Source organism: Carcharhinus amblyrhynchos, unplaced genomic scaffold (genome assembly GCF_965287045.1).
Source record: "Carcharhinus amblyrhynchos unplaced genomic scaffold, sCarAmb.v2.hapA scaffold_375, whole genome shotgun sequence".
Taxonomy (NCBI): domain Eukaryota; kingdom Metazoa; phylum Chordata; class Chondrichthyes; order Carcharhiniformes; family Carcharhinidae; genus Carcharhinus; species Carcharhinus amblyrhynchos.
The window spans coordinates 1,418-142,898 of NW_027650115.1; the positions used below are offsets into that span (position 1 = coordinate 1,418).

The 141,481-nt window shown below is 49.8% G+C and overlaps 6 protein-coding genes and 1 non-coding gene across 10 annotated transcripts in view; 4 read left to right on the forward strand and 3 right to left on the reverse strand.

Annotated features, from left to right (window-relative positions):
* Positions 1-5,678: 5,678 nt before the first annotated feature.
* On the reverse strand, positions 5,679-26,553 carry LOC145339272 (properdin-like). Its single transcript, XM_080183686.1, has 11 exons — positions 26,501-26,553; positions 26,281-26,387; positions 25,728-25,878; positions 24,749-24,909; positions 23,082-23,252; positions 21,538-21,735; positions 20,833-21,006; positions 14,848-15,036; positions 12,528-12,642; positions 7,471-7,611; positions 5,679-5,754 (listed from the first exon to the last, which is right to left on the reverse strand). The coding sequence occupies exons 1-10, from the start codon at positions 26,551-26,553 to the stop codon at positions 7,476-7,478; spliced, it is 1,455 nt and encodes a 484-aa protein (XP_080039812.1). The 3' UTR covers positions 5,679-5,754; positions 7,471-7,475.
* A 1,695-nt stretch (positions 26,554-28,248) lies between these two features.
* On the reverse strand, positions 28,249-69,709 carry LOC145339275 (properdin-like). The gene is made up of 13 exons (XM_080183688.1): positions 69,638-69,709; positions 68,360-68,510; positions 53,683-53,843; positions 53,080-53,250; positions 51,300-51,497; positions 50,450-50,623; positions 48,062-48,259; positions 42,530-42,727; positions 38,628-38,825; positions 37,757-37,945; positions 36,085-36,199; positions 35,483-35,623; positions 28,249-28,444 (listed from the first exon to the last, which is right to left on the reverse strand). Exons 1-12 carry the CDS (start codon positions 69,693-69,695, stop codon positions 35,488-35,490), a joined length of 1,947 nt encoding a protein of 648 aa, XP_080039814.1. The 5' UTR covers positions 69,696-69,709; the 3' UTR covers positions 28,249-28,444; positions 35,483-35,487.
* On the forward strand, positions 63,010-65,672 carry LOC145339271 (cold-inducible RNA-binding protein B-like). The gene is made up of 2 exons (XM_080183684.1): positions 63,010-63,133; positions 65,329-65,672. The coding sequence occupies exons 1-2, from the start codon at positions 63,010-63,012 to the stop codon at positions 65,670-65,672; spliced, it is 468 nt and encodes a 155-aa protein (XP_080039810.1).
* A 1,073-nt stretch (positions 69,710-70,782) lies between the features above and the next one.
* Positions 70,783-92,313, reverse strand: LOC145339273 (adiponectin receptor protein 1-like). The gene is made up of 8 exons (XM_080183687.1): positions 92,179-92,313; positions 90,455-90,682; positions 81,379-81,531; positions 76,517-76,688; positions 75,890-76,076; positions 73,673-73,860; positions 73,195-73,388; positions 70,783-72,533 (listed from the first exon to the last, which is right to left on the reverse strand). The coding sequence occupies exons 2-8, from the start codon at positions 90,581-90,583 to the stop codon at positions 72,405-72,407; spliced, it is 1,152 nt and encodes a 383-aa protein (XP_080039813.1). The 5' UTR covers positions 90,584-90,682; positions 92,179-92,313; the 3' UTR covers positions 70,783-72,404.
* Positions 92,314-102,217: 9,904 nt separating this feature from the next.
* trnae-uuc (transfer RNA glutamic acid (anticodon UUC)) lies at positions 102,218-102,289 on the forward strand. The gene has a single exon. It is a non-coding gene; the product is annotated as a tRNA-Glu (tRNA).
* Positions 102,290-104,600: 2,311 nt separating this feature from the next.
* LOC145339270 (dynamin-1-like protein) lies at positions 104,601-134,111 on the forward strand. Of its 4 annotated transcripts, XM_080183680.1 has the most exons (18): positions 104,601-104,778; positions 106,564-106,714; positions 108,106-108,138; positions 109,235-109,281; positions 109,574-109,645; positions 110,807-110,893; positions 115,943-116,105; positions 118,041-118,161; positions 120,027-120,158; positions 121,101-121,307; positions 122,161-122,281; positions 123,049-123,204; positions 123,776-123,865; positions 126,315-126,413; positions 126,583-126,723; positions 127,755-127,864; positions 131,003-131,162; positions 133,617-134,111. In XM_080183680.1, the coding sequence occupies exons 1-18, from the start codon at positions 104,677-104,679 to the stop codon at positions 133,671-133,673; spliced, it is 2,049 nt and encodes a 682-aa protein (XP_080039806.1). In that variant the 5' UTR covers positions 104,601-104,676; the 3' UTR covers positions 133,674-134,111. The 4 variants fall into 4 exon arrangements, with proteins under 4 accessions (XP_080039806.1, XP_080039807.1, XP_080039808.1 ...); XM_080183681.1 differs by lacking the exon at positions 108,106-108,138 and having other exon boundaries at positions 133,617-134,110; XM_080183682.1 differs by lacking the exons at positions 131,003-131,162; positions 133,617-134,111 and adding an exon at positions 129,287-130,306.
* Positions 134,112-136,739: 2,628 nt separating this feature from the next.
* LOC145339269 (protein FAM3A-like) overlaps positions 136,740-141,481 on the forward strand; it is a 10,143-nt gene continuing 5,401 nt past the window's right edge. The window contains exons 1-2 of the mRNA XM_080183679.1: positions 136,740-136,795; positions 140,393-140,444. Of these exons, the coding sequence (XP_080039805.1) occupies positions 140,432-140,444 (13 nt within the window). The 5' untranslated portion in view covers positions 136,740-136,795; positions 140,393-140,431. The remainder of the gene's footprint in view (positions 136,796-140,392; positions 140,445-141,481) is intronic.

Sequence of the window (141,481 nt, forward strand, 5' to 3'; positions counted from 1 at the left end):
AGAACCAGAGGGCACAGCCTCAGAATAAAGAGATGATCCTTTAAAACAGAGATGAAGATCAATTTCTTCAGCCAGAGAGTGGGGAATCTGTGGAACTCTTTGCCGCAGAGGAGGCCGGGTCATTGAGTGTCTTTAACACAGAGATAGATAGGTTCTTGATGAATAAGGGGATCAGGGGTTACAGGGAAAAGGCAGGAGAATGGGGATGGGAAAATTTATAAGCCATGATTGAATGGCAGAGCAGACTCAATGGGCTGGGTGGCCTATTTCTGCTCCCATGTCTCATGGTTTTATGGTTTTGGGACCATCACTACAGGTGAGCTCCAATCGTTGCAATTCACTTCAATAATATTATTCCTAAGCATGCTTTCCATCTCCATTTGAACCTGTTTCAACTTTAGTGGATTGGTTTGATAAGGATGTTGCTTAATTGGAACAGCATTTCCAATATCTATATCATTGTTGTGGGTAAATTGAAATGATTGGTACTATTTTTAACTATAGACAATATAAAACTCGTGAGGCAGATATCTCTGTATAATATAACATTGATTCAGAACAAAAGCACGACAAATAGTTGCTCAGAGATCATCAAAAGGGTTAAGTAGCTTGCAGATACTGCGGCAAAACCTCTCTGATGAATCTGATATATACAATCAAAAACAGATCAATTATACGTTTTCTTATTAATTATTACCACCTGATATTAATTTAAAATCAATTACATTTAGGATACACACACCAATAATAATCCCTGTCATTCACCTCATCCAATTGCATTTTGCCATCCAGCATAATGATATCTCACTTGTCCATTAAATCCAGAAGCTAACTCCCATCTTGGCTAAAATCACTTCCTGGTGGCTTGGTACCTTAGACACTTGCTTCAAGGGTCAAAGTAGAAGCTCCTACCAGATCATTGCCAACCTGGATAAACGTGTGATCCTGCATCCGGGCACCTCCTCACCTTCAGTCCAGGCAATGAATGGTCCTATTCATAACGTTGCAAAATGTGTTCCTTAATAAGAAACTTTCTGATATGAACTTTGCTAACAACAGGGTCCCCAGGCCTTTGGCTCTGAACTATTTGCCTTTACCATCACCCCTTGCAGTAGCCTGCTTTCGGCTAAAATGACCAATGATTGACACAATACTTAAAATACATTTAAAATATCAGTATATATGTCTTAAAATCCGAATTACTTATTTAATTATCTTACGACATCCACATCTGCGTAAACTATTTGTCTCATTAGCTTATTAGCTTTGTCAAGAATCATTTAACTCTATTGATAGTGCTGCCAGTGCCTTATATAATCCATCTAAAGCCTTGTTAACTGGTTAATAATTTCCCCCTTCAAGCATGCACAATTATTTTAGTATTTCCCAGATTATTCCCACATAGTTCTCCATGTGATTGTAATAACTTTCAGGTTGTTCTGATTTTCTTCCGGAAGGTAACTAAATAATTGATCTCAATGTCTGAGTGCTTCCTCATTGCCCAATCTAGTCTGAGGAATTTCTTCACTCTGAGTTGTAACAAATAACACATCCTTCTTCTCGTTTCCTTCCCTATCAAAATACTGTTTGAACGTATTCGTGTGACACGCTCTGTCAGCTTTCCTTCTATCTCGCATTCTTATCAAATAATTCATCTCATTAAAGTTCCTTTCCATTTGAAAAGGCCCACTAAACCTTGTTTTCAAATGTTCACCTACCACTAGTACTTTCCATTAACAAAATTATGAATTTTTGATCTCTATCTGCTCCTTTTCCATCACACACTGTGCCGCTTTTAAATGTTGTCTGGCCAACTCACCAGCCCTGGTCAATCCCTTCCTAAAATTTGACACACACAGTCCTGTAATGTAGTCTCAGAACGCTGACTCATCAATTTCGCTTTTTATTCATTTGTGGCACATGTTCCTCACTGGCTGGCCAGCATTTATTGCCCTTCCCTTGTTGAGAAGGTGGTGGTGAGCTGCCTTCTTGGATCGCTGCAGTCCACGTGCTGTGGGTTGACCTACAGTGCTGTTGAGGGGTGCGGGGGAGGGGGGGGGGCAGAATTCCTGGATTTTGACCCAGCGATCGTGAAGGAACTGTGATATATTTCCAAGTCAGGACGCTGAGTGGCTTGGGGGGGAAACTTGCAGGTGGTGGTATTCCCATTTATCTGCTGCCCCTTGTCTTTCCAGATAGAAGTGGTCGTGGGTTTGGAAGGTGCTGTCTAAGGATCTTTGGTGAATTGCTGCAGTGTATCTTGTAGAGAGTACACACTGCTGCTACTGAGCGTCAGTGGTGGAGAGATTGAATGTTTGTAGATGTGCAAATCAAGCGGAGCTGCTTTGTCCTGGATTGTGTCAAGCTTCTCGAGTGTTGTTGGAACTGTACCATCCATCTTTAATCAATTTAATTGGTCTTCTTACTTTGTGACTAAAAATCAATTCAAATGGAGTGAATTTGGTTGACTCATTAGGTGCATCCTTAATTGCAAAGAGTACAAATGGAATTCCTTTATCCCAGTCCTCTGGATAATCTTGACAATAAACTCTTGGCATTGTCAAGTTTGATACCACAGCGCTCATGTTCTTTGTGATTCTGGATGGTACACAGTTGATTTAAATTGTTTTACTACTAAACTATCCATAACCTCCTTGAATAAGTTTGATGTAAAATTTGATCCTTGATCTGATTGTATTTCTGTGGGTAGTCCATATCTAGTAAAAGTTTTAACTAACTCCTCTACAATCCTTTAAGCTGTAAGACTGTGTATTGGAATGGCCTCTGGAAACCGAGTAGACACATCCATTATAGTCAATAGATATTGATTCCCAATTTTCATTTGAGTGCAATCAATTAGGACCCTTGTAAAAAGCTCCTCAAGTGCTATGGTATTCGGACGCTGGTTTTACCATTGTTTGAGGTTTCCCTGTGACCTGACATGTATAACATGACTGACAAAACTTAACTCTTTATGCAGTCCAGGCCAATAAAAATGTTTTTGTATTTTAGCTCGAGTTTTCATTGCTCCCAAATGACCGCCTACTGGTACCTCATTGTACTATTCGCAACACCCCATTTCTATACTCTACCAGCAACACCACTTGATGAACTTCTGCCCAATTTTCATCCGCCTGAATACATAAAGATCTCCATTCCCTCATTAAAATATCATTTTTAATGTAATAACATTCAAGTATACACTCAGATTTTTCTTCTGTGTACACTTTCTGATACAATGACTTTATCTCTGCATCATTCTGCTGTAATTCTGCCAACTTTCCTGAACTAAAGATATCAGCTTCATCATCCTCTTGTTCATGCTGTCTCTCAACCATCCAATCAAAAATCATATCTGATATTTGAACTGCTTCTTCTTTATCTTCACTCTTTGATTCTTCCTCTTGTCTCAATCTGTGTCTTCGTGACCTTGTTGCCACACAGCTGGGAAAATCCTAGGATACGCATTCTTAAGCAACTCAGTTCTTTGATTCTCCATTGGCATTTCAACCACAGTAGGCATCATTCACAGCTACATCATTGCCCAAGATAACCACTATTCATGGACAAGAAAATTTCTCTCTTGGTCTTGTTACCTCTTCACTGGGCCCTCCAATCTCACCTTATATAATGGTACTCTACTCTTCTCACCCTGTATTACACATATTACCGTCTTTTCTGGTCATACTCCTTCTAAACTACACAACTCATCATCTCTTGCCATCACAGATTGTCTCGCTCCCGGATCTCAAAATTTCATCTTCTTTACCCACTCCTCTGGGTACACATGAGTAAACTGTTACATTCCATTGATCTTTCCTTCACCACTTTAACAAACCCCACCAGCTTATCCTGTTGTACCACGTCTGTCTTCCCAGTGCATTTCTTAAACCACCAACACTGCAACTCTGTGTCCTACTTTAAGACAAGAAAAACATTCAAGGTTTTGTATCTCTCTTCTACCCTCATATGTTTCCATTTTAACCTGCAGCATATTGTCCTCACTGTCTTCAACGAGGTTTCCTTTGCCATTGCTGCCTGAGGATTGAAACTGAGATCAAAAAGCAAACATTGATTTATGAACTAACCCATAATCATCTGCCATTTCTGCTGCTGATCTCAGAGTCCACAAATGTGCAGATTAGGTGGATTGGCCATGCTAAATTGCCCTTTAGTGTCCAAAGACATGTTGGTTGAGGGGATTGGCCATGCTAAATTGTCCCTTAGAATCCAAAGATGTGCAGGTTAGTTGGATTGACCATGCTAAATTATCCCTTAGTGTCCAAAGATGCACAGGTTAGGTGGATTGGCCATACTAAATTGCCCCTTAGTGTCCAAAGACGTGCCGGTTAGGGGGATTGGCCATGCTAAATTGTCTCTTAGATTGGAAATCTTTACATGCTATTACAGTGCCCGGGTTTCGCAATCTGCAACCATTCTATTTTGAAATCAAAGCAGGGTGGGGCATACTGAGAAGAGAAAGATCTTGCATTTTCATGTCTCTGCAACGAACTTGGCCAAACAGATGATACAAGACGGAGAAAGTTCAAATATTCCTCAAAAATTCAACTGAGGGCCCCGCGGCGCAGGGACACCAGGGGAAGGGCCCCGCGGCGCAGGGACACCAGGGGGAGGGCCCCGCGGCGCAGGGACACCAGGGGGAGGGCCCCGCGGCGCAGGGACACCAGGGGAAGGGCCCCGCGGCGCAGGGACACCAGGGGAAGGGCCCCGCGGCGCAGGGACACCAGGGGAAGGGCCCCGCGGCGCAGGGACACCAGGGGAAGGGCCCCGCGGCGCAGGGACACCAGGGGAAGGGCCCCGCGGCGCAGGGCCACCAGGGGAAGAGCCCCGCGGCGCAGGGACACCAGGGGATGGGCCCCGCGGCGCAGGGACACCAGGGGGAAGGGCCCCGCGGCGCAGGGACGCCAGGGGAAGGGCACCGCGGCGCAGGGACGCCAGGGGAAGGGCCCCGCGGCGCAGGGACGCCAGGGGAAGGGCCCCGCGGCGCAGGGACACCAGGGGAAGGGCCCCGCGGCGCAGGGACACCAGGGGAAGGGCCCCGCGGCGCAGGGACACCAGGGGAAGGGCCCCGCGGTGCAGGGACACCAGGGGAAGGGCCCCGCGGCGCAGGGACGCCAGGGGAAGGGCGAAGGGATGCCGGGGAAGGGCCCCACGGTGCAGGGACACCAGGGGAAGGGCCCCGCGGTGCAGGGACACCAGGGGAAGGGCCCCGCGGTGCAGGGACACCAAGGGAAGGGCCCCACGGCGCAGGGACACCAGGGGAAGGGCCCCACGGCGCAGGGACACCAGGGGAAGGGCCCCACGGCGCAGGGACGCCAGGGGAAGGGCTTTGGGGTGTGAGGGTGTATGGATGGATGGATTTGGGGATAGGGGAATAACAGAAAACTGAGCAGAAAGCTGAAGGAGACGGGCGATGTCTCTGTTACTGTGACAGGCCCGAGAAAATAAACCAAAGATTTCACAGAGACACTCAGATGTTGCAAAACACTGTTTTACTGTGAGATTAATATTAATGGGAAATTAAATAGAGAGAGAAACAGAGAAAGGGAGACAGAGACGGACAGAGAGAGGCAAAGTTATGAGATGGAGAGATATTCACACACACAGTTGCTTGGCGAGTTGGGACACATTAAGATTGTGGATTGCAGAGACAAATCAGAAAATAAATCCATCGATCCTGATAGATGGATGATAAACAAGATCCAAAATCCAGTTTTCATTCAGAGCATCGTCCTGTGAATAAAAGCATCTTCATTAATAACAAACCAACACAATCCCTCAGAATCAACACAGATAAACACCTAGTATGTGTGGGACCCCAATGAGAGTCAGTGCGTGCGTGGGTCCCGTACCCCAGTGAGAGTCAGTGTGTGTGGGACCCGTACCCCAGTGAGAGTCAGTGTGTGTGGGACCCGCACCCCAGTGAGAGTCAGTGTGTGTGTGGGACCCGTACCCCAGTGAGAGTCAGTGTGTGTGGGACCCGTACCCCAGTGAGAGTCAGTGTGTGTGGGACCCGTACCCCAGTGAGAGTCAGTGTGTGTGTGGGACCCGTACCCCAGTGAGAGTCAGTGTGTGTGGGACCCGTACCCCAGTGAGAGTCAGTGTGTGTGGGACCCGTACCCCAATGAGAGTCAGTGTGTGTGCGGGACCCGTACCCCAGTGAGAGTCAGTGTGTGTGGGACCTGTACCCCAGTGAGAGTCAGTGTGTGTGGGACCCGTACCCCAGTGAGAGTCAGTGTGTGTGGGACCCGTACCCCAGTGAGAGTCAGTGTGTGTGTGGGACCTGTACCCCAGTGAGAGTCAGTGTGTGTGCGGGACCCGTACCCCAGTGAGAGTCAGTGTGTGTGGGACCTGTACCCCAGTGAGAGTCAGTGTGTGTGTGGGACCCGTACCCCAGTGAGAGTCAGTGTGTGTGGGACCCGTACCCCAGTGAGGGTCAGTGTGTGTGGAACCCGTACCCCAGTGAGAGTCAGTGTGTGTGGGAGCCGTACCCCAGTGAGAGTCAGTGTGTGTGGGACCCGTACCCCAGTGAGAGTCAGTGTGTGTGGGACCCGTACCCCAGTGAGAGTCAGTGTGTGTGGGACCCGTACCCCAGTGAGAGTCAGTGTGTGTGGGACCCGTACCCCAGTGAGGGTCAGTGTGTGTGGGACCCGTACCCCAGTGAGAGTCAGTGTGTGTGGGACCTGTACCCCAGTGAGAGTCAGTGTGTGTGGGACCCGTACCCCAGTGAGGGTCAGTGTGTGTGGGACCCGTACCCCAGTGAGAGTCAGTGTGTGTGGGACCCGTACCCCAGTGAGAGTCACTGTGTGTGGGACCCGTACCCCAGTGAGAGTCAGTGTGTGTGTGGGACCCGTACCCCAGTGAGAGTCAGTGTGTGTGGGACCCGTACCCCAGTGAGGGTCAGTGTGTGTGGAACCCGTACCCCAGTGAGAGTCAGTGTGTGTGGGACCCGTACCCCAGTGAGGGTCAGTGTGTGTGGAACCCGTACCCCAGTGAGAGTCAGTGTGTGTGGGACCCGTACCCCAGTGAGAGTCAGTGTGTGTGGGACCCGTACCCCAGTGAGAGTCAGTGTGTGTGGGACCCGTACCCCAGTGAGAGTCAGTGTGTGTGGGACCCGTACCCCAGTGAGAGTCAGTGTGTGTGGGACCCGTACCCCAGTGAGAGTCAGTGTGTGTGGGACCCGTACCCCAGTGAGAGTCAGTGTGTGTGGGACCCGTACCCCAGTGAGAGTCAGTGTGTGTGGGACCCGTACCCCAGTGAGAGTCAGTGTGTGTGGGACCCCAGTCAGAGTCAGTGTGTGTGGGACCCACACCCCAGTGTGAGTCAGTTGGTGTGTGTGTGTGTGTGTGTGTGTGTGTGTGTGTGTGTGTGTGTGTGTGTGTGTGTGTGTGTGTGTGTGTGTGTGTGCGCGCTGCGAAGAGGGGGCTGGGGCAACCCCCACTCACTCACCTCTGTCACTTGCAGGCTGGAACATTATGACAGGGTAACTTCTCACTCAGTTCCATCTGTTCTCCATGGAGCTCATCACAGTCGAAGATAGGGTACCCCCAGAAAAATATTTGCACTTTTTTCTGCACTCCTCTCTCCTTTCTACAACACAGTGAATCCAGTAATTCATGGAGGAAAATTCAACCAGATCCCTGATTACTGTCTCCCACGCTCTGTTGTACAACTCACCAACTTCCCCTGGTGCCCCGACGTCACGGGGCCCTTTCCATTGGTGTCCCTGTGCCGCGGGGCCCTTCCCCCTGGTGTCCCTGCGCCGCGGGGCCCTTCCCCCTGGTGTCCCTGTGCTGCGGGGCCCTTCCCCTGGTGTCCCTGCACCGCGGGGCCCTTCCCCTGGTGTCCCTGCGCCGCGGGGCCCTTCCCCTGGTGTCCCTGCGCCGCGGGGCCCTTCCCCTGGTGTCCCTGCGCCGCGGGGCCCTTCCCCTGGTGTCCCTGCGCCGCGGGGCCCTTCCCCTGGTGTCCCTGCGCCGCGGGGCCCTTCCCCTGGTGTCCCTGCGCCGCGGGGCCCTTCCCCTGGTGTCCCTGCGCCGCGGGGCCCTTCCCCTGGTGTCCCTGCGCCGCGGGGCCCTTCCCCTGGTGTCCCTGCACCGCGGGGCCCTTCCCCTGGTGTCCCTGCACCGCGGGGCCCTTCCCCTGGTGTCCCTGCACCGCGGGGCCCTTCCCCTGGTGTCCCTGCGCCGCGGGGCCCTTCCCCTAGTGTCCCTGCGCCGCGGGGCCCTTCCCCCTGGTGTCCCTGCGCCGCGGGGCCCTTCCCCTGGTGTCCCTGCGCCGCGGGGCCCTTCCCCTGGTGTCCCTGTGCCGCGGGGCCCTTCCCCCTTGTGTCCCTGGTCCATTGTTCCTTGGAGTTTCGGGGCAGTCTCAGGCCATATTAAGCTTAATTGTAGGACACTGAACAGTAAAGACCAGGAACAGGCCCTTCGGCCCACCACATTGTGCCGAACATGAGGCCAAATTAAACTAATCCCTGTTCCCTGTCCTTGCTCCATATCCCGTGTTCCTTGCATATTCCTGTGCTTATTTAAAAGCCCCTTAAACGCCCCCATCGTATCTGCCTCCATCACCACCCCCTGGCAGCACGTTCCAAACACCTGCCACTCTGTAAAAAACCTACCCCTCACATCTCCTCTGAACTTTCCCCCTCTCACCTTAACCACGTGCCCCCTAGTATTAGACATTTCAACTCTGGGGAAAAGATTCTGACTGTCAACACTATCAATGCCCCTCATCATTTTATAGATTTCTATCAGGTCTCCCCTCAGCCTCCGCTGCTCCAGAGAAAACAACCCTACTTTTCCAGCCTCTCCTTATAGCTCAAATCCTCTAATCCAGCATCCTGGTAAGCCTCTTCTGCACCCTCTCCAAAGCCTCCACATCCTTCCTGTAACGTGGCAACCAGAATCGAATGCAATTCTCTAAGCGCAGCCTCACCAAAGTTTTATAAAGCTGCAACGTGATATCCTAACTCTCACACTCAGCGCCCTGACCAGTAAAGGCAAGCGTGTCATACCCTTCGTTCCCACCCGATCTACTTGTGTGGCTTCTTTCACAGAGCTCTGGACTTGAACCCCAAGATCCTGCTGTACATCAGTGCTGTTCAGGGTCCTGCCATTAACTGTATACTTACCCTTAACATCCCAAAGTGCAGCATCTCACACTAGCCCGAATTAAACTCCATCTGCCATTTCTCCACCCATATCTGCAGCTGATCTATGTTCCACTGTATTCTGTGACAACCTTCTACACTATCTACAATGCCATCTATTTTTGTGTCATCTGCAAACTTACTAACCCACCCATCTACATTTTCATCTTAGTCATTTATATTTATCACAAACAGCTGAGGTGCCAGTCTGTATCCCTGCGGAACACCATCAGTCACAGACCTCCAGCCAGAAAAAAACCCTCCACCACTACACTCTGACTTCTATGGGCCAGCCAATTCTGTATCCAAGTGGCCAAGTCTCCGTGGATCCCATGCACCTTAATTTTCTGGATAAGCTGATCAGGAGGGACCTTGTCAAAAGCCTTACTAAAATCTATGTGAACGACATCCATTGTTCTACCCTCATCGATCACCCTCATCACCTCATAGAGTCATAGAGGTTTACAGCATGGAAACAGGCCCTTCGGCCCAATTTGTCCATGCAGCCCTTTTTTTAAAGCCCCTAAGCTGATCCCAATTGCCCACATTTGGCCCATATCCCTCTATACCCATGTAACTATCTAAATGCTTTATAAAAGACAAAATTGTACCTATTTCTGCTACTGCCTCTGGCAGCTTGTTCCAGACACGCACCGCCCTCTGTGTGAAAAAATTGCCCCTCTGGACACTTTTGTATCTCTTCCCTCTCACCTTAAACCTATGCCCTCTAGTTTTAGACTCCCCTACCTTTGGGAAAAGATATTGACTATCTAGCTGATCTGTGCCCCTCATTATTTTATAGACCTCTATAAGATCACCCCTCAGCCTCCTACACTCCAGAGAAAAAAGTCCCAGTCTATTCAACCTCTTCTTATAACTCAATCCATCAAGTCCTGGTAGCATCCTAGTAAATCTTTTCCGCACTCTTTCCAGTTTAATAATGTCCTTTTTACAATAGGGTGACAAGAACTGCACACAGTATTCAAGTGTGGCCTTACCAATGTCTTGTACAACTTCAACAAGACATCCCAACTCCTGTATTCAATGTCCTGACCAATGAAACCAAGCATGCCGAATGCCTTCTTCACCACTCTGTCCACCTGTGACTCCACTTTCAAGGGGCTATGAACATGTACCCCAAGAACTCTTTGTTCTGTAACTCTCCCCACTGTCCTACTGTTAACTAAGTCCTGCCCTGGTTCAATCGACCAAAATGCATCACCTCGCATTTATCTAACTTAAACACCATCTGCCATTCGTCAGCTCACTGGCCCAATTGATCAAGATCTTGTTGCAATTGGAGATAACATTCTTCACTGTCCACTATGCCACCAATCTTGGTGTCATCTGCAAACTTACTAACCCTGCCTCCTATATTCTCATCCAAATCATTAATATAAATGACAAATAACAGTGGGCCCAGCACTGATCCCTGAGGCACACCACTGGTCACAGGCCTCCAGTTTGAAAAACAACCCTCTACAATCACCCTCTGGCTTCTGTTAACAAGCTAATTTTATATCCATTTAGATACCTCACCCTGGATCCTGTGAGATTTAACCTTATGCAACAACCTACCATGCGGTACCTTGTCAAAGGCCTTGTTAATCCTTGAGAGGGCCTATTCTCTCCCTAGTTATTCTTTTGCCCTTTATGTATTTGTAGAAGTTCTTTGGAACTTCTTTGAACCTCCCCAACAAAAATCAATCAAGTTGGTAAGACATGACCTGCCCTGCACAAAGCCATGCTGATTATTTCCAAAGTAGCCCATGTCTTTCCAAATGCGCATGAGAATCCTCTCCAATAGCTTTCAAACCACTGATGTGGGACTCAACAGACTATAATTCCCTGCATTATCCCTTTTTCCTTTCGTGAACAGAGGAGCAACATTAGCTGCTCGCCAGTCCTCCAGGACTTCTCCAGTGGCTAGTGAGGTCCAAAGATCATTGTCAGGATCCCTGCAATCTCCTCTCTTGCCTCTCTCTGTGACCTGGGATAGATCCCATTGGGTCCTGGGGACTTTAACACTCTTCAAGAGTTCCAACGCCACTGCTATCTTGATCTCAGAATGCTCTAGCATGTTAGTAAGCTCCATGTTAATCTCACTGATGTGGAGATGCCGGTGTTGGACTAGGGTGGGCACAGTAAGAAGTCTCACAACACCAGGGTAAAGTCAGGTGAGTCTTCATCACTTACCTGATGAAGAAGCAGTGTTTCACAAGCTCGGGCTACCAAATAAACCTGTTGGATTTTACCCTGGTGTTGTGAGACTTCTTACTAATCTCACTGTTCTGTGTCCTTCTCCTTGTTGAATACTGACACAAAGTACTTAGTCAAGATTGCACTCACCTTCTCAGCCTCCAGGCACAAATTCCCTCCCTTGTTCTTGGGTGATCCTACCCTCAATCACAACATTGTATTAGAGGGTGTCCCTGCACCGCGGGGCCCTCCCCCTGCTGTCCCTGCGCCGCGGGGCCCTCCCCCCGCTGTCCCTGCGCCGCGGGGCCCTCCCCCTTGTGTCCCTGCGCCGCGGGGCCCTTCCCCTTGTGTCCCTGCGCCGCGGGGCCCTTCCCCTGGTGCCCCTGCGCCGCAGGGCCCTTCCCCTGGTGTCCCTGCGCTGCAGGGCCCTCCCCCTGCTGTCCCTGCGCCCCGGGACCCTCCCCCTTGTGTCCCTGCGCCGCGGGGCCCTCCCCCTTGTGTCCCTGCACCGCGGGGCCCTTCCCCTGGTGTCCCTGCGCTGCGGGGCCCTTCCCCTGGTGTCCCTGCGCCGCGGGGCCCTTCCCCTGGTGTCCCTGCGCCGCGAGGCCCTTCCCCTGGTGCCCCTGCGCTGCGGGGCCCTTCCCCTGGTGCCCCTGCGCTGCGGGGCCCTTCCCCCTGCTGTCCCTGCTCCACGGGACCCTCCCCCTGCTGTCCCTGCGCGGCGAGGCCCTTCCCCTGGTGCCCCCTGCGCCCTGGGGTCCCGCCCCTGGTGCCCCCCACACCCTGGGGTCCCGCCCCTGGTGCCCCCCACACCCTGGGGCCCCACCCCTGGTGCCCCCTGCGCCCTGGGGTCCTGCCCCTGGTGCCCCCCGTGCCCTGGGGCCCCGCCCCTGGTGCCCCCTGCGCCCTGGAGTCCCACCCCTGGTGCCCCCACACCCTGGGGCCCTGCCCCTGGTGCCCCCGCGCCCTGGGGCCCTGCCCCTGGTGCCCCCCACACCCTGGGGCCCTGCCCCTGGTGCCCCCGTGCCCTGGGGCCCTGCCCCTGGTGCCCCCGCGCCCTGTGTCCTGAGAGCTCCAGGGTAATGACAGAATCTTCCCCATGGTGCCGTATTAATCTTGATCACAGCGCTGTTATAGAGATTGAGCGCTCGAGCCTCACGGGTAATCAGGGAAGATCGGTTCGCAGGTTCGAGTCCGCTTTCGAATGCTCCCGGCTCCACAGGGAGGGTGACACAAACTCCAGGAAGTCCAGTCCGACCAAATCCCTTTCCCATCTGTGATTAACAGGAGGATTTGCTGGGGGTTAATCATCGTCACTTTGTCCATTCCCAATCCAAGCACAACCTCACTGGCACAGCCAGGGACAGACACAAGGCACACAGGCCTGTCCCCAAATCACAATCCACTCCCATCGCACACACAAAAGAGCAAAGAACAATGAAAATTCCAGCACAGGAACAGGCCCTTCGGCCCCTCCAAGCCTGCACTGACCATGCTGCCCGACTGAACTAAAACCCCCTCCCCTTCCGGGGACCATATCCCTCTATTCCCACCCTATTCATGTAGTTGTCCAGATGCCCCTTAAAACCCACTATCGTATCCGCTTCCACTCCCTCCCTCACAACAGATTCCAGGCAGCCACTACCGTCTGTGTAAAAACATGTCTCGTACATCTCCTTTAAACTTTGTCCCTCGCACCTTAAACCCCTGCCCCCCCAAGTCATTGACTCTTCCACCCTGGGCAAAAAGCTTCTGACTATCCACTCTGTCCCTCGTAATTTTGTAGGCTTCTATCAGGTCTCCCTCTCAACCTCCATCACTCCAGTGAGAACAAACCAAGTTTCTCCAACCTCTCCTCATAGCTAATGCCCTCCGTACCAGGGCAACATCCTGGTAAATCTTTTCTACACCTTCTCCAAAGCCTCCACATCCTTCTGGTAGTGTGGGTGACCCAGAATTGAACACAATATTCCAAGTGCAGCCTAACTAAGATCCTATAAAGCTGCAACATGACTTGCCAATTTTTAAACTCAGTGCCCCGGCCGATGAAGGCAAGCATGCCGTATGCCTTCCTGACTACCTTCCCCACTTGCATTGCCACTTTCAGTCTCCTGTGTACCTGTACACCCAGATCTCTCTGCTAATCAATACTCTTAAGGTTTCTGCCATTTACTGTATATTTCCTATCTGTATTAGACCTTCCAAAATACATTACCTCACATTTGTCCGGATTAAACTCCATCTGCCATCTCTCCGCCCAAGTCTCCAACTGATATAAAAATGCTATATCCCTGTATCCTCTGATGGTCCTCATCGCTATCCGCAAATCCACCAACCTTTGTGTTGTCCACAAACTTACTAATCAATCCAGTTGCATTTTCCTCCAAATCATTGATATATATTACAAACAGCAAAGGTCCCAGCACTGATCCCTGAGGAACACCACTTGTCACAGCCCTCCATTCAGAAACACATCCTTCCACTGCTACCCTCTGTCTCTGTGACCGAGCCAGTTTTGTATCCACCTTGCCAGCTCACCTCTGATCCCGTGCAACTTCACCTTCTGCGCCAGTTTGCCATGAGGGACCTTGTCAAAGGCCTTACTGAAATCCATGTAGACAACATCCCCTGCCCCACCCTCATCAATCATCTTCATCACTTCCTCAAAAAACTCGATCAAGTTTGTGAGACACGACCTCCCCTTCACAAAACCATGTTGCCCCTCACTAATACATCTGCTTATTTCCAAGTGGGAATAAATCCTGTCTCAAAGAATCCTCTCCAATAATTTCCCTCCCACTGCTGTAAGGCTCACCGGCCTGTAATTACCTGGATTATTTCTTGTTACCCCTCTTAAACAGAGGAACAACATTGGCTATTCTCCAATCCTCTGGGACTTCCCTGTAACCAGTGAGGATACAAAGATCTCTCTCAAGGCCCCAGCAGTTTCCTCCCTTGCCTCTCTCAGTATTCTGGGGTATATCCCATCAGGCCCTGGGGACTTGTCTATCTTAATGTTTCTCAAAACCCCCAATACTTCCTCTTTTTTGATCTCAACATGACCCAAACTATCCACACACCCTTTTCCAGACTCATCCTCCACCAAGTCCTTTGGTGAATATTGATGCAAAGAACTCATTTCATACCCCACCCATTTCCCCTGGGTCCATGCAAGAATTCCCTTCCTTGTCCTCGAGTTGGACAACCTTCTCCCTGGCCACCCTCTTGCTCTTTATGTGTAAAAAGCCTTGGGATTTTCCTTAAGTCTGCTGGCCAATGTTTTTTGCTGACTCTTTTTAGCACAGATACACACTTGCACGTGCGCACACACACTCATTCCCGCGTGTGCACACACACTCAGTCTCTCTCACACACTCTCTTTCACACAGTCAGTCCAGAATCCACTCCCGTCTGTCTGATCCATTCCTGTACCCAATCCCTTTACTGATGAATTTTTTTAGACTAACACCCGTACTCACACCAACAGTTGTCGTTGTTATAACAGGAGCGAACATCCACAATCTGTCCTGGGCACGCTTTGCCATCATATTTGCGACCCAGGCACGTTCGGGTTCTCTTCTGCTGTCCCACATATTGCCGACATGAGATATTCCAGTCCAAACGCACGCAATCAGTCCACCGTGACCAAGCATTCCAAAATCCATCAACTGGAACACAACGGAAATTTAACAACAACAGCAAATGGGATCAACCTCCAGCAATGCAAAACACACACACACACACACACACACACACACACACACACACAGAGCAACCATGTAGCATTCAACAATACAACACATACACAGCGATGCAGCATCCAGTAATAGATCCATTTAATAACGCAACACTCAACTAATCTCCATTACAAGCCCACAGCAATGTAACACCCCACCCCAGCATTGGAGCACCCAGTATTGCATCCCACAACAGACACTCCCCATGACAGATACTCCCCGTGACAGGTACTGTGGAGAGTAACTCACCTCCTGACTCCCCGCAAAGCCTGTCCACCATCTACAAGGACACAAGTCAGGAGTGTGATGGGATACTCCCCACTTGCCTGGATGAGTGGGGCTCCAACAACCCTCGAAAAACTCAACACCATCCAGGACAAAGCAGCCCCGCTCGATCGACACACTAACCACAAACACTCACTCCCTCCACCCCCGATACACAGTGACAGCCGTGTGTACCATCTACAAGATGCGCTGCAGCGACTCACCGAGGCTCCTTAGGCAGCACCTTCCAAACCCACCACCTCTACCACCTAGAAGGACAAGGGCAGCAGATACCTGGGAACACCCCCCACCTGGAGGTTCCCCTCCGAGTCACTCACCATCCCAACTGGGAAATATATCGGCCGTTCCTTCACCGTGGGCTGGGGTCAAAATCCTAGAATTCCCTCCCTAACGGCATTGTGCAGCACGTGGACTGCAGCGATTCAAGGAGGCAGCTCACCACCACCTTCTCAAGGGGCAGCTAGGGACGGGTAATAAATACTGGCCCAGCCAGTGACGCCCATGTCCTACAAATAAATTAAGAATAAACCACCGCCCCCCCCCCCCCCTGTCACAGACCCTCCCCATCACTGACCACTTGCCCACCCAGTTCTGAGATATGGGAACCTGTGTCTGGATGGATCGCCATTGGATGGGGTACCCAAACCCTTCGCTCTGTGGTGGAACATGTTTGTCTCAGTGGTGGGTAACTGACTTCCCCCTCCTGGGAAGTGCAGTCAGAATCAGAGCGAGACCTTTCTCACTGATTATTTGCCTCGGATAGACACAGGTATCACTCTCCCTCCACCCCAGTCAGAGTCAGAGAATTGTACAGTACTGCCCATCGAGTCTGCACCAACAGTAACCAGCACTAAAGTGGCACTAATTCTGCACTTGTCCCATATCCTCGAATTTTCTAATGTTTCAAGTACCAATCCAAATACTTTTTAAAGGTTGTAAGGTTTCCAGCCTCTGCTCTCTTCTCCGGCCGTGCCGTCTGAGTAAAGAAGTTTTTTTCTCAAATCCCTCTCTTCTGCTCCTCACCCTAAAACTGTGCCCACTAATGATTGACCCCTCAGCCAAGGGGATGCTCCCCACTCACCCTGTCCATACCCTCCAGAATCTTACACACTTCAATCGTGTGCCCAGCCCCCCACCTTCCCTGCTGCAGAGAAAACAACCCGAACCTACCCAGTTCTGCTTACAGTTCAAACGCTCCACCCCAGACAGCATCCTCCTCTGTACCCACTCCAGTGTTATCACATCCTCCCGATAGCGAGGAGACCGGAACTGCACACAGTACTCCAGCTGTGGCCTCACCAACATTCTGGACAGCTCCAACATTAGCTCGTGCTCTAAAGCCACGAGTGGTTAAAATCAAATGTCCCAAACGCCTTCTTAACTACAAGAGAAAATGCTGGAAAATCTCAACAGGTCTGGCAGCATCCGTAAAGAGAAAAGAGCTGACGTTTCGAGACCAGAATACCTTTGTCACAGGCTCATCTGGACTCAAAATATCAGCTCTTTTCTCTCCTTACAGATGCTGCCAGACCTGCTGAGATTTTCAATGTTTTCCCTTTTGGTTTCTGATTCCAGCATCTGCAGTCATTTGCTTTTGTGTCTTCTTAACTATCCCATTTACCTAGTCTGCTGCCTTCAGGGATCCGTGAATAATTACACCAAGATCCCCCTGTTCCTCTGAGCTTCCCAGTAAACATAGAACACAGAGGCAGGAGTAGTCCATTCAGCCCTTCAAGCCTGCCCCCACCTTTCAATATGATCATGGCTGATCATGCACTTTCAGTATCCGATTCCTGCTTTCTCTCCAAAACCCCTTGATCCCTTTAGTTACAAGGGCTACACCCAGCTCCCTCTAATGAACTGGCCCCTGGCTTTCTGTGGTAGAGAATTCCACAGGTTCACAACTCTCTGAGTGAAGAAGTTCTTCCTGATCTCAGTCCTGAATGGCTTACTCCTTTATTCTTAGACTGTGACCCCTAGGTCTGGACTTCCCCAACATCGGGAACATTCTTCCTGCATCTAGCCTCTCCAGTTCCCTCAGGATTTTATATGTTTCCGTGAGATCCCCTCTCATTCTTCTAAATTCCAGTGTCCTGCCATTCGTTAAATACTCCCTTGCCTTGTTACTTCTTCCAAAGTGCATCACCTCGCACCTTATCAGGGTGAAATACCATCTGCTACTGTTCTACCAATCTGACCAACCCATCCATACCTTCCTGTAACCTACAGCCATCTTCTTCACCACTAACCACCCGGCAAACTTGCCTCTCATTCCCCCCACGTTCCTATCAATATCACATATGTAGATAACAAATAATAAGGGACCCAGCACTGAACCTTGTGGTACACCCCTGGACACCGGTTTCCAGTCACTCGAGCAGCCTTCTACCACCTCTCTCTGTCCTATCACTAAGCCAATTTAGGATCCATCTCACCAAGTTTCCCTGAATTCCGTGTGCTTTAACCTTCTCAATCAGGATCTCATGTGGGGCCTTGTCAAAGGCTTTGCTAAAATCCATATAAACCACATCAACTGCACTACCCTCAGCCTCATACTTTGAAAAATTCTATCAAATTTGTTAGGCATGACCTCCCTCTGACAAAGCCATGCCACCTCTCCCTAATTAACCCATGCCTTTCCAAGTGGAGATTCATTTGCTGTTTCGTAGGTTTCTCCCCACCACTGACGTGAGACTCCCCAGTTTATAATTTCCTGGCTCGTCTCTACCACCTTTCTTGAAGAGTGGAACCACATTAGCCATCCTCCAGTCCTCTGCTACTTCCCCTGGGATGTGGAGATGCATAAGTGCAGTAAGCAGTCTCACAACACCAGGTTAAACAGGTTTATTTGGCAGCACTAGCTTTCAGAGCTCCTTCGTCAGGTGAGTGAGGACTTGTGTTCACAAACAGGGCATATAAAGACACAAACTCAATTTACAAAATAATGGTTGGAATGCGAGTCTTTACAGGTAATCAAGTCTTAAAGGTGTAGACAATGTGAGTGTACAGAGCGTTAAGCACAGTTTGAAGAGGTGTGTATTGTCTCAAAGGCAGATCATGCCTTACACGCCTGCTTGAGCTCTCTGAAAATGTGACTAAATACATTGACAAAGGAAGAGCAGTAGATGTGATTTATGTGGACTTCAGCAAGGCATTCGATAAGGTCCCCCATGTAAGGCTTCTTGAGAAAGTGAGAGGACGTGGGGCTGTTGCCTTGTGGATCCAGAACTGGCTTGCCTGCAGAAGGCAGAGAGTGGTTGTGGATGGGTCTTTTTCTGTATGGAGGTCGGTCACCAGTGGAGTGCCCCAGGGATCTGTTCTAGGACCCTTGCTGTTTGTCATTTTCATAAATGACCTGGATAAGGAAGTGGAGGGATGGGTTGGTAAGTTTGCTGACGACTCGAAGGTTGGTGGTGTTGTGGATAGTTTGGAGGGATGTCAGAGGTTGCAGCGTGACATAGATAGGATGCAAGGCTGGGCGGAGAAGTGGTAGATGGACTTCAACGCGGATAAATGTGTAGTGGTCCATTTTGGCAGGTCAAATGGGATGAAGGAGTATAATATCAAGAGTAAGACTCTTAGCAGTGTAGAGGATCAGAAGGACCTTGGGGTTCAGGTTCATAGGACTCTTAAATCAGCCTCGCAGGTAGAGGATGTGGTTAAGAAGGTGTCTGGTGTACTAGCCTTCATTAATCGAGGGTGTCCAACGAGGGGCATACACACAATGGGTTGTACTGGGGCTGCTCTTGGTTGTTCGAGATTGGTCTAGTGCTTCATGTCGTTAGTGTGTGCCTAAACTGGACAAGATACTGAGCAAGACGACAGCTCAGTGACTATCGCTGATTGCTGTGCAGACACATGGATTTGGGTCGGTGTCTGTGGGAGTTTGCACATTCTCCCCGTGCTTGCGTGGGTTTTCTCCGGGTGCTCCGGTTTCCTCCCACACCCCAAAGATGTGCTGTTAGGCTGATTGCCAGGAATAAATTGTCCCTAAATCAGTTTCCCTCAATCTGGATGGCCATAAAGCATTAGACAGGGGTCATGGGTAGAGAGGTGGACTGGTGGTGTTGAGATGGCAGCGTGGGCTCGTTGGGCCGAAGGGCCTGTTTCCCAGGCTGATTTTTTTGTTCTTTGTTCTTTTGTTTGTATTGAGTTTAGGAGTCTGGAGATAATGTTGCAGCTTTGTAAGACCCTAGTCAGACCTCTCTTGGAATACTGCGCTCAGTTCTTGTTGCCTCATTACAGAAAGGATGTGGAAGCTATTGAGAGGGTGCAGAGGAGATTTACAAGAATGTTGCCTGGATTGGGTGGCATGTCTTATGAGGATAGGTTAAAGGAGCTCGGTCTTTTCTCCTTAGAGAGACGAAGGAGGAGAGGTGACCTGATAGAAGTGTATGAGATGTTGAGAGGTATTGATCAGGTGGATTCTCAGAGGCTTTTTCCAAGGGCTGAAATGGTTGCTATGAGAGGACACAGGTTTAAAATGCTGGGGAGTAGGTACAGAGGAGATGTCAGGGGTAAATTTTTCACTCAGAGGGTGGTGAGTGAGTGGAATCGGCTGCCGTCGGTGGTGGGGGAGGCAGATTCGATAGGGTCTTTTAAGAGACTTGTGGATGAGTACATGGGATTTAATAGAATTGAGAGTTATAGGTAAGCCTAGTAGGTATGGATATCATCGGTGCAACTTGTGGGTCGAAGGTCCTGTTTGTGCTGTAGTTTTTCTATGTTCTATGTCTCCAGCCAGGACAGTTGGTGAGATTTTGTAACCCCCACGACTTGTCTGGGCTTGCAAATCTCATCTTTGGGTAAGCATTCTTCAAGGCGGCCTTCACGACACACGACAATGCAGAATCAATGAGCAGAAACTGATAGCCAAGTTCCACACACGAGGATGGTCGGAACCAGGATCTTGGGTTCATGTCACACTATCTGTAACCCCCATGACTTGCCTGGGCTTGCAAATTCTCACTAACTGTCCTGGCTGGAGACAATACGCACCTCTTTAACCTGTGCCTAACCCTCTCTCCACTCACACTGTCTGTATCTTTAAGACTTGATTACCTGTAAAGACTCGTTTCCAACCATTATTTTGGAAATTGAGTTTGTGTCTTTATATGCCCTGTTTGTGAACACAAGTCCTCACTCACCTGACGAAGGAGCCTAAGACTCTGAAAGCTCATGCTGCCAAATAAACCTGTTGGACTTTAACCTGGTGTTGTGAGACTTCTTACTACACTTCCCCTATCGCCAGAAAGGAATTAAAAACTTGCATCAGATCCCTTGCAATTTCTTGCCTTGCCTCCCACAGCAGCCTAGTGCGCAATTCATCCGGACCTGGGGATTTGTCCATTTTTAAGACCATCAGAGTCTCCATTACCTCCCCATTTCCAACATCAAACAGTGCAAATTCCTCCCCAGACAGAGCAACATTCTCCTTCCTACCTGGACAATGGACCTTGGTGTTGCAGGGAACATTCTTCACAGAAATCCCAGGACAATCAGCGCCACCATGCTTGGGAGCTGGTTGGTCACATCGCCTCTCCTGACGAACTTTCCCAATACCACAGGTTGTAGAACACTGTGATACTTCAGTCCAGGCTCCCCAATGCCCTGCAACTAAACACAAAGAGGGATAGAGAGGGGCAGAGAGCAACCAGAACCAAATCATTCACTGACAAAGACCAAATTGTTGCCTGTACTGTCCAGTCCTCCCCCTGCTGCCCCTGCACCGTGGGGGCCCTCCCCAGGTGCCCCTGCACCGTGGGGGCCCCTCCCCTGTTGCCCCTGCACTGTGGGGGCCCCTCCCCTGTTATCCCTGCACCGTGGGGGGCCTCCCCCTGGTGTCCCTGCACCGTGGGGGCCCCTCCCCTGTTGCCCCTGCACTGTGGGGGCCCCTCCCCTGTTGTCCCTGCACTGTGGGGGCCCCTCCCCTGTTGTCCCTGCACTGTGGGGGCCCCTCCCCTGTTGTCCCTGCACCGTGGGGGCTCTCCCCCTGTTGTCCCTGCACTGTGGGGGCCCCTCCCCTGTTGTCCCTGCACTGTGGGGGCCCCTCCCCTGTTGCCCCTGCGCCGTGGGGGCCCTTCCCCTGGTGTCCCTGCGCCGTGGGTAGAGTTCCCAGGTTTAATCAGTAAATCTGCTGGAACTCACTGGGACAGAATGGTAGGAAGTCACATGGATTGGTTTCTGTGTTGCTTCCAGGGCAAGGATCACCAGGTGGATGCACAGAAGGTGCTGGGTTGTTGCAAAGCCGAGTTCGCCTTCGGACTGGAACCAATTTGGGTCTTTCATTTTGACAGGTTTGACTACACGAGGTCCAGTGTCCCCACGGTGACCAGGATCCATGGGCTGTCAAATATAAGGGCTGGTTAGAGCAACTCAATGAATAGACAATGTAATCTACAGCCAAACAACATCTGTACAACACACATCATCCCCAACACCTGTACAACACACATCATCCCCAACACCTGTACAACACACATCATCCCCAACACCTGTACAACACACATCATCCCCAACACCTGTGCAACACACATCATCCCCAACATCTGTGCAACATACATCATCCCCGACATCTGTACAACACACATCATCCCCGACATCTGTACAACATACATCATCCCCGACATCTGTGCAACATACATCATCCCCGACATCTGTGCAACACACATCATCCCCGACATCTGTACAACACATCATCCCCGACATCTGTACAACACACATCATCCCCGACATCTGTGCAACATACATCATCCCCGACATCTGTACAACATACATCATCCCCGACATCTGTGCAACACACATCATCCCCGACATCTGTGCAACACACATCATCCCCGACATCTGTGCAACACACATCATCCCCGACATCTGTGCAACACACATCATCCCCGACATCTGTGCAACACACATCATCCCCGACATCTGTGCAACACACATCATCCCCGACATCTGTGCAACACACATCATCCCCGACATCTGTGCAACACACATCATCCCCGACATCTGTGCAACACACATCATCCCCGACATCTGTGCAACACACATCATCCCCGACATCTGTGCAACACACATCATCCCCGACATCTGTGCAACACACATCATCCCCGACATCTGTGCAACACACATCATCCCCGACATCTGTGCAACACACATCATCCCCGACATCTGTGCAACACACATCATCCCCGACATCTGTGCAACACACATCATCCCCGACATCTGTGCAACACACATCATCCCCGACATCTGTACAACACACATCATCCCCGACATCTGTACAACACATCATCCCCGACATCTGTACAACACACATCATCCCCGACATCTGTACAACACACATCATCCCCGACACCTGTGCAAAACTCCAGCTCCAACATCTGTACAAAGCATACAGCCCAATGCCTGTATAAAACACAACATCTGTCCAAAATACAACCTCCAACATCTGTAACAAACAGTTTCTTCAACAAGTGTACAAAACAGCCCAATGTCTGTGCAATATGCAGACAGAGACAAACACAAAATGCAGATAAATCCCAGGCAAGTGAGAGTGACCGATGGATAGACAGAAGCAGAGAGAGAGAGAGAGAGAGAGGGGTGGGGGCAGGAGGGGGGAGGGAGATTCAGAGAACGAGATAGGGCAAGGAGAACAACAGAGAGAAGGGAGGGTGATGAAGATTCACACTCACTGGGACAGATCCGTTTGGTATCACATCTTTCAACCTCGGAGTCAAGTCCGTAACATCGGCCCCCACACAAAGGGGGAGGGTTTGAGCAGCTGCGAGTTCGCTTCTTCTGACCAATGGCACATGTGACTGAACAGTGGGTCCAGTCAGACCACAAACTCCACCCACCATCAACTAGAACATAGAACAGAGAGAAGATCACTTTGGAATGCAGACCCATATGACAGAATAAAATGTGGCCCCGCGCATTAGGTGGGAAATACAAACGCAACCAATAGCCCAGAATGAAGTGGTGTTGTGTCTCTTGGAGAACATTAAGGTGGATAAGTCCCCAAGGCCCAATGGGATCTACCCCAGGTTATTGGGAGAGGCAAGAGAAGAGATTGCAGGGATCCTGACAATGATCTTTCTATCCTCGCTAGCCACTGGAGAGGTCCCAGATGACTGGCAACCATGTTTTTTTTCCGTTCAAGGAAGGGAAAAAGGGATAATCCAGGAAATTATAGCTTGTTGAATCCCACATCAGTGGTTGAGAAGCTATTGGAGAGGATTCTTAGGGACAGGATTTGGAAAATTTTGGCCTGATTAGGGAAAGTCAGCATGGCTTTGTGTGGGCAGATCATATCTTGCCAACCTGATCGATTTCCTTCGGTGGTGGTGGTGGTGGTGGGTGGGGGGAGGACGAGTGACGAGGGTGATTGATGAGGGCAGAGCAATGAATGTTATCAACATGGATTTTAGTAAGGTTTTCAACAAGGTCCCTCATGATAGGCGTAGCCAGAACTCCAACAAGTACAGACCCCAGAGTCCTCAGCAGTTCAGGACCCCAAGCAGCATTGATGTACAAAGGGACCTTGGGGTTCAAGTCCATAACTCCCTCAAAGTGGCCACACAAGTACTAAAGAAGGCGTATGACACACTTGCCTTTACTGGTCAGGGCGCTGAGTGCGAGAGTTAGGATATCACGTTGCAGCTTTATAAAACTTTGGTGAGGCTGCGCTTAGAGAATTGCATTCAATTCTGGTTGCCACGTTACAGGAAGGATGTGGAGGCTTTGGAGAGAGTGCAGAAGAGGTTTACCAGGATGCTGCCTGGATTGGAGTGTTTGAGCTATAAGGAGAGGCTGGATAAAGTAGGATTGTTTTCTCTGGAGCGGCGGAGGCTGAGGGGAGACCTGATAGAAATGTATAAAATGATGAGGGGCATCGATAGTGTTGACAGTCAGAATCTTTTTTCCAGAGTTGAAATGTCTAATACTAGGGGGCACGTGGTTAAGGTTCAGAGGCGATGCAAGGGGTAAGTTTTTTACACAGAGTGGTAAGTGTCTGGAATGTTGCCGGGGGTGGTGTTGGAGGCAGATACGATGGGGGCATTTAAGGGGCTTTTAGATAAGCACATGAATGTGCAAGGAACATGGGATATGGAGCAAGGGCAGGGAATAGGGATTAGTTTAATTTGGCCTCATGTTCGGCACAACACGGTGGGCCGAAGGGCCTGCTCCTGTGCTGTATTGTTCTAAGTTTTGTGTACACGCAGCCCCGGCCGACGGCCCGGAGACGCAGCCCCATTCAGTTGATCACCTCGTGTTCTGTGGGCACTCTCCAATTCACTGACACTATGTCTCTATTCCTCATACTCTACCCTGGGTTAACCTGAGCCCGGTTACTCACCCACACAACATTTGCGTTCAATGCAAGGTCTTGCCTGTAGACTTTCGTGACCAGTGCATCGCCCCTTCCCGTAGCACGTTCGCCGGCGCTGCTGTACTCCCTCCTTGCAGCTCACCGTACACGCTGACCACTTGGTCCACTCTGTCCACTGCCCAATTGGGCTAGGCGGTCACAGAAACATTCTCAATAAATCGGATACCGCACAGAGAATCACAAATACCATTCACAATACTGAGCCTTAAAGAAATGATTTTCAGTCATGTTTCTCTGCAAGGTTTCTGAGCAGGTCCTAGCATTTTATCAGTGCTGTACTGTCTGTAACTGGTGTCCTCTAATTGTAACTGAAGCACAAGAAGAGTTATTATGCTAATTTTAATCTGAACTAATGCATGTTCATAGATCATAGAACCCCAAAGTGCAGAAGGAGGCCCTTCAAACATTCCCAGGACAGGTACAGCACGGGGTTAGATACAGAGTAAAGCTCCCTCTACACTGTCCCCATCAACACTCCCAGGACAGGTACAGCACGGGGTTAGATACAGAGTAAAGCTCCCTCTACACTGTCCCCCATCAAACACTCCCAGGACAGGTACAGCACGGGGTTAGATACAGGGTAAAGCTCCCTCTACACTGTCCCCATCAAACACTCCCAGGACAGGGACAGCACAGGGTTAGATACAGAGTAAAGCTCCCTCTACACTGTCCCCATCAAACACTCCCGGGACAGGTACAGCGCGGGGTTAGATACAGAGTAAAGCTCCCTCTACACTGTCCCCCATCAAACACTCTCAGGACAGGTACAGCACGGGGTTAGATACAGAGTAAAACTCCCTCTACACTGTCCCCATCAAACACTCCCAGGACAGGTACAGCACGGGGTTAGATACAGAGTAAAGCTCCCTCTACACTGTCCCCAACAAACACTCTCAGGACAGATATAGCTTGGGATTGGGAGAAATAGTTTGCGTGTGTGACTCACCTGCAGGAGTGTGAGATCCCACCTTCTTCCAGCTGAAAGCAGTAGTTGATATTCAGACAACAATCCTCTTGTTCAATGCCAGGTCCAATCAGATCGACACACCTCCCTGTCTGACTGTCCACTCCACTGAAACAGCTCACCTTCACTGCCTCTGACACAGGACAGATTATTAAAGCACCTTGCACTGACTCTGGCAAGCTTGCTAACAGAGTGGTTCAGTGGAGGAGGAATAAACCGTAACTAGGGAAGCCTCAATGCTGACCATTAACACTGTAGATACAGGTAGCGCACGATCGAAGGACGGACACAGGTGCAGACAGTGTCTGAACAAGCACTATCTCAGACAGACACTGGCCGGAATTTTACTGTTCTGCCTGCCACAGATATCGGAGCAGGCGAGGGGCAGACATTGAGGAGGTCTGTTGACCTCGGGTGAGATTTTACGGTTTTGGGATGGGTGAGGCTATAAAATCCTGCCCTCTCTCTCTCTCTCTCTCTGTGGGGCTATCTCTGACACCACACTGAATTTTAAGAACACACTGAACACTGGTACCTGTGGCTGTGGTCAGGAGACAGAGGATGGTGATAAGCAGCAGGATCCTGTTGTTCATGTTGGAGTTTGGGAACTGCCTCAGGCTCTGACTGGCGATGGTGAAGGTACTGTAAGGTGTGCAAAGTGCAACATTTAGTGGGAAGTAAACGTCCCCAAGCTCACTGACCTTGCAGAGTGGACTGGCTCTGATTACCCAATGTTTGCTCGGGGAATCCGTCACCTCCACACCAGTAACATTACCAGGAACCAGAGTTGACCCTTTGTGGCAGACATTGCTGTCCCAAAACAGTGGCACAAGCCCACATTCCCCTCAGCCAGAGCAGGCAGAATGAGAGGGAGTCTCAGAACCTCCAGTCTCACCACCCTGCAGGATCTGTGCTTCGACAGGAGGGAGGCAGAAAGCAACTTGGCAGACTGACAGAGAGGGAGAGAGAGTGTGAGGGTCTGCCCAGTGCAGCGCCAGGCTGCCCACGCTGCAGCAAGGAAATGTAAATATTATTCATACTGTGAGCAGGAATGGGAGGGAGGAGGAGGGAGAGAGGGGAGGGGAGAGAGGAGAAGGGGAGGAGTGGAGGAGAGGGGGAGCAAGGGGGATGTGGAGGACTGGTTCCTCCTTCCCCCCAGTGCCAATGAGAAAGGTGTTGACACAGCAGGATGGTGTGAGTGAGGCGGAAGATGAGTTTTCTAAAGTTTAATGTATTCTGAAATTTTTAAAATTTATTTATTGGTAGGCTTACATTGAAGTTACTGTGAAAATCCCCTAGTCGCCACACTCTGGCACCTGTTGGGTTACACTGAGGGAGAATTTAGCACAGCCAATGCACCCTAACCAGCACATCTTTCAGACTGTGGGAGGAAACCGGAGCACCCGGAGGAAACCCGCGCAGGCACGGGGAGAACGTGCAGACTCCGCACAGACGGTGACCCAAGCCGGGAATCGAACCCAAGTCCCTGGCGTTGTGAGGGAGCAGTGCTAACCCACTGTGCCAGCATGCGGCCCCCGAGAGAGAAAGGCAGAAGAGGATGTGAGAGGGAGGAGGAGTGAGAGAGGCAAAGGAGGGAGGAGAGAAGCGGAGGACAAGGGAGAGAGGTGGGAGGAGGAAGATGAGCGGAAAGGGAAGAAGAGATGAGGGAGGAGACGGGAGAGCAGGAGGGGGAGGAGGATGTGAGGGGATGAAATTCACACAGAATTCAAATATGGAGATTTATTCAATATTTCAAATAATTTACAAAATATCCCAAATGAAAGGAAATAATTTGAGTTGCACAGAGCCCAGAATGGGAAAATATATTTACCAGAACTTTCTGGATTTCTTCTAAGGGAGCAGAAAGATCGACGAGGGGGACTTGGGTACTTGAACATTCAGCGGTCTTTATTGCAGCTGTTCATTCATTCATAGTCTGGGCTAACACTGCCCAAACGGCTCCGACACTACTGGAGTTAAGAGCCCAGGGGCACCAGGGGAAGGGCCCCGCGGCGCAGGGACACCAGGGGAAGGGCCCCGCGGCGCAGGGACACCAGGGGAAGGGCCCCGCGGCGCAGGGACACCAGGGGAAGGGCCCCGCGGCGCAGGGACACCAGGGGAAGGGCCCCGCGGCGCAGGGACACCAGGGGAAGGGCCCCGCGGCGCAGGGACACCAGGGGAAGGGCCCCGCGGCGCAGGGACACCAGGGGAAGGGCCCCGCGGCGCAGGGACACCAGGGGAAGGGCCCCGCGGCGCAGGGACACCAGGGGAAGGGCCCCGCGGCGCAGGGACACCAGGGGAAGGGCCCCACGGCGCAGGGACACCAGGGGAAGGGCCCCGCGGCATGACGGTGTATGGAGGGTATTTGGGGATTGATAGTAAAGGTGAGCAGACAGCTGAGGGAGACGGGCAATGCGTCTGTTACTGGAACAAAAAATGAACCAAAGATTTCACAGAGATTCAGGTTGCAGTTAGTTGTTTTATTGAGTTAATATCAATCCACAATGAGTTACAGAGAGAAAGAGAGAGATAGAGAGTGAGAGACAAAGAGAGACACAGGCAGAGAGACAGAGCCAGACTCTGATGAGTTGGGACATATTAAGATTGAAGATTGCAGTGACCAATCAAAATGTAAATCCATCGATCCTGATAGATGCATCAACAAGATACAAAATCTCATTTTCATTCAGAGCATTGTCCTGTGAATAAAAAAATCTTCATTAATAACAAACCAATGCAAGCCCTCGGAATCAACGTAGATAAACCTCTGGTGTGTGTGGGACCAAGTGAGAGTCAGTGTGTGCGGGACCCGTACCCCAGTGAGAGTCTGTGTGCGGGACCCGTATCCCAGTGAGAGTCAGTGTGTGTGGGACCCGTACCCCAGTGAGAGTCAGTGTGTGCGGGACCCGTACCCCAGTGAGAGTCTGTGTGCGGGACCCGTATCCCAGTGAGAGTCAGTGTGTGTGGGACCCGTACCCCAGTGAGAGTCAGTGTGTGCGGGACCCGTACCCCAGTGAGAGTCAGTGTGTGTGGGACCCGTACCCCAGTGAGAGTCAGTGTGTGCGGGACCCGTACCCCAGTGAGAGTCAGTGTGTGTGGGACCCGTACCCCAGTGAGAGTCTGTGTGCGGGACCCGTATCCCAGTGAGAGTCAGTGTGTGTGGGACCCGTACCCCAGTGAGAGTCAGTGTGTGCGGGACCCGTACCCCAGTGAGAGTCAGTGTGTGTGGGACCCGTACCCCAGTGAGAGTCAGTGTGTGCGGGACCCGTACCCCAGTGAGAGTCAGTGTGTGTGGGACCCGTACCCCAGTGAGAGTCAGTGTGTGCGGGACCCGTATCCCAGTGAGAGTCAGTGTGTGCGGGACCCGTACCCCAGTGAGAGTCAGTGTGTGCAGCTGAATGTGTGACTGAGGGATTGATGCAAGGTAGAAGGCTTCACTATTGTCGATCACTGGGAAGTATTTGTGAGAGAAGGGCACCTGTACAGGAGGGATGGGGAACATTTGAATGGGAGGGGGACAAATATCTTAGCTGGGAGATTTGCTGGAGTGTTTCGGCAGGGTTTAAACTAATATGGAGGGGGGGTGGGGATGAGACTGATAGCTCATTAGGCACTGGGATCGGGAGCGAGTTGGGTGACAGGGTAGGTTTGGTTGAAAGGAAAATTATCCGGGGGAAGGAGGATCCAAGTGGGCCTGGAGGTTTGGATTGCATCTGTTTTAATGAGAGGAGTGTAACGGGTAAAATGGATGAGCTTAGGGCCTTGATGTTCGTGAGGAATTTAGATGTGGTTGCAGTGTCAGAGACATGGTTAAAGGAAGGGCAGGACTGGCAGCTAAATATTCCTGGGTATAAGTGTTTTAGGTGTGACAGAGGAGGGTTGAAGAGAGGTGGTGGGGTGACGTTGTTAAGGAGCATATCACAGCAGTGCAGAGGGAGGATAATATGGAGGAGTTAGGGATTGAGTCGCTGTGGGTGGAGTTGAGGAATAGGAAGGGAGCTATTACTATGCTAAGGGTGTACTGTAGGCCACCCAACAGCCCAAGGGCAGTGGAAGAAGGCATATGTAAAGACATTTTAGATAGGTGCAGAAAGAATAGGGTTGTTGTAGAGGGTGACTTTAATCTTCCTGGAGTGGATCTTCCTAGAGCTGGGGGTTCGGATGGGGAGGAATTTGTAAAATGTGTGATGGAAGGGTCCTTGGAGCAGTACGTAACTAGCCCGTCTAGGGAGGGGGCTCTACTGGATTTAGTTTTGGGTAATGAGCCGGGTCAGGTGGTTGAGGTTGCAGTCGGCGAACATGTGGCTAACAGTGACCGCAAGTCTGTCTACTTTAGGATAAAAATGGAAAAGGATGAGTACTGTCCGAAGGGGAGGGTGCTGAACTGGGGGAAGGCGAGCTATAGCCGGATTAGGAAGGAGCTGATGGACACTGATTGGGAGAGGTTGTTAGCAGGTAAGTCCACAGTTGGCAAGTGGGAGGCTTTCAAGGGAAAACTGAAAAGGTTGCAGGAAAGACATGTGCCGGTAAAGAGGAAGGATGGGAAAGGCAGGATTAGAGAGCCGTAGATTATAGGGGATATTGAGGACTTGGTCAGGAAGAAGAAAGAGTCATATGTTAGGTCTAAGCAACTGGGAATGGAGAGAGCACTGGAGGAATATAGAGAGAGCAGGAGGGAGCTCAAAAGGGGAGTTAGAAGAGAGAAAAGGGGGCATGAAATTGCTTTGGCTGATAGGATTAAGGAAAATCCAAGGCATTTTACTCTTATATTAGGAACAAAAGGGTGGTTAGAGGGAAAATCGGTCCTCTTAGGGACAAAGGAGGGGAACTGTGCATAGAGTCTGAGGGAATGAGGGAGATCCTGAATGAATACTTTGCGTCAGTATTCATGAAGGAGAGGGGCTTGGTGTCTTATAATGTCTTGGAGGGAGCTGTAGACCGTTGAAGGAAACATCCATTACAAGGGAGGAAGTATTAGGGTTTTTAGGCAGCATAAAAACTGATGAAGCTCCGGGGCCTGATGGCATTTATCCCAGGCAACTTAGGGAGGTGAGAGATGAAATTGCTGGGCCTCTGACGCAAATCTTTGTCTCTTCTTTGGACACAGGTGAGGTCCCAGAGGACTGGAGGATAGCTAATGTGGTACTGCTGTTTAAAAAGGGCAGTAGGAATAACCCTGGTAATTATAGGCCAGTGAGTTTGACGTCAGTGGTAGGAAAGTTGTTGGAAAATATTCTTAGGGATAGGATGTATATGCATTTGGAGCGTTGCGATCTAATTAGGGATACGCAGCATGGCTTTGTTCAGGGGCCTTACGAATCTGGTAGAATTTTTTGAGGAGGTGACAAAAACGGTTGACGAAGGACGAGCCATTGACGTCGTCTATATGGATTTCAGTAAAGCGTTTGACAAAGTCCCTTACAGTAGGCTAGTAGAAAAAGTTAAGGTTCATGGGATACAGGGACAGGTATCTAGATGGATTGAAAACTGGCTAGGCAACAGGAGACAGAGAGTAGTAGTGGAAGGGTCCTTTTCTAGCTGGAGGTCTGTCACCAGTGGTGTGCCACAGGGCTCAGTACTGGGACCTCTTCTATTCGTAATATATATAAATGACTTGGAAGAGGGCATACGTGGTGTGATCAGCAAGTTTGCAGATGACACAAAGATGGCAGGATTGGCGGATAATGAGGAGGAGTGTCAGGTGACACAGCAGGATATAGATAGGCTGGTATATTGGGCAGATAAATGGCAGATGGAATTTAATCCTGACAAATGCGAGGTGATGCATTTTGGAAGGAATAATGTAGGGAGGAGTCACATGATAAAGGGTAGATCTATTAAGAGTATAGAAATGCAGAGAGACCTGGGAGTGCAAGTGCACAAGTCTCTGAAGGTGGCAACTCAGGTGGAGAAGGTTGAGAAGAAAGCTTATGCTAGCCTTTATAGGAAGGGGTATAGAGTATAAGAGCTGGTGTCTAATGCTACAGTTGTACAGAACATTGGTTAGACCGCATTTGGAGTACTGCATCCAGTTCTGGTCACCTTACTACTGGAAGGACGTGGAGACCCTGGAGAGAGTGCAGAGGAGGTTTACCAGGATGCTGCCTGGTATGGAAGGACTGGGTTATGAGGAAAGATTGGGTAAACTGGGGCTCTTTTCCTTAGAAAGACAGAGATTAAGGGGGGATCTGATAGAGGTGTATAAAATAATGAAGGGAATAGATAGAGTAAACAGTGGCAGGCTTTTTCCTAGATTGGAGACAAATATCACCAGGGGCCACGAGCTTAGGGTGAGGGAGGAGAAGTATAATTTGGATGCTAGAGGGAGGTTTTTCACACAGAGGGTCGTGGGGGTATGGAATGCACTACCAAGTAAGGTGGTGGAGGCAGGCACGCTGGGCTTGTTTAAGGTTTACTTAGATAGGCACATGAGCGAAACAGGGATGGAGGGTTAAATAAGGGTTTTAAATAAGGGTCAGAGCCTCGGGACGTTCCTGGAAATCTAATGCTGCATGTGTTGATGTTTTGTCTCTTTTACTGTGCAGGTGCATCAGTCCACCTTGTTGTCGAACGAGGGGCATGCACACAGTGGGTCATGCGTGGGCTGCTCTTGGATGTTTCGAGAGTGGCCTAGTACTTCGCGCTGTTTGTGTATGCTTAAAACTGGACCAGCAGATGGGCACCACAACAGCTCACTAACTATCGCTGTTAGCTGTGCAGATACATGGATTTGGGCCAGTGTCTGTGGGAGTTTGCGCATTCTCCCTGTGGTTGCGTGGATTTCCTCCGGGTGCTCTGGTTTCCTCCCACACCCCAAAGATGTGCTCTTAGGCTGATTGGTGTAACAAATTGTCCCTAAATTATTTTCCCCTGAATCTGGTTTCCAATGGGGGTACCATAAGCATAGACACAGGTCAAGGGAGGTGTAGGAAAAATACATTGTTAAGATGGCAGCACAGGCTTGTTGGGCCGAAGGGCCTGTTTCCCGTGCTGTGTTGTTCTTTGTTCTTTTGTTCTTTGACCCGTACCCCAGTGAGAGTCAGTGTGTGTGGGACTCGTACCCCAGTGAGAGTCAGTGTGTGTGGAACCCGTACCCCAGTGAGAGTCAGTGTGTGTGGGACCCGTACACCAGTGAGAGTCAGTGTGTGTGGGACCCGTACCCCAGTGAGAGTCAGTGTGTGTGGGACCCGTACCCCAGTGAGAGTCAGTGTGTGTGGGACCCGTACTCCAGTGAGAGTCAGTGTGTGTGGAACCCATACTCCAGTGAGAGTCAGTGTGTGTGGAATCCGTACTCCAGTGAGAGTCAGTGTGTGTGATAAAGAAGGGTAGGAGAAACTATGAAGCTGGGCTAGCGCTTAATATAAAAAAGGATAGCAAGAGTTTTTATAAATATATAAAAAGGAAGAGGCTGGCTAGGGTGAATGTTGGTCCTTTAGAGGATGAGAAAGGGGACCTAGTGGTAGGGGATGAGGATATGGCTAAGGTATTGAATAACTTTTTTGTTTCTGTCTTCACGGAGGAGGACGTGAATAATTTGCCGGGTGTTAGCGATGGAAAGGTGGTAGGACTGGAGGGTCTTAATGACATTACTGTTACTAGAGAGGCGGTGCTCGACAGACTGGAGGGGCTGATTGTGGACAAGTCCCCAGGACCGGATGGAATGCATCCGAGGGTTCTGAAAGAAATGGCGGAGGTGATAGTGGATGCCTTGGTGGTTATTTTCCAGACGTCGCTGGATTCCGGGGAAGTGCCGGATGATTGGAAAACGGCTAATGTTACGCCGTTGTTTAAGAAGGGTGCCAGGCAAAAGGCGGGGAATTATAGGCCGGTTAGTTTAACGTCTGTGGTGGGTAAAATGTTAGAATCTGTCATTAAGGAGGAAATTGCGAGGCATCTTGAAGGGAATTGCTTGATATAGCAGACGCAGCACGGTTTCATTAAAGGGAAGTCGTGTCTGACAAATTGACTGGAGTTCTATGGGGATGTGTCTAGGGCGGTGGATAGAGGACAGCCGGTGGATGTGGTCTTTCTAGATTTTCAGAAGGCGTTTGACAAAGTTGCTCACAAGAGGTTATTGCAGAAGGTCGAGGGACATGGAGTTGGGGGTAGGGTGTTAGCGTGGATAGAGGACTGGTTGTCAAATAGGAGGCAGAGAGTGGGGGTCAACGGGTGCTATTCAGATTGGCGGATGGTGACTAGTGGAGTGCCCCAGGGGTTGGTGCTGGGGCCTCAGCTTTTTACCATTTATATAGATGATCTGGAGGAGGGAACCGAGTGTAGGGTGTCAAAATTTGCTGATGACACCAAGATAGGGGGAACGGCAAATTGTGCGGAGGGTGTGGAGAGTCTGCAGAAGGATCTAGATAGGCTGGGCGAATGGGCCAGGAAATGGCAAATGGAATTTAGTGTTGGCAAGTGTGAGGTGGTCCACTTTGGTAGGAAGAATGGTAGGAAGGACTATTACTTACAGGGCGAAAAACTGCAGCAGGCGACAGTGCAGAAGGACCTCGGGGTCCTTGTGCATGAGTCGCAAAAACCCAGCTTGCAGGTGCAGCAGGTGGTCAGGAAGGCGAATGGGATGCTGGCCTTCATAGCGAGGGGGATTGAATATAAAAGTAGGGAGGTCTTGCTGCAGCTGTATAGGGCATTGGTGAGGCCGCAGCTGGAGTACTGTGTGCAGTTTTGGGCACCGCACCTGCGCAAAGATATTTTGGCCTTGGAGGGAGTGCAGAGGAGGTTTACTAGGCTGATACCGGAGTTGAGGGGGTTGAGCTATGAGGAGAGGCTGAATAAACTGGGCTTGTACTCGTTAGAGTTTAGAAGAATGAGGGGAGATCTCATTGAGACGTATAAGATGATGAATGGGATGGATAGGATAGAGGTGGAGAGACTCTTCCCGCTCAAAAAAGACAGTAGGACTAGGGGGCACAGCCTCAAGATAAAAGGGGGGCGGTTTAGAACGGAGTTGAGGAGGAACTTCTTCACTCAAAGGGTGGTGAATCTCTGGAATTCTCTGCCCATTGAAGTAGTGGAGGCTGCCTCGCTAAATATATTTAAGACGCGGGTTGATGGGTTTTTGATAAGAGAGGGGATTAAGGGTTATGGGGAGAAAGCGGGAAAGTGGAACTGAGCAGCGACAGATCAGCCATGATCTTATTGAATGGCGGGGCAGGCTCGAAGGGCTGGATGGCCTACTCCTGCTCCTATTTCTTATGTTCTTATGTTCTTATGAACCCGTACTCCAGTGAGAGTAGTGTATGTGGGACCTGCACCCCAGTGAGAGTCAGTGAGTGTGGGACCTGATGAAGGGCAAACCCCGAAAGCTTGTGAGTTTACTATCAAATAATTTGGTTGGACTTAAACCTGGTGTTGCCAGACTTCTTATTGGGATCCATATCCCAGTGAGAATCTGTATGTGGGGGACCCCCCGTAACCCAGTGAGAGTCAGTGTGTGTGGGGCCCGTACCCCAGTGAGAGTCAGTGTGTGTGGGACCCGTAGCCCAGTGACAGCCACTGTGCGTGGAACCCGTATCCCCGTGACAGTCAGTGTGTGTGGGGCCCGTAACCAAGTGAGAGTCAGTGTGTGTGGGACCTGCACCCCAGTGACAGTCAGTGTGTGTGGGATCCATACCCCAGTGAGAATCAATGTGTGTGGAACCCGTATCCCCAATGAGAGTCAATGTGTGTGCTGTGTGTCGGAGAATGGGGTTATTTGGTGATGTGATGAATTCTCTCACCTCTGTCAATCGCAGTCTGGAACATTAAGACATGGCAATGTGTCCTCAAGTACCTTCCGCTCTCCATGGAGCTCCTCACAGTCGAAGATAGGATTCCCCCAGAAAAATATTGGGACTTTTTTCTGCACTCCTGTCTCCTTTCTACAACACAGTGAATCCAGTAATTCATGGAGAACAATTCATATCAACCAGATCCCAGAATACTGTCTCCCGCACTCTGTCGTACAGCGCCCCAAAATCCCCTGGTGCCCCCTGCACCCTGGAGTCCCACCCCTGGTGCCCCCACACCCTGGGGCCCTGCCCCTGGTGCCCCCTGCGCCCTGGGGCCCTGCCCCTGGTGCCCCCCGCGCCCTGGAGTCCCACCCCTGGTGCCCCCACACCCTGGGGCCCTGCCCCTGGTGCCCCCACACCCTGGGGCCCTGCCCCTGGTGTCCCCGCGCCCTGGGGCCCTGCCCCTGGTGCCCCCGCGCCCTGGGGCCCTGCCCCTGGTGCTCCCGCGCCCTGTGTCCTGAGAGCTCCAGGGTAATGACAGAATCTTCCCCATGGTGCCGTATTAATCTTGGTCACAGCGCTGTTATAGAGATTGAGCGCTCGAGCCTCACGGGTAATCAGGGAAGATCGGTTCACAGGTTCGAGTCCGCTTTCGAATGCTCCCGGCTCCACAGGGAGGGTGACACAAACTCCAGGAAGTCCAGTCCGACCAAATCCCTTTCCCATCTGTGATTAACAGGAGGATTTGCTAGGGGTTAATCATCGTCACTTTGTCCATTCCCAATCCAAGCACAACCTCACTGACACAGCCAGGGACAGACACAAGGCACACAGGCCTGTCCCCAAATCACAATCCACTCCCATCACACACAAATACACACCAACGCACACTCACAAGCAGACAGACACACACATACACAGATTCACACTCGCACGCATACACACCAGTGCACGCAAACATTCACTCAGACAGATGTACACAGAGGCAGACACACACACAGATATACACACACACACACACTCGCACACCCACACACCAATGCACACACACACTCTGGACACACAGACACACACACACTTGGACTCACGCACAGATACACCCAGCCACCCACCCACCCAGAGATACACATTGATGGGACGTGGGGCATCGCTGCTATACCAGTATTTATTGCCCATCTCTAGGTGTCCCTTGAGAAGATGGTGGTGAGCTGCCTTTTTGAATCACTGCAGTCCACGTGCTGTGGGTTGAGCCACAATGCCATTAGGCAGGGAATTCCAGGATTTTGACCCCGCGACTGCGAAGGAACAGTGATATATTTCCCAGTCAGGATGGTGAGTGCCTTAGAGGGGAACTTGCAAGTGGTGGTGTTTTCCAGGTGTCTGCTACCCTTGTCCTTCTAGATGGAAGTGGTCGTGGGTTTGGAAGGTGCTGTCTAAGGATCTTTAGTGAATTGCTGCACTGCATCTTGTAGATAGTACACACTGCTGCTACTGAGCGTCGGTGACGGAGGAATTGAATGTTTGTGGATGTGGTGCCAATCGAGCAGGGCTGCTTTGTCCTGGATGGTGTCGAGATTCTTAGGTGTTGTCGGAGCTGCACTCATCCAGGTAAATGGGGAGTATTCCATCACACTCCTGACTTGTGTCTTTGTAGATGATGGACAGGCTTTGGGAAGTCAGGAGATGAGTTACTCTCCGCAGGATTCCCAGCCTCTGACCTGTTCCTGTAGCCACTGTGTTTATGTGATGACTTCAGTTCAGTTTCTGGTCAATGGTAATGTTGATAGGGAGGGAAGGAACTCAGCCATGGGAACACCATTGAATATTATGGGGCAGTGGTTGGACTCTCCCTTATTGGAGATGGTCATTGCCTGGCACTGTGTGGGCTGAATGTTACTGCCACTTGTCAGCCCGAGCCTGGATATTGTCCAGATCTTGCTGCGTTTGGACACGGGCTGCTTCAGTATCTGAGGAGTGGTGAATGGTGCTGAACGTTGTGCAATCATCAGTGAACATCCCCACTTCTGAACTTATGATGGAGGGAAGGCCATGATGAAGCACCTCGGACACTAACCCTGAGGGACTCCTGCAGTGATGTCCTGGAGCTGAGGTGACTGACCCTCCACAACCACAACATCTTCCTATGCACCAGGTATGACTCCAAACGGGGGAGAGATTGCCCTGATTCCCATTGACCCCAGTTTCGCTAGAGCTCCTTGATGCCACACACAAGGAGCCAATCCCTTTACTGATGAATTTTTTTAGGCTAACACCCATACTCACACCAACAGTTGTCATTGTTATAACAGGAGCGAACATCCACAATCGATCCTGGGCATGGTTTTCCAGCAGGTTGGCGACCCACGCATCTTCGTGTTCTCCTCTGCTGTCCCACAACTGGCTGACATGAGATATTCCTGTCTGAACGTCCACATTCCGTCCACACAGACCAAGCCGTCCACGATCCATCAACTGGCCAGGAACATGAATTGAACAAAGACAGTCAATTGCAGCAAATGGAGTCAACATGCAGCAATCCAGCACACGCGCTTAGCCATCCAGCAGTGCATCTGCAACTAGACAAACAGTGAGAGCAACCTGGACACAAATCATTCATTGACAGAGAACAAATCATCACATGTGCTACGGGCTCCTTCCCCTGGTGTCCCTGAGCCGCGGGGCTCCTTCCCCTGGTGTCCCTGAGCCGCGGGGGCTCCTTCCCCTGGTGTCCCTGAGCCGCGGGGGCTCCTTCTCCCGGTGTCCCTGAACCGCGGGGCTCCTTCCCCCCGGTGTCCCTGCACCGCAGGGGCCCCTTCCCCCGGTGTCCCTGTGCTGCGGGGCCCCTTCCCCCCAGTGTGCCTGCGCCGCAGGGCCCCTTCCCCCCGGTGTGCCTGCACCGCAGGGCCCCTTCCCCCCAGTGTCCCTGCGCTGCGGGGGCTCCTTCCCCCGCGCCCCCCCCCCCCCCCCCCCCCGCCGGTGTCCCTGCGTCACGGGGGCTCCTTCCCCTGGTGTCCCTGAGCCGCGGGGCCCTCCCCTGGTGTCTCTGCACCTTGGGACCCTTCCTCCCAGTGTTGCTGTATGAGGCTTTTCCCCTCGTGTCCCTGCATCATGGGTAGAATTTTCAGGTTTAATCAGTAAATCTGCTGGAACTCACTGGAACAGAATGGTAGGAAGTCACATGGACTGGTTTCTGTGTCGCGTCCAGGGCAAGGTTCACCAGGTGGATGCACAGAAGGTGCTGGGTTGTTGCAAAGTCGAGTTCGCCTTCGGACTGGAATCAATTCAGGTTCTCTCTCTCGACAGGTTTGACCACACGAGGTCCAGTGTCCCCACGGTGACCAGGATCCATCAGCTGTCAAATACAAGGGCTGGTTAGAGCAACTCAATGGACAGACAATAGAATCTACAGCCAAACAACACCTGTACAGAAACACTGAACCCAGGGCTCAACATCTGGATGTGACACAGAGCCCAACAACTGTACCAAACACAATCTCCAATATTTGTACAAAACACTGAGCCCAACATCTGTACAAAAACAGAGCTCAATATCTGTACAAAACCCAAACTCCAACATTTATACAAAACCCAATATTCAGCAGAACACAATAGGAACAAAGGAATTAAGAGCTGAAGCCAGCAAATTCAACCCTTCGAGCTCGCTCTGCCATTCAAACAGATCATGGCTGACCTCTCCCTGGTCATAAATCCACCTCCTCCCTGTTCCCCATATCCCTCATTCCCTTTTTTTTTAAAAAACAGAAATATATCTATTTCCTTCTCAAAACCATTCAATGATTCCGACTCCACTGCGCTATGGGGCAGCGAGTTCCACAAATTCACCACCCTCAGCGAGTAGTAGTTCCTCCTCATCTCAATTTTAAATCTACCGTCTCTCAACCTGTGACCTCTTGTTCGAGATTGCCCCACAAAGGAAACATTTGGTCTACATTTGCTTTATCAATCCCTTTTAGTATTTTATATCCCCCGATCAGATCCCCTCTCACCCTTCTAAACTCCAGCGATTACAAGCCCCAAACTATTTAATCTCTCCTCACACATAAGAACATAAGAAATAGGAGCAGGAGTCGGCCAACTAGCCCCTCGAGCCTGCCCCGCCATTCAATAAGATCATGGCTGATCTGTCGTGGCTCAGTTCCACATTCCCGCCCTCTCCCCATAACCCTTAATCCCCTCTCTCATCAAAAACCCATCAACCCGCGTCTTAAAAATATTTAGCGAGGTAGCCTCCACCACTTCAACGGGCAGAGAATTCCAGAGATTCACCACCCTTTGAGTGAAGAAGTTCCTCCTCAACTCCGTTCTAAACCGCCCCCCCTTTATCTTGAGGCTGTGCCCCCTAGTCCTACTCTCCTTTCTGAGCGGGAAGAGTCTCTCCACCTCTATCCTTTCCATCCCATTCATCATCTTATACATCTCAATGAGATCTCCCCTCATTCTTCTAAACTCTAACGAGTACAAGCCTAATTTATTCAGCCTCTCCTCATAGCTCAACCCCCTCAACTCCGGCATCAGCCTAGTAAACCTCCTCTGCACTCCCTCCAAGGCCAAAATATCCTTGCGTAAGTACGGCGACCAAAACTTCACACAGTACTCCAGCTGCGGCCTCACCAATGCCCTATACAGCCGCAGCAAGACCTCCCTACTTTTATATTCAATCCCCCTCGCGATGAAGGCCAGCATCCCATTCGCCTTCCTGACCACCTGCTGCACCTGCAAGCTGGGTTTTTGCGACTCATGCACAAGGACCCCGAGGTCCCTTAACATCAACCCTTTCATCGCCAGAATCAATCTGGTGAACCTCCCTCTGAACTGCCTCCAATGTCACCACACCCTTCCTCAAATAAGGAAACCAAACCCGGCCACAATACTCCATATGTGGTCTTACTGACACCCTATACAATTGCAACAACACTTCTCTATTTTTATATTCCAGTCTCTTTGCAACATCCCGTTGGCCTTTATGGTTACATGCCGCACCTGCACACTGACTTTCTCTAATATATGAACAAAGGCACCCAGTTTTGAGCTTTGTTTTTCCGAATGCTCAGTCATCTCCTCCGTACTGACTGATTCCAGCAACTTCCCCACCACAGAGGTCAAGCTAACTGGCCAATAGTTTCCCACTTTTTGCCTCTCTCCTTTTTTGAATAGGAGCATCGCATTAGCGTGTTTCGAATCCACCCAGACCTCACCAGAATCCAAGTAATTGTGAAATATCACAACCAATGCATCCACTATCTCTGCTGCCACCTCCTTTAATACCCCACAATGCAGGCCATCGGTTCCTGGAGACTTATTTCATTTGATTTATTATTGTCACATGTATTAGCATACAGTGAAAAGTATTGTTTCCCATATGCTATACAGACAAAGCATACCTTTCATAGAGAAGAGTGCAAAATGTAGTGTTGCAGTCATAGCTAGGGTTTAGAGAAAGATCAACTTAATGCAAGATAAGTCCATTCAAAAGTCTGACAGCAGCAGGGAAGAAGCCGTTCTTGAGTTAGTTCATATGTGACCTCAGACTTTTATATCTTTTTCCCGATGGAAGAGAGAATGTCCGGGGTGCGTGTGGTCCTTAATTATGCTGGCTGCTTTGCCGAGGCAGAGGGAAGTGTAGACGGAGTCAATGGATGGGAGGCTGGTTTGTGTGATGGACCGGGTTCCATTCACAACCTTTTATAGTTTCTTGCGGTCTTGGGTAGGGCAGAAGCCGTACCAAGCTGTGATATAACCAAAAAGAATGCTTTCTATGGTGCATCGGTAGAAGTTGGTGAGAGTCATAGCGGACATGCCAAATTTCCTTAGTTTTCTGAGAAAGTACAGCGTTGGCAGACTTTCTTAACTATAGTGTCGGCATGGGGGGAGGAACCAGGACAGGTTGTTGGTGATCTGGACACCTAAAACCCTGAAGCTCTCGACTGTTTCTACTTCATCTCATTGATGTAGACAGAGGCATGCTTTTTCCCGATGGAAGAAGGTGGAAGAGAGAATGTCCAGGGTGTGGGGAAAAGCTGGCTGCTTTTCCAAGGCAGTGGGAAATGTAGACAGAGCCAATGGATGGGAGGCTGGTTTGAGTGATGGATAGGGCTACGTTCACAATTCTTTATACTTTATTGGGGTCTTGGCCAGAGCAGTGTTACGGTTCAAGTCAGAAACTCCGAAGTGTTTTATGATGCCCACCTGGATCTTGAATTTGGCTGGGATAAGCAAAAGATGTTTCACTTCAGGTATGATTCAAGTGACCCACTGGGGAGCTTTTATCAAACAAACTTTTTTTAAGAATATCGTCAATACGTATAGTGAGAAAATTAGCAAGAACTTTTATCAATCAAAACAAGAAACAGAACAACCAAAATAACGTAAAACCCTTAATAAATATGTCTGATGTGATCCGATCAAACCAATGCCATAAATAAAAAACCCTTTTCCCAAGTTTAACACAGCAAAGACTAGTGTTCACGTGACACTGGACTTGGCTCCTTTGGATGAAGAATGCAGGTCTCTGGATAGATTCAGAATAGGTTGAAGTCAGAACAACTTCCCAAAATACCAGGGACCCTAGGCAAGCCACCAACAGCAGGTCTTCTCCTCCAGGAAGACCTTCAACTAAACAGAATTTCCCCAAACCAGGGAGAGACAGACACACTCACTACTACCCCTGGTGTCCCTGTGCCGCGGGGCCCTTCCCCCTGGTGTCCCTGTGCCGCAGGGCCCTTCCCCCTGGTGTCCCTGTGCCGCAGGGCCCTTCCCCCTGGTGTCCCTGTGCCGCAGGGCCCTTCCCCCTGGTGTCCCTGTGCCGCAGGGCCCTTCCCCCTGGTGTCCCTGTGCCGCAGGGCCCTTCCCCCTGGTGTCCCTGTGCCGCAGGGCCCTTCCCCCTGGTGTCCCTGTGCCGCAGGGCCCTTCCCCCTGGTGTCTCTGCGCCACAGGGCCATTCCCCCTGGTGTCCCTGCGCCGCGGGGCCCTTCCCCCTGGTGTCCCTGCGCCCTGGGACAGTTCCCATGATTAATCAGTAAAGTTGCTGGAACTCACTGGGACAGACGGGTAGGAAATCACATGGACTAATTTCTGTATCACTTCCAGGGCAAGATTCAACCGGTGGATGGGAAGAGAGCTCCAGATTCCTGCAAACTCGAGTTCGCCTTCGGACCGGAATCAATTCGGGGCTTTCCTCGCGGCAGCTATGACTACACGAGGCCCAATTTCCCCAGGATGACCAGGCTACAGGGACTGTAAAATACAAGGGCAGATTAGAGCAACTCAATGAATAGGCAACAGCAGAATCTGCAGTGAAACTCTACAGAAACAATGAGCTCAGGGCTCAAAACCTGGATGCGACACAGAGATAAACATCTGTACAAAACCCAATCTCCAACATCTGCATGGACAGAGCAACATTGTCTTCCCCAGCTGGACAAGGAATCTTGGTGTTGCAGGGGACATCCTTGACCGAAATCCCAAGACAATCAGTGCCACCGAGCTTGGGAGCTAGTTGGTCACATCGCCTCTCCTGATGAACTCTCCCACAGGTTGTAGTGCACTGTGACACTTCAGGCCAGGTGGACGGACGGATGGACGGACAGATGGAGAAAAATGAAATCGTGGTGTCACATCAGCAGGTAAGTGATTGGCTGGTGACTGGTAAGCAGCTTTTCTTTTCTTCTATTGGCATTGTAGAGTCATACAGTCATAGAGGTTTACAGCATGGAAACAGGCCTTTCGGCCCAACTTGTCAATGCCACCCATTTTTTTAAGGCCCCAAAGCTAATCCCAATTGCCCGCATTGGGCCCATATCCCTCTATATCCATCTTACCCAGGTAGATGCTTTTTAAAAGACAAAATTGTACCCGCCTCTACTACTACCTCTGGCAGCTCGTTCCAGACACTCACCACCCACTGTGTGAAAAAATTGCCCCTCTGGACCCTTCTGTATCTCTCCCCTCTCACCTTAAATCTATGCCCTCTAGTTTTAGAGTCCCCTACCTTTGGGAAAAGATATTGACAATCTACCTATGCTCCTCCATTACTTTACAGACGTCTATAAGATCACTCCTCGGCCTCTTATGCACCAGAGAAAATAGTCCCAGTCTATTCAGCCTCTCCTTATAACTCAATCCATCAAGTCCCGGTAGCATCCTAGTATATCTTTTCCGCGCTCTTTCTAGTTTAATAATATCCTTTCTCTCATAGGTTGACCAGAACTGTACACAGTATTCCAAGTGTGGCCTTACCAATGTCTTGTACAACTTCAACAAGACGTCCCAATTCCTGTATTCAATGTTCTGACCGATGAAACCAAGCATGCCGAATGCCTTCTTCGCTACTCTGTCTACCTGTGACCCCACTTTGAAGGAGTTATGAACCTGTACCCCTCGGTCTCTTTGTTTTGTAACTCTCCCCAACACCCTACCATTAACTGAGTTGTTGTTGTCAGTTAAATTAAAGGTTAAATCATGGCAGAAGATCCCAGATCCATGTCAAGCTCCTCTTGTGCAAAGTGGGAATTCAGGGTGCCCTGGCTCCTTCACATGCAAAAAGTGTGTGCAGCTGCAACTCTTGTTGGGCCATCTGATGGCTCTGGAGCTGTGGATGGATTCACTTTGGAGCCGATGCTGAGGAAGTCGGGGATAGCATGTTCAGTGAGTTGGTCACATCGCAGATGAAGATTACTGAGGGAGAAAGTGTCGTTAAGTTGATGCTTGTGAAATTGTCTGTTAAAAGGGTGGTACTTTTTTCTGTACTTAGAGTTTAACAAAGAGATGTAGGTTCATATAGAGTACACAGACTGAAACATTGCATCAAAGAGCAAGCGGGAGTGTTACCAAGACAACAGGCTGTTTTTGAGTTTTAGCCAATCAATCAGCTTAAACTAGGCACTTAGCTATCAGCAGCCTATTAGATTTAAAGTTGTTGTTTTGGTAACCAATCCTATTGTGGGGATGTTAGTCTGTCATCGGGGATATAAGAGATGGGGGGGGACAGTGGTACAAACAGGAGAAGAACACCCTGCCACAGCTCACAGCTTTAGAGAGACAGGGCAACTGCCATAGTCTTATTAGATTTCTATTAACTTTTATTTCTCTACATCTTAAATAGACAGTCCCAAGCAGTCATTTTACTGAAATGTATTTCAGTTTAGAGTTCAAGGTTCAGATTCTAAAGAGGACTTTGGATTACTGCAGTTCCATGGAGTCAGCAATTTACAAGTTGTATGAGAAACTGCAAAAATGTCTTCTGGTCGCATTGATGTCTTACAAGGTCTCATCTCAATAGTGAAGATAGCAAAAGAAGACAGAGATTCCAGTTAGAAGAAATCACCAAACACAGAATTTTCCTGGAAGATAAAACCTGGTTGTAATTTAGAGAATGACTAAAAATTCTATTCTTTTTGTTAATGAGTGGGAAGTGTATTATCTAAACAGCATTCCATTAGAATGATGTTTTATTGGGTTTGTTAACAGTTTAGCTAAGCTGTTCACTGCTAGTTAGGTAAATAAAGTCTTACTTGTTGATTTTACAGAGGGAGTGTCAGGAAGTTATTCTGATTAGCGGGTTGTACAATATCTCACACTCACTTTAACAGATTACAGGGTGAGGGATTCCTCTTTGAGTGGTTAGGTGTTAACTCTCAGAGAGGGGATTAACCTCCCCTTTATAACAATAGGGAATGGGTCACCACCAGACAGAAGGAGAGTAGGAAAGCAGTGCAGGGGTCCCCGGCGGTCATCTCCCTCCAAAACAGATGGACCGTTTTGCATACTGTTGGAGGAAATGGCTCAGCAGGGGAAGGTGGCAACAGCCAGGTTCATGGCACCGTGGATGGCTCTGCTACACAGAAGGGCAGGAAAAAGAGTGGCAGAATTATAGCAATAGGGGATTTAATTGTGAGAGGAATAGACAGGAGTTTCAGCAGATGCAAACAAGATGCCAGGATGGTATGTTGCCTCCTTGGTGTAAGGGTCAAGGATGTCACGGAGCAGCTACAGGGCATTCTGGAAGGGGAGGATGAACAGCTAGCTGTCGTGGTGCACCAAAGATATCGATAAAAAAAAGGGATGAGGTCCTACAAGCTGAACTTAGGGATTTAAGAGTTAAACTAAAAAGTAGGACCTCAAAAGTAGTAATCTCATTGCTACATACTAGCCAGAGTAGGAATGTTAGGATAGGTAAGGCGAATACATGGCTTGAGGGATAGCGCAAGGAGGGATACAAATTCCTGGGATATTGGCAACAGTTTTGGGACAGGTGGGACCAATATAAATTGAATGGTCTGCACCTGGCAGTAGGGTGAGTGTTTGTTGGGGAGGGTTTAAACAAATATGTCTGGGGGATGGGAACCTGGCGTAACATTTAAATGGGAAAGGTGGATCATCCAAGGCTAACAAGTAAAATCAGGGATTGTGTTAAAGCTAAAGAGGAGGTATATAAATTGGCCAGAAAAAGCGTAGGGCTGGAGGAAATTTAAAATCCAGCAGAGGAGGACAAAAAGGTTTAATTCAGAAGGGGGAAACAGAATATAAGAGTAAGCTTGCAGTAAACATAAAAACTGACTGGAAAAGCTTTGATAGATAAGTGCAGAGAAAAAGTCTGGTGAAGACAAATGTTAGAATCAGGGATTCATAATGGGCAACAAAGAGATGGCAGACCAGCTGAATAAATACTTTGAATCTGTCTTTACTAAGGAGACAAATAATTTTCCAGAAATAACAGGGGACAGAGGGTCTGAAGGAGGAACTAAAAGAAATTAGTCAGGAAATTGTACTGGAGAAATTGTTAGGATTAAAACCTGATAAGTTCCCAGGGCCTGATGCTCTGCATCCCAGAATGCTCAAGGAAATGGCCCTAGAAATAGTGGATGCATTGGTTAGCTAGCATTCTGTAGATTCTGGAAGAGTTCCTGTGGATTGGAGGGTGGCTAATGTAGCCTCACTTTTTTAAAAAAGGGGCAAAGAGGAAACAGGGAAGCATTGACTAATTAGCTTGATATAAGTTTGTGGGGAAAATGCTGATGTCAATTATTAAGGATGTAATAACTGAGCATTTGGAAAGTGGTGACAGGATCAGTCTAAGTCAGAATGGATTCACTAAAGGGGAATCATGCTTGACAAATCTGGAATGTTTTGTGGATGTGGCCAGTAGAATGGACAAGGGTGAACCAGTGGATGTTGTATATCTGGACTTTCAAAAGGCTTTTGACAAGGTTCCAAGAAGAGATTAGTGAGTAAAATTAAAGCTCATGCTACTGGGGTCAATGTATTGAGGTGGATAGCGAACTGGTTGGCAGACAGGAAACAGAGAGTGGGAATAAATGGGTCCTTTTCAGAGCAGCAGGCAGTGACTAATGAGGTACCACAGGTTTCAGTGCTGGGACCCCAGCTATTCACAATATACATTAATGATTTGGCCAAAGGAATTGAATGCAATATCTCCAAATTTGCAGACAACACTAAGCTGGGTTAATAACCATGATACGGAGATGCTGGCATTGGACTGGGGTGGGCACAATAACAAGTCTCTCAACACCAGGTTAAAGTCCAACATGTTTATGAAGGAACAGCGCTCCGAAAGCTCGTGATACCAAATAAACCTTGTGGACCTTAACCTGGTGTTTGGAGACTTCTTATTAATCTGGGTGGCAGTGTGTGCTGTGAGGAGGATGCTAAGAGGCTGCAGGGTGACTTAAACAGGCTGGCTGAGTGGACAAATACTTGGCAAATGCAATACAATGTGGGTAAATGTGAGATTATCAACTTTAGTGGCAAGAACAGGAAGGGGGATTATTATCTAAATGGTGGGACTTTAGGAAAAGGGGAAATGCAATGTAACCTGGTGGAACTGTCCCTGAAGGTGGGCCTGCAGGTAAAGCAGGCAGTGAGGAAAGTTAATGGCATGCTGGCCTTCGTAGCAAGAGGATTTAAATATAGGAGTAATGATGTTTTGCTGCAGTTATACAGGGCCTTGGTGGGGCCACACCTTGAGTATTGTGTGCAGTTTTGGTCTCCTAGCCTGAGGAAGGGCATTCTTGCTATTGAGGGAGCCCAGCGAAGGTTCACCAGACTGATCCCTGGAATGGCAGGTCTGATATATGAAGACAGACTGGGCTTGTACTCACTGCAATTTAGATGAATGAAAGGGGATCTCATAGAAACATATAAAATCCTGAGGGAACTAGAGAGGCTAGATGCAGGAAGAATGTTCCCAATGTTGGGGAAGTCCAGAACTAGGGATTATCGTCTAAGAATAAAGGGGTAAGCCATTCAGGACTGAGATCAGGAAGAACTTCTCTCAGAGTTGTGAACCTGTGGAATTCTCTACCACAGAAAGCTAACAGGTCCAGTTCATTAGACATGTTCAAGTGGAAGCTGGACGTGGCCCTGATGGCTAAAGGGGTGAAGAGGTATGGAGAGAAAGCAGGGAATGGGATACTGGAAGTGCATGGTCAGCCATGATCATATTGAATGGTAGTGCAGCCTCGAAGGGCTGAATGGCCTGCACCTGTATTCTATGTTTCTACATTTCTATGTCAGTGCACAGGATGAATCGATAAATTTGCTGCAACTCACTGGGACAGAAAGGCAGAAAATCACATGGACTGGTTTCTGTATTATTTCCAGGGCAAGGTTCAAACAGTGGATATAAAGAGGGCACCAGACTCTTGCAAACTCGAGTTCGCCTTCGGACCGGAATCAATTCGGCTCCTTTCTCTCGACAGGTATGACTACACGAAGCCCAATTTCCCCAGGGTGACCAGGATCCATCGGCTGTCAAATACAAGGGCAGGTTAGAGCAACTCGATGAATAGAGAACAGCAGAATCTACAGCCAAAATCTCCACCACATCTGTACAGAACAAGTATACCAGACACTGAGCCCAGGGCCCAACTTCTGAAAGTGACATAGAGCCCAACGCCTGCACAGAACCCAACGTCCAACGCCTGCACAGAATCCAACGTCCAACGCCTGCACAGAACCCAACGTCCAACGCCTGCACAGAACCCAACGTCCAACGCCTGCACAAAACCCAACGTCCAACGCCTACACAGAACCAAAACCCCAGCATCTGTACAAAACATAGTTTGGGATTCTCCCGAAAACAACAAAGTGCTTAACAGGCAGGAAATCTGGAGATTTTCCTGCCCCTTTTTTGGTTGAACTTACCTGAGTGAGTGAATTCATGCTGCAAAGTGATGGCTGGGGTGTAATCTCACTGGACAGGCTGGCAGTATAGCACATAGTGTGCCATTCCACATGCACCGATCTCTCAGTGCGGAGATCGGCACACACGCACTGGCCCACCCCTCCCACAATGCCAGCCTCCCAATCGCTGGTCTCCCCCTCTGAATCGTCGGCCTTCCCAATCCTCCTCTCCCTCTCAGCTGCGGATCAGCAGATCACTGCCCAACTGGACCCCTCTCCGGGTTAGCCCCGATCACCCCCACCATGGCCAGCCCCAATTCCGAACTTCCCCACCTCCATGGCCAGCCCCAACCGTCCCCTCACTGTCTCCCCCATTGCAGAGTGGCAGCAGTTCCCCATCACCATTGATCACCCTGCCCAATAGGTTCAGCCTCCAGTGTGCCCCGCCTCCCCATATGCCATGCCCCACTCTGGCCCCACCTACTTGGCATTGACCCATACCAGGTGGACTGTGCCTGAGTGCCCCTTGGGCAATGTCAGGGTGCCAGGGTGGCAGTACCCAAGTGGCAACCCTCCCCCCTTGCACCCAGGGGAGTTTCCTCAATAGCCTCTGTCCCCACCAGCAGCATGAGTGCACATGTTCCCCGTCATTGGGGGGGCAGCTGCAAATCCTGCTGGTAGGGACATCTCCTGGTGGGGGATGGGATGGAGACACTAGTGGGTCTGGAGTCATAGAGATTTACAGCATGGAAACAGGCCCAACTTGTCCATGCTGCCTTTTTTTAAAAAACCGCTAAGCTAATCACAATTGCCTGCATTTGGCCCTTATCCTTTTATTCCCATTGTACCCATGTAACTAACTAAATGCTTTTTAAAGGACAAAATTGTAATCACCTCTACAACTACCTCTGGCAGCTTGTTCCAGACACTCACCACCCTCTGTGTAAAAAAACTGCCCTCTGGACACTTCTGTATCTCTCCCCTCTCACCTTAAACCTATGCCCTCTAGTTTTAGACTCCCCTACCTTTGGGAAAAGATATTGACTATCTAGTTGATCTATGCCCCTCATTATTTTATAGACCTCTGTAAGATCATACCTTAGCCTCCTACACTCCAGAGAAAAAAGTCCCAATCTATCCAGCCTCTTCTTATAACTCAATCCATCAAGTCCCAGTGGCATCCTGGTAAATCTTTTCTGCACTCTTTCTAGTTTAATAATATCCTTTCTATAATAGGGTGACCAGAATTGCACACACTATTCCAAGCGTGGCCTTACCAATGTCTTATACTAACTTCAACAAGACGTTCCAACTCCTGTATTCAATGTTCTGATCAATGAAACCAAGCATGCCGAATGCCTTCTTCATCACTCTGTCCATCTGTGACTCTACTTTCAAGGAGCTGTCAACCTGTACCCCTAGATCTCTTTGTTCTATAACTCTCCCCAACACCTTACCATTAACTGAATAAGTCCTGCCCTGGTTCAATCTACCAAAATGCATCACCTTGCATTTATCTAAATTAAACTCCATCCGCCATTTGTCAGCCCATTGACCCAATTGATCAAGATCTTGTTGCAACTGGGGAATAACGTCCCCGGCTCGCTAATCATATTGAAATTGAAATTTCATTATGTTAATCAGCTCCGTACCAATTTTGGATGCGGGGCTGATTAGATGAAAAAGAAAGTCTGGGAGACTCATGATTGGCCATAGCAGGGCAGCGGGCTGGGAAAATCCCTGCCACAAACCCCACTTCTGCACAAAACACAGTCCCCAACATCTGCATGGACAGAACAACATTCTTCTTCCCACCTGGACAACGGATCTTGGTGTTGCAGGGAACATTCTTCACAGAAATCCCAGGACAATCAGCGCCACCATACTTGGGAGCTGGTTGGTCACATCGCCTCCCCTGACGAACTCTCCCAATACCACAGGTTGTAGAGCACTCTGATACATCAGTCCAGGGTCCCCAATTCCCTGCAACTAAACACAGAGGGATAGAGAGAGAAAAAGAGAGCAACCCAGAACCAAATTATTCACTGACAAAGACCAAATGTCCCTGCACTGTGGGCCCTTCCCCTAATGTCCCTGCACTGTGGGCCCTTCCCCCAATATCCCTGCACTGTGGGCCCTTCCCCTAATGTCCCTGCACTGTGGGCCCTTCCCCTAATGTCCCTGCACTGTGGGCCCTTCCCCTAATGTCCCTGCACTGTGGGCTCTTCCCCCAATATCCCTGCACTGTGGGCCCTTCCTCTAATGTCCTGCACTGTGGGCCCTTCCCCTAATGTCCCTGCACTGTGGGCCCTTCCCCTAATGTCCCTGCACTGTGGACCCTTCCCCTAATGTCCCTGCACTGTGGGCCCTTCCCTTAATGTCCCTGCACTGTGGACCCTTCCCCTAATGTCCCTACACTGTGGACCCTTCCCCTAATGTCCCTGCACTGTGGGGCTCTTCCCCTAATGTCCCTGTGCCATGGAGCTCTTCCCCTGGTGTTGGTGCACCACAGGGTCCCTCCCTGGTGTCCCTCCGCCATGGAGCCTTCCCTTGGTGTTCCCACACTATGAGGCCCTTCCCATGGTGTCGCTGCACCTGGGGCCCTTCCCTTCCTATCCCTGTGGGACAGTTCCTAGGAGTAATTGGTAAATTTGCTGGAACTCACTGGGACAGGCAGGTAGGAAACCACATGGTTTGGTTTCTGTATCACTTCCAGGGCATGGGTCAATGGTTGGAAAGAAAAAAGTCACTGGCTTGTTGCAAACTCGAGTTCGCCTTCGGACCGGAATCAATTCGAATCCTTCCTCTCGACAGGTATGACTACACGAGGCCCAATTTCCCCAGGGTGACCAGGTTACATCAGCTGTAAAATACAAGGGCAGGTTAGAGCAACTCAACGAATAGACAACAGCAGAATCTACAGCCAAACTCTCCACAACATCTGAATAGAAATACTGAGCTCAGAGCTGGATGTGACAGAGACCAACATCTGTACAAAACACAGGGCCCAAACACAATCTCCAATGACACCATCATAGTGGGTCGGATCTCAAACAATGAGGAGACAGAGTAGAGGAAAGAGATAGAGAATCTTGTGAACTGGTGCGATGACAATAATCTCTCCCTCAATGTCAGTAAAACAAAGGAGATTGTCATCAACTTCATGAAGTGCAAAGGAGAACATGCACCTGTCTGTATCAACGGGGATGAAGTGGAAATGGTCGAGACCTTCAAGTTTTTAGGTGTCCAGATCACCAATAACCCGTCCTGGTCCCTCCATGCTGACACTATCATTAAGAAAGCCCAACAATGCCTCTACTTTCTCAGGAGATGAAGGAAATTTGGCATGTCCACTACGACTCTCACCAACACTTACAGATGCACCATATAAAGCATTCTTTCTGGTTGTATCACAGGTTGGTATGGCACCTGCTCTGCCCAAGACCGCAAGGGTCGTGAATGTAGCCCAGACATCACGCAAATCAGCATCCCATCCATTGACTCCATCTACACTTTCCACTTCTTGGAAAAGCAACCAGCAGAATTAAGGACCCCACACACCCCGGACATTCTCTCTTCCACCTTCTTCCGTCGAGAAAGAGATACAAAGGTGTGAGGTCACGCACCAACAATCTCCAACACCAGGCCCAGGCCCAGGCCCACATCCACACCCAATCTCCAACACCAGGCCCAGGCCCACACCCACACCCAATCTCCAACACCAGGCCCAGGCCAACATCCACACCCAATCTCCAACACCAGGCCCAGGCCCACACCCACACCCAATCTCCAACACCAGGCCCAGGCCCACACCCACACCCAATCTCCAACACCTGGCCCAGGCCCACACCCACACCCAATCTCCAACACCAGGCCCAGGCCCACACCCACACCCAATCTCCAACACCAGGCCCAGGCCCACACCCACACCCAATCTCCAACACCAGGCCCAGGCCCACACCCACACCCAATCTCCAACACCAGGCCCAGGCCCACACCCACACCCAATCTCCAACACCAGGCCCAGGCCCACACCCACACCCAATCTCCAACACCAGGCCCAGGCCCACACCCACACCCAATCTCCAACACCAGGCCCAGGCCCACACCCACACCCAATCTCCAACACCAGGCCCAGGCCCACACCCACACCCAATCTCCAACACCAGGCCCAGGCCCACACCCACACCCAATCTCCAACACCAGGCCCAGGCCCACACCCAATCTCCAACACCTGTACAAAACAGCCCAACATCTATGCAATATGCAGACAGAGCCAAACACAAAATGCAGACAAATCCCAGGCAAGTGAAAGTGACTGATGGATATACGGAGGCAGAGAGACAGAGATATAGAGAGGAGGGAATAGGAGATTCAGAGAGAATGAGATAGGGCAGGCAAGAGAATGACAGAGAGAAGGGAGGGTAATGAAGATTCACACTCACTGGGGCATATCTGTTCGGTATCACACCATTGAAACTCCAGCTCAGGTCCGTGACATCGGCCCCCACACAAAGGAGCAGGGTTTGAGCAGCTGCGATTTCGCATCTTCTGACCAGTGGCACATGTGACTGAACACTGGCTCCAGGGAGACCACAAACTCCACACACCATCATCTAAAACATAGAACAGAGAGAACTTTGGAATGCAGACCCACACGGCAGGACACAACACGGCCCTGCCCACCATCCAGGAAATGAAGCCCCGACCGGCAGCCCAGAAACACAGCCCCGACCAGCAGCCCAGAAACACACTCCCAGACCGGTAGCCCAGAAACACAGCCCCGACCAGCAGCCCAGAAACACACTCCCAGACCGGTAGCCCAGAAACACAGCCCCGACCAGCAGCCCAGAAACACACTCCCAGACCGGTAGCCCAGAAACACAGCCCCGACCAGCAGCCCAGAAACACACTCCCAGACCGGGAGCCCAGAAACACAGCCCCATTCAATGAGTCATCTCGAATTCTATGGGCACTCACCAACTCAGTGACACTGTGTCTCTAACCCTTGCACTCTAACCTGGGTTTACCTGGCCCCGGTTACTCACCCTCACAACATTCGTATTCAATGCAGGATCTTGTCTGCAGTTTTTCATTACCAGCACACTGGCCCCTCCCAAAGCAAGTTCGCCACCGCTGCTGCATGCCATTGCGGCAAGTCGTCGTACACGCTGACCACCCGGTCCACTCTGTCCACTGTGTAGTTGGTCTAGGTGGTAACAAAACCATTCTCAATAATGTGATACCACATGGAGAATCACAAATACCATTCATAATCAGAAAAATCCCAAGGAATCTTCTCCTTGGAGCAGAGCAGAGAATTGTACGTAGAACCTGGAAAAGTGCAGTAGTTAAAATTAATCAGTGGGATGGTGATTGGAAATGGCAAATGGGCTTGAAACAGCGAGCGGAGGGAGAGGATTCTTTTTCAGGTTGCTGACTGTTCACAATATATCTTAATGACTTAGAAGAAGGAAGTACTGTAGCCAAATTGCAAACAACACAAAAAGAAATGGAAAGGCAAGGTGCAAGAGAGATACAAACAATTTACAAAGAGATACTGATGTTAGAAATGGGTTAACAGACCTTCCAATTAAGTCCTAATTTGATGTCAATTATTCATTCGGCGTCACTGATATATAAAAGGGGCATGATGTGGAGTTGCTGGCATTGGACTGGGTAAAACAGAAAGAAATCTCACAATACCAGCTTAAGATCCAACAGGTTTATTTGGCTACAAATAAACCTGTTGGACTTTAGGCTGGTGTTGTGAGATTTCTTTGTTATATAAAGAGGCTGCAGGGGTCACTGGGTTTTTGAAGGAGAATTGTGTGTGAGTAGAGTGTATGAAGAAGCTGAACTTGTGTCTACTGAGCTACAACTGAGAAGCTCAAACAATTGCTAGGTTAACTGGGCAAAAATCTGACACATGGAGTATAATGTGGGAAAACGTGAGTTGTTTGTTCTGGAAAAGAGAACAAAAGAAAAGAGTATTATTCAAATGAAGAAAAGCTGCAACACAAAAGGACTTGGGGGTATTTGTGCATGCAACATAGAAGACTAGCACACAGGTACAGCAGATAATCAGGAAGGGTAATGGAATGTTGGCCCTTATTTCACCCACTGCACGCCTGCGCCGCCTCAAGACCGTGTCCACTTTCGGGGCCGAGCATGACTGCCCTAAGGTCTTGGATAGCTTTGGCCTCATACCAGACGGACATCCCTGCGCACTCAGCCAGCACCCGGGGGCTCATCCAGCCCACCTCTCCACCATCCAGCACATCCCTGATCCTGGTCCACAGCCTCCCTCTCCATCAGCCACCTGAAGTTATACGGCTGGAGGAGCGGATTCCTGAGCAGTGGCTCTCACACAAGAGCTGCTACTTCTGACGGGGGAGAACTGCGTCGCAAAGCGACTGTGTTCCAGGCAGTGAGGTGGTCCTGGGAAAAGACGGGCAACTCTTGCAAGGAGGTCGAAACGTGCCCCAGATTGATATACAGGAGCTGCACGTTGTAATTGAGGCCACGCCATTGGCAGAAGAAATACGTCGCCAGGGTGCACCATCACGGAGGGGACTCAACGTAAAGGTATCTCTGCAGGGTCTGGAGATGGAAGGTCGCTATCTGAGTGTGGAGGCACACCAGACCTTGACCGCCCTCCTCAAGCGGGAAATGCAGAACCGCAGCAGGGACCCAGTGCAGTTGCTTGTCCCAGAAGAAACGCAGGAGGGTTCTCTGGATATTAACAACAAAGCCAGTGGGGAGGGGTCAAAGGGACCAGCCGGTTCCACAGCATGGAGGCAACCAGCTGGTTTATGACGAGAACTCACGCACTGTAGGACAGCACTTGGAGCAGTCCAGTCCAGCGACTCAGGCAGGGATGTTGGCAGTTGGGAAAATTCCAGAATCCATTATCCAAGGTTTTACAACAGAGCACTTGGAAAACATTGGTAGAATCACACAGTCAGTGTGGATTTACAAAAAGGAAATGATGATGGACAAAATACCAGAATTCTGAGGATGCAACTAGTAGATTTGATGAGGGGTAGCCAGTGGATATGATTTACTTGGACTTTCAGAAGACTTTTGACAAAATCCCACATAACAGCCTAATGTGTAAAATTAAAGCACGTGGGATTGGGGCTGGTGTATTGAGACAGTAGGAAACTGTTGACAAGACAGAAAACCAAAGTAATTAATGAGTCTTTTTCCAAATGGCAGGCAGTGGGGTACCATAGTGCTGGAACCCCAGCTATTCCCTAGATATATTAATAATTTAGATGAGGGAACTAAATGTAATATCTCCACATTTGCAGATGAAACAAAGCTGGGTGGGAGAGTGAGTTGAGGAGGGTGCAGACATCCTTCAGTATGATTTGGACAAGTTGAGTGAATCAGCAAATACATGGCAGGTGCATAGAACATAACAGTGCAGTACAGGCCCTTCAGCCCTCGATGTTGCGCCGACCAGTGGAACTAATCTAATGACCCTCTAACCTAAACTATGCAGTATAATTTGGATAAATGTGAGGTTATCCACTTCAGCAGATTATCTGAATGGTCATAAATTAGAAGGGGGGAATGTGTAGTGGGATCTGGGTGTCCTTGTGCACCAGCCACTGAAGGTAAGCATGCAAGTGCAGCAGGCAGTTAAAAAGGGAAATGACATGTTGGCCTTCATAGTGAGAGGATTCAAGTACAGGAGCAGAGATGTCTTACTGCAATTATACAAGGCACCGATGAGGCCACAGCTGGAGTGTTGTGTGCAGTTTTGCTCTCTTTGTCTGAGGAAGGATGTTCTTGCTCTGGAGGGTGCAGGGGTTTACCAGACCAATTCCTGAGATGTCAGGACTAAGACTGAGTTGGTTAGGATTGCATTCACTAGTTAAGAACAAGGGGGGAATCTATAAAATTCTAATAAGACTACACAGGGTAGATGCAGAAGGGATCTTTGTGATGGTGGGGGTGTCAGTCTGAGGATACAGGGTAGACCGTTTAGGACAGATAAGGAGAAATTTCTTCACCCAGAGTGGTCAGCCAGTGGAAGTCACTACCACAGAAAGTAGTTGAAGTCAAAACATTGATGTTTTCAAGAAGCAGTTAGATAAGTCACTTGGGATGAAGGAGATCAAAGATATGGGGGAAATTCAGGATCAGGTTATTGAGTTTGATCAGTCACGAACATACTAAATGATGGAGCAGGCTGTTAGACTCAGGCCAGAAACACCAAATAGTTTTGTTAAGTTAGCCTAGACCCAAAGTTTTACATTTGATTGTTGTATTGGTGAGCAGAATGTGTTTAACTCCAGGCATGATTTGTGACCCATTAGGAAGCTTTTATCTAGCAGTCTATTTAAGAACACAATTAGAATGTAACAAAGAATTAGCATAACTTAGACCAATTAAAGTACTTAAACATTACACAGTATAACTCTTAACTGCTAGCTATCTCTGTTGTTCCAATTTTTTAAAGCAATACCCCATAGGCATACACCCTTCAGAACTAGTTGGCACTAACTGAAGTATGCTCACATGATACTAAATTTCCAGCTTTAAACACCAATGGACAGAAATCCTAGCAGTTTCAGAGAAGGATATGTCCTCAAGACAGCAAAATGGAAAAGTAAACCACATCTCTAGTAGTTCCCAGTCTTCAGACTTCAGAGCCATGGAAGGATAACAAAAGAACATAAGAACATAAGAAATAGGAGCAGGAGTAGGCCATCTGGCCCTTCGAGCCTGCCCCGCCATTCAATAAGATCATGGCTGATCTGTCGTGGCTCAGTTCCACATTCCCGCCCTCTCCCCATAACCCTTAATCCCCTCTCTTATCAAAAACCCATCAACCCGCATCTTAAAAATATTTAGCGAGGTAGCCTCCACCACATCAACGGGCAGAGAATTCCAGAGATTCACCACCCTTTGAGTGAAGAAGTTCCTCCTCAACTCCGTTCTAAACCGCCCCCTCTTTATCTTGAGGCTGTGCCCCCAGTCCTACTGTCTTTTTTGAGCAGGAAGAGTCTCTCCACCTCTATCCTATCCATCCCATTCATCATCTTATACGTCTCAATGAGATCTCCCCTCATTCTTCTAAACTCTAACGAGTATAAGCCTAGTTTATTCAGCCTCTCCTCATAGCTCAACCCCCTCAACTCCGGCATCAGCCTAGTAAACCTTCTCTGCACTCCCTCCAAGGCCAAAATATCCTTGCGTAAGTACGGCACCCAAAACTGCACACAGTACTCCAGCTGCGGCCTCACCAATGCCCTAAATAGCCGCAGCAAGACCTCCCTACTTTTATATTCAATCCCCCTCGCTATGAAGGCCAGTATCCCGTTTGCCTTCCTGACCACCTGCTGCACCTGCAAGCTGGGTTTTTGCGACTCATGCACAAGGACCCCAAGGTCCCTCTGCACTGTTGCCTGCTGCAGTTTTTCTCCACGTAAGTAATAATCCTTCCTACCAAAGTGGACCACCTCGCACTTGCCAACATTAAATTCCATTTGCCAGTTCCTGGCCCATTCGCCCAACCTATCTAGATCCTTCTGCAGACTCTCCACACCCTCCGCACAATTTGCCGTTCCACCAATCTTGGTATCATCAGCAAATTTTGACACCATACACTCGGTTCCCTCCTCCAGATCATCTATATAAATGGTAAAAAGCTGAGGCCCCAGCACCGACCCCTGCGGCACTCCACTAGTCACCAACCGCCAATCTGAATAGCACCCATTGACCCCTACTCTCTGCCTCCTATTTGACAACCAGTCTTCTATCCACGCTAACACCCTACCCCCAACTCCATGTCCCCTGACCTTCTGCAATAACCTCTTGTGAGGTACCTTGTCAAATGCCTTCTGAAAATCAAGAAAGACCACATCCACCGGCTCTCCTCTATCCACCGCCCTAGACACATCCTCATAGAACTCCAGTAAATTTGTCAGACACGACTTCCCCTTAACGAAACCGTGCTGCGTCTGCTCTATCAAGCAATTCCCCTCAAGATGCCTCGCTATTTCCTCCTTGATGACGGATTCTAACATTTTACCTACAACAGACGTTAAATTAACCGGCCTATAATTCCCTGCCTTTTGCCTGCCACCCTTCTTAAACAACAGCGTAACATTAGCTGCTTTCCAATCTTCCGGCACTTCCCCGGAATCCAGCGACGTCTGGAAAATAACCACCAAGGCATCCACTATCACCTCCGCCATTTCTTTCAGAACCCTTGGATGCATTCCATCCGGTCCTGGGGACTTGTCCACAATCAGCCCCTCCAGTCTGTCGAGCACCACCTCTCTAGTAACAGTAATGTCATTGAGACCCTCCAGTCCTACCACCTTTCCATCTCTAACACCCGGCAAATTATTCACGTCCTCCTCCGTGAAGACCGAAACAAAAAAGTTATTCAAGACCTCAGCCATTTCCCCATCCCCTACCACTAAGTCCCCCTTCTCATCCTCTAAGGGTCCAACGTTCACCCTAGCCAGCCTCTTCCTTTTTATATACTTATAAAAACTCTTGCTATCCTTTTTTATATTAAGCACTAGCCCAGCTTCATAGTTTCTCCTACCCTTCTTTATCAATTTCTTTGTCAATCTTTGTTGACATTCAAACCTCTCCCAATCCTCTTCTCGCCCACTACTCTTAGCTACTCTAAATGCCTCCACTTTTAATTTAACACTTTCCTTCACCTCCTTCGTTATCCACGGCTTATTACCTCTCCTCCTACGGTCCTTTTTGACCATCGGAATAAATTTCTGCTGAGCACCAAGAAAGATCTCCTTAAAAATCCTCCACTGCTCCTCAGCAGACCTACCTTCCAACGCGCTCCCCCAGTCCACATTCGCCAATTCCTCTCTCATCCTACCATACTCCCCTCTGTTCAAACAAAGGACACGTGTCCGGGAACCCACTTTCTCCTCCTCCATCTGCACCAGAAACTCCAGCATACAATGATCACTCTCCCCAAGAGGATCCTTCACCGCAAGGTCCCTGATTCTACCCGCCTCATTACATAACACCAGATCCAAGATAGCTCGCTCCCTCGTCGGCTCCAACACACACTGTTCAAGGAAACTATCCCGGCAGCATTCCAAGAACTCCTCCTCGAGCCCACCGCGTCCAACATGGGTCGACCAATCAATATGTAGATTGAAATCCCCCAAGTCCTCTCTCTGCAGTTTCCAAAACAGTATCTGAAAAGCTGAGTTGGAATTCTCTGTGAAAACATAACTTCCCCAGTCATATGATCCCACCTGTCAATTATTCCAATCAAGCTCTACTCTGCAATCCAAGGGGCACAGTAAAACAACAGAACACTGCATTAGTTCAGATTAAAAGAAATATGCTGTCAATTATACTGCTTCAGTAACAATAGAGGACGCCAGCTGCAGACAACACAGCTCTGACAAAATGCCAAGGACTGCTGGAAACATACTGCAGAGAGACATGATTAAAATATAGTTTTAAAGGCACAGTATCATCGCACCTCCCTACTTAAGAACAAAAAATGAACCATTAACATTCCAAGATGGCTTCATAATTCAAAACCTTTTAGTTTCACACTACTAGCATTCTACAATAGATATATATCTATATATAATTTTATCAAATCAAGCAAACATATCAGTAGTAGTCTATTTCAGTCTTTGTCTTCCACCGTCAAACATTTTCTTTTCGTGACACGTTGCTGTTCACTCTTCTTCAAAATTCTCCTTCAGTCCTTAATCTCACTTCGATTCCAAATCCGAGCTCCATTTTGTCATTATGGTGATAAATTAACTTTGGTAACGTCCTCAGAGAGCTCAGCAGGATCAGGAGGGTAAAGCTTTATGTGTGTAGGCAAGGCCATTCAGAAAGGTCTCTTCATTTCTTGTTTACTGGGCTTAGCTCCTCTGTCAAGCAGTTTGATTCCTTTGTCTGCTCTGGATCTGAACCATCATTTTCTGCACACTCTTTGGCAAAGACACAGAGCAGATTGTTTTTCTTGGTGTCAGAACCCTTGCAACCATAGTTTTAAAGATCATTCAGTTATGCTGCTGTGAAAACCATTGTAATTTACTTGAACACGAGTTGTGAACAGTAATGTTTCACTGGGTATCCATGTTTGTGCAAACTACAGATTTATTATCCCAGCAGTTCATTTCAAATGATGGTATATTTTCAACAGTCTCATTTCACTTTGTTGTCCTTTTCTTTGATCTGCAGTAGTACAATACTTCTGCTCCTCAATCTGCATCATGAGAACACACCTGACTGTTGATTCCTCCACATTTTTCTTGAAATAGGTTATGAGCTGTGTGTGACAATATTGTGGTTTGTTTTCAGGTAAATTCAACCACTCAGGAACAGCTTCCTTTGCATCTATCCCTGTACCTGCTCACATTTCTCATTCACATCATTGTCCTCTAACTGATTCTCCTTCCCCACCTTTACATAACTGATCAACACTTTCAACTATTGCATCTCAGACTGAGCAAATATCAACTTCTCCTTCCTAATGTGCACCAACTTCAGAGGATTAAGTCTACACAGACATTGCTCACAACATTTTCTGCAACAATCTCATTCACAATTATTTTAGTACTTCACAGCTTATCCCCACATATCTCTCCGTGTGATTTTTGATGACTCTTTCAGGTCATTTTGAGTTTCCTCTGGAGAACTTGAGATCAATAATCCCAATTTCTGATTACATGCTTGTTGTCCGATCTAATGTGAGGAATGAAAAATTCAAAACTATCTGGCTTTGGTTCTTCACTCTGAGTTGTGAACGCTAACACGTCCTCCTTCTGCTTTCCTTCTCCAGCAAAATACCGTTTGAGCTTCTTCACATGACACACTGAGTTTTCCTTTCATCCTTATTAAATGATTTAACTCAATTTCCTTTCAAAGGAAAGGAGTGAAATCAGGCCCACTAAACTTTGTTTTTAAAAGGTTCACCTACCACTGGTAGTAATATTAAACCTTTATCCCCATTCATAAAGCGATGTGCGCTTCCTGTTTCATCACATGCTGTATAATTTTAAATGCTGTCTAACCAATTCACCAGCCCTATTCAATCTATTAATGAGATTCCCCAGAATCTCAGTCCAATAATGTGGTCTCAGAATGCTGACTCACCAATTTCTCATTAATCAATTTCAGTGGTCCTCTTACCCCTTGACCAAAAATCAGTTCAAATGAACAGAAATTTGTTGACTCATTAGGTGCATCCCAGGAAATACAAATGGAATTCCTTTATCCTAATCCTCTGGATAATCTTGACAATAAACCCTCAACAATATCTTTAAAGTTTGATGTCATAGTTCTAACGCTCCCTGCAATTCTGGATGGTACGCAGTTGATTTAAATTGTTTTACTACTAAACTATCCATAACCTCCTTGAATAAGTTTGATGTAAAATTTGATCCTTGATCTGATTGTATTTCTGTGGGTAGTCCATATCTAGTAAAAGTTTTAACCAACTCCTCTATAATCCTTTAAGCTGTAAGACTGTGTATTGGAATGGCCTCTGGAAACCTAGTAGGCAAATCCGTTATAGTCAATAGATATTGATCCCCACTTTTCGTTTTAGGAGAGACCCTATGCAATCAATTAAGACCCTTGTATAAAGTTCCTCAAATGCTATGGTATTAGGATGCTGGTTTTAATCATTGTTTGAGATTTCCCTATGTCCCCATAGTCGTGTGCTTAAGCAAGTCTGTATGGTCTGCTCTGCCAGCCCCTCAAAATGTCAGGGAAGGAACCTTAAACAAAATTAAGGAAGTGATGTTGACCACAGAAGGGTTTAATAAAGGGAATCCTGTAGATGGGTTAAATAAATGTAGACAGAGGAAAGGGGAACATCTGACTGCCTTTGCTGGTCGTTTATGGATCCACTTCACAGGAGTATCTGGGGAATTAGATTGGGCTAGATTAAATGAAACTGATTCATCCAGATGGGCTAGGACATTAGTCTCACACACCAGAGGAAGGAAAGAAAGCCTGAGCTAATTTTGACCCCGCAGAGACCACACACAATGAAGCATGGATCCTCCGACGGTTAGCTCGAGTCTGGGAACAGGAAATTCAGGGAGCCCCAATGTCATGGTCGGAAAGGGAGGCGATTCTGCTTCCAATGAGGGCTAGCCAGGATCGAGTATGGAGGAACGAGGGTAGAGAGGATCACCAACACTAGAGAGGTTCCACCTTACACAGCAGCTTCGGATTGAGACAGAGGGACAGGTTTTAATTTTGGGCAACCAGGACACTTTGCCGGAGATTGTAAGAGACCCCCGCCACCACATACACGGTCCCCAAGACCACCAGCTCTACCAGATAGGCCAGCTCCTAGAGCTTCATATACTCGTGTGTGCAGCAATCCCGCCACCATGACTGAAACAGGAAAGCTATTTGTTGGTGTCCTGAACTTCAACATAAATGAGCAGTCCCTGGACGAGGTTTTCTCCAAGAACGGGCAGATCTCTGAGGTACATAAGAACATAAGAAATAGGAGCAGGAGTAGGCCATCTAGCCCTTCGAGCCTGCCCCGCCATTCAATAAGATCATGGCTGATCTGTCGTGGCTCAGTTCCACATTCCCGCCCCCTCCCCATAACCCTTAATCCCCTCACTTATCAAAAACCCATCAACCCGCGTCTTAAAAATATTTAGCGAGGCAGCCTCCACCACTTCAACGGGCAGAGAATTCCAGAGATTCACCACCCTTTGAGTGAAGAAGTTCCTCCTCAACTCCGTTCTAAACCGCCTCCCCTTTATCTTGAGGCTGTGCCCCCTAGTCCCACCGTCTTTTTTGAGCGGGAAGAGTCTCTCCACCTCTATCCTATCCATCCCATTCATCATCTTATACGTCTCAATGAGATCTCCCCTCATTCTTCTAAACTCTAACGAGTACAAGCCTAGTTTATTCAGCCTCTCAACTCCGGTATCAGCCTAGTAAACCTCCTCTGCACTCCCTCCAAGGCCAAAATATCTTTGCGCAGGTGCGGCGCCCAAAACTGCACACAGTACTCCAGCTGCGGCCTCACCAATGCCCTATACAGCTGCAGCAAGACCTCCCTACTTTTATATTCAAACCCCCTCGCTATGAAGGCCAGCATCCCATTCGCCTTCCTGACCACCTGCTGCACCTGCAAGCTGGGTTTTTGCGACTCATGCACAAGGACCCCGAGGTCCCTCTGCACCGTCGCCTGCTGCAGTTTTTCGCCACGTAAGTAATAGTCCTTCCTACCATTATTCCTACCAAAGTGGACCACCTCACGCTTGCCAACATTAAATTCCATTTGCCATTTCCTGGCCCATTTGCCCAGCCTATCTAGATCCTTCTGCAGACTCTCCACACCCTCCGCACAATTCGCCGTTCCCCCAATCTTGGTGTCATCAGCAAATTTCGACACCCTACACTCGGTTCCCTCCTCCAGATCATCTATATAAATGGTAAAAAGCTGAGGCCCCAGCACCGACACCTGGGGCACTCCACTAGTCACCATCCGCCAATCCGAATAGCACCCGTTGACCCCCACTCTCTGCCTCCTATTTGACAACCAGTCCTCTATCCACGCTAACACCCTACCTCCAAGTCCATGTCCCTCGACTTTCTGCAATAACCTCTTGTGAGGTACTTTGTCAAACGCCTTCTGAAAATCCAGAAAGACCACATCCACCGGCTCTCCTCTATCCACCGCCCTAGACACATCCTCATAGAACTCCAGTAAATTTGTCAGACACGACTTCCCTTTAATGAAACCGTGCTGCGTCTGCTCTATCAAGCAATTCCCTTCAAGATGCCTCGCAATTTCCTCCTTAATGACGGATTCTAACATCTTACCTACAACAGACGTTAAACTAACCGGCCTATAATTCCCCGCCTTTTGCCTGCCACCCTTCTTAAACAACAGCGTAACATTAGCCGTTTTCCAATCCTCCGGCACTTCCTCGGAATCCAGCGACGTCTGGAAAATAACCACCAAGGCATCCACTATCACCTCCGCCATTTCTTTCAGAACCCTTGGATGCATTCCATCTGGTCCTGAGGACTTGTCCACAATCAGCCCCTCCAGTCTGTCGAGCACCGCCTCTCTAGTAACAGTAATGTCATTAAGACCCTCCAGTCCTACCACCTTTCCATCACTAACACCCGGCAAATTATTCACGTCCTCCTCCGTGAAGACAGAAACAAAAAAGTTATTCAATACCTTAGCCATATCCCCATCCCCTACCACTAGGTCCCCTTTCTCATCCTCTAAAGGACCAACGTTCACCCTAGCCAGCCTCTTCCTTTTTATATATTTATAAAAACTCTTGCTATCCTTTTTTATATTAAGCACTAGCCCAGCTTCATAGTTTCTCCTACCCTTCTTTATCAACTTCTTTGTCAATGTTTGTTGACATTTAAACCTCTCCCAATCCTCTTCTCGCCCACTACTCTTAGCTACTCTAAATTCCTCCGCTTTTAATTTAACACTTTCCTTCACCTCCTTCATTATCCATGGCTTATTACCTCTCCTCCTACTGTCCTTTTTGACCATCGGAATAAATTTCCACTGAGCACCAAGAAAGATCTCCTTAAAGATCCTCCACTGCTCGTCAGCAGACCCTCCCTCCAATGCGCTCCCCCAGTCCACATTCGCCAATTCTTCTCTCATCCTACCGTACTCCCCTCTATTCAAACAAAGTGATTACAGACAAAAGACACCAGGTTGTCCCACGGTTTCAAAAACCCAGAGGACGCCAGGGACGCACTGCAGGCGATGAACAGAAAATCCCTCGATGGGCACCAGATCCAGGTGGGTCATGCCAGGAAAAGGTCTGGAGGCAGCCGCGGGTATGATCAAGGCAGAGGTGGCTACAGTAACAGTGGACGCAGGAGAGGAGGTGGCTATTGGGATAGTGGCAGGAGAGGAAGCTATAGTGGCAGAGGCCAGTTTAATCCAGGAGACCGGGATAGCTATTCGGGTGGACGCAAAGGCCAAGATGGATACTTCTACAGTGGTGATGGTGGTTATGGAGGCCGCTTATACAGGAACACTGACTGATCAAAGCAAGAGAAGCATTTCTGCCAGATTCAGGATCAACCTCCCATCTTGTTCCTAAAATGGCTCCTGGAACCGCAGAAAACAGTATCTGATGAAATTTGCCTTTATGCTAAAATGTTAGAAAACGGTTTTCACCATGATTAATCTTGTTATCCAGTTGTTGACTCAGTTAACTCTTTATGAGGATTGAACATTTCAGTAATTAAAAGCCGTGTGGCTTTTAATGTATTTAAATGTCTTCACTTGTAAAATTGGCATGGAATGTCTGTCAAGGGATTGAGACCGCAAGTTGAATATTGCCAGCAATGTTCCCAGTTACTTTTGAGTCATTTTCCTTGCCAATGAAAACTAATGAAAGATCTCCCTACACAACAGCATTTTCATGTAACTTATTGCAAGACTCTGAAAACAAACTCATTTCTTGAAAACCATATACTGTTTTTTAAAAACCAAATGTCATTTTTTGTACTTTCATCAGCTGGCACAGTCCTTTGAACAGAACATTGCCACTTGGGAGTCAAATCTTTTGTCAGTGGATTATCTGAATATAATGCAGCTTCAGAAATAAAAACGGGGAGGGCATGGACAGTAAGTACATGTATATACATCAAATATTAGATGCGACAACAACAGAAATTACATTGATCTCGTCAGGATAACAACGGACGACGACATAGATGCAACTTAGGATCTACCTCATTGGACTTATCAGGATAAGCACGCAGGACACCCCAAGCAAGATGAACTTTTCGTATCCTGTCTATTTGTAGTTTGACAACGACCAGACGTGGGGTCCGCCCTCGAATCACTGTCCCCTCTAATTCATTAGCAGAATGTTTACAGAGAACCCGCCGGATTGCACTTTGCACTAATAGGCAGTTGAAAATCTTAACATTGAACATACCCCAGACTCGCGAATACTTATTGTAATGTTTTTTTGAATGTTTGGTTGTTTGTAATTGGCTTGTTATAATGATTTTGTTTTAGAATGTGTGGTTATTTGTAATTCATGGTTAACAGCAGAATGTTTGCTGTCTGCAGCTTCTGGAATGTAAATATATTGTAGGGATGTATCACTACTGTGCATGCCAATTCTTTGGCCTTGCTCGACTGTTGAGTGACTGGGGAATTCCTAGCAGACACTGGTCCTGAGTTTGTGATTCATCACGCTTCACATTCAGGTTCAAAGGGCAGGGGTAACTATGGCCAAATTGGCCACCTAAAATGGTGATTTGTAAAGCACTCTGGGAGAATTAGGTAAGAACTAAATCGACAGGCTGCAGCCTAAAAGACAGAGATAAACAGGCTGCAGCTCTGATGACTGAATACACAGGAAATAGACCATCCAAAAGATAATGGACACTGTCTGGTCAAACAGATTTGTTTGCCAAAGGGGAGTCTTAACCCCTTATTTGGGAGGGAGGTATGTGCCTATGTGTCCCCAGCACCTACAGGCATGGCCATTAGGTACACATCCAGAGATGTTTGTGGCAGCACCTGATTGGACTCTTAGCAACCTGGGTGATCAAGCCTTGATCGATTGACTGACAAGAATCAAGAGAACACCTAAAAAAGGACACAACACCAAGGAGGGGCTAAAAGATGTTGCACAACAGAAGCTCTATCTCTCTCTCTAACCTCACGAACAAGCTACAACAACGGTGACCATTGCCAGCAACAATCAGCGCGAGGAGAACCACCACACCCAAGAAAGGAGGAAGACCAGAGGCAGAGTGCCAGACCAGAACATCTGGACCAAAGGATCAGACTAGGCAGAGGATGAGACACCAGCACACAGATAACGGCCAATATCTGCTTGGGTACTTGCCAGTCACACAAAATTAAGTCAAGGTCTAGTATTGGACTTGAACTTTAGTATTTTCTGTAACTTATTGTTGGTTGAGTGGGTGATCTACTCGCAATTCTTTGTCCACCGTGTAAGGGTTAAAACAGGCTGGGCGGCAGGCACAACAGTCGATGGATGGGAGACTAGTTTGAGTGATGGACTGGGCTACATTCATGACCCTTTGTAGTTTCTTGCCATGTTGGTCAGAGCATGAGACATACCAAAGCTATCTGGTATCTGGTGATACAACCAGAGAGAATGCTTTCTATGGTGTAACTATAAAAGTTGGTGAGAATCCTAGTGGACATGCAAATTTCTTCAGCCTCCTGAGAAAGTAGAGGTGTTGCGGGCTTTCTCAACTATATCGTCAGCATGGATGGACCAGGACACCTAAAAACTTGAAGCTCTCAACCATTTGCGCTTCATTCCCGTTGATGTAGACAGGGGCATGTTCTTCTTTACGCTTCCTGAAGTTGATGACTAGCTCCTTTGTTTTGATAACTTTGAGGGAGAGATTATTGTCACCGCACCAGTTCACCAGATTCTCTGTCTCTTTCCTGTACTCTGTCTCATCATTGTTTGAGATCCAACCCACTAGGGTGGTGTTGTCAGCAAACTTGAAAATCGAATTGGACGGAAATTTGGAGTGGTTATTCATGGCTGTACGCTGTTATTCTGGTATCTCCTCACTATGAAACATTTGGAAGTATGATTATGCTGTGATGTACCAGATATTGACATATATTATTAAAATGAAAAATCATCAATAAAAATACATTTTAATCCTTCCAGGACGGGTACAGCTTGGGATTGGGAGAAATAGTTTGCGTGTGTGACTCACCTGCAGGAGTGTGAGATCCCACCTTCTTCCAGCTGAAAGCAGTAGTTGATATTCAGACAACAATCCTCTTGTTCAATGCCAGGTCCAATCAGATCGACACACCTCCCTGTCTGACTGTCCACTCCACTGAAACAGCTCACCTCTACTGCCTCTGACACAGGACAGATTATTAAAGCACCTTGCACTGACTCTGGCAAGCTTGCTAACAGAGTGGTTCAGTGGAGGAGGAATAAACAGTAACTAGGGAAGCCTCTATGCTGACCATTAACACTGTAGATACAGGTAGCGCACCGTCGCCGGGCAGGCACGGCTGCAGCGCACGGTCGCCGGGCAGGCACGGCTGCAGCGCACGGTCGCCGGGCAGGCACGGCTGCAGCGCACGGTCGCCGGGCAGGCACGGCTGCAGCGCACTGTCGCCGGGCAGGCACGGCTGCAGCGCACGGTCGCCGGGCGGGCACGGCTGCAGCGCACCGTCGCCGGGCGGGCACGGCTGCAGCGCACGGTCGCCGGGCGGGCACGGCTGCAGCGCACCGTCGCCGGGCGGGCACGGCTGCAGCGCACCGTCGCCGGGGGGGCACGGCTGCAGCGCACCGTCGCCGGGCAGGCACGGCTGCAGCGCACGGTCGCCGGGCAGGCACGGCTGCACCGCACGGTCGCCGGGCGGGCACGGCTGCAGCGCACCGTCGCCGGGCGGGCACGGCTGCAGCGCACCGTCGCCGGGCGGGCACGGCTGCAGCGCACCGTCGCCGGGCGGGCACGGCTGCAGCGCACCGTCGCCGGGCGGGCACGGCTGCAGCGCACCGTCGCCGGGCGGGCACGGCTGCAGCGCACCGTCGCCGGGCAGGCACGGCTGCACCGCACCGTCGCCGGGCAGGCACGGCTGCACCGCACCGTCGCCGGGCAGGCACGGCTGCACCGCACCGTCGCCGGGCAGGCACGGCTGCACCGCACCGTCGCCGGGCAGGCACGGCTGCACCGCACCGTCGCCGGGCAGGCACGGCTGCACCGCACCGTCGCCGGGCAGGCACGGCTGCAGCGCACGGGTGCAGACAGTGTCTGAACAAGCACTATCTCAGACAGACACTGGCCGGAATTTTACTGTTCTGCCTGCCACAGATATTGGAGCAGACGAGGGGCAGACATTGAGGAGGTCTGTTGACCTCGGGTGAGATTTTACAGTTTTGGGATGGGTGAGGCTATAAAATCCTGCCCTCTCTCTCTCTGTGGGGCTATCTCTGACACCACACTGAATTTTAGGAACACACTGAACACTGGTACCTGTGGCTGTGGTCAGGAGACAGAGGATGGTGATAAGCAGCCGGATCCTGTTGTTCATGTTGGAGTTTGGGAACTGCCTCAGGCTCTGACTGGCGATGGTGAAGGTACTGTAAGGTGTGCAAAGTGCAACGTTTAGTGGGAAGTAAACATCCCCAAGCTCACTGACCTTGCAGAGTGGACTGGCTCTGATTACCCAATGTTTGCTCGGGGAATCTGTCACCTCCACACTGGTAACATTACCAGGAACCAGAGTTGACCCTTTGTGGTAGACTTTGCTGTCCCAAGCCAGTGGCACAAGCCCACATTCCCCACAGCCAGCACCCCCAGAGCAGGCAGAATGAGAGGGAGTCTCACACTCTCCTGTCTCACCACCCTGCAGGATCTGTGCTTCGACAGGAGGGAGGCAGAAAGCAACTTGGCAGACTGACAGAGAGGGAGAGAGAGTGTGAGTGTCTGCCCAGTGCAGCGCCAGGCTGCCCACGCTGCAGCAAGGAAAGGTAAATATTATTCATACTGTGAGCGGGAATGGGAGGAGAAGGGAGGGGGCGAGGAGAAGGGAGGGGGCGAGGAGAAGGGAGGGGGCGAGGAGAAGGGAGGGGGCGAGGAGAAGGGAGGGGGCGAGGAGAAGGGAGGGGGCGAGGAGGGGGGGTGGTGAGGAGGGGGAGGGGGAGGAGAGAGGCAGGGAGAATACTCCACTACAGGGTGTTGATACAGGATGAGGAGTAGGGGAAGAGGGGAGGAGAGGGGTGGTGGCAAGATTCAGTGAGGGGATGAAATTCACACACAATTCAAATATGGAGATTTATTCAATATTTCAAATTATTTACAAGTTATCCCAAAGGAAAGGAAATAATTTAAGTCGCACAGAGCTGGAATGGGAGAATATTTTAAATAGATTCTTCTAGACTTCTTCATCCTCTGAAAACTATTGCACTATGAAATTGACCTCGGGAATGAGGGAGGAAGGGAGGCACTGAGATTCAGCTCAGTACCCCACACACTGTCCACCTGGGACTGGGTTCAGCTCAGTAACCAACCGCCCTCCCCAAATCCCCAACTCTATCCACCTGGGACTGGCTTCAGCACAGGACTCCCCAACGCCCCCCCCCCAATCCCCCTGGAACTGGGTTCCCCAGGGACTGAGTTCAGCATAGGACAACCCCACCCCAAGGAATGGGTTCAGCACAAGAATCCCTACACTGTCTGCCTGGGACTTAGTTCAGCCCTGTCCTCCCCTCTACGGGGTTCATTTACCAATTCTCTTCAATTTGTGTCTCCCCCTCCCTTGCTCTCTGGTTGCCCACCCTCCTGTCGCTGGGAAGCACTTTCTCCTCATTCACTCGATCGAGACCCCCTCATGATAGTGACTGCCTTGACCCAATCTCCCCCTTAACCTTCCCTGCTCCACGGAGAACGATCCCAGCTTCTCCCAGTCTCTCTCTCTCCCTCCCTCCAACAGGAACTGAAGCCCCCCCTTAACCTTTGGAACTGTTCCAGTAAATCTTGCTCCGCATGCTCCCCCCAATCCCACTCCCCTTCCGAGAGCTCCACAGCCTTCCTGGAGTGTGGGGCTAGGATTGGGCAGGATACACCAGTGCTTTGTGACAGTTTGTCTTCACCAACATCGGTGCATGACTCAGAGCTCCCACCACACATTGCAGTGTAACCCCCATCACCTGCCACCGCAGCCCTCGCCTCCCCAGAGATTCTGCGGAGTTGCATGTTACACAGCATGTATGTCGATATGAAGCAGGAAGATTGCCGCTCAAAGCAATTTCAGTGTGCAGGCTGTCAGCACAACAGACACTGGAGTCAGGGACAGGTGGGTCAGGGACAGGGGTTTCAGGGACAGCAGCCTGGGGAACAGTGGAGGGGGGTGGTTCCAGGACGGCAGCCTGGCAGATGGGGGAGGGGGGTGGCTGGGATGGCAGCCTGGGGGACGGAGGGGTTGACTCAGGGGAAGATGTTGGGGGTTTGAGCTGAGCAGAAGGACTGTGGTGGTGGTGGCAGTGTACATAGCAAGACTGGGCGCCCATTTCCCCCAGCTCTGTATACACTGCTGAGCACCTTCCTGAGCCTGCAGGGTAATATATTCTTATGCAGACACACACAGTCTCCCCCTCCTCCAGAATCAGATTCTGGAGAAAATCAGACCGGAGGGCTTGAAGAGAGCAGGGGAGCTGCGCTGCCCTGTGGAGTTCGCCCAGTGTCTACGTGGGTTTCCTCTGGCTGTTCCAATTTCCTACTACAGTCCAAAGATGTGTGGGTGGATTGGCCTTGCTGAATTGCCCTTTAGTGTCCAAAGATGTGTCAGTTAGAGTGGTTAGCAGAGTAAAAGCGCAAGGTTACGGGGATGAGTGGGGGGCCTGGGTAAGACGTTCTGTCAGAGAGTCGGTGCAGACCCAATAGGCCAACTGGTCTCTTTCTGCACGATTCTATGAGTCTCAGTATTACCTCAGTTGCAGGGTCTTCAAGGGACTGAGGCAGGCTCTAAACCCCACCCCACCCCCACCCCATCACTGACACTACAAGAACAGGGCAGGTCAATCCCGCTCAGTCAGATCCCAGGGCGGAAGCTCAGCTACTTACAGCTGGAGGGGTGCAGCTGTGGGTGGGCAGATACTGCTCTGCTCTCATTCAATAAATCACACCAGGTGCTTTTTCTTTCAAAAAAGACATTATACTCATGTATAAAAAAGACCAATCCATCTTCTGGGTGGAAGCTGCAGATTGTTTCGCTCTCCCCTGTCTGTCCCACTACGATGGGTCACACCATCATGTCCGAGGTGCAGCCCCCACCCAGAGAGGAACGAAACTCCTGGAGCTGCGAGACCCCATGAAGGTGAACAACAGCAGCAGCAACAACCAAAACATGGAAGATCTGGTGAGAGTGAAACTGGAAAAGAAAAACAGAAAGGGGCAGCATTAAGAGTGTTACACACTCAATGAGAGCACTGGTCATTGTGAGTGTGCGCATCTTACACACTCTGAGGGGACTGGTCAGTGTGTGTGTATGCGCGAGTGTGTGCGTATTACACACTCAGTGAGGGGACTGGTCAGTGTAAGTGTACGCGTGAGTGTGTGCCTGTTATACATTCAGTGAGGGGACTGGTCAATGTGTGTGCATGTGAGTGTATGCCTATTACACACTCAGTGAGGGGACTGGTCAGTGTGAGTGTGCATGTGTTACACAAACAGCATGCAGATTAGTCACAGTGTGCATGTGTTATACACAGTGAGGGCACTGGTCACAGTGTGCATGTGTGTGTGTGCATGTTACATACTCAGTAAGGGGATCTCTCAATGTTTGCACGTGCACGACTGCGTGCACGTTACACATTCAGTATGAGCGGGAGGGATCTGGTCCCAGTCCTGTCAGTAATAATGAGATGCCATCTGTCAGATTGATCAGAATGGGCTGTGTACACTTTGTGATTTCAGGATTTGAATGTGAGTACTGTCTCAGCATGCACAGAAAGGGTCCCCAGCTCATGACAAACTCTGGCCCTCATTGCCCCCAGCAGCCCCTGGGCAAAGCGGGATGGTGTACAACCTACCCAGATGTCACATTTCCCTGGGAAAAAGCGTTCTGGGATACGAGCAGCATAGAGTGCGACGCCAAGGATGTACAATATCGCCATCAGGAAGAGCCAACCCATTTGGCCAACAGTAGCAGCTTTAATGAATCCTTCAGTGATCATGAAATGGAGTGTGGGTACTAGTCCACTGAGACCAAGTCCCAGGAACACACCTACGGAACCAAGAAAAACAATCCATGTCTGCCAGCTTAGAGTATCCACCTTATTGCTCAAATATCCCACTGCCCAACGTCCCACTCCCTCCCCTCAAAATCCCCAACGTCCCACTCCCTCCCCTCAAAATCCCCAACGTCCCACTCCCTCCCCTCAAAATCCTCAATGTCCCACTCCCTCCCCTCAAAATCCCCAACGTCCCACTCCTCTAAATTTCCCGAAAATGTCATTCCCCAAAATGCCTCCTTGGAACCATCACAGTTACACTGTGAGACATACTCACCAGCACGTACTGCCCGGTACTGAGGCGTAGCGAAGCGGTCCCACTGGGATACAACGATTGCCGTTATTCCCAGCACACAGATGATGACGAGATACACGAGTCTGGGCTGCGGGGAGCAGTAAAAGGAGTAGTATAACCAAGGCACGAAACTGCCCATGATCAGCAGGGCGATCCCCGAGTAATCCAACCTGAAAACAGGGAAAATAAACTGCACAGTCATCCCGGAATAACAGAGTGATCAACAAATGGAATACGAGAAATTCACAACAAAGGAAGAGATCATTTAGCCCAACAGGAAAGTACTGAAAAAGTCCAGTTAGTCCCACCCGCCAGTGGTAGGTACCCCCATAAACCATCAAATATCCTTCCCTCTCCCAGGTATCCCACTGCATCCCGCCCCCTCTAAAAGATACAAAAAACATACTAAAAGAGATGGCAGGAGAAATAGCAAACGCACCAGTGGTAATTTACCAAAATTCGCTGGACTGTGGGGTGGTTCCCACAGATTGGAAAACAGCAAATGTGACACCACTGTTTAAAAAAGGAGGTAGACAAAAGGCAGGTAACTATAGGCCGGTTAGCTTAACTTCTGTAGTAGGGAAAATGCTTGAATCTCTCATCAAGGAAAAAATAGTGAGACATCTGGATATAAATTTTCCCATTGGTAAGACACAGCATGAGTTCATGAAGGGAAGGTCATGTTTAACTAATTTGGTGGAATTCTTCGAGAACATTACACGTGCAGTGGACAATGGGGAACCCGTGGATGTGGTGTATCTGGATTTCCAGAAGGCACTTGACAAGGTGCCCCACTAAAGACTGCTACATAAGATAAATGTGCAGTGTTATGGGTAATGTATTAGCATGGATGGAGGATTGGTTAACTAACAGAAAGCAAAGAGTGGGGGTAAATGGGTGTTTTTCTGATCAGTGACTAGTGGCGTGCCTCAGGGATCAGTGCTGGGGCCACAATTGTTTACGACTTACATTTGGAGTTGGGGATGAAGTGTAGTGTGTCAAAATTCGCAGATGACTAAGATGGGCAGAAGAGTAAAGTGTGCAGAGTACTCTGGAAGTCTGCAAAGGGATATAGATAATCTAAGTGAGTGGGCAAGGGTCTGGCAGATGGAGTACAATGTTGGTAAAAGTGAGGTCATCCATTTTGGTAGGAATAACAGCAAAATAGATTATTTAAATGGTAAAAAAATTGCAGCATGCTGCTGTGCAGAGGGACCTGGGCGTCCTTGTGCAGAAATCTCAAGAGTTGGTTTGCAGGTAATGAAGGCGGCAAATGGAATTTTGTCCTTCATTGCTAGAGGGATGGAGTTTACAAACAGCGAGGTTATGTTGCAGCTGTATAAGGTGCTGGTGAGGCCACACCTGGAGTACAGTGTACAGTTTTGGTCTCCTTACTTGAAAAAGGATATACTGGCACTGAAGCGGGTGCGGAGGAGATTCACTAGGTTCATTCCAGAGTTGAGAGGGTTGGCTAATGAGTAGACTGGGGCTATACTCATTGGAATTCAGAAGAATGAGGAGAGATCTTATAGAAACATAGAAGATTATGAAGGGAGTAAATAAGATAGAAGCAGGGAAGTTGGTTCCGCTAGCAGGTGAAACTAGAACTAGGGGGCATAGCCTCAAAATAAGAGGAAGCAGATTTTGGGCCGAGTTGAGGAGGAACTTCTTCACACAAAGTGTTGTGAACCTGTAGAATTCCCTGCCCAGTGAAGCAGTTGAGGCTACCTCATTGAATGTTTTTAAGGCAAAGATAGATAAATTTTTGAACAGTAAAGAAATTAAGGGTCATGGTGAGCGGGCAGGTTAGTGGAGCTCAGTCCACAAAAAGATCTGCCATGATCTTATTGAATGGCGGAGCAGGCTCAAGGGGCCAGATGGTCTACTCCTGCTCCTAGTTCTTACGTTCTTATGTTGTCTCCCCGTATCTCTCTCCTGGGTATCTCATTATCCCACCCACCCCCCTGTATCTCTCTCCCAAGTATCTCACTGTATCCTATTACCACCATACCCCCACGGTCTCTCCTGGATACCTCACAGTATCCCCGCCTCTCCTGGATATCTCAATGTATCCCACCCCCTCTCCCTGTATCTCCCTCTCTCTACCGGGTATCTCATTGTGCCCCCTCTCCCAGGTATCTCCCTATCCCCTCCTCCTTGCTGCAAGCACTGACTGGGCATCGTGAACGACAGACTTACTTGGAGAAGGTGCGTGAGACTTTTTCCGAATGGCAGTAGACAGTGTGAAAGAGCCAGGAGAAGCAGAGACATAGGACGGCTCCCAGGAAGAACATGCCGAAGACCACCTTCTCCTGCAGTGGGGCCACAAAGTTAATGTTGGGCCGGAACATGTAGATTACCCCCAGGATCAGGAAGAACAGGAAACCTGGGAGGCGAGGGAAAAGGCAGCATCAGGAGGGAGTGGGCCTGCTGGGGTTGCGAGCTATATGTTAAACACTGGACACAGACCCACCCACACACTGTCAGGGGGAGGGGCATTTCACATCTATCCAGCAGAGTGGCACAGCAAGCAAGATACTCAGCAACGAAAGGGCCAGCCCAAGGGCAGCTCTTAGAGCTGTATCGTTCCACGGATCGTAGTAACAAACGTGAAGGCTCGACTCTCACGACATAACGCCTCCCCCCAATGCCCCACCGCCACCTCCCACTGATCGAAGAGGGCACCCCAAAGTCAGAACTGAATACCGCCTCGGGCGGGCGGGTGGGGTGTGTGGCGGAGTGAAGAGAGGGCCTGTACACTGGTGCCAAACGTAATCTCGGCCCCGGTGGATTGGTAAAGCTGAGCCACCAGCTGAACCAGGTTACCTATTAAATGTGTCCAGATATTGCCAGTCTCGGTGTGGAGCCTGAAGATGCTGCGGAAACACGCTCGGAAAGAGGGCATCGGGGGTCGGTGTCCATGCAGCAGGAAGTCATTGTCCTTCAGCCAGTCTGGGAGCACCTCATGTGGTATAACCCGCCATCTCCCCTCCCAAACCTGCTCAGAGAGGAGGACAGAGAGAGACAGACAGACAGAGAGAGAGAGACAGTCAGACAGACAAACAGAGAGAGACAGAGAGACAGAGACAGAGAGAGAGAGAGAGACAGAGAGAGACAGAGACAGAGAGAGAGAGAGAGAGACAGAGACAGAGAGAGAGAGAGAGACAGAGACAGAGAGAGAGAGAGAGACAGACAGACAGAGAGACAGAGAGAGAGAGAGACAGAGAGAGAGAGAGACAGAGAGACAGAGAGACAGAGAGAGAGAGACAGAGAGAGAGAGAGACAGACAGAGAGAGAGAGAGGCAGACAGAGAGAGACAGACAGACAGAGAGAGAGACACAGAGAGAGAGAGAGAGACAGACAGACAGAGAGACAAACAGTCAGAGAGAGAGACAGACAGGCAGAGACAGGCAGGGGGCACAGGAGAGAGAGGAACAGAGAAAGAGCGAGGGGGAGGGGAAGAGAGAGAGAAACAGTGTGGGGGGGCAGTGAGAGAGAGAGATAGAGTGAAGGAAGGAGAGAGAGAGAGATGAGAGAGAGAGGAAAAGAGAGAGAAACAAAGAGAGAGAGAGCATTAGGGAAATAACTCAATGACATGGCACAGTACTCCACACAGAAGCTGGGGATGGGTCACTGAGCTCCAGCACCTCCATGCCACACTCCAGCACCTGTTCGGGTACACCAAGGGAAAATTTAGCCTGGCCAATGCACCCTGACTCTGAACACTTTATCAAACAAACACTGGGTTCAATCTCTAGCTGTGTCCAGTTCTGGGCTCCACACTTCAGGAAGGGTGTTGAGGTCTCAGGGGAGGAGAGTGTGCGGAGAGAGATTTACCTGCTAAATTTACCCGCTTCCAGGGGATGAGAGGACTTCAGTTCACTTTGGAGAGGGAGATAAAGAGAGTGAGAGAGCGAGAGAGGCTGGGAGAAACTGGGATCATTCTCCTCAGAGCAGGGAAGTTAAGGGGGAGATTAAATCGAGGCAGTCACTATCATGAGGGGGGCCTCGATCAAGTGAATTGAGGAGAAAGTGATTCCCAGCGGCAGGAGGGTGGGTAACCAGACAGCGAGGGAAGGGGAGACACAGATTGAAGAGAATCGGTAAATGAACCGGGGTGATGGGTGGGGGGGGGGAATTGTATTGACATGGCGACTTGTGATCTGCAAGATGCTGCCTAAGAGGGTTGTTGGAGCAGATTCATCCTCAGAAAGCAGGGGAGGAAAATTCAGAGAGATGGGGGAACAGGGGAGGGGAGGGGATATTAATTGGACAGCTATTTCAAAGAGCTGGCATTGGCACATTGGGCTGAATGGCCTATTTTGCCCCTGTGAAGGGCCCCATCTCCATCAGCATCTGGTCTCCAGTTGGGAGTCAAGAGTGTCATTTTAAGAGGGGGTCTTGATCTACCTCAGGACCCACCGTCCTGAGACAAAGATGGCTGAGAAACGAGGGACAGTCAGTCCGTGTTCCTGCTTCTCACCCCATTCCTGTGTGGGAGTGTGCTGAAGATCGTAACGCCCAAGAGGATAGACATCAGACAGGCTGCTAGCTATCATGCAGGGAAAGGAACTGTGAACCCCAGTCGCCATGCAAGGAGGAGGAGGAGGTGGTGGTGGTGTGGGAGGGTAATTGGGGAGGTCCACTGGGGTTAGAGTGCAGTCTGAACAGCCCGTTAGTTAGAAACATTTCAAACACATATCAAACTCCTCCTGTACCTTATGGAAACTCGTTAGCAGCATCGTGCTGGCTTTCTTCCGCAGTTTGAGTTCTGAGCCGTGTCCCTCATTCTGTGTGAGTTTGCCATCCCCCTCATTACTCTCCATGAAACACCGTCCTGGCCACTGATCACTCGAGCATTGGTCTGCCAGACACACACACACACACACACAGACACACATACAGACACACAGACACACACCATCAAAACATCAGCAAACCCCAGCCTGACAGTTAAAACTGTCACAATAATTAGGACCATTCAGTCTATGAATCAGTGTCAATACATCACACCCCTCCTGCCTTTATACTTAGCGTGCGCACTCACACCAGTCAGCGTGCACGCCTCCCAGCGCGCGCACACCAGTCAGCGTGCACGCCTCCCAGCGCGCACACCAGTCAGCGTGCACGCCTCCCAGCGCGCACACCAGTCAGCGTGCACGCCTCCCAGCGCGCGCACACCAGTCAGCCTCACTGTGTCCCACCATGTGGATATACACACACATCCATCACTACGTACTCTTCAGTGAATCACAGAATTTTTTCTCTTATTCATTCTTGGGACATGGGCGCCACTGGCAGGGCCAGCATTTATTGCCCATCCTTAAAGGCAGTTAAGAGTTGACCACATTGCTGTGGCTCTGAAGTCACATGTAGGCCAGACTAGGATAAGGACAGCAGATTTCCTTCCCTAAAGAGCACTTGTAAACCAGATGGGTTTTTCCAACAATCAACAATGGTTTCATGGTCATCATTAGACTTGTAACTGCAGATATTTATGAATTCACATTTCACCATCTGCCATAGTGGGATTCAAACCCAGGTCTCCAGATCATCCTCCATTATTAGTCAGCGGCACTGCTGAAGGAGGCCATTTGGCCCATCGGCTTGGCACAGGTTCTCAGAACATCTTACCCAGGCCCTATACCTGCAACCCCATATATTTACCCAGCTAATCCCCCTAACCTACATATCTTTGGATACTAAGGGACAATTTAAAGTTTTTAAAGTTTAGGCTTACATTAACATTGCAATGAAGTTGCTGTGAAAATCCCCGAGTCACCATACTCCAGCACTAGTTCGGGTACACTGAAGGAGAATTTAGCATGGCAAATCCACCTAACCTACACATCTTTGGAATGGGAGGAAACCAGACACCTGGAGGAAAACCACGCAGACACGGGGAGAACACAGGCCAGAATCAAATCCAGGTCCCTGGTGCTGTGAGGTGACAGTGCCAAACACTGTGCCACCATGCTGCCAATTTCCCTCAAGGTGGTTGAAGGGGTAAGAATCAGATTTGAATTCTACAACCTTCTTCTTCAGTTCAGTCATGCCTAGCCTCGGAAGACCCAGACAATCCCTGCACCTGCCCTTTACAGAGAGACGGAAGATGTGGCAATCCCTTGTTCTGGTACAGACACACACACTTCCCCTCTCCCCACCCTGACACACACACACCACCACCACCATCCCTCCGCCCCTCCGCGCGCACCCCCCCCCCGGCAACACACACCCACACATACATCTAACCTGAGACAGGCTGCACCATAACCAGAGAATCTGCTTGCTGGCAATGAGCTGCCGGTTTGCAGCAAACAAGCTGCCGTCTACCTGTTATTTTAACCAGACACCATTGGTCAGGCCGGCTGCTGTGATGTCACAAAGATGCCAAGACAGATTTGAGCAGCCCAGCCTGGAGCTGATAAGAGCAACACTACTGCAGACATTGGAGATCCGAGGACAACAAGAGGAAACACTGGATAAACTCAACATCTGGGCACAGAGAGGCACAGTTCAAATGTTTCAGATCTAAATGATCCTTTTAGACAGGGATGAGTAACCACACCCTTACACCGGTGTTCTAGAGCAGAGATGGGAGTGACCCCACACATATACACACACAAAATTGTACATACACCAGCACACACATACAAATTGTGTGCATGTCAACAAAACGAAGGAGGTCGTCATCGACTTCAGGAAGCGCAGTGAAGGACATGTTCCTGCCTACATCAATGGCAATGAAGTAGAAATGTTCAACAGCTTCAAGTTTTTAGGCGTCCAGGTCACCAACAACCTGTCTTGCTCCCCCCATGCAGACGCTATAGTTAAAAAAACTCACCAACACCTCTACTTTCTCAGGAGATAAGAAAATTTAGCACATCCATGACAACTCTCACCAACTTTTACAGATACACCATAGAAAGTATCCTTTCTGTATCACAGCTTGGCATAGCTCCTGCTCTGCCCAAGACCGCAAGAAACTACAAAGGGTTGTGAATGTAGCCCAAACCATCGCTCAAACCAGTCTCCAATCCATTGACACTGTCTACACTCCCCACTGCCTCGGCAAAGCAGCCAGTATAATCACAGACCTCACGCACCCCAGACATTCTCTCTTCCACCTTTTTCCTTGGGGGAAAAAGATACAAAAATCTGAAGACATGTATCAACCGACTCAAGAACAGCTTCTTCCCTGCTGCCATCAGACCTTTTTTGAATGGACCGACTTCGCATTGAGTTAATCTTTCTCTACACCCTAGCTATGACTGTAACACTACATTCTGCACTCTCTCCTTTGCTTCTCTTTGGATGGTATGTTTTGTCTGTATAGTGCAGAAGAAACAATACTTTTCACTATATACCAACATATGTGACAATAATAAATCAAATCAAACATATCGTACATGTAGGCGCACACACACAAAAAAACTGAACACACGTAGGCAAACACTCACATACACAAAATTGTACACACGTAGGCACACATACATACACAAAGTTGTACACATCTAGATCTCTCCCCCACAACCTCCTTACAGCTCAGCCACAATGTATAAACAATCCCTTTTGATTCTGCTCAACCCCCCACCCCCGAAACTGGCAGGAGCCAGTTTCTGAAGCTGAGGCCAAGTTTCCATGGGTGCAGTTCAGAGGGCGCAACACTCCCCAAGACTGAAGCTCACCTTGAAGACAAACTCCTCCATTTTTTCCATGGCATGGTGAGCTTGCAGTGGCAGTGTGAGTACATGGACATGGTCCTCCTCCTCCTCCTCCTCTTCCTCCTCTTCCTCCCTCTGTCTATACACACTCTGATCCACCACTCTGTCAGAATCATCCTGTGGAGGGAAACAGACACCCCTAATCAGCGAGAGTTGGAGGGGAAACTTCGTCTGGACCCAACAGCCAAAACATTTCATCTGTGTCCCAGTCAGGAATATCAGCACCCTGACAGTGAGATTTCCACGCTCATTAGGACAGACATTGTGCCACCTCATTAGGGGTCATTGTAGGGAAGTCAATCATATAGAGAGAAAACACATTCACGCAGGCAAACATCTGCGTGGTATACACTGAAAATTAAGAGTCAGTTTATTCTTTCGTCACTGATTTGACCCAGCACTTATTGCCCATCCCTGATTGCCCCTTCAGAAAATGATGGGTGAGTTACCTTCTTGAACCTGCTGCAGTCACAGAGTCGTAGAATCAGCGCAGAAGAAGCCCTTTGGCCCATCAAGTCTGCATCGACATGTTAGAAATACCTGAACTTCCACTTAATCCCATTTACCAGCACTTGACCTGTAGCCCTGAATGTGGTGATGTGCTAAAGTGCTCATCCAGGTACTTTTTAAAGGATGTGAGGCATCCCACCTCCACCAGCCCCTCAGGCAGCGCAATGCAGACCCTCACCACCCTCTGGGTAAGAAGCTTTTCCTCACATTCCCCCAAAACCTCCCCTTAAACCCTGTGTCCCCCTTGTGACTGACCCTTCAACTAAGGGGAACAGCTGCTCCTTATCCACTCTGTCCGTGTCCCTCATACTCCTGTACACCTCGATTAGATCACCCCTCAGTCTTCTCTGCTCCAACCAAAACAACCCAAACCTATCCAACCTCTCTTCATAACTGAAACGCTCCATCCCAGGCAGCATCCTGGTGAATCTCCTCCGCACCCCTCCAGTGCAATCACATCCTTCCTATAATGTGGTGACCAGACCTGCACACAGTGGCCTCACCAAAGTTCTACAACGCCAACATGACTTCCCTGCTTTTGTAATCTGTGCCTCGATTGATAAAGGCAAGTGTCCATATGTCTTTTTCACCACCCTAACGTGCCCTTCTGTCTTCAGAGATCTGTGGACAAACTCGCCAAGGTCCCTTTATTCCTCAGAACTTCCTAGTTTCCCTCCAATCGTTGAATACTTCCTTGTCAAATTACTCCTTCTAAAGGAGAGAGTAGCAAGAGCATAGAATGCCCTGTCTACAACAGTAGTGAATCCGCCAATATTAAGGGCATTTAAATGGCCATTGGATAAACATATGAATGATACTGGAATAGTGTAGGTTAGATGGGCTTTAGATTGGTTCCACTGGTCGGCACAACATCGAGAGCCGAAGGGCCTGTACTGCGCTGTAATGTTCTATGTTCTAAAGTATATCACCTCACACTTTTCAGGGTTAAATTCCGTCTGCAATTTATCTGCCCATTTGACCATTCCGTCTATGTTTTCCTGCAGCCCAAGACACTCCGTCTCACTGCTAACCACCCAGCCAATCTTTGTGTCGTCCGCAAGCTTACTAATCCTAGCCTCCACAAAGTCCATATTCTTACTTGAGAAAGGATATATTGTTACAGGAGAGGGTGCAAAGGAGATTCACTTGGTTGATCCTGCAGTTGAAAGGATTGGCTTCTGAGGAGACACTGAGTAAACTGGGACTATACTCATTGGAATTTAGAAAAATTTGGGAGAACCTTATAGAAACATATAAGATTATGAAGGGAATAGATAAAATAAAAACAGGGAAGTTGTTTCCACTGGCAGGTGAAACCAGAACTAGAGGGCATGGCCTCAAAATAAGGGGGAGCAGATTTAGGACTGAGTTGAGGAGGAACTTCTTCACCCAAAGGGTTGTGAATCTGTGGAATTCCTTACACAGTGCAAGTGAAGTTTTTAAAGCAAATATAGATAGATTTTTGAACAGTAAAGGAGTAAGAGTTATGATAAGTGAGCAGTGACTAGTGGAGTGCCCCAGGGGTCGGTGTTGGGGCCTCAGCTATTTACCATTTATATAGATGATCTGGAGGAGGGAACCGAGTGTATGGTGTCAAAATTTGCTGATGACACCAAGATTGGTGGAAAGGCGAATTGCGCTGAGGGTGTGGAGAGTCTGCAGAAGGATCTAGATAGGCTGAGCGAATGGGCCAGGAAATGGCAAATGGAATTTAATGTTGGCAAATGCGAGGTGGTCCACTTTGGTAGGAATAATGGTAGGAAAGACTATTACTTACGGGGCGAAAAACTGCAGCAGGCGACGGTGCAGAGGGACCTCGGGGTCCTTGTGCATGAGTCGCAAAAACCCAGCCTGCAGGTGCAGCAGGTGGTCAGGAAGGCTAATGGGATGCTGGCCTTCATAGCGAGGGGGATTGAATATAAAAGTAGGGAGGTCTTGCTGCAGCTGTATAGGGCATTGGTGAGGCCGCAGCTGGAGTACTGTGTGCAGTTTTGGTCGCCACACTTACGCAAGGATATTTTGGCCTTGGAGGGAGTGCAGAGGAGGTTTACTAGGCTGATACCGGAGTTGAGGGGGTTGAGCTATGAGGAGAGGCTGAATAAACTAGGCTTGTACTCGTTAGAGTTTAGAAGAATGAGGGGAGATCTCATTGAGACATATAAGATGATGAATGGGATGGATAGGATAGAGGTGGAGAGACTCTTCCCGCTCAGAAAGGACAGTAGGACTAGGGGGCACAGCCTCAAGATAAAGGGGGGGCGGTTTAGAACGGAGTTGAGGAGGAACTTCTTCACTCAAAGGGTGGTGAATCTCTGGAATTCTCTGCCCGTTGAGGAGGTGGAGGCTGCCTTGCTAAATATTTTAAGACGCGGGTTGATGGGTTTTTGATAAGCGAGGGGATTAAGGGTTATGGGGAGAGGGCGGGAATGTGGAACTGAGACACGACAGATCAGCCATGATCTTATTGAATGGCGGGGCAGGCTCGAAGAGCTGGATGGCCTACTCCTGCTCTTATTTCTTATGTTCTTATGTTCTTATAAGTGGAGCTGAGTCTATGAAAAGATCTGCAATGATCTCACTGAATGGCGGAGCAGGCTCGAGGGGCCAGATGGCCTACTAATGCTCCTAGTTCCTATGTTCATCTATGACATTTTATATAATGACTAATAAAAGGAGATCCTTGTGGAACACCACTGGGCGCTGGCTTCAAGTCACTAAAGCAGCCATCTGTCATCACCCTCTGTCTCCTAAAACTGAGCCAATTTTGAATCCACTTTATCAAATTACCTTGTATTCCATCTGCATTTACCTTCTTTACAAGTCTCCCATGTGGGACATTGTTAAAGGCTTTGCTGAAATCCATATAAACTACATTGACTGCACTACCCTCACCTACACACCCGGTCACCCCCTCAAAAAATTCAATCTCATTTTTGACCTCCCTCTGATGAAGCCATGCTGACTATCCCTGATCAAGCCTTGTCTCTCCTTCATAAGTTTCTCCACTAGTTTCCCTACAGCTGGTGTGAGTCTCACTGGTCTGTAGTTCCGTGGTTTATCTCGACAACGCTTCTTTAATAGTAGAACCACGCGAGCTGTCCTCCAGTCGTCTGGCACCTTCCCTGTGAGAAGTCTCACAACACCAGGACACCACAGACCTTCCCTGTGGCCAGACAGGAATTGAAAATTTAGCTCATATCTCCTGCAAACTCCTCCCTTGCCTCCCACAGCAACCTAGGACAGAATTCATCTGCTCCTGGAGATTTATCCACTTAAGTGGGGTTACATAAGAGCATAAGAAATAGGAGCAGGAGTAGGCCATCCAGCTCTTCGAGCCTGCCCCGCCATTCAATAAGATCATGGCTGATCTGTCGTGGCTCAGTTCCACTTTCCTGCCCTCTCCCCATAACCCTTAATCCCCTCTCTTATCAAAAACCCATCAACCCGCGTCTTAAAATATTTAGCGAAGCAGCCTCCACCACTTCAACGGGCAGAGAATTCCAGAGATTCACCACCCTTTGAGTGAAGAAGTTCCTCCTCAACTCCGTTCTAAACCGCCCCCCCTTTATCTTGAGGCTGTGCCCCCTAGTCCTACTGTCCTTTCTGAGCGGGAAGAGTCTCTCCACCTCTATCCTATCCATCCCATTCATCATCTTATATGTCTCAATGAGATCTCCCCTCATTCTTCTAAACTCTAACGAGTACAAGCCTAGTTTATTCAGCCTCTCCTCATAGCTTAAGTGGAGTTCAGATGAATGAGGCGGGACTGGCGTTCATACGAATGAGAGGGGACCTCGTAGAGACTTATAAAATTCTCACAGGATTAAACAGAGTAGATGCAGGAGGATGTTCCCAATAATGGCGGAGTCCAGAACCAGGGGTCACAGACAGAGGATTCAGGTAGACCACTTAGGACGGAGGTGAAGAGATGTTTCTTCACCCAAAGAATGCTGAGTATGCGGAATTCATTTTCACAGGAAATGCCAAAACATTGAATGTATTCAAGAGGTGGTTGGCTATAGCACTTGGAGTGAATGGGATCAAAGGTTAAAGAGAAAAAGGAGGATTAAGGTATTGAGTTGGACAATCAGCCATATTGTAATGAATGGCAGAACACGCTGGAGGGGCCAAATGGTCTCCTCCTGCTCCTATCTTCTATGTTTCTATGTTAAGACTGCCAACACTCAAATACCTTGTCCTTCCCTGTGTCAATTTGCTCAAGAACCTCTCAGTCTCTGTCTCACTGAATTCCATACCATTGTCCCATTCTCTTGAGTGAAGGTGGATATGAAGTATTCATTCAACACTCTATTAATGTCCTCTGGCTCCACTCATAGATTGCCCCCTTGGCCCCTAATGGGTCATAAGCTTTCCCTGGTTATCCTCTTCCCATTGATTTACTTATAGAATATCTTGGGAGTTTCCATACTTCTATCAGCCAGAGCTTTCTCATATCCCCTTTTTGCTTTCCTAATTGCTTTCTTAGGCTCCACCCTGCACTTTCTTTACCTCACCAATGCCTCCACTGATTTGCTCCCCTTGTACTTTTCAAAGCCTTTCTTTTCCTTCTTATTTTCCTTCTTAAATATCTCTAGTCATCCATGGTTCTCTGGGCTTGTTATTCCTACCTATCACCTTAGAGGGAATTTGCTGGGCTTGCACCCACCCCATTTCCTTTCTGAATTCCCCTAACTGCTCTTCCGTAGATTTTCCCATTAGTAGCCGTTCCCAGTCTACCATGGCCCAATTGCTCTCCCCCAATCTAAAACCTTTTTTTTGTAGCTTGTCTATTTCTTTGTCCATAACAAGTTTAAATTGTACCATGTAGTGATCGCTATCACTAAATTGCTCCCTCACCACCTGACCGGCTTCATTCCCTAGAATTAGGTCCAGCGCAGCTCCCTCCGTTGTTGGACCCTCTACATATTGATCTGAAAAAGTTCTCCTGTACACATCTCAAGAAAACTACTCCATCCAAGCCCTAATGTTATTGTTAAGACACAGAAGCCCTGTGAGAAGCCACGCCGAATCCCCTAAAGTGGAATCACTCGCCTCATAATCTGTTAAAAGTGTGTGGGAAGGTGTGAGCTGTCATTCAGTAACATTTAGTGGGTAACTAACAGAAATACCCCACACTCACTTTAAAATGAACATTTAAATTCATTTATTTAATCAATCAGGAACTGTAAGCTATTAAAGTAAGGCTCTACTGGAATGCTGTTCAAATAAATACAAGGATCATTCATTACAAAAAAAATTTAATCATTCTCAAAAAATATACAAACAGGTTTTGTGGCTTGAGAAAAATCTTGCGTTTTTCTGGCGATTCCGCTGTTCATAAGCTCTTTCTGATTTTGGTACCCTTTGTTCGCTAGATGAAGAGTTCCCTTAACAGATATTCTAAGCTGGCAGGGAGCTGCCCTTGCCCTCTCTAGGTGTTGAGAGGTGGCAGCACTTCAGTTGCACTGCAGGCAGGCAGTTGGGTTCCTTTTTATAACCCTGATGACCTAATCACTTTTCCTACACCCAGACTGGTCGAATGTTGTCAACAACAGCAAATTCAAATTTGATAGGTTCCTGATGGGTGAGTGTCTTCTTTAAACTGATAGGCTGTCAAAATTCAAGCCTGTTACCAAGGCAATCCTGATGCTTCATCTTTGCTACAAATGTTGCCATCCGAGTACCCCGTAGGCATCCAATCACTGAACACAAAACCAGCTTATAAAGGGGCCACGTTTCACAAATTCAACTTCACAACGTTACGTATATCCCAGTTAATGATGGGAAAATTGAAATCACCTAATAACCCTATTGTTATTGTTTTTACACAGCTCCACAAATTGAGCACATATTTGCTCCTCAATATCCCTCTGATTATCTGGGGTCTACAATAAACACCTAACAATGTGGCTGCCCTTTTCTTATTCCTCAGCTGTACCCACAAAGCTTTATTTGATGCCCCCTCCAAGATATCATGTCTCTTTACTGCAGTGACTGACTCCTTACGTAATAATGCAATGCCTCCTCCTCCTCCTCTTTTACCTCTTCCGCTGTCTCGCCTGAAGGTTCCATATCCCGGAACGCTGCATCCCATGTGATGCAGGTACACCCATGGTGCTGTTAGGGAGGGAGTGCCAAGATTTCGACCCAGCGACAATAAAGGAATGGCCAATATATTTCCAAGTCAGGATGGTGAGTAACTTGGAGCGGGAACCTGCAGGTGGTGGTGGTGTTCTCCAAGTGTCCGCTGCCCCCCCCATTGTCCTTCTAAATGGTAGAGGTAGTGAATTTGGAAGGTGCTGCTGAAGGAGCCTTGGTGAGTCATTGCAGTGCATCTTGTACACACGGCTATCACTGTGCGGTGACGGAGGGATTGAATGTCATGGTTAGGATGTCAATCGAGCGGGCCATGCTTTGTCCTGGATGGTGTTCAGCTTCTTGAGTGTTGTTGGAGCCACACTCATCCAGGCAAGAGGACAATATTCCATCACACTCCTGACTTATGTCTTTGTAGATGGTGGACAGGCTTTGCGGGAGTCAGGAGATGAGTTATTCTCAGCAGGATTCCCAGCCTCTGATCTGCTCTGGTAGCTGCAGTATTTATCTGGCTGGGTCAATTTTTGCTCAATGGTAACCCTCAGGATGTTAATAGTTGGGGACATGGGGGTTGGGATGGCGGGGGTCGAATTCAACAATGATAATTGTGTAATTTTATGCAAGTGAAGGGTATTATTATCTGGGGATTCACTTGAGTCACTGCTAAAATAGACACAGGCTAAAGCTATGGCTGTTGGGTTAGGAAACTAATACTTGTAATGTGCAATTCCATAAATAAATGTTGAAGTGTGTAAAGATTGACTCTAGCTCTATCCTTCACTAGCTGGCTTCCTGCAGAGAACATCGTTACAATGAGGTATATGTGGAGAATTATATGGCATAATATACTGTAAAGACAGAAAATCCTGGAGAGGTTTAATGGGTTGACACAGGACAGGCTGTTTCCTCTGGCTGAACTGTCTACAACACAGGGTCAGGATAAGGAGCGAGATGTGGATGTGTTTCACTAAGGGAGTTGTGAATCTTTGGAATTTGCTATCCCAGAGGGTTGTGGATGTTTAGTCTGTTTCTATTTGTGCTTAGTAGAAAGATATTTGGGTCATGTTTCTTGTGCAGGACTTGTTTTAGCAGTTTGTTTTTATTATCAATGCTGTTTTGTCTGCATCCAGCAGCCTGCTGTTACTGCAGCAGCATAATTGCTCCTAATTGCTCGAATGTTTGTTTTAATCTGGAATAATGCTGTTAGGTTATTTTAGTGTTTTTCCACGGGGTTTTTCAGAGTGGTGCTTGAGTGGGTTGATTGACAAGTAAGATCGTGTGACTGGGTGGGCTAGGCTTACACACAAAAATCAAGTCAGTTGCTGCTTGGAAGCTGCAGAGAGAAGCAGCCCTTTCTCTCTCTGAAGTCTGGAGACTGGGATCTGCCAGAGACTAGCTTGATTTTCTAAAGTTCTGCTGTCTCAGGATATTTCCTTCTCTAGAAATTGCTATATGGGAGTCAGAAGACAGCTGTCCCTCTGTATCTGTTCAGAGGGGTTAAAAGGCTGTAAATGTAGCATTCACTTGAGCGTATTTGTTTTGTGTTGATTCTGAAGATGAATTTATGCCTATGACGATATTGCTTAGATTGGAACTATAGAGATGGATCGCTGCTAAAATTATACTTTATGTTTAAGTATTTTAATTGTTAAAAGTTATGCTAATTCTTTCTGTTGCATTCTAACTATGTTCTTAAATAAAGTTTGTCTTAGTAAAAGCTTCCTCGTTCATCACTAGAATCACACCTTGAACTCACCCTAATGCCAAAAATTGAAAAGAGGTTGGGGTCTAGGCTAACTTCATAACATTCCTTCGAATTTCTGATCTGGTCCCTAACAAATTTGATGCTGAGATGGGCAGAGATCAGAGATCAGCTTTGATCACATTGAAGGGTGCAACAGGAGCAAGCGGCAGAATGGACCACTTCTGCTCCTATTTATTATCTAATGTATCATGCTGTACAGTCTAGCACACGGCAACTCACCAAGGCTCCTTAAGCAGCACTCTCCAAATCCACCACCTTGACCATCTAGAAGGACAAGGGCAGCAGGTACCTGGGAACACCCCCATCTGGAGGTTCCCCTTCCGACTCACTCCCCATCCCAACTTGGAAGTATATCTGCCGTTCCTTCACTGTGACTGGGTCAAAATCCTGGAACTCCCCCCAACAGTGCCATGGGTGTAGCTACACCACACGGGACTCAACATTCCAGGATGTAGAATCCTCAGGCGAGGCAGGAGGTGGTAACAGAGGAGGAGGCAATGTCTACACCATTGCCTGCACGTGGACTGCAACAGGTTCAAGAAAGTGGCTCACCCACCACCTTCAAGCGGCAATTAGGGATGGGTGATTGCATTGAGCCACACGCACTATATGCATACCAGTACACGCTCACTACTGAGGGAATGTGTGAACTGGAAAGACGTTACTCACACATTTCACACTCTCCTCCCCGTCGTGTAACGCGGTGAATGCTGTACGTTCCAGCTGCTTCTGGGATCTTCCTTTGCTGTTTTTGGAAGCTGCCCATTGGCCAAGATGGCGAGAGCTACTGGTGAACATGGCAAAAGTAGGGTATGGGCTGCCTGCGCAGACCAGGAGGCAGATTCTAGTCCTCGAGAGCTCGAGAAACCTTCTTCCCCGCAGTCCTCATCTTAGCTTCTGTCAGAGAGAGAAGATAGGGACAGTAGTTAATCTATCAGCAATACACCCAGTTGCTTCTGCCCCCTGGGGACCCTGTCTTCCCTCTGGCCCCCTGCAGGGGCATTCACCCAACATCCCCCACTCCAGGTGAGGCAGGCGTTCGCCCAATATCCCCCACCCCGGGCGAGGAGGGCACTTGCCCGATATCCCCCACCCCACCCCTGGGCAAGGTGGGCGTTCACCCAATATCCCCCCCAGCCCCCAGGCGAGGCGGGCATTCGCCCGATATCCCCCATCCCAGGCGAGGAGGGCGTTCGCCCAATATTCCCCCCCACCACCCCTGGGCAAGGTGGGCGTTCACCCAAAATCCCCCCCAGCCCCCAGCGAGGCAGGCATTCACCTGATATCCCCCCAGATGAGGCAGATATTCGCCCAATATCCCCCCCACCCCCGGGCGAGGCGGGCGTTCGTCTGATATCCCCCACCCCGGGCGAGGCGGGCGTTCGCCCGATATCCCCCACCCCGGGCGAGGCGGGCGTTCGCCCGATATCCCCCACCCCGGGCGAGGCGGGCGTTCGCCCGATATCCCCCACCCCGGGCGAGGCGGGCGTTCGCACGATATCCCCCACCCCGGGCGAGGCGGGCGTTCGCACGATATCCCCCACCCCGGGCGAGGCGGGCGTTCGCCCGATATCCCCCACCCCGGGCGAGGCAGGCGTTCGCCCGATATCCCCCACCCCGGGCGAGGCGGGCGTTCGCCCGATATCCCCCACCCCGGGCGAGGCGGGCGTTCGCCCGATATCCCCCACCCCGGGCGAGGCGGGCGTTCGCCCGATATCCCCCACCCCGGGCGAAGCGGGCGTTCGCACGATATCCCCCACCCCGGACGAGGCGGGCGTTCGCCCGATATCCCCCACCCCGGGCGAGGCGGGCGTTCGCCCGATATCCCCCACCCCGGGCGAGGCGGGCGTTCGCACGATATCCCCCACCCCGGGCGAGGCGGGCGTTCGCCCGATATCCCCCACCCCGGGCGAGGCGGGCGTTCGCCCGATATCCCCCACCCCGGGCGAGGCGGGCGTTCGCACGATATCCCCCACCCCGGGCGAGGCGGGCGTTCGCACGATATCCCCCACCCCGGGCGAGGCGGGCGTTCGCACGATATCCCCCCCCCCCCAGGTGAGGCGGGCATTTGCCCAATATTCCCCCACCCCGGGTGAGGCAGGCATTCACCCGATATCCCCCATCCTGGGCAAGGTGGGCGTTCACCCGATATCCCCCCCACCCCCCAGGTGGGTGGGCGTTTGCCCGACACCCCTCCTTGGTGAGGGGTGCACACCCATGATATTGGGTATTTGCCCAATACCCCCCCAAGTGAAGGGTTATGCACCCGATATCCCTCAAGCTAGGGGGTATTTACCCCATATCCCCTCTGGACGAGGGGTATTAACTCCATATACCCTCCAGGTGATTGGGATATTTGCCCCATATTTTCTCCAGGTGAGGAGGATATTTACCTGATGCCCCTCTCCAGGTGAGTGGAGGGGGGAGGCGCGGGGAGAAGGCCCGGCCCGGCCCGGCCTCGCAGCCCCGGAGCCCAAGCTCAACCAAAGACCGGCCTGCGAAGCTGGGTCCAGAGGCGGAGCTCGGAGCCCCGATGGAGGGCCACAGGGCGGAGCTCCGCGCTGGAGCCCAGAGGAAAAGAAAAGAGGGGAGGTGCTCCGTGGCGCCCAGGTTCGGAGCTCGGAGATGGAGCCGAGAGGACAGGCACAGAGCTCCGAGCTGGGGACACGCACCTGCTCCAACGGTCGGTGCGCGAGCCAGCCGAGCCCACGGCCCCTTCGGCCAATCAGCGGGTTGGAGGGCGGGGCGCTCACCGGATGGACGTGCCAGGAAACTAATGGGAGATCGGTCGGCTGCCGCTCTTTCCCAATCGCAGAGAGGCTGAGGGGGCGGGACCTGGCGCCCTGGGCTGAAAACACCACCAAGCCGCTCCCAACGGGCGGTGGGCGGGGCTAGAACAAACAATGGACCAGTCACGAATCAGAATGGGCTGGCCAAATGAATGACAGACAGCTGCCTTCACCATTCGCCGCCGCCAATACGTGGGAAGCTGCAGTTGATTGGCCAGAATGCCAAACGTAAGACAAAACAGGGCGGAGATTTGTCGTGATTGACAGAAGCCGCAGCTAATGGGAGAGGAGATTGTTTTAATTGCCTCTGTGTTGATTGGTCAATTAAACAGAAGAGGTGACGCATCATCAACAATAGGGGCGCGGCCTCAATGATTGGGGCGTGTCTTCATTGATTGGGGCGTGGTTTATTTGTTGTGGGCGTGTCATATTGATTAGTGGTGTGGCTTATGATTAGGGGGCATGTCCTATTGATTAGTGGTGTGGCTTATGGTTAAGGGGCGTGTTCTCATTGATTAAGGGCGTGGCTTATTGATTTGGGGCTTGTCCTCATTGAATAAGGGCGTGACTTATTGATTAGGGGTGTGTCCTATTGATTGGGGCATGTCCTTATCATTAGGAGCAGCCTGACAAGCAAGGACTCTTAAAGGGACCTCGCGCTGAAAATTCAGCACCAGCCAGGCCTGGCCAAGAGCAACTCTCAATAAAATTTCCTGCATGCTACTCTGAATCTAGGCGGGCAAACTAAGTCTTTTTCTCTGTTAAAACCCACAACCTCTGTCGATCGTCAGGGCATTACAGACCAACTCAACCACAGCTCATGGCTGAGCGTTAGTGTGCAGTGTTTTACTGGAGGAGATTGGTGGCCAGAGTTCTGGCGAATCATATAACTATAGATAGGGCTTTAAACTAAATAGTGGGGGCGGGGGAGGGTTCAGTTGTATGGAAAATTAGAAAATCAAAGTCAGAGGAGAGGGTAGAAGTGCAGGTTAACAGAGCTGAGGGCTTGGGAAAGGTTAGTAAAGTTTCAAGACCACGTAACAGAACAGAGTATAGAAGGTGGCAGAAATCTAACCTCAGACAGAGCAAAAAAGGCGACAATTATGAGAAGGGAGTTGGTCATTGCAGGACTGAGGGTGTTGTGCCCAAATACGTGCAGTATACAGAACAAGGTAAATGAGCTTGTTGCGCACATTGAAATTGGCTGGTACAATGTTGTGGGCATCACAGAGACGTGACTGCAAGGGGATCAGGGCTGGGATCTAAATATCCAAGGGTATGTGTCCCATCAGAAGGACAGGCAGATAGGCAAAGGCAGTGGGATTGCATTGTCAGTAAGGAATGAAGTTAAATCGATAGCAAGAAGTGATATAGGGTCAGAAGGGATTGAAGGGTTAGAATGGGTAGGGTTGAGGAATGGCAGAGGTAAGAAGACCCTGATGGGAGTTATGTACAGCCCCCCCTAGCAGTAGTCAGGGTGTGGGGCAGAAAATAAATCAGGAGATGGAAGAGGCATATAAAAAAGGCAATATTACAATAATCATGGGGTACTTCAATATGCAGGTGGACTGGGAACATCAGGTAGATAGTGGATCCCAGGAAAAGAATTTGTGGAGTGACAGAGGTTGAGGGGAGACCTGATAGAAGACTACAAGATTATGAGAGGCATTGGCAGAGTCAGAAGCTTTTTCCCAGGGTGGAAGAGTCAATTACTAGGAGGCCTAGGTTTAAGATGCAAGGGGCAAGGTTTAAAGGCAAAGGTATGAGGCAGATCTTTTATATGGAGAGTAGTGGGTGCCTGGAACTTATTGCCAGGGGAGGTAGTGGAAGCGGATACAGTAGTGAGTTTTAAGAGGCGTCTTGACAAGTACATGAGTAGGATGGGAATAGAGGGATATGGTCTCTGGAAGCGTAGGGGGTTTTAGTTCAGTTGGGGCAGCATGGTCGGTGCGGACTTGGAGGGGCCGAAGGGCCTGTTCCTGTGCTGGAATTTTCTTTGTTCTTTGAAAGTCTAGGAGATGGTTTTTTCAGAGCAGCTTGTGACAGAGCCTATCAGGGAACAGGCACTGCTGGATTTGGTGATGTGTAATGAGGCAGACTTGATCAGGGAACTGAAGGTGAAGGAACCCTTCGGGAGAGTGACCACAATATGATAGAATTTACCCTGCAGTGTGAGAGGAAGAAGCTGGAATTAGATGTAACGGTATTATAGTTAAATCAAGATAACTACAAAGACATGAGGGAGGAACTGGCCCAGCGTTGATTGGAAAGGGAGCCTTGCCGGGGAGGACAGCAATAGCAGGAGTTTTTGAGAGTTATTCGGGAGGCACAACAGAAATTCATCCCAAGGAGGAGGAAATGTGCGAAGGGGAGGACGAGGCATCAGTGGCTGACGAGGGAAGTCGAGGACAGTATAAAAGCAAAAGAAAAAGCTCACAAAGTGGCGAGGATTACGGGAAGCCTTTAAAAGTGAGCAGAGGACAACTAAAAAAGCAATGGGGGGAGAAGACGAAATATGAGTGGAAGCTATCTAGACATATAGAAGATAGAAAAAGTATTTTTCAATATATAAAAGGTAAGAAAGAGGCAAAAATAGCCATTGAACCACTGGAAAATGAGGCTGGAGAAATAATAATAGGAAACAAAGCAATGACAGAGGAACTGAACAGTTACTTTGCATCAGTCTCCATGGTGGAAGACACCAGTGAGGTGCCAGATCTCCAGGAGAGTCAGGGGGCACAGGTGGGTGTAGTGGCCATCACTAAGGAGAAGGTTCTGGGGAAACTGAAAGGTCTGAAGGTGGATAAATCACCTGGAGCGGATAGACTACACCCCAGGGTTCGAAAAGAGATAGCTGAGGAAATTGTGGAGACATCGGTGGTAATCTTTCAGTGGAGGCAGGGAGGGTCCCAGAGGACTGGAAAGTAGTGAATGTAACACTGCTGGGAGAAGGGAGGGAGGCAGCAGACGGGAAATTATAGGTTAGCCTGACTTCATTCATTGGCAAGATTTTAGAGCCCTTTATTAAAGATGAGATTGCAGAGTATTTGGAAATGCATGATCAAGTAGGACTGAGTCAGCAAGGTTTTGTCAAGGGGAGGTCCTGTCTGACAAATCTGTTAGAGATCTTTGAGGAAGTAACAAGGAAGTTAGATAAAGGAGAACCAGTAGATGTGACTTATTTACATTTCCAGAAGGTCTTTGACAAGGTGTCGCACAGGAGACTGTTAAATAAGTGCCCATGGTGTTCAGGGTAAGATCCTGGCATGGATAGAGGCTGACTGGCAGAAGGCAGAGAGTGGGGATAAAGGGATCTTCCTCAGGATGGCAGCCGGTGACTAGTGGTCTGCCTCAGGGGTCAGTGCCTTGACCACAACTTTTCACAATATACACTAACGATTTAGAGGAAGGAACTGAAAGAACTGTTACTAAGTTTGCAGATGATACAAAGATATGTAGAGGGACAGGTAGTATTGAGGAAGCAGGGGGGCTGCAGAAGGACTTGGACAGGTTAGGAGAGTGGGCAAAGAAGGGGCAGATGGAATACAATGTGGAAAAGTGTGAGGTTCTGCACTTTGGAAGGAGGAATGGAGACAGAGACTATTTTCTAAATGGGAAAATGCTCAGGAAATCAGAATCACAAAGGGACTCGGGAATCATTGTTCAAGATTCTCTTAAGGTTAACGTGCAGGTTCAGTCGGCAGTTAGGAAGACAAATGCAATGTTAGCGTTCATGTCGAGAGGGTTAGAATACAGGAACAGGGATGGACTCCTGAGGCTGTATAAGGCTCTGGTCAGACCCCATTTGGAGAATTGTGAGCAGTTTTGGGCCCCACATCTAAGGAAGGATCTGCCGGCCTTGGAAAGGGTCCAGAGGAGGTTCACAAGAATGATCCCTGGAATGAAGAGCTTGTCGTACGAGGAACGGGTTGAGGACTCTGGGTCTGTACTCGTTGGAGTTTAGAAGGATGAGGGGGGATCTTATTGAAACTTATAGGATACTGCGAGGGCCCTGGATAGAGTGGACGTGGAGAGGATGTTTCCACTAGTAGGAAAAACTAGAACCAGAGGGAACAACCTCAGGCTAAAGGGACGATCCTTTAAAACAGAGATGAGGAGGAATTTCTTCAGCCAAAGAGTGGGGAATGTGTGGAACTCTTTGCCGCAGAGGAGGCCGGGTCACTGAGTGTCTTTAAGACAGAGATAGATAGGTTCCTGATTAATAAGGGGATCAGGGGTTATGGGGAAAAGGCAGGAGAATGGGGGATGAGAAAAATATCAGCCATGACTGAATGGGGGAGCAGACTCGATGGGCTGAGTGGCCTAATCCTGCTTCTGTGTCTTATGGTCTTATTACATGGGATGTGTGGCACAATGACCATGTGCCCCTGCTCCAGTCTTCTCACATCTTTCCGCAACTAAATAATGAGCACAATCGCAGAATTGGTTCAGTGTAGAAAGAGGCCATTCGGCCCATTGTATCTGTACTCGCTCACTGTGAAAGTGATTTACCGAATCCCACTCCCCTTAGTCCCCCAAGACATGCACATTGTTCATTTACACATAAAGACTCAATTGCCGTTTAAAGCCACAATCACCATCTCAGGCAGTCATTCCGGATCCTGACTACTCACTAAATTGAACCCTAAGCAGGCCTCACTATCCGGGAGTGAATCCTAAGCAGGCCTCACTATCCGGGAGTGAATCCTAAGCAGGCCTCACTATCCGGGAGTGAATCCTAATCAGGCCTCACTGTCCGGGAGTGAATCCTAATCAGGCCTCACTGTCCGGGAGTGAACCCTAAACAGGCCTCACTGTCCGGGAGTGAACCCTAAACAGGCCTCACTGTCTGGGAGTGAATCCTAATCAGGCCTCACTGTCCGGGAGTGAATCCTAATCAGGCCTCACTGTCTGGGAGTGAATCCTAAACAGGCCTCACTGTCCGGGAGTGAACCCTAAACAGGCCTCACTGTCCGGGAGTGAATCCTAATCAGGCCTCACTGTCCGGGAGTGAACCCTAAACAGGCCTCACTGTCCGGGAGTGAACCCTAATCAGGCCTCACTGTCCGGGAGTGAATCTTAAGCAGGCCTCACTGTCCGGGAGTGAATCCTAAGCAGGCCTCACTGTCCGGGAGTGAATCCTAATCAGGCCTCACTGTCCGGGAGTGAATCCTAAGCAGGCCTCACTGTCCGGGAGTGAATCCTAATCAGGCCTCACTGTCCGGGAGTGAATCCTAATCAGGCCTCACTGTCCGGGAGTGAATCCTAAACAGGCCTCACTGTCCGGGAGTGAATCCTAATCAGGCCTCACTGTCCGGGAGTGAATCCTAAACAGGCCTCACTGTCCGGGAGTGAATCCTAATCAGGCCTCACTGTCCGGGAGTGAATCCTAATCAGGCCTCACTGTCCGGGAGTGAACCCTAATCAGGCCTCACTGTCCGGGAGTGAATCCTAAACAGACTCCACTCAAAATAAAATGGATGAATTAGTAAATGTAAAGGAGTGTGATATAATTGGCATTATGGAGATGTGGCTCCATGGTAACCAAGGATAGGAACTGAACATTGAGGGTTATTCAGTGTTTGGGGAGAACAGACGGAAAGGAAAAGGTGATGGAGTTGTATTGTTGATTAAAGATGATATTGATGTGATATTGAGGAAGGATATTAACATCGATGATGTGGAATCTGTATGGGTCGAGTTAAGCAACAATAAGGGGTGGTACACAGACCATCAAACTGTAGTGGTAATGTTGAGAAAAGCATTAGATGTGAAATCAGAGATGTACGTGTTAAAGGAACATCTGTGATAATGGGTGACTACAATCTGCCAATAGATTGGGAGAGTCAAATTAGTCACGGTACAACAGAGGAGGAATTTCTGGAGTGCGTACTTTTCTGGAGCAATACATTGAAGAACATCAAGCGAACAGGCCCTCTTGGACTGGTTGTTGTGCAATGAGAAAGAACATAAGAAATAGGAGCAGGAGTCGGCCATCTAGCCCTTCGAGCCTGCCCCGCCATTCAATAAGATCATGGCTGATCTGAAGTGGACCAGTTCCACTTTCCCGCTTTCTCCCTTAATTCCCTTGTCTATCAGAAACCTATCTACCCGTGACTTAAAAATATTTAGCGAGGCAGCCTCCACCACTTCAACGGGCAGAGAATTCCAGAGATTCACCACCCTTTGAGTGAAGAAGTTCCTCCTCAACTCTGATCTAAACTGCCCCCCCCCTTATCTTGAGGCTGTGTCACTAGAAAGGATTATCTAGTTGTGAGAGAGCCTTTGGAGAGGGTGGCACATTGGAACAGTGGTTAGCACTGCTGGGTCACTGTCCGTGTGGAGTCTGCACGTTCTCCCCGTGTCTGCGTGGGTTTCCTCCAGGTGCTCCGGTTTCCTCCCACAGTCCAAAGGTGTGCCGGTTAGGTGGACTGGCCGTGCTAAATTGTCCCTTAGTATCGGGGGATTAGTGAGGTAAAAATGTGGGGTTACGGGAATAGGGCCTGGATGGGATGGTGGTCGGTACAGACTCAATGGGCTGAATGGCCTCCTTCTGTACTGTAAGGATTCTATGAGTGACCATTATATGGTGGATAATGATGTAATTGATTTGGAGACCAGGGTCCTGAATCTCAGTAAGGGTAACTATGATGGTATGAGGCATGAATTGGCCATGATGGACTGGGAAACATTACTGAAAGGAGAGGCAGTGGACAGGCAATGGCAGGAATTTAAAGAACAAATAAGTGAAACTCCAGAAGCTGTTTATTCCTTTTTGGTGCAAGAGTGGTCAGGGAATTGTGGCCAAACCATGGCTTACGAGGGAAATTAGAGATAATATCAGAGTCAAGGAAGAAGTCTACAAATTGGCAAGAAAAAGCAGTAGGCCTGAGGATTAGGAGCAGCTTAAAATTCAGCAAAGGAGGACCAAGGGATTGATGAAGAAGGGAAAAATAGAGTATGAAAGTAAGCTCGCGGGGAACATCACTTTGTTGCCCATTATGAATCCCTGATTCTAACTGTAAGGGACCTACATTTGTCTTCACCAGACCTTTCCTCTGCACATATCTACCAAAGCTTTACCGGTCAGTTTTTATGTTTACTGCAAGCTTACTTTCATATCCTTTTTTTCCCCCTTCTGAATTAAACCCTTCTGTCCTCCTCTGCTGGATTTTAAATTTCTCCCAGTCCCCAGGTTGGCTGGTTTCTCTGGCCTATTTATATACCTCCTCTTCAACACAATCCCTGATTTCCCAGCACGGCGGCACAGTGGTTAGAATTGCTGCTACACAGCGCCAGGGACCTGGGTTCAAGTCCTGGCTTGGGTCAATGTATATGCAAAATCTGCACATCCTCCCCATGTCTGTGTGGGTTTTGTCCAGGTGCTCCAGTTTCCTCTCACATTCCAAAGATGCATAGGTTAGGGGGATTGGCTGTGCTAAATTGGCCCTTAATGTCCAAAAATGTGCAGGTTAAGTAGCTTGACCATGCTGAATTGCCCCTTAGTGTTCAAAGATGTGCAGGTTAGGTGGATTGGCCATGCTAAATTGTCCCTTAATGTCCAAAGATATGTAGGTTAGGTGGATTGGCCATGCTAAATTGTCCCTTAATGTCCAAAGATATGTGGGTTAGGTGGATTGGCCATGCTAAATTGTCCCTTAGTGTCCAAAGATGTATGGGTTAGGTAGATTGGACATGCTGAATTGCCCCTTAGTGTCCAAAGATATGTAGGTTAGGTGGATTGGCCATGCTAAATTGTCCCTTAGTGTCCAAAGATGTGTGGGTTAGATGGATTGACCATGCTAAATTGCCCCTTAGTGTCCAAAGATGTGTGGGTTAGATGGATTGACCATGATAAATTGTCACTTATTGTCGGGAACTAAAGAGTAAATATGTGAGGTTATGGGGATATGGTTGGGTCAATGCAGGTCTGATGGGCCAAATGGCCTCCTTCTGCACTGTAGACATTCTATGACTCTATATCAGAGCTGGGGGGTTCCAGTTATCAGTAAAGGTTGGACAGATTGAGATTTTTTTCTCAACAATAGGAAGGGCTGAGGAGCTGTTTTAAGTGAAGCAACACGTGGCTGAATAGCCTCTGTGTTTAAGGAGGTTGGGAGCTGGAGAAAGGAAAAGGAGGAGAAGCAACTGGAGGAGATGGAAAGAGTGGGTGAGTTGAGACTAGCATGGGGTAGAAACTCTGGGACGGAGCAGATGGATTGGATGTAGTTTGTGATCCTGATTCTATTTAATTTCACTCAGCTATCTGGGATATGTTCCTGGGGAACCAAGTTAAATGAAGACAATCAAACTGCTGAAGCAGATGGTTGCGGCTTGTGGAGATTATGCAGTGGGACAGATGGGTGGGGAAGTGGACGTGATTGTGCGTGTCTGTGTGTGTGTTTGTGAATGTGTGTGTCTGCCTGTGAATGTGTATGTGAGCCTGTCTGCATAAGTGTGTGTGTGTTTGTGAGTGCGCCTCTATGTGGGTGAGTGTGTGTTTGTGTGTGTATCTGCGTGTGTGTATGTGAGCCTGTCTCTGTGAGAGTGTGTGTGTGCCTATCTGTTTGAGTATGTCTGTGTTTGTGAGCCTATCTGTGTGTGTGAGACAATGTGTGTGAATGTCTTTATGTGAGTGTGTGTGTGTAAATCTGTCAGTGTGTCTGTGTCTGAGTGTCTGTGTGTGTGTCTGCAGCAGCGATCAGTGTGACTGCAAGCAGGGCCATAACTTGCTGTTGAGTGTGTAATGTCAGTGTGTGTGTCTGTGTAAATGTGTAAGAACCTGTGTGTGTATGTGTGTGTGTGAGAGAGAAAACGTCTGTGTGTGCGTGTGTGTATCAGCCTGTCTGTGTGAATGTGTAATCACAGTAAGAAGCCTCACAACACCAGCTTAAAATCCAATCTGTTGGACTTTAACCTGGTGTTGTGATACTTCTTACTATCTTTACCCCAGTCCAACGCTAGCATCTCCACATCATGAATGTGTAATGACAGTGTGTGTGTGTGGGTGTACGAGCCTGTCTGTGTGAGTGTAATGTGTGTGTGTGTATCTAAAGTCAGTGTGTATATAAGCCTGTGTGTGTGTGTGTGTGTATGTGTGTGAGCCTGTCTGTGTGTAATATGCGTGTGTGAGCCTGTCTGTGTGAGTGTGTAATGTTAGTGTGTGTGTGAGCCTGTCTGTGTGTGTTAGTGTGTATATTAACCTGTGTGTGTGTAATGTCAGTGTGTATATAAGCCTGTCTGTGTGTGTAATGTTTGTGTGTAAGAGCTTGTCTGTGTGTGTATGTGTGTAATATTAGTGTGTATGTAAACCTGTGTATGTGTGTGTGTGTGTGTGATGTCAGTGTGTATATAAGCCTGTCTGGGTGAGTGTGTAATGTTTGTGTGTATGACCCTGTGTGTGTGTGTAATGTTAGTGTGTATATAAACCTGTGTGTGTGTAATGTCAGTGTGTACATAAACCTGTGTGTGTGTAATGTCAGTGTGTATATAAGCCTGTGTGTGTGTAATGTGTGTGAGCCTGTCTGTGTGTGTGTAATGTTAGTGTGTATATAAACCTGTGTGTGTGTGAATATGTAATGTTTGTGTGTATGTGAGCACCTGTGTGAGTGTGTAATCTTAGTGTCTCCAGCTGTCATTCAGTTCCCATATGGTCTAGCGGTTAGGATTCCTGGTTTTCACCCAGGCGGCCCGGGTTCGACTCCCGGTGTGGGAATGTCAATCTTTTCTGAGGCAGCCTGCAGATTAGCCAGAGCCGGGGCTGCTTTTCCTGCTGCCTCGCTCGCTCGTGCCAGCTCTTAAAGGGACAGCACACCATAACTGCAATCCGACAGGGAGCAGGAGAAATCGTTTTTTTTCATCCCCCCCACAGGATGTGCAATCGCTGACAAGGGGACCATTTGTTGCTGGCTGCTGTTTGCCCGAGAGGAGGCAGTAGTGAGCTCCCTTCTCGAAGCAGTGCCGCTCTCAGAGTAGCCAGAGTAGATAGCATCTCCCACAGTTCACCCGGACTCCTGAGACCGTTTGCAGCGTGTGCTGAGCATAGAGAGACCTGTCTGAGAATCTGTTGTGTGGTGGAGCGTGCACAGTCGGGTCAATCAACACGTCTGCCTCCTGATAGGGAAAAACATCAGTTCTGAGCAGGAGGTGGCCATTCAGCCCCTTGAACCTGCTGTGCTATTGAATAAGCTGTGCCCCTCATCTCCACAGGAGCACCCACACTGTTCCAAGTCGACGATTTACAAACAAACGGGGGGGGGGGGTGAAATGGGCAGAGGTGAGGGAGAATGGGGGAAATGGGGACAGTGAGGGGGTTGATTAGCTCTAAGCTGACAAGAGGTGACATTTCACTGCTAGCTGACCCCTGGATTGTGCACGGGGTGGGGGGGGCGGGTGGGGGATGGTAACAGACTCCCCCCCCAGGAATGGGGGTATCATTTCCCATTCCCCTCAGGATTTGGGGGGTAACAGACACTCAGGAGGGGGGGGAGGGGCATTCTCCTCACTGAGGGTCAGGGGTAACAGACCCTCAGGATTGGGGATCATTTCCCCCTCCCCCAGAATTGGGAGTAACACATCCTCCAGAATGGGGGTCTCTTCGCCCTCCCCCCCATGATTGGGTGGTAAAAGACCGTCCGGAATGGGGGGGGAATTTCCCCCTCCCCCCATGATTCGGTGGGGGGTAACAGACCCTTGGGAATGGGGGAGGGGTCACTTCCCCCTCCCCCATGATTGAGAGGATAACAGACCCTCGGGAATGGGGGGGTCATTTCCCCATCCCCACCAGGATTGGGGGTAACAGACTCTCAGGAATGGGGGGGGGTCATTTCACCCTTCTCCCAAAATTGGGGGGGTAACAGAACTTCAGGAAGATGGGGGGGTCACCACTTCCCCCTCTCCCAGGACTGGGGGATAACACACCCACAGGAAAGGGAGCATTTCCCCCTCCCTCAGGACTGGGGGGCGGTAACAGACCCTCAGGAAAGGGAGCATTTCCCCTCCCCCAAGGACTGGGGGCGGTAACAGACCCTCAGGAATGGGGGGTCATTTCCTCCTCCCCCAGGACTGGGGGGCGGTAACAGACCCTCAGGAATAGGGGGGGGTCATCTCCCCCCTCCCCCAGGACTGGGGGTAACAGACCCTCAGGAACGGGGGGGGTCATCCTCCCTCCCCCCTCCCCCAGGACTGGGGGGAACATACCCTCAGGAATAGGGGGGGGTCATTTCCTCCTCCCCCAGGACTGGGGGCAACAGACCCTCAGGAATGGGGGGGGGTCATTTCCTCCTCCCCCAGGACTGGGGGCAACAGACCCTCAGGAATGGGGGGGGTCATTTCCTCCTCCCCCAGGACTGGGGGCAACAGACCCTCAGGAATGGGGGGCAGGTGGGCATTCTCACGCCACCCGCACGTTCTGTGATTGACCAATGGGAGTTGGGGAAGGGCTGGTCCGGCCCTGATTGACATGTGCACGGACCAATAGCAGTTCCGCAGGCCGGGCGCGGGGCGTAAATCTGCTGATTGACGGATATGTCAACCAATGGGAGTCGCGCAGGGCTCGGGGCCTGTTCACAGGTGCATTCACCAATGGCAGTGAGAGAGGCCAGGGGAGCGGGGCTGATTGACGGATATATTGCCCAATGGTAGCAGGAGAGGGCCGGGCCCGGAGCTGATTGACGGGTGCATTGACCAATAGTAATGGGGAGGCAGGGGACAGGGGCTAATTAACGGGTGGCTTGACCAATGGCAGTGGGGGAGAGTCGGGCTCTGGGCTGATTGAGGGTGCATTGACCAATGGCGATCTCACAGGGCCGACCCGGGCTGATTGACGGGTGCATTGTCCAATAGCAGTGGGGGAGAGCCGGTGCCCAGGGGCTGATTGACGGGTGCATTGTCCAATGGTAGTGGGAGAGGACCTGCCCTGGGTCTGAATGACGGGTGCATTGGCCAATGGTAGTGGGAGAGGGCCGGTCCCGGGGCTGATTGATGGGTGCATTGACCAATGGCAGTCGCGCAGGGCCTGGCGCGGGGCTGCGGAGCCGGTTGGAGTTTGAACGGGCTGAGGAGAGCGGGAGGCCCGGGAGAGAGCAGCCTGCAGCCGGGGACATGGAGACTCTGATCCCTGTCATCAACAAGCTGCAGGAGATTTTCAGCACGGTGGCGGCAGAGATCATCCAACTGCCTCAGATCGTGGTGGTGGGAAGTCAGGTCAGAGAGAGATAGTGACATAGACTGGGATAGAGAGAGAGAGACTGGGATAGAGAGAGAGAGACTGGGATAGACAGAGAGAGAGACTGGGATAGAGAGAGAGAGAGAGACTGGGATAGAGAGAGAGAGAGACTGGGATAGAGAGAGAGAGAGACTGGGATAGAGAGAGAGAGAGAGACTGGGATAGAGAGAGAGAGAGAGACTGGGATAGAGAGAGAGAGAGAGACTGGGATAGAGAGAGAGAGAGAGACTGGGATAGACAGAGAGAGAGACTGGGATAGAGAGAGAGAGAGAGACTGGGATAGAGAGAGAGAGAGAGACTGGGATAGAGAGAGAGAGAGAGACTGGGATAGAGAGAGAGAGAGACTGGGATAGAGAGAGAGAGACTGGGATAGAGAGAGAGAGAGACTGGGATAGAGAGAGAGAGAGACTGGGATAGAGAGAGAGAGAGACTGGGATAGAGAGAGAGAGAGACTGGGATAGAGAGAGAGAGACTGGGATAGAGAGAGAGAGAGAGAGACTGGGATAGAGAGAGAGAGACTGGGATAGAGAGAGAGAGAGACTGGGATAGAGAGAGAGAGAGAGACTGGGATAGAGAGAGAGAGAGAGACTGGGATAGAGAGAGAGAGAGACTGGGATAGAGAGAGAGAGACTGGGATAGAGAGAGAGAGAGACTGGGATAGAGAGAGAGAGAGACTGGGATAGAGAGAGAGAGAGACTGGGATAGAGAGAGAGAGAGACTGGGATAGAGAGAGAGAGACTGGGATAGAGAGAGAGAGAGAGAGAGACTGGGATAGAGAGAGAGAGACTGGGATAGAGAGAGAGAGAGAGACTGGGATAGAGAGAGAGAGAGACTGGGATAGAGAGAGAGAGAGACTGGGATAGAGAGAGAGACTGGGATAGAGAGAGAGAGAGAGACTGGGATAGAGAGAGAGAGAGAGAGAGAGACTGGGATAGAGAGAGAGAGAGAGAGAGACTGGGATAGAGAGAGAGAGAGAGAGAGAGAGACTGGGATAGAGAGAGAGAGAGACTGGGATAGAGAGAGAGAGAGAGACTGGGATAGAGAGAGAGAGAGAGAGAGAGACTGGGATAGAGAGAGAGAGAGAGAGAGAGACTGGGATAGAGAGAGAGAGAGACTGGGATAGAGGGGGAGAGGGGGAACTGGGGTGGAGGGGGAGAGAGGGACTGGGATGGAGGGGAGAGGGGGAGAGAGGGACTGGGATGGAGGGGAGAGGGGGAGAGAGGGACTGGGACGGAGGGGAGAGGGGGAGAGAGGGACTGGGATGGAGGGGGAGAGGGGGACTGGGATGGAGGGGGAGAGGGAGACTGGGATGGAGGGGGAGAGGGAGACTGGGATGGAGGGGGAGAGGGGGACTGGGATGGAGGGGGAGAGAGGGACTGGGATGGAGGGGGAGAGGGGGACTGGGATGGAGGGGGAGAGAGTGGGATAGGCGGATATAGCGGAGTGGGAGCGATTAAGGAGGGGACATGATAACAACGAGTGGTGGAGGGAAGGGAGAGATTTGTGGGGTAAGTGCTAGGTCACTTGGATGCCGGTGGTGGGGCGTGGTGTCAGGAGTGTGTGTCTGCCTCACCCTTTGGAGTGGTCAGTGATGGGGAAGTGCGAGGAGCGTGATTGGTATTCGGTGTGAGGGGTATTCGGTGCAAGGGCATTTGCCACTTCTTGTATCAGTTGAATTGAAGCAGTTACTACCCCACAGCTGGGGTTGCTGTGTCGTGATAATGGTGCTGAAAGTTCTCCTGTTTCTCTCTCTTGGTGAACAGAGTAGCGGGAAGAGTTCAGTATTGGAGAGCATCGTGGGCAGAGATTTCCTCCCACGTGGCTCAGGCATTGTGACCCGCAGGCCCCTCATCCTCCAGCTAGTGAATGTCGCATCGGCCGAGGAGCGGAAACTGGCAGCAAGTGGCGATACTGGTGAGGAACACGCTGTACGTTCTGACAACAGAATGTGGAATAATCCAGCAATTGTGTAATGATGGAACAGTGTAGCCAGGAGGGAAGCAACTCTCAGCTCAAGGCTCCTCAAGGTTTTAGTCAGCATTTTGCTAATTCTGGCACTTTGCTCTGAATGTTGCCAGTCTCTACTCACCAGGGCATTCCAGCAAGGTGCAGCCTGCCCTAACTTTTACCACGTTGACTATTTACCCTTATGGAGCCTAGTGGTATTATCACTAGATTATTAATCCAGAAACTTAGCTAATGTTCTGGGGACCCGGGTTCGAATCCCCCCATGCTAGATGTTGAAATTTGAATTCAATAAAAATAGCTGGAATTAAGAATCTACTGATGACCATGAAACTATTGTCGATTGTCGGAAAAACCCATCTGGTTCACTCATGTCCTTTAGGGAAGGAAATCTGCTATTCTTACCCAGTCTGGCCTTCAGACCATGTAAGGACTCCTGAGCCACAGCAATGTGGTTGACTCTCAACTGCCCTCCAAGGGATGGGCATTAAATAGTGGCCCAGCCAGCGACACCCATGTCCCAAGAATGAATTTTAAAAGGCACCACATGTTCTCAAGAAACTTGGACAGTAAATTCGTCACGACCCAGACTCATCCCACAGACTTAGCGTGTACTCCAGACCAATTCTCCCAGTCCTGAAGGAGCGCCGAACAGTGGGGGGGGTCAGTGCTGTGAGGGAGCGCCGCACTGTGGGAGGGTCAGTGCCGAGGGAGCGCCGCACTGTGGGAGGGTCAGTGCCGAGGGAGCACCGCACTGTGTGTGGGAGGGTCAGTGCCGAGGGAGCGCCGCACTGTGGGAGGGTCAGTGCCGAGGGAGCGCCGCACTGTGGGAGGGTCAGTGCCGAGGGAGCGCCGCACTGTGGGAGGGTCAGTGCTGAGGGAGCGCCGCACTGTGGGAGGGTCAGTGCTGAGGGAGCGCCGCACTGTGGGAGGGTCAGTGCCGAGGGAGCGCCGCACTGAGGGAGGGTCAGTGCTGAGGGTGCGCCGCACTGTGGGAGGGTCGATGCTGAGGTTTACAGGTTGAATTTGGAATTCAGAAGATTAAAGAGCTGTGTAATTCTTCAAGATACTACGGCCAATATAATGGGTGGTTATGGCCAAATCTAATTTTAAACTGGAGATTGATTTAAGGGACAATATTCAGGGTTATGCCATTAGTTCACAGTTCAGTCATGCTCTGATGGAGTGACTGGTGTGAGGAGCTGAATGGCCAGCTACTGCTCATCTGGAAATTGGGAGCTGTGGTTTTCTCCGCCATTCGTTTCCTGCTTTGTGCTTTTTCTTGAGTGTGAGAGCTGTTTGCTGAAAGCTGCTTCTGTTTCTTTCATTCTGCTCCACAGGTGAAGGCCGCCTCTCTCGACCTTCTTCCTCAGGTCTGCTTCTGATCTCCTTCCGTCAGTGTCACCGCCTGTTTGTTCACTCACTCCACCTCACTGCTTGTTTCATTCCTGGCCCCACCGATCCCGCCCTGAGTCTAAAAAACCAAACCCCTTTCATATCCTCCAGTCCTGCTGTGAGATCTGTGCTAATCGCTGATGTGCCACTCCCTCCTGGGTGCTGATCAAGTCTGCATGGCTAGTGGGGGTTGGGGGTGCTCGGGCAGGGGCAACTCTCCGTACCACTGCTGCTGGGGAGCTGGGAAAACTGTTTATCAGTGTGGGATATTCCTTGGGAAAACCTGTCCCTCCACAACTCTTCCATCTGCTCCACGCTGACTCACTGCTTCTCCTATGTGTGTTCACAGGCTGAGTGTTCTACATGGGGATCACCGGGAGGGAGGGGATCAGAGCCACGGCAGAGTCAGGACGGGGTTGGGAATGGGATTGGGAATATTGACACTGGGATACAGGGACAGAGTTGGGAATAGGAATATTTACACTGGGATACAGGGACACGGTTGGGAATAGGAGTTTTGACACTGGGATACAGGGACACAGTTGGGAATAGGAGTTTTGACACTGGGATACAGGGACACAGTTGGGAATAGGAGTTTTGACACTGGGATACAGGGACAGAGTTGGGAATAGGAGTTTTGACACTGGGATACAGGGACACGGTTGGGAATAGGAGTTTTGACACTGGGATACAGGGACACAGTTGGGAATAGGAGTTTTGACACTGGGATACAGGGACAGAGTTGGGAATAGGAGTTTTGACACTGGGATACAGGGACACGGTTGGGAATAGGAGTTTTGACACTGGGATACAGGGACAGAGTTGGGAATAGGAATATTTACACTGGGATACAGGGACAGGGTTGGAAATAGGAGTTTTGACACTGGGATACAGGGACAGGGTTGGAAATAGGAGTTTTGACACTGGGATACAGGGACAGAGTTGGGAATAGGAATATTTACACTGGGATACAGGGACAGGGTTGGGAATAGGAGTTTTGACCCTGGGATACAGGGACAGGGTTGGGAAGTGGGAGATATTCCAGTGGATGATAGTGTTGTTTTCCATTGCCAGGTATTGTTGCGGATGAGTGGGGAACATTTCTACACTGCAAGAACAAGGTAATTGCTCCCTCCCACATTCCACTGCTTGTCCTTCCCCCCCCCCCCCCCCCCCCTTGTTGTTCTCCCCATTCCTGTCACATTTCCCATTGCCCTTACCACCCTGGAACAGACTGATACTAGGGCGGACTGTGCAGGTGGGAAAGGTGTTGAGGGGTGGGGTGTGTTGTCTTTGCTCACGGCTGCTGTTAGTGTTGGAGGAGGCTTGATGGGAGGCTGCAGGGCTGTGATGGTGGAGGGGGAGCCGGGCAGTGTGTGAGGAGTCTTCACACTTGCTCATATGTTTTCACAGATATTCACTGATTTCGATGAGATTCGCCAGGAGATTGAGAGCGAGACTGAGCGTATGACAGGAAGCAACAAGGTATCATTCATAACTCATTCATCCTCAATGTCTTTCACATCCACCAGCCTTCTCGAGGTTATGGCATAGTGCTATTGTCACTGGACTAGTCATCCAGAGATCCAGAGTACTGCTCTGGGGACATGGGTTCAAACCCCACCATGGCACCAGGTTGAATTAAAAGTCTGTTGATGACTAATCATCAAACCTTGTCGATTGTTGGAAAAACCCATCTGGGTCACTAATGTCCTTTAGGGAAGGAAATCTGTCGTCCTTACCTGATCTGGCCTACATGTGACTCCAGAGCCACAGCAATGTGGTTCACTCTCAGCTGCCCTCTGAAATGCCCAGGAGAGACACTCAGTTCATGGGGCAATAAGGGATGGGAAATAAATAGTGGTCTTGCCCAGTGATACCCACAATCCATGAATGAATAAAGAACAACTTCCCCCGAGTGACTCATCACCAGGGATCCACTCCCTCCCCCGAGTAACTCGCCATCAGGGATCAACTTCCCCGAGTAACTCACCATCAGGGATCAACTCTGCCTCTGTCACCCAGCAAGGGGGAGTGATTGACTCCCCGGGTGAGATGCCCGTGTTCTGTAATTCCCTGTGATGGGATCAGGGCTCTGTGGCTCAGAATCCCTCAGTGTCCCTCAGGGTCAGGGCTCGGTAGCTCAGTGTCCCTCAGGGTCAGGGCTCTGTAGCTCAGTGTCCCTCAGGGTCAGGGCTCTGTAGCTCAGTGTCCCTCAGGGTCAGGGCTCTGTAGCTCAGTGTCCCTCAGGGTCAGGGCTCTGTAGCTCAGTGTCCCTCAGGGTCAGGGCTCTGTAGCTCAGTGTCCCTCAGGATCAGGGCTCTGTAGCTCAGTGTCCCTCAGGATCAGGGCTCTGTAGCTCAGTGTCCCTCAGGATCAGGGCTCTGTAGCTCAGTGTCCCTCAGGATCAGGGCTCTGTAGCTCAGTGTCCCTCAGGGTCAGGGCTCTGTAGCTCAGTGTCCCTCAGGGTCAGGGCTCTGTAGCTCAGTGTCCCTCAGGATCAGGGCTCTGTAGCTCAGTGTCCCTCAGGATCAGGGCTCTGTAGCTCAGTGTCCCTCAGGATCAGGGCTCTGTAGCTCAGTGTCCCTCAGTAGTGGGCAGCTGTTAAACATGCTACCTCTCTCTCTCTCTCTGTCTGTTTTGAAGGGGATCAGTCCGGAACCCATTCACCTGAAGATTTACTCGTCAACCGTCCTGAACCTGACCCTCATTGATTTGCCGGGAATCACCAAGGTAACTGACTCATACCGTTGCATGTTTGACACCTGGCGGTGTCAGTGACTGAAGGGGGAAAAGTGCCCCAGGATATTCTCTGACGCACCCTTTAACCTCTGCGAGTGGATTGACTGCTTTTTGGTCAGACATTCTGCTCAGTCACCTGTGTGGGTCTGGGACTGGCATGTGCGGCTCAGTACCTGTGACCTTGTGTAGTTGTCAAGAGGAGATAAGGAGCCTGCCAATGGACATGAACAGGCTAAAATTTAGCAGAGTACAGTGTGGGTAAATGTGAAGTTGTCCAAATAGGCAAGGAAAAGCAGTATGCTAATAAAATGGAGAACTCGGAGGTACAGAAGGATCTGGGCATCCTCGTACATGAACGGTGAAATGTTAGTTTGCAGGTACAGCAACCAGCCAGAAAGAACAACAGAACATTGATATTTATTGTGCGGGGAATGGAATGGAATCGGACAGCACGGTGGTTAGCACTGCTGCCTCGCAGTGCCAGGGACCTGGGTTCAATTCCTGCAGGTTTATTTGGTAGTGAACGCCACTAGCTTTCGGGGCTTTGTCCCTTCGTCAGGTGAGTGGGAGTTCTGATCACAAACAGGGCATATAAAGGCACACACTCAGTTTACAGAATACTGATTTGAATGTGAGCCTTTACAGCTAATCAAGTCTTAAAGGTACAGACAGTGTCAGTGGAGATAGCATTAAGCATATTGGCATTTGGGCGGCACGGTAGCACAGTGGTTAGCACTGCTGCTTCACAGCTCCAGGGACCAGGATTCGACTCCTGGCTTGGGTCACTGTCTGTGTGGAGTTTGCACATTCTCCTTGTGTCTGTGTGGGTTTCCTCCAGGTACTCCGGTTTCCTCCCACAGTCCAAAGATGTGCGGGTTAGGTTGATTGGCCACACTAAGAAATTGCCCCTTAGTGTCCTGGGATGCATAGGTTAGAGGGGTTAGTGGGTATAATATGTATAGATATGGGGGTAGGGCCTGGGTGAGATTGTGTTTGGTGCAGTCTTGATGGGCCAAAAGGCCTGTTTCTGCACTGTAGGATTCTGTGATAGGTTAAAGAGATGTGTATTGTCTCCAGACGGGACAGTTAGTGAGATTTTGCAAGTCGTAGGGGTTACAGATAGTGTGACATGAACCAAGATCCTGGTTGAGGCTGTCCTCATGTGTGCAGAACTTGGCTATCAGTTTCTGCTCAGCGACTCTGCGCTGTCGTGTGTCGTGAAGGCCGCCTTGGAGAACGCTTACCCAAAGATCAGAGGCCCGTGACCGCTGAAGTGTTCGCCAACAGGGAGGGAACACTCTTGCCTGGTGATTGTCGAGCGATGTTCGTTCATCTGTTGTCATTGCGTCGGCATGGTCTCCCCAGTGTACCATGCTTCGGGACATCCTTTCCTGCAACATATCAGGTAGACAACATTGGCCAAATTGCAAGAGTATGTACCGTGTACATGGTGGGTGGTGTTCTCACATGAGATGATGACATCCATGTCAATGATCCGGTATGCCTTGCAGAGGTTGCTGTGGAAGGGTTGTGTGGTGTCATGGTCACTGTTCTCCTGAAGGCTGGGTAGTTTCCTGCAGATAATGGTCTGTTTGAGGTTGTGCGGTTGTTTGAAGGCAAGAAGTGGGGGTGTGGGGATGGCCTTGACAAGATGTTCGTTTTCATCAATGACACGTTGAAGACTTTGGAGAAGATGTCGTAGCTTCTCTGCTCCGGGGAAGTACTGGATGATAAAGGGTACTCTGTCCACCGTGTCCCCTGTTTGTCTTCGGAGGAGGTTGGTGCAGTTTTTCACTCTGGCATGTCGGGGCTGTCAATCGATAAGTCGAGTGCCGTATCCTATTCTTAGGAGGGCATCTTTCAGCGTCTGAAGGTGTCTGTTGCGATTCTCTTCATCTGAGCAGCTCCTGTGTAAATGGAGGGCTTGTCCATAGGGTATGGCTTCTTTAACATGTTTAGGGTGGAAGCTGGAGAAGTGGAGCATCGTGAGGTTATCTGCGGGCTTGCGGTACGGTGAGGTGCTGAGGTGACCGTCCTTGATGGAGATGCGTGTGTCCAAGAATGCAGCCGATTCCAGAGAATAGTCCATGGTGAATCTGATGGTGGGATGGAACTTGTTGATATCATCATTTAGTTGTTTCAGTGACTGTTCACCATGAGTCCAAAGGATGAAAATGTCATCGATGCATCTAGTGTATAGCATCGGTTGAAGGTCGTGTACGGTGAAGAAGTTTTGTTTGAACCTGTGCATGAAGATGTTAGCATATTGAGGTGCAAATTTGGTCCCTGTGGCTGTTCCGTGTGTCTGGATGAAGAACTGGTTGTTGAAAATGAAGACATCGGTATTCTGTAAACTGTGTGTGCCTTTATATGTTCTGTTTGTGATCAGAACTCCCACCCATCTGACGAAGGGGAAAACCCCAAAAGCTAGTGGCATTTAGTACCAAATAATTTTGGTATTGTTGGACTTCAACTTGGTGTTGTGAAACTTCTTACTGTGTTTACCCCAGTCCAGCACCGGCATCTCCACATCATTCAATTTCTGCCTCAGGTCACTGTGCGGAGTCTGCACATTCTCTCCATGTCTGTGGGCTTCCTCCAGGTGCTCAGGTTTCCTCCCACACTCCAAAGACGTATGGGTTAGGTGGATTGGCCATGCTAAATTGTCTCTACCGAACAGGCACCGGAGTGTGGCAACTAGATGATTTTCGCAATAACTTCATTGCAGTGTTAATGTAAGCCTTATTTGTGACTCTAATAAATAAACTTCAGCTTTACCTTTTGTGTGAAAAAGTTGCCCCTCAGGTCCCCTTCCAATCTTTCCCCTCTCACCTTAAAATCCTCTGATAACTTGTGCAGCAGACTCAAGGTTAAATGAGAATAAAAGGGTTGGTTTATTTTCTCTCTCATTCACACAAACACACACACACACACACACACACACACGTGAGGTGTTTCACCATATCCACCCCCTTTCACACGCTCACAGTAAATGGGGAATAAGGAAAAAGGTTCAGGGCATTAGTATAATAAAAGTACAAGTAGGGAATTCATGCATGTCCAGAGTCCAGGATAAACTGGAATGTTCCTTCCGAGGATGGGCTGACTGATTGCAGACTGCCCCCATGATGACAGACAGCTTGTAGAGTGAGTCAGTCGGGAAGCACGAGTTCCAAAGGTTCCAGCAGGTTGATGAGGGTCTGAATTCTCCCTGCTGCCACTGGCTTGATGGCAGACAGCGCAGGCTGCTGCCTGGAGTTCTGTTCACATTCAGAGGTCAGACAGTAACTACTGGAATTCAATTCCAACGAACAATATCTCAATGCAGCTTGAGGGAAGGTCATGGAACAAAAGCTCCTCAATGTTGGACACGGGATGACTGGAATCTCGAGATTTAATGGGAGGCGGATTTTCTTTTGTTTGTGAACTCTCTTTTGCTGTCCTTTTGGTCAAAATTGCTGCATTCAGACTGCGAATGCTTTGGCCATTAGCACCATTATGGGAGACCACAACCCGCAATAGCTGGACCAGACCAGAATCCCCATCCTGACAGCTAAAGATCCCCAGCTGGCGACGTAGTGTTAGCTCAGCAATTTTCTACTTCAAACAGCACAGGGGAAAAACACCTTTATAAAATAGTCCAGATATAATCTTTCCCGTCCCGACAATGTTACCCCTTGTGGGACAGATTAGAACTAAGGGACGTGGTTTCAAAATAAGGGATCTCTCATTTAAGACTGACTGATTTTCATAGAATCCTACAGTGCAGAAGAAGGCTATTTGGCCCATCGAGTCTGCACTGACCACAATCCCACCCGGGCCCTATCCTCGTATCCTTGCACATTCACCCTGCTAATCCCCCTGACATTAATTTAGCATGGCCAATCCACCTAACCCAGATGGTGGGAGGAAACCCACGCAGACACGGGGAGAACATACAGGGTCCACACAAACAGTGACCCGGGGCCACAATCAAACCGGGTCCCTGGCATTATGAGGCAGCAGTGCTAACTGCTGTGCCTCTGAGTCATTAGTCTGTGGATCCCTCCATCCTCAAGAACAATGGTGGCTGGGGAGGGAGTCAAGGATTATACAGGACAATAGAGGCTGCATTCTGACCAGTCATAATATAAAATAGCAGAGCTTGCGTGAGGGGCTGAATGGCCTACTCCTGCTCCTGTTCAGAGAGTATCCTTGTGAATAACCAGCCAGATTGAAAGCAGGAATAGAAGTGTGTTTGGAGTCAGATGCCAGGAGGGAAAGCTTTACCCTGTATCTAACCTCGTGCTGTCCCTGTCCTGGGAGTGTTTGATGGGGGGACAGTGTAGAGGGAGCTTTACTCTGTATCTAACCCCGTGCTGTACCTGTCCTGGGAGTGTTTGATGGGGGACAGTGTAGAGGGAGCTTTACCCTGTATCTAACACCGTGCTGTACCTGTCCTGGAAATGTTTGATGGGGGACAGTGTAGAGGGAGCTTTACTCTGTATCTAACCCTGTGCTGTACCTGTCCTGGGAGTGTTTGATGGGGGGACAGTGTAGAGGGAGCTTTACTCTGTATCTAACCCCGTGCTGTCCCTGTCCTGGGAGTGTTTGATGGGGGACAGTGTAGAGGGAGCTTTACTCTGTATCTAACCCCGTGCTGTCCCTGTCCTGGGAGTGTTTGATGGGGGACAGTGTAGAGAGAGCTTTACTCTGTATCTAACCCCGTGCTGTACCTGTCCTGGGAGTGTTTGATGGGGGGACAGTGTAGAGGGAGCTTTACTCTGTATCTAACCCCGTGCTGTCCCTGTCCTGGGAGTGTTTGATGGGGGACAGTGTAGAGGGAGCTTTACTCTGTATCTAACCCCGTGCTGTCCCTGTCCTGGGAGTGTTTGATGGGGGACAGTGTAGAGAGAGCTTTACTCTGTATCTAACCCCGTGCTGTACCTGTCCTGGGAGTGTTTGATGGGGGGACAGTGTAGAGGGAGCTTTACCCTGTATCTAACCTCGTGCTGTACCTGTCCTGGGAGTGTTTGATCGGAACATTATGATGTATTTCAGGTTCCAGTCGGAGACCAGCCTGTTGACATTGAACATCAGATCCGTGAAATGTTGGGGCTGTACATCAGTAACCCCAACTCCCTGATCCTGGCAGTAACTGCAGCAAACACTGACATGGCCACGTCAGAGGCACTGAAACTGGCTCGTGATGTCGACCCTGATGGTAGGCTGTTAGTGTGTCGAGAAATGTAGCTATGTGTGTGTGCGCATGCGGATTGGGGTTGGGCTGGATGGGGGGGCTATTGGGGTTTGAGAGGTTTTTTTGTTGTTGGCTTTTTGGAGATTGGATCATTGCTCTATTCTGTGTGCCTGACTCACCATATTTATCTTTGTCTCTCTCTCTCTCTCTCTCCTCTGTGTGTCTCTCCCTCTCTGTGTCTGTCTCTCCCTCTCCCTGCATCTCCCTGTGTCTCTCTGAGACGCTCTCTGTCTCCCTCCCTGTGTGTCTCTCTCTCTGTCTCCCTCCCTGTGTGTCTCTCTCTCTGTCTCCCTCCCTGTGTGTCTCTCTCTCTGTCTCCCTCCCTGTGTGTCTCTCTCTCTGTCTCCCTCCCTGTGTGTCTCTCTCTCTGTCTCCCTCCCTGTGTGTCTCTCTCTCTCCCCCTCCCTGTGTGTCTCTCTCTCTCTCTCCCCCTCCCTGTGTGTCTCTCTCTCTCTCTCCCCCTCCCTGTGTGTGTCTCTCTCTCTCTCTCCCCCTCCCTGTGTGTGTCTCTCTCTCTCTCTCCCCCTCCCTGTGTGTGTCTCTCTCTCTCTCTCCCCCTCCCTGTGTGTGTCTCTCTCTCTCTCTCCCTCCCTGTGTGTGTCTCTCTCTCTCTCCCTCCCTGTGTCTCTCTCTCTCTCTCTCCCTCCCTGTGTCTCTCTCTCTCTCTCTCTCCCTGTGTCTCTCTCTCTCTCTCCCTCCCTGTGTCTCTCTCTCTCTCCCTCCCTGTGTCTCTCTCTCTCCCTCCCTGTGTCTCTCTCTCTCCCTCCCTGTGTCTCTCTCTCTCCCTCCCTGTGTCTCTCTCTCTCTCCCTCCCTGTGTCTCTCTCTCTCTCCCTCCCTGTGTCTCTCTCTCTCTCCCTCCCTGTGTCTCTCTCTCTCTCCCTCCCTGTGTGTCTGTCTCTCCCTCCCTGTGTGTCTGTCTCTCTCTCCCCCTCCCTGTCTCTCTCTCTCTCTCTCCCCCCCTCCCCCCCGTCTCTCTCTCTCTCTCTCTCTCCCTCCCTGTGTCTCTCTCTCTCTCTCCCTCCCTGTGTCTCTCTCTCTCTCTCCCTCCCTGTGTCTCTCTCTCTCTCCCTCCCTGTGTCTCTCTCTCTCCCCCTCCCTGTGTCTCTCTCTCTCTCTCCCTCCCTGTGTGTCTCTCTCTCTCTCTCCCTCCCTGTGTCTCTCTCTCTCTCTCCCTCCCTGTGTCTCTCTCTCTCTCTCCCTCCCTGTGTGTCTGTCTCTCTCTCCCCCTCCCTGTCTCTCTCTCTCTCTCTCCCCCCCCCCCCGTCTCTCTCTCTCCCTCCCTGTGTCTCTCTCTCTCCCTCCCTGTGTCTCTCTCTCTCCCTCCCTGTGTCTCTCTCTCTCCCTCCCTGTGTCTCTCTCTCTCCCTCCCTGTGTCTCTCTCTCTCCCTCCCTGTGTCTCTCTCTCTCCCTCCCTGTGTGTGTCTCTCTCTCCCTCCCTGTGTGTCTCTCTCTCCCTCCCTGTGTCTCTCTCTCTCTCTCTCTCCCTCCCTGTGTGTCTGTCTCTCTCTCCCCCTCCCTGTCTCTCTCTCTCTCTCTCCCCCCCCCTCCCCCCCCGTCTCTCTCTCTCTCTCCCTCCCTGTGTCTCTCTCTCTCTCCCTCCCTGTGTGTCTCTCTCTCCCTCCCTGTGTGTCTCTCTCTCCCTCCCTGTGTGTCTCTCTCTCCCTCCCTGTGTGTCTCTCTCTCCCTCCCTGTGTGTCTCTCTCTCCCTCCCTGTGTGTCTCTCTCTCTCTCTCTCTCCCCCCCCCGTCTCTCTCTCTCCCTCCCTGTGTCTTTCTCTCTCTCTCCCTCCCTGTGCCCCCCCCTTTCTCTCTCTCTCTCTCCCTCCCTGCCTGTGCGTCCCCCTGCACCTCCCCCCGTGTCTCCCCCTGCGTCTCTCTCTCTCCCCTCCTCTCCACAGGCCGTCGCACTTTGGCAGTTGTCACTAAGCTGGATCTGATGGATGCTGGCACTGACGCTATGGATGTACTTACTGGACGGGTTATTCCTGTAAAACTTGGCATCATTGGAGTGGTAAACAGGTGAGGTTTCATTCCTGTGGAGATCTAGTGGTGATCTAATGTCACCGAATAGGAGCAGGAGGAGGCCATTCAGCCTTTCAAGCCTGCTCCACCATTCAATATGATCATGGCTGATCAGCCAACTCGATAGCCTGATCCTGCCTTCTTCCCCACCCCCCGCATATCCTTTGATCCCCTTCGCCCCCAAGTGCTATATCTGAGTGCTTCTTAAAAAGATTCAATGTTTTGGCCTCACCTACTTTCTGTGGTAATGAATTCCTCACATTCACCACTCCCTGGGTGAAAAAGTGTCTCCTTATCTCTGTCCTAAATGGTCTACACAGTAACAAGTCTCTCAATGGCATCTCCACTAAATGGTCTACACTGTATCCTCGGACTATGGATACTGGTTCTGGACTCTCCCACCATTGGGAACATCCTCCCTGCATCTACCCTGTCTAACCCTGTTAGAATTTTATACATTTCTATGAGTTTCCCTCTCATACTTCTAAACTCCAGTGAATACAATCCTAACTGACTCAATCTCTTCTCATACGCCAGCCCTGCCATCCCAGGAATCAGCCTGGTAAATCTTTTGTGCACTCCCGCTATAGCAAGAACATTTCTCCTCAGATAAAAACAGAACTGCACACAATACTCCAGCTTTGGCCTCACCAAGGCCCTGTATAATTGCAGTAAGACATCTCCGCTGCTGCACTCGAAACCTTTCGCTATGAATGCCAGTGTACCATTCACCTTCTTTACCACCTGCTGCACCTGCACGCTTACCTTCAGTGACTGATGCACAAGGATACCGCTGCACATTCCCGTCTCCTAATTTACACCCATTCAGGTAATATTCTGCCTTCCTGTTTCTGCTACTGAAGTGGCTAACCTCACATCGATCCACGTTATGCTGCAGCTGCCATGCATTTGCCCACTCACTCAGCCTGTCCAAATCACGCTGAAGGATCTCTGCATCCTCCTCACAGCTCACCCTCCCACCCAGCTTTGTGTCATCTGCAAATGTGGAGATAGTACATTGAGCTCTCTCATCTAAATCATTAATATCTCGGGAATAGCTGGGGTCCCAGCACTGATCTCTGTAGTACCCTATTAGTCACTGCCTGCCATTTGAAAAATGACCTGTTTATTCTTCTGCCTGTAGTGAGAGATGTGATGAAGGATCCTTAGTTTGGATTCTATGTGCATTGAGCACCTTGCACTTAACAGTGACTGTAAAATGTTGTCGGCACCATTAGTTGCTGGACGATTCACCCCCTCCTTTCTAGAATATCCAGTGGCCACAATGCAATGCCTGTGAAAATTAGATTCAATCTGCAGCAACAGGTATCGACGCTGTGTGCACACGTGCCCGTGCCTGTGTGCGCGCGTGCCCGTGCCTGTGTGCGCGCGTGCCCGTGCCTGTGTGCGCGCGTGCCCGTGCCTGTGTGCGCGCGTGCCCGTGCCTGTGTGCGCGCGTGCCCGTGCCTGTGTGCGCGCGTGCCCGTGCCTGTGTGCGCGCGTGCCCGTGCCTGTGTGCGCGCGTGCCCGTGCCTGTGTGCGCCCGTGCCCGTGCCTGTGTGCGCCCGTGCCCGTGCCTGTGTGCGCCCGTGCCCGTGCCTGTGTGCGCCCGTGCCTGTGTGCGCCCGTGCCTGTGCGCGTGCCCGTGCCTGTGTGTGCGCGTGCCCGTGCCTGTGTGTGCGCGTGCCCGTGCCTGTGTGTGCGCGTGCCCGTGCCTGTGTGTGCGCGTGCCCGTGCCTGTGTGCGCGCGTGCCCGTGCCTGTGTGCGCGCGTGCCCGTGCCTGTGTACACGCGTGTGTGTGCATGCCTGTGTGCGTGTGCCCATGCGTGCTGTGTTTCACCTTGTCTGGCTTCCTTTGCAGGAGTCAACACGACATCAATGTGAATAAGAGCATCGCTGATGCAATCCAGGATGAACAGACCTTCCTGCAGAAGAAATATCCGTCACTAGCAAACCGCAATGGAACCAAATATTTATCTAAAACACTGAACAGGTGAGAAGATTTGGAGTGAACCTCTCTCTTTGTACACTGCTCCCGCCCCTCTCCCAGTTCCCTCTTTCCCAAGACCCAAGGAACTTGGCAGCTTTATTTCCCGTGTACATTTCCACATGGAGCAGGGACACTAGTTGTGTAAAGAGCAATCGGCTGGAGGTGCTGCAGTGCTACCATTGCTCAGAGAGCAGCAGAATTGCAATGTGACTGGTTTACTTAGGGAGCTTCCATTACACATCCCAAAACTCATCATGGAGTTTAAAACGGTGGCTGTGTTACATCCTGCGCATCGTGGTACGCTGATCTTCTCCACTATTCGTTTTGATCATGACTGATCATCGAATTCGATATCCTGATGCCCCCCTCGCCCCCATTTCCCTCAATCCCTTTAGCCCCAAGAGCGATATCTAATTTCTTCCTGAAATCAGACAACGTTTTGGCCTCAACTACTTTCTGTGGGAGTGAATTCCACACATTCCCCACCCTCTGGGTGAAGAGTCTGGAATTAAAACTCGAATGGTTGGTGAATCAGATGGGTTTTCCTGACAATGTCCTTTAGGGAAGGAAATCTGCTGTACTCTAATGATTATCAGAAAAACCCATCTGATTCACCAACGTCCATTTAGGGAAGGAAATCTGCCATCCTTACCCGGTCTGGCCTACATGTGACTCCAGAGGCACAGCAATGTGGTTGACTCTTAAAATTATCTCGCAAACCACTCTGTTCAGAGGTATTAGAGATGGGTAATAAATGCCAGACGATGCCCATATCCTGTAAATAAATTAAAAAAGACACAAATCCTTTGCAGTGTTTAATATCAGCACCAACTCTTGTGCAGTTACCAGCAACTGAGGCATTGATCTTCACCTTGTCTTATGCAGGGTTGCTCCTATGGATCAGAAATTGCCAATAGTTGCCTAACTGTGGCTCCTCCTCTGTAGATTGCTGATGCATCACATCCGGGACTGCCTCCCCGAGCTAAAAACCAGGGTGAACGTTCTGACATCCCAGTATCAATCCATGCTGAATAGTTACGGTCACCCCATCGAGGATCACAATGCCACACTGCTTCAGATCATCACCAAGTTCGCCACTGAGTACTGCAACACCATCGAGGGGACTGCCAGGAACATTGAGACGTCTGAACTGTGAGCCTTACTGCCTGGGAGGGTGGGGTGTGCATGTGTGCCTCTAAATATCAAGGGGCGAAGGTTATGCAGGCTGGGGTAAAATTTTATCTGATTTAAATCTTGCAATGAAATGCAAGATGTTTGCAAATTACTCAGGTCGGGATCAGGAGGCAAGTGTTACACAGTCTGGGGTCAGGTGGTGAATGTTGCACAAACAAGGGTCAGGGGACAAACGTTAAGCAGACAGGGGTCAGGGAGCAAGTGTTACACAGACCGGGGTCAGAGGGTGAACGTTGCATCGATCGGGGTCAGGGGTCAAGCATTATGTAGACCAGAGTCAGGGGTGAAGGTTACGCAAGCTGGAGTCAGGGGTCGAACATTATGCAGCCCGGGGTCAAAGAACAAATGTTTCAGCGATTAGCGTCAGAGAGTGAACATTTCAGCAATCGGGGTCGGGGCGAACATTACAGTGATCGGAGTCAGAGGGCGAAGGTTGCACCGATCGGGGTCAGGGGGCGAAGGTTACAGTGATTGGGGTTGGGGGCAAAGGTTGCGCCGATCGGGGTCAGGGGGCGAAGGTCGTGCCGATTGGGGTCGGGGGGTGAAGGTTGCGCCGATTGGGGTCAATGGGGCGAAGGTTGCGCTGATTGGGGTCAGGGGCAAAGGTCAAGCTGATCGGGGTCGAGGGGTGAAGGTCGCGCCAATTGGGGTTGGGGGGGTGAAGGTCGCGCCATTCGGGGTCGGGGGCGAAGGTTACTCTGAGCAGCATGAGAGCGTAAAGTGTGGGGAGCTGGAGTGGGGAGCAGGCTGTCTGTTGCTGTCACACTGTAGAAAGGAAGGCTGTGTTCCTGATTTGTGTCCCTCGCTCCAGGTGTGGAGGAGCTCGGATCTGTTACATCTTTCACGAAACGTTTGGACGCACTCTGGAATCCATTGACCCTCTGACAGGATTGACAACTCTAGACGTTCTCACTGCCATCCGCAATGCAACGGTACTGTGGTGGGGGTGGAGGTGCTGAGGGTGCAGGGGTGTGTGGCCAAGTTAATGGTGAGTGGGGCAAGTGTGAGGGGAGGCGTGTGGCAAGGTGGGCGAGCATCTGGCTGAGTGTGTCGAGTGCCTCTGTGTCTGTCATGCTGAGTGCCTGTCTGTCTGAGCGAACGTCTGTCTGTCTGGGTGAGTGTCTGTCTGGGTGTGTGTGCTTGTGTCTGGCCCTCTGTCTGCTTCTGGAGGACCACGTTACTGATCTGATCACATGAAAGAAGCAGCTTTCTTCAGAAGAAAAGGTTGAGTTGGTTTGGGCTGAAAGTGCAGCAACGAAGAGCGAGAAAGACAGATAATACCAAGCATCCACTTTGTTGTCACTTTCCTCGCTCTGACAGCCGGTGAGTAGGAAGCAAGATTCACAATGTGGTGGTGATATATTCCACTTCAAACTCAGTGTGATGCAGCACTGAACCCCTTGCAGAGATTGGAGGGAGGGATGTGTGGAGTGGCAGCAGGGTTCCAGAGGTAAAAGGTGTTAGCGGGGGCTCTGTGAGATTAGCTGGGTGTCAGACAGGATTGATGCTGGAAGATGGGATGATGAGTGCTTACGGATTGAAAAGGAGGGGTGGACAATGCTGGGAATTCTTCACGGAAGGGCACAGACTGCCTGTGTCCAGTTTCCCTGACCCTGAGACTGGGGAGCTGCCCCAGGCTACGTGGGAATTGGCAGCTCGCTGTCCTGCAGCTAACGTGCTAACCCTGCTCTGCTCCCAGGGTCCGCGACCAGCACTTTTTGTGCCTGAGGTTTCCTTCGAACTCTTGGTGAAGAGGCAGATCAAACGTCTAGAGGAACCTGGTTTGAGATGTGTGGAGCTGGTACACGAGGAACTGCAGAGAATCATACAGCACTGTTCAACATACAACACACAGGTAACTGTTCAACATGTGACACACAGGTAACGGTTCAACATGTGACATGCAGGTAACTGTTCCACATGCAACACGTGGGTGACTATATCTCACGGGTAACTGCATCATACAACATACAGGTAACACAAGTACACACGGAGTTGGTTGGGTCATACAGTGTGCTCTCTGATACATAAAGTTCTGTGGGTTCACGCACTATGATTCTGTCAGACTTTTGAAGACTTGTTTGAGTTTGATATGGTACTGGAATGTCTGAATTTTCATCTTGCTGTTTCCTCAAACCCTCCCGCCCCACCTTCCCTCCCCCTCGGCAACCTCTCCCATCCCCCACCCACCTTGCCAACCTCCTGCATCCCTCCCGTCAACTTCCTCATCCTACCTCCTCCCGTCAAACTTCCCCCTTCCACACCCTTGCCCTGTCAACATCCCCATCCTTCTCCCATTCCATCAACCACATCATCCCTTTCCTCCTCCTGCTGACAACCTCCCTCATTCTGCTCCATTCCATCCCTTTCTCTACCCCCTCCCCCCATCAAACTACCCCCCACTCCCCACTCCCTTCTCTCCATAGGAGCTGTTACGTTTTCCGAAGTTACACGATGCGATTGTAGAGGTTGTAACAGGATTACTCCGCAAGAGACTACCTGTGACTAACGAAATGGTGAGCTTTTAACTACTGCAAAAACTAAGCGTTAACCAGAACCCTAACCAACCTCTAACTAGAACGCTAAATGACCACTATTCTAACTAGAACCCAACCAACCTCTAATCTAACTAGAACCCTAAACAACCTCTAATCTAATTAGAATCCCAACCACCCATTGAATTAATTGGAACTCAAATCACTCTTTACTCTTATTTATTCTTTGATTGTGAATGTCACTGGCTGGGTCCAGCATTTACCCCCCCCCCCCCATCCCTAATTGCCCCTTGAGAAGGTGGTGGGTGAGCTACCATCTTGAACCCGCTGCAGTCCCTGTAGGGTGTAGGTACACCCATGGTGGTACTAGGGAGGGGAGTCCAGCCGCAGTGAAGGAACAGCTGATATATTTCCCATTCGGGATGGTGAGTCTTTTGGAGGGGAACCTCCAGGTGGGGGTGTTCCCAGGTATCTGCTGCCCTTGTCCTTCTAGATGGTAGAGGTGGTGGGTTTGGAAGGTGCTGCCTAAGGAGCCTCGGTCAGTCGCTGCAGTGCATTTTGTAGATGGTACACACGGCTGTCACTGCGTCGGTGGTGGAGGGAGTGAGCGTTTGTGGTTAACGTGTTGATCAAGTGGGGCTGCTTTGTCCTGGATGGTGTCGAGCTTCTCGAGTGTTTTTGGAACCACACTCATCCAGGCAAGTGGAGAGGATTCCATCACACTCCTGACTTGTGTCCTTGTAGATGATGGACAGGCTTTGGGGGGAGTCAGGAGGTGAATTACTCTCCACAGGATTCCCAGCCTCTGACCTGCTCTGGGAGCCACAGTATTTATATGGCTGGGTCCCGGTTCAGTTTCTAGTGAATGGTAACCCCCAGGATGTTGATAATGGGGGATTCAGTGGTGGTGTTGTGACGCAGAGGTATTTCCCCTTTAAGACATAAGGCCGAAGCCCCCAAAGAGGAATCCCTCATTTTATATTCTGTTAAAAGTGTGTGGGAAGGTGTGAACTGTCCTTCAGTAATGTTTAGTGGGTAACTAACAGAAATACCCCACACTCACTTTAAAATGAACACTTAACAAGTTATTTATTTAACTAAACAAGTAACATCCAGAATAAAATAAGATTCTACTGGAATGCAGTTCAAATAAATACGATATCCATTCATTAACCAAAAATGTAATATTAGAATTCCGTCACACTCAAAATATACAACCAAGTTTTGTGGCTTTTGGAAAATTTTGGAATTCTTCTATTGATTCCCTCTGTCTGTGATGTTTAAATGTTGTATCTTTTGCTGGTTCGAAGGCAGGTTGGAGAGCTGCTCTGGCCCTCTCGATTTGGCAGTGACTAATTAACTGTTTTCCCCTTTGAGCTTGTTTTGATGCCTGTGATGACCTATCAATTTTGCTACAACAGGATTGGTTTTTTTTTTCCAACATCATCAAATTCAAATCTGAAAGATTCTTGATAGCTGAGTGCTTGCTTTAAAATGGGCAAAAATTCAAAAACATTCAAATGTCTCAAGCCTGTTACCAAAGCAATCCTTTTGCCTTGCTTTGGACACAAATATTTCAGTCTGGAACTCTGTGTACTTTGCATTTTAAAACTCCAAGTACTACAACAAAACGAGGGACCTCGCAATGTTTTGTCCTTTTAGCATTTTCCTTGCATTCTGCACATCTTCATGAGCTCAACTTTGCAACAATGATAGTGCATTGAATGTTAAGGAGAGGTGGTCAGGCTCTCTCTAACTGTTTGGGTCCAGTTCAGTTTTTGGTCAACGCTAACCCCCAGGATGTTGATAGTGGGGGGGGTGGATTCAGTGATGGTAACCCCCAGGATGTTGATAGTGGGGGGATTCAGAGATGGTAACCCCCAGGATGTTGATTGTGGGGGGGATTCAGTGATGGTAACCCCCAGGATGTTGATTGTGGGGGGGGATTCAGTGATGGTAACCCCCAGGATGTTGATAGTGGGGGGGATTCAGTGATGGTTACCCCCAGGATGTTGATAGTGGGGGATTCAAAGATGGTAACCCCCAGGATGTTGATAGTGGGGGGGGAATTCTCTCTTAGATTAGGTGGTGAGATTCTCTCTGGTTGGAGATGGTCATTGCCTGGCACTGTGTGGGGTGAATGTTACTGCCACTTGTCAGCCCGAGCCTGGATATTGTCCGGATCTTGCTGCGTTTGGACACGGGCTGTTTCAGTATCTGAGGAGTGGGGAATGGTGTTGAACATTGTGTAATCATCAGCGAACATCCCCACGCCTGACCTTATGACGGGGGGACGGTGATTGATGAAGCAGCATGGGCACGGGGTGGTGGGGGGTGGGGGTGAGATTGTACACGTGGAAGGGGTATGTCCGCTGTCCCTGAGTAAAGTTTTCTTCTGCCTCTCTCTCTCTCTCTAACCCCCCCCCCCGCCCTGATCTCTGTCCTCCCACTGGCTCCTCTTATTCTTCAGGTTCACAACCTTGTTGCCATTGAGTTAGCGTATATTAACACCAAGCACCCGGACTTCAGCGATGCTGCCATGGTGTCAGCCTCGGTCAACAGTTCCCAGGTAACCTGCTTTCAAACTGTCTGTTCAACCAACCAGTCAGCGCCGTGCACGGGGGACGGTCACCATGTGGGGTAATCACAGACACAGACCGGTGCGGTGGATGCAGGGTTGGAGATAGCTGTGTGAGTTGTTGTTCTGGAGCAATTCTTACTCTGATTTCTATTCTCAGTCTGAGGTTCACCCGGACGGGACCCGGAAATGGAAGATGGAGAAAGCGGATGATAAATTGTCTGAGGAGAAGTCCCGAAACCCCTCGGGATCAGCGTATGCCAGCCCCAGCAAAGGCCAGGTCGTCAATCTGCTGGACGCAGTGAGTTGGCTGGTGTGGCACATGGGCAGCGAGGGGAGGTGGGCTGGCGTGTGTGTGAGGGGAGTGTGACACTGTACAGAGCACAGTGCTCAGGGCGCGGTGTGTGAGGGGAGTGTGACACTGTACAGGGCTCAGGGCACTGTGTGTAACGGGAGTGTGACACTGTACAGAGCACAATGCTCAGGGCGCGATGTGTGAGGGGAGTGTGACACTGTACAGAGCACAGTGCTCAGGGCGCGGTGTGTGAGGGGAGTGTGACACTGTACAGAGCACAGTGCTCAGGGCGTGGTGTGTGAGGGGAGTGTGACACTGTACAGAGCACAGTGCTCAGGGCGCGGTGTGTGAGGGGAGTGTGACACTGTACAGAGCACAGTACTCAGGGCGTGGTGTGTGAGGGGAGTGTGACACTGTACAGAGCACAATGCTCAGGGCGCGATGTGTGAGGGGAGTGTGACACTGTACAGAGCACAGTGCTCAGGGCGCGGTGTGTGAGGGGAGTGTGACACTGTACAGAGCACAGTACTCAGGGCGTGGTGTGTGAGGGGAGTGTGACACTGTACAGAGCACAGTGCTCAGGGCGCGGTGTGTGAGGGGAGTGTGACACTGTACAGAACACAGTGCTCAGGGCGTGGTGTGTGAGGGGAGTGTGACACTGTACAGAGCACAGTACTCAGGGCGCGGTGTGTGAGGGGAGTGTGACACTGTACAGAGCACAGTGTTCAGGGCGTGGTGTGTAAGGGGAGTGTGACACTGTACAGAGCACAGTGCTCAGGGCGTGGTATGTAAGGGGAGTGTGACACTGTACAGAGCACAGTACTCAGGGCGTGGTGTGTGAGGGGAGTGTGACACTGTACAGAGCACAGTGCTCAGGGCGCGGTGTGTGAGGGGAGTGTGACACTGTACAAAGCACAGTGCTCAGGGCGCAGTGTGTGAGGGGAGTGTGACAGTGTACAGTGCTCAGGGCGCTGTGTGTGAGGGCAGTGGGTTTTTACAGGCTGGCTACACCGTCTCTCTCTCTCTGTACATTCCAGCCTGTTCCGGTCTCCCGCAAACTGAGTCTGAGGGAACAGCGTGACTGTGAGGTCATCCAGAGGCTCATCAAGTCCTACTTTCTGATCGTCCGCAAGACCATTCAAGACAGGTGGGTTAGCAGGAGCTGGGGGGCTTCTCCCCCAGCTCTACACCCCAGCCAAGTGTTGCTCCCTCTGCTCAACAGGCAAGGGCAACTTTCCCCGGATCCGCTGTGTTCCTCTGCTCCTTCAGAATGTTGGCTTTCTCTGAGGATCTGATCCAGAGCTTCCACCTGAAGCTGTGCACTCAGTAGAATCAAAGGAGACAAACTCTGGTCTCTTCTTTGAATGGAGAGAAATTGCCAAGATGAGGTACAGAGGGACCTGGGTGTGCCGCTGAATGAATGTTCAGAAATGAGCACGCTGTTACAGCGGTTGGTTAGGAAGGCAAATGGAATTGTGACTTTTATTGCAAAGGGATTCTTTTTTATTATTCATTTGTGTTTCTCGCCAGCATTTATTACCCATCCCTAGTTACCCAATGAAGTTGAGAGTGAACCACATTGCCGTGGCTCTGGAGTCACAGAACGGCAGATTTCCTTCCCTAAAGGGAACCAGATGGGTTTTCCCAACAATGGTTTCATGCTCATCAGTAGATTCTTAATTCCAGATATTTTTTATTGAATTCAAATTACACCATCTGCTGTGGCGGGATTCGAACCTGGGTACCCCAGAGGATTGGCTGAGTTTCTGGATTAATAGTCTAGTGGTAATACCACTAGGCCATCTCTGCTTCACATGTATTGGGATAAAGAGAAAAATATTGTTCCTTGCACGCTAATATGACAAAGCATACCGTTCATAGAGTATGTGGGGAGAAGGAAAGGAGGGTGCAGAATGTAGTGTTATAGCTAGGGTATCGAGAAATATCAAATTAGTGCGAGGTAGGTCCATTCAAAGGTCTGATGGCAGCAGGGAAGAAGCTGTTCTTGAGTCGGTTAGTACATGACCTCGGACTTTTCTATCTTCCCGATCGTAGAATAGAGTCCCAGAGGTTTACAGCATGGAAACAGGCCCTTCAACCCAACTTGTCCATGAACCCTTTTTTTAACCACTACACAAATCCCACTGGCCCGCATTTGGCCCATATCCCTCTATACCCATCTTACCCATGTAACTGTCTAAATGTTTTTTAAAAGACAAAACTGTACCTGCCTCTACTACTACCCCTGGCAGCTTGTTCCAGACACCACCCAGAGGGGAAAAAATTGCCCCTCTGGACACTTTTGTATCTCTCCCCTCTCACCTTAAACCTATGCCTTCTAGTTTTAGATTCCCCCATCTTTGGGAAAAGATATTGACTATCTAGCTGATCTGTGCCCCTCATTATTTTATAGACCTCTATAAGGTCACCCCTCAGACTCCTACGCTGCAGAGAAAAAAGTCCCAGTCTATCCAGCCTCTCCTTATAACTCAATCTATCAAGACATGGTAGTATCCTAGTAAATCTTTTCTGCACTCTTTCTAGTTTAATAATATCCTTTCTATAATAGGGTGACCAGAATTGCACACACAGTATTTGAAGTGTGACCTTACAAATGTCTTATACAACTTCAACAAGACATCTCAACTCCTGTATTCAAGAAGGTGGAAGAGAGAATATCTGGGGTGTGAGAGGTCTCTGATTATACTGGCTGCTTTTCCGAGGCAACGAGAAGTGTAGACGGAGTCAATGGATGAGAGTCTGGTTTGCGTGATGGAATGGGCTTCATTCACAACACTTTATAGTTGCTTGCTGCCTAAAGATAAAAAGGATAGAACAGTACAAAATAGGTGCAGAAGCCGGGATGCTTTTCCCACTGCAGTACAGGGTATTGCTGAAAGCACATGTGGAGCGGTGTACAATATTTTTGTCCCCTTGTTTAAGAATGCATATAGTTATGTTAGAAGCAGTTTGCAGAAGGTCACTGGATTGATTCCTGGGTTGTGGGAGTGGGGGGGAAGAGGAAGGGAGGGTGTTACCCACTGAGAAAAGGTTAGGCGGGCTGTGCCTCTGCCCACTGGAGTTTAGATGAATGTGAGGCCACCTAAACACAACGTTTAAGGTCTTGAGGGGACCTGACAGGATGGTTGCTGAGAGGATGTGTCCCTTCCTGAGAGAGACTCCAAAATTCCCCATTTCTGACGGAGCAGAGAAGAAATGTCTTCTCCGAGCAGACTGAGTGTTTGGGACTCTCTCAGACAGCGGTAAACCAGGGCTGCTCAGTATTTTTCAGGGGATAAAAGAGGGGAGGGGGTTAATCTGATAGCTCTTTCCAAGGCCCACACTGGCATGATGGACTGAATGGCCTCCTGTATTGTGAAGACGGATACTGAGTGTTGATAGTGGGAGGAATGGTGCTGGGGCTGTACACACAGACCCAGAGCCCCGCCTGTCAGCGTGTAAGCTCAGCCCACACTGCAGCAACAAGAGAGAGATCCCCACACCGTGTTACCGCCCCAGAGAGAGCGAGATGTCAGTGTGTGTAGCTCAGTCTCACACTCCGGGCAGCGAGCAATCCCCACACCGTGTTACCGCCCCAGAGAGAGCGAGATGTCAGTGTGTGTAGCTCAGTCTCACACTCCGGGCAGTGAGCAATCCCCACACCGTGTTACTGGCCCAGAGAGAGCGAGATGTCAGCGTGTGTAGCTCAGTCTCACACTGCGGGCAGTGAGCAATCCCCACACCGTGTTATCGTCCCAGAGAGAGCGAGATGTCAGCGTGTGTAGCTCAGTCCCTCACTCCGGGCAGTGAGCAATCCCCACACCGTGTTATCGTCCCAGAGAGAGCGAGATGTCAGTGTGTGTAGCTCAGTCCCTCACTCCGGGCAGTGAGCAATCCCCACACCGTGTTACTGTCCCAGAGAGAGCGAGATGTCAGTGTGTGTAGCTCAGTCTCACACTGCGGGCAGTGAGCAATCCCCACACCGTGTTACCACCCCAGAGAGAGCGAGATGTCAGTGTGTGTAGCTCAGTCTCACACTGCGGGCAGCGAGCAATCCCCACACCGTGTTACCGGCCCAGAGAGAGCGAGATGTCAGTGTGTGTAGCTCAGTCTCACACTGCGGGCAGCGAGCAATCCCCACACCGTGTTACCGGCCCAGAGAGAGCGAGATGTCAGCGTGTGTAGCTCAGTCTCACACTGCGGGCAGCGAGCAATCCCCACACCGTGTTACCGTCTGTCCCAGACAGAGTGAGATGATGATGGGGGTGTGTTGATTTGGTTGCAGTGTCCCGAAGACAGTGATGCATTTTCTAGTCAATCACGTGAAGGACAATCTGCAGAGTGAGCTGGTGGGACAGTTGTACAAATCCCAGCTCCTGGATGGACTGCTGACCGAGTCAGAGGACATGGCAGCTCAGCGCACAGAGGCTGCCAACATGCTAAAGGTAAGGCAAGCCGCGAGGATAACTCAGCCCTTTACTGAGAATCCTTTCACAGTGCGTCCCTCCCTCGTGGAACCAGATTAGAAACTCCAAGGTATTTTATGAAGTTTGCCTAGACCCCAGCTCTTAGATTTGATTTTGGCATTAGGGTGAGTATAATATGGTTCAGTTCAAGTATAATTCCAGTAACCCACTGGGAAGCTTTTATCAAACAAAGTTTATTTCAGAACACAGTTAGAATGTAACAAAAATTAGCATAACTTTTACCAATTAAAATACTTAACCACAACAAAGTATAATTCTTAACAGTTAGCTATCTCTGTTGTTCCAATTCAAAGCAATATCCCCACAGACAAAAATCCTCCTTCAGAATTAACAGATATTCTGTTATAGATGCTGGACTTCCATCCCTTTCAACACAGATCCAGACAGACACCTGCCTTCCGACTCCCATCAAATCATAGAAGCGTTACAGCATAGAGGGAGGCCATTCAGTCCATCTTGTCCATGCCAGCCCAAGCACACCCAGGTGCCCCAACTAACCCCACCTTCCTGCACCCGGCCCATAGCCCTGTAGCATACAGCACTGAAGGTGTGGATCCAGGTACTGTTTAAAAACATTTAGGATGTCTGCCACCACCACCAACCTGGGCAGTGAATTCCAGGCACCCATCACCCTCTGCTTAACAAACATCATGACCCCTCTATACCTACTGTCAGTTATGGAGTCATAGAGGTTTACAACATGGAAACAGGCTTTTCGACCCAACTTGTCCATGCCACCCAGTTTTTACCACTAAGCTAATCCCAATTGCCTGCATTTGGCCCATATCCCTCTATACCCACCTTACCCATGTAACTGTCTAAATGCTTTTTAAAAGACAAAATTGTACCCGCCTCTACTAATGCCGCTGGCAGCTCATTCCAGACACTCACCACCTTCTGTGTGAAAAATTGCCCCTCTGGACCCTTTTGTATCTCTCCCCTCTCACCTTAAACCGATGCCCTCTAGTTTTAGACCCCCCTACCTTTGGGAAAAGATATTGACTATCTAGCTGATCTGTGCCCCTCATTATTTTATAGATCTCTATAAGATCACCCCTCAGCCTCCCACACTCCAGAGGAAAGTCCCAGTCTACCCAGCCTCTCCTTATAACTCAATCCATCAAGTCCCAGTAGCATCATAGTAAATCTTTTCTGTACTCTTTCTAGCTTAATCATATCCTTTTCACAATAGGGTGACCAGAACTGTACATGGTATTTGAAGTGTGGTCTTACCAATGTCTTGTATAACTTCAACAAGACGTCCCAACTCCTGTATTCAGTGTTCTGACTGATGAAACCAAGCATGCTGAATACTTTCTTCACCACTCTGTCCACCTGTGACTCCATTTTCAAGGAGCTATGAACATGTACCCCTAGATTTCTTTGTTCTGTAACTCTCCCCAACACCCTACTATTAATTGATAAGTCCTGGCCTGGTTTATTGATCAAGATCCCATTGCAACTGGAGATAACTTTCTTCACTGTCTACAATGCCACCAATCTTAGTGTCATCTGCAAACTTACTAACCATGCCTCCTGTATTCTCATCCAAATCATCAATATAAGTGACAAATAACAGTGAACCCAGCACTGATCCCTGAGGCACACCGCTTGTCACAGGCCTCCAGTTTGAAAAACAACCCTCTACAACCACCTTCTGGCTTCTGTCATCAAACCAATTTTGTATCCATTTTGGCTACCTCACCCTGGATCCTGTGAGATTTAACTTTATGCAACAAAAACCTACCATGCGGTACCTTGTCAGAGACCTTGCAAAAGTCCATGTAGACAACATCAACTGCACTGCCCTCATCTACCTTCTTGGTTACCCCTTCAAAAAAAGTCCTGTAGGAAAATATTGAACTGCTTAAAATTAAGGAATGGCCCATTTCAGAGCGAGATGAGGAGAAATGTTTTCTCGGAGTCTCTGGAACTCTCTTCCTCAAACAACAGTGGGAGCAGAATCTTGGAATATTTTTCAGGCAGAGATGGATAGATTCTGAATTAACGAGGAGGGGGTGATGGGTTACTAGGTGATCGGTGGGAATGTGGGGTTGAGTTACAGATCCATCGAGTGGGGGAGTAGAGCTGAACAGGCCAAGTGGCCTTTTATTATTTGTGGGACATGGGCGTTGCTGGCTGGGCCAGTATTTATTACCCATCCCTAGTTACCCTTGGAGGGCAGTTAGAGTCACCCACATTGCTGTGGCCAGACTGGGATAAGGACGGCAGATTTCCTTCCCTAAACGAACCAGATGGGTTTTTCTGACAATGGGGCATCAGTAGATTCTTAATTGTTAGAGCACGGGGTAAAACCAGTCTTGCTAAAGGGTTTCTGCCCAAACTGCGCCCTTTCCTCCTCAGCAAGGATAACTGCCTCTGAATAAATCTGTCTCCCTTCCTTCCCAACAGGCACTGCAGCGAGCCAGTCAGATTATCTCCGAGATCAGGGAGACCCAGCTGTGGTAACGTGCGCAGGCGAGAGGAATGAAGACTGGGCCCACCTCTCCTCTCCCTCCTGTTGCTACGGGAGCTGTCACTGCCCTTTGTGGGCACAGATCTGTATTTGTCCTTGTGTCAGTGAATGGACTGTAGTAGCCACCTCGCTCTCTGCACTGCTCCTGCTCCTTGTGTCCTGTGCCAAAAGCAGCCTCCTGCCAGCGTGTCCTCACAATGTCACAGGCTGCTGTTCATCTCAGGGAGTCTGTGGGTGATAGTGAGGGGTGGGGGAAACACTTGAGGTCCCGCAACTGTCTGCCCATTGTATACACGCCATCCAGTCAGACACTGTGTGTGGGGAGAGTCGCTCCCTCTCTGCCTATCACTCTCTCTGTTTCTGTCTGTCTCTCTGTCTGTCTCTCTGTCTGTCTCTCTGTCTGTCTCTCTGTCTGTCTCTCTGTCTGTCTATCTCTCTCTGTCTATCTCTCTCTGTCTATCTCTCTCTGTCTATCTCTGTCTCTCTGTCTATCTCTCTGTATGTCTCTCTCTGTCTATCTGTATGTCTCTCTCTGTCTCTGTCTCTCTCTCTGTCTCTCTGTATGTCTCTGTCTCCCTGTATGTCTCTGTCTCCCTGTATGTCTCTGTCTCCGTCTCTCTCTCCGTCTCTCTCTCCGTCTCTCTCTCTCCGTCTCTCTCTCTCCGTCTCTCTCTCTCCGTCTCTCTCTCTCCGTCTCTCTCTCTCCGTCTCTCTCTCTCCGTCTCTCTCTCTCCGTCTCTCTCTCTCCGTCTCTCTCTCCGTCTGTCTCTGTCTCTCTCTCTCTCTCTCTCTGTCTCTCTCTCTCTCTGTATCCGTCTATCTTGCTTTGTTGCCTCCCTCTCTTGCTCTCCTCTCCCTCCCACTTCACCCACTTCATTTTTTAATTCATTTGTGGAACATGGGTGTCGCTGGCTGGGCCAGCATTTATTGCCAATCCCTAGTTGCCCTTGGAGGGCACATTGCTGTGACTCTGGAATCACGTGTAGGCCAGACCAGGGTAAGGACAGCAGATTTCCTTCCCTAAAGGGAACCAGATGGGTTTTTCCGACAATAGGACATCAGTAGATTCTTAATTCCAGATTTTTATTACACTCTAATTTCACCATTTGCCATGGTGGGATTCGAACCCGGGTCACCAGTGGCTGTCTGGATTACTATCTCAGTGACAATAACACTCCACCATTGGCTGCCCGGATTTCTCCCTACTCTGCCCCTACCTCGCCCGCCCTCCCTGCCCCTACCTCGCCTGCCCTTCCTGCCCCTCGCTGTTCTCCCCTCAATGGGGTGGTTTATTTGCCTGTTAAATGATCCAGTTGCCTGATGTGTGTATCAGTGTCTGATTCTGGTTGTGTGTAATTTATTGTATTTTGTGAATGTTGGAGGAAGTTAAACACTGCGGACCCTGCCTGAGGGCTGTGACCAAACTGAATTGTGCCATTGTGCAGGTCGCCAGAAGACGGAGCGGCAATGTCGCTGTGCCAGAAATGGTGCCAAGCGGGGAGACAGTTTCCATTCACCCCCCCCCCCCCCCCCCCCCCCAAAGTGCGAAGGGGCTGGCGCTCCTGTGCTGCACCGGGGTCCAGGGTTCCTGTGCTGGGGGTTGTTCCTGTCCTGGGGAATCTCCGTTGTGTCTCTGGTGATTTTGAGATGAAACTTGAGGAGTGGGAATGGAAACTGTGTCGACTGTGAGTGCAAACATTCCCAATAAAATCATCTTTCAAAGTCTCTGCGTGCGACTGCGTCTCCACTCTGGCCCACTCCCCCCACTCTCCCCAGACAGAGAGAGTTAGACTCAGAGTGCAGAACGAGAGGCTCCATAAACTGAGAGACAGTGACAGTCAGAATACTCTTCCCCCATCCTCCTTCCCTCGGGATGGACAGAGCCACCTGCCGCATCCCCAATATGGGAACAGACATTACCCCATCCACCCCTTCGGGAGAAGGAACGAACAGAGCCCCCACTCCTGGGAGACAACACAGACGAACATAAACCCCACTCCGAGACAGGGATGGTCAGGAGCCACCAGAAGAGGGGATGGACAACCGGCACCACCTAAAGAACATTAAACACTCCCCCCAGAACTAGGGATTTCACTCAGCCCATTGAGACGGTCACCTCCCCAACACTAAACACCATGCCCAGAGATCCCCATTACTCCCTGGCAATCCTGTCTGGCTAAATTTCTTTCCAACTCGATTTTTAATTTTGCTGACAACACCACCGTAGTGAGTATGAACTGAAACAATGATGAGACAGAGTATAGGAATGAGATAGAGAATCTGGTGAACTGGTGTGGCAACAATAATCTCTCCGTCAATGTCAATAAAATGAAGGAGATTGTCATTGACTGCAGGAAGCGTAAAGGAGAACATGCCTCTGTCTACATCAATGGTGAAGAAGTAGAAATGGTTGAGAGCTTCAAGTTTTTAGGTGTCCAGATCACCAACAACCTGTCCTGGTCCCCCCCCAGGCCAACACTATTGTTAAGAAAACCCATCAACACTCTACTTTCTCACAAGACAAAGGAAATTTATCACGTCCACTATGGCTCTCACCAACTTTTATAGATGCACCATAGAAAGCATTCTTTCTGGTTGTATCATAGCTTGGTAGGGGCTCCTGCTCTGCCCAAAGTTCGTGAATGTAGACCAGTACAAACTCAAACCAGCCTCCCATCCATTGACTCCGGCTACACTTCCCACTGTCTCGGGAAAGCAGCCAGTATGGTTCCTGTCATGAGTTATGTTCCTCAACAGACTTGGATCCAGTCCGGATCCATTGCTGGTGATCTACATGGAAATCAACTGATCTACTTTGACCCATTGTGATCAAACCCAGTTCTAGTGACACCCATCCATCCTGTGATCCACTGACCAACCTGATCCACCTTGGTCCACAGTGATCCACTCTCATCAACGTGACACCCGTGCCGAACCACCCGTTGACCGGGCTCCTCCCCCTCGCTCTGATTCGCTCACACCGATCCCGCCCCCTGTGACGCTGCCCGGGCCAGGGCCCCGCCCCCAATGGGGCGGCCAATCAGTGCGAAAAGGCGGGGCCTGGAAATACAACGTTATTTCCGCAGCTCGAGAGATCCGGCAAGAAATTAATAGAGTGAGTGTGAAAATAGAGAGAGAGAGACTGGGATAGAGAGAGAGACTGGGATAGAGAGAGAGAGAGACTGGGATAGAGAGAGAGAGAGACTGGGATAGAGAGAGAGAGAGAGACTGGGATAGAGAGAGAGAGAGAGACTGGGATAGAGAGAGAGAGAGACTGGGATAGAGAGAGAGAGAGACTGGGATAGAGAGAGGGATAGAGAGAGAGACTGGGATAGAGAGAGAGAGAGAGAGACTGGGATAGAGAGAGAGAGAGAGACTGGGATAGAGAGAGACTGGGATAGAGAGAGACTGGGATAGAGAGAGGGATAGAGAGAGAGACTGGGATAGAGAGAGAGAGAGAGAGAGACTGGGATAGAGAGAGACTGGGATAGAGAGAGACTGGGATAGAGAGAGAGAGAGAGACTGGGATAGAGAGAGAGAGAGAGAGAGAGACTGGGATAGAGAGAGAGAGAGACTGGGATAGAGAGAGGGATAGAGAGAGAGACTGGGATAGAGAGAGAGAGAGAGAGAGACTGGGATAGAGAGAGACTGGGATAGAGAGAGGGATAGAGAGAGAGACTGGGATAGAGAGAGAGAGAGAGAGAGACTGGGATAGAGAGAGACTGGGATAGAGAGAGACTGGGATAGAGAGAGGGATAGAGAGAGAGACTGGGATAGAGAGAGAGAGAGAGAGAGACTGGGATAGAGAGAGACTGGGATAGAGAGAGACTGGGATAGAGAGAGAGAGAGAGACTGGGATAGAGAGAGAGAGAGAGACTGGGATAGAGAGAGAGAGAGAGAGAGACTGGGATAGAGAGAGATAGAGAGAGAGACTGGGATAGAGAGAGACTGGGATAGAGAGAGAGAGAGAGAGACTGGGATAGAGAGAGAGAGAGAGAGACTGGGATAGAGAGAGAGAGAGAGAGACTGGGATAGAGAGAGAGACTGGGATAGAGAGAGAGACTGGGATAGAGAGAGAGAGACTGGGATAGAGAGAGAGAGACTGGGATAGAGAGAGAGAGACTGGGATAGAGAGAGAGAGACTGGGATAGAGAGAGAGAGACTGGGATAGAGAGAGACTGGGATAGAGAGAGACTGGGATAGAGAGAGAGAGAGACTGGGATAAAGAGAGAGAGACTGGGATAGAGAGAGACTGGGATAGAGAGAGAGAGAGACTGGGATAGAGAGAGAGAGAGAGAGAGACTGGGATAGAGAGAGAGAGAGACTGGGATAGAGAGAGAGAGAGAGAGAGACTGGGATAGAGAGAGAGAGAGAGAGAGACTGGGATAGAGAGAGAGACTGGGATAGAGAGAGAGAGACTGGGATAGAGAGAGAGAGACTGGGATAGAGAGAGAGAGAGAGACTGGGATAGAGAGAGAGAGAGAGACTGGGATAGAGAGAGAGAGAGACTGGGATAGAGAGAGAGAGAGAGACTGGGATAGAGAGAGAGAGAGACTGGGATAGAGAGAGAGAGAGAGACTGGGATAGAGAGAGAGAGAGAGAGAGACTGGGATAGAGAGAGAGAGACTGGGATAGAGAGAGAGAGACTGGGATAGAGAGAGAGAGACTGGGATAGAGAGAGAGAGAGAGACTGGGATAGAGAGAGAGAGAGACTGGGATAGAGAGAGAGAGAGAGACTGGGATAGAGAGAGAGAGAGAGAGAGAGACTGGGATAGAGAGAGAGAGAGAGAGAGAGACTGGGATAGAGAGAGAGAGAGAGAGACTGGGATAGAGAGAGAGAGAGAGACTGGGATAGAGAGAGAGAGAGAGAGACTGGGATAGAGAGAGAGAGAGAGACTGGGATAGAGAGAGGGATAGAGAGAGAGACTGGGATAGAGAGAGGGATAGAGAGAGAGACTGGGATAGAGAGAGAGAGAGAGAGAGACTGGGATAGAGAGAGACTGGGATAGAGAGAGACTGGGATAGAGAGAGAGAGAGAGACTGGGATAGAGAGAGAGAGAGAGACTGGGATAGAGAGAGAGAGAGAGACTGGGATAGAGAGAGAGAGAGAGAGAGACTGGGATAGAGAGAGGGATAGAGAGAGACTGGGATAGAGAGAGAGACTGGGATAGAGAGAGAGACTGGGATAGAGAGAGACTGGGATAGAGAGAGAGAGAGAGAGACTGGGATAGAGAGAGAGAGAGAGAGAGAGAGAGACTGGGATAGAGAGAGACTGGGATAGAGAGAGAGACTGGGATAGAGAGAGAGAGACTGGGATAGAGAGAGAGAGACTGGGATAGAGAGAGAGAGACTGGGATAGAGAGAGAGAGACTGGGATAGAGAGAGAGAGACTGGGATAGAGAGAGACTGGGATAGAGAGAGACTGGGATAGAGAGAGACTGGGATAGAGAGAGACTGGGATAGAGAGAGACTGGGATAGAGAGAGAGAGAGACTGGGATAAAGAGAGAGAGACTGGGATAGAGAGAGAGAGACTGGGATAGAGAGAGAGAGACTGGGATAGAGAGAGAGAGACTGGGATAGAGAGAGAGAGACTGGGATAGAGAGAGAGAGACTGGGATAGAGAGAGAGAGAGAGACTGGGATAGAGAGAGAGAGAGAGACTGGGATAGAGAGAGAGAGAGACCGGGATAGAGAGAGAGAGAGACTGGGATAAGGAGGGAGAGAGAGAGGTAGAGAGACTGGGATATGGAGGGGGAGAGAGAGAGACTGGGATATGGCGGGAGAGAGAGAGACTGGGATATGGCGGGAGAGAGAGAGACTGGGATATGGCGGGAGAGAGAGAGACTGGGATATGGAGGGGGAGAGAGAGAGAGAGAGAGACTGGGATATGGCGGGGAGAGAGAGAGAGAGACTGGGATATGGAGAGAGAGAGAGAGACTGGGATATGGAGAGAGAGAGAGAGAGACTGGGATATGGAGAGAGAGAGAGAGAGACTGGGATATGGAGAGAGAGAGAGAGAGACTGGGATATGGAGAGAGAGAGAGAGACTGGGATATGGAGAGAGAGAGAGAGACTGGGATATGGAGAGAGAGAGAGAGAGACTGGGATATGGAGAGAGCGAGAGAGAGACTGGGATATGGAGAGAGAGAGAGAGAGACTGGGATATGGAGAGAGAGACTGGGATATGGAGAGAGAGAGAGAGAGAGACTGGGATATGGAGAGAGAGAGAGAGAGAGACTGGGATATGGAGAGAGAGAGAGAGAGAGACTGGGATATGGAGAGAGAGAGAGAGAGAGAGACTGGGATATGGAGAGAGAGAGAGAGAGACTGGGATATGGAGAGAGAGAGAGAGAGACTGGGATATGGAGGGAGAGAGATAGAGAGAGAGAGACTGGGATATGGAGGGAGAGAGAGAGAGAGAGAGACTGGGATATGGAGGGAGAGAGAGAGAGAGAGAGACTGGGACAGGGGGAGGGAGAGACTGGGACCGGGACCGGGCTAGGGAGAGGGGACAGGGGCGGGGTGGGGGGTACTGGGCTCGAGAGGGGCAGAGGGATTAGTGGTAGAGGGAGAGAGACTGGTGGGGGGGGTAGTGGGAAAGTGTAAGCAATGGAGAAATGGGGAATCGGAGTGAGGCAGAGACTGGGTGTGGAGGGGATATGTCCTGCTCACTTTTCTCCGGCCCTATAACTGCCTCTCTGCATCCTTGCAGATTAATTGGTCGATTCTGCCTCTCACTGTCCAAGTCAACATGAGACTGGCAGGTAAGAGAATGTGGCAGCATAATATCGGGGTACAGTACTGGTGGGGACGGTCTGTCACTGTATAACACTGGGGTGCAGTACCGGTGGGGACGGGTCTGTCACTGTATAACACCGGGTATAGTACTGGTGGGGACGGGTCTGTCACTGTATAACACTGGGGTACAGTACTGGTGGGGACGGGTCTGTCACTGTATAACACTGGGGTACAGTACTCGTGGGGACGGGTCTGTCACTGTATAACACTGGGGTACAGTACTGGTGGGGACGGGTCTGTCACTGTATAACACTGGGGTACAGTACTGGTGGGGACGGGTCTGTCACTGTATAACACCGGGTATAGTACTGGTGGGGACGGGTCTGTCAGCTACATAGATTCATAGAATTCCTACAGTGTGGAAGGAGGCCATTCAGCCCATTAAACCTCCATTATCAGGAATCCCATCAAGACCCTGCTAATCCCCCTGGGAAGAAAGGACAATTTAGCATGGTCAATGTGTGGATGAACAGAGGGATCTAGGTGTGTGTGTACATAGATCCCTGAAAGTTGGGAATCAAGTAGATAAGGTTGTCAAGAAGGCGTACGGTGTCTTGGCGTTTATTGGTAGGGGGATTGAATTTAGGAGTCGCAGTGTAATGTTGCAACTGTACACTACTCTAGTGCGGCCGCACTTGGAGTACTGTGTGCAGTTCTGGTCCCCGCATTACAAGAAGGATGTGGAGGCGTTGGAGAGGGTGCAGAGGAGGTTTACTAGGATGTTGCCTGGTATGGTGGGGAGGTCCTATGAGGAGAGACTGAGGGATCTAGGGTTGTTTTCGTTGGAAAGAAGGCGGCTAAGAGGGGATCTTATTGAAACATATAAGATGATTAGAGGTTTAGATAGGGTGGATAGTGATAGCCTTTTTCCTCGGATGGAGAAAGCTAGCACGAGGGGGCATGGCTTTAAATTAAGGGGGGGTAGCTACAGGACGGATGTCAGGGGTAGGTTCTTTACCCAGCGGGTGGTGAGGGATTGGAATGCCCTGCCTGCTGCAGTTGT

Bases quoted from the DNA above. Each gene is read 5' to 3' on its own strand.
- LOC145339272 (XM_080183686.1), bottom strand. From the start codon at position 26,553: ATGTCTGCCACAAAGGGTCAACTCTGGTTCCTGGTAATGTTACTGGTG. The intron at 25,879-26,280 runs GTACCAGTGTTC...GTCCTGTGTCAG, and splicing joins TCTCCTGACCACAGCCACAG to AGGCAGTGAAGGTGAGCTGT. The intron at 15,037-20,832 runs GTAGGAAGGAGA...GTTGTGTTCCAG, and splicing joins CACCAAGGTCCATTGTCCAG to TTGATGGATTTTGGAATGCT.
- LOC145339271 (XM_080183684.1), top strand. From the start codon at position 63,010: ATGACTGAAACAGGAAAGCTATTTGTTGGTGTCCTGAACTTCAACATA. The intron at 63,134-65,328 runs GCAGGAGTAGGC...TACAGACAAAAG, and splicing joins TAAGAACATAAGAAATAGGA to ACACCAGGTTGTCCCACGGT.
- LOC145339275 (XM_080183688.1), bottom strand. From the start codon at position 69,695: ATGAACAACAGGATCCGGCTGCTTATCACCATCCTCTGTCTCCTGACC. The intron at 37,946-38,627 runs GTGAGTTCCAGC...GTTCCTGGCCAG, and splicing joins CTTCCTACCATTCTGTTCCA to TTGATGGATCGTGGACGGCT. The intron at 35,624-36,084 runs GTGAGGCTCGAG...ACTGTGTTGTAG, and splicing joins CCGATCTTCCCTGATTACCC to AAAGGAGACAGGAGTGCAGA.
- LOC145339273 (XM_080183687.1), bottom strand. From the start codon at position 90,583: ATGTTCACCAGTAGCTCTCGCCATCTTGGCCAATGGGCAGCTTCCAAA. The intron at 76,689-81,378 runs GTGAGCTTCAGT...CTCTCTGAGCAG, and splicing joins TGGAGGAGTTTGTCTTCAAG to GTTTGGGAGGGGAGATGGCG. The intron at 73,389-73,672 runs GTGAGTATGTCT...TTGGTTCCGTAG, and splicing joins GTACCGGGCAGTACGTGCTG to GTGTGTTCCTGGGACTTGGT.
- LOC145339270 (XM_080183680.1), top strand. From the start codon at position 104,677: ATGGAGACTCTGATCCCTGTCATCAACAAGCTGCAGGAGATTTTCAGC. The intron at 123,866-126,314 runs GTGAGCTTTTAA...CTTATTCTTCAG, and splicing joins TACCTGTGACTAACGAAATG to GTTCACAACCTTGTTGCCAT. The intron at 126,724-127,754 runs GTGAGTTGGCTG...TGTACATTCCAG, and splicing joins TCGTCAATCTGCTGGACGCA to CCTGTTCCGGTCTCCCGCAA.